General features: G+C 40.3%; 1 protein-coding gene across 1 annotated transcript; it reads left to right on the forward strand.

The window, feature by feature from the left end:
• Positions 1-41,077: 41,077 nt before the first annotated feature.
• On the forward strand, positions 41,078-121,517 carry LOC148890513 (semaphorin-3F-like). The gene is made up of 19 exons (XM_089009826.1): positions 41,078-41,439; positions 44,465-44,617; positions 83,795-83,955; positions 84,032-84,094; positions 91,153-91,272; positions 95,251-95,340; positions 96,220-96,313; positions 100,351-100,470; positions 105,241-105,380; positions 107,333-107,447; positions 110,139-110,208; positions 111,106-111,250; positions 112,613-112,835; positions 114,367-114,455; positions 114,559-114,600; positions 114,677-114,834; positions 116,597-116,664; positions 117,430-117,563; positions 118,355-121,517. The coding sequence occupies exons 2-19, from the start codon at positions 44,506-44,508 to the stop codon at positions 118,796-118,798; spliced, it is 2,388 nt and encodes a 795-aa protein (XP_088865952.1). The 5' UTR covers positions 41,078-41,439; positions 44,465-44,505; the 3' UTR covers positions 118,799-121,517.
• Positions 121,518-121,896: the final 379 nt, after the last annotated feature.

Below are 121,896 nucleotides of genomic sequence, written 5' to 3' on the forward strand. Positions count from 1 at the left end.
TCATACACAGTGATACCTCAGATTACGAACACTTTAGCTCACAAACATTTTGCCTTACGAACATTCAATTCGTGAGGATATAATCTTTGTATTCAATCTAGTTTTCGGCGAGATTATATTCTCGCGAATTTAATGTTCGTAAGGCGAAAAGTTCGTAAATTAAAGCGTCTGTAAACTGAAGCATCACTGTATATCCTTCTCACTTGTCATAGAGTGATGTAACATGAAAGTGCAAATAAAAAAGATAGTCAAGGTGAGCGTGTTATGCAGGTGTCACACCTTTTGTGGACTTTAATTTCCTCCTTGCCGTGCCCCCACGATCCATGAAAGGCTTTTTTTTTCACGCCTCCTCCTGCTTCTCATCTGATGGTTTGATGGAGGCCATATGTGGTCCACGTTATTGCCACGCGCCATCTGACGCTGGAAGACGAGAGGAGCCGCACACTCAGCGTGTGTAGGGTTAGCATCCATCAATAAGGATCTGTAAAATCGATTTGGCGAATGTTCTGCCTTTAAACCGTTTGTGGGACAAGAATATTTGGTGTCTCGGGTGGAGCTCCCCCACACCAAACTAGAAAAAGGTTGATTTTTCCATTAAAAAAATTATGGTTAACCCTTGAAAGAGCCTTCAAACATTGCAAGAATCACGACAAGGACACGGAAAATCCTACTTGACCCTGGGCACCCTGCCCACCACCTTTTCCAGCTAATTTCTTCAGACAGGCGCTAGCGTTCCATGTGTCTGCAATTTTACCCAACCGTGTGGAACTTCGAATGAAGAACCACAAAACTGTGAAGCGTACCTGGTAACCGTTGTGCACACCCAATCAAACCACCATCGATGGGGTACTGCGGACCTGTTAAATAAAGCTTTCATTGTGCTATGAACACCTCTAGGAAGCAAATTGATCCGTTCACCAGGGGCGTCAAGTGATAGATAATGAATGGCTGTCACCAAGTGAGACGACATAAATTGCTGTGTAATTTCAGACCCGGACAAATGATATTCAAATAAAAGGCTGAGGGCCGCGGGACATAGGACACCGTCGAGAAACTCATTTTACATACGGCAAAGACGTATTATGGTTGAGGACGGAGCACATAAGACCTCCATCTTGGGTTTCACCGGAACACAAAAGATTTGAAAACATCTGTAAAATGTGGCAGGAATACCAGACATAAATAAAGCCATATAAAGGTGGTTTGGGTTCTTTGGGGTTTTGTCTCTGTAACACGAGAGCTACACCGACCTTTTTTTTCCTTGGAATGTTCCTTGGGGGTACAAAAGGCAGTTCAGCACACCAAAGAAAAAAAATCACAATTCATATAAGGAGAAAAGAAATCGTGATTTAGACGATCTATCATTATAATGAAACATAAGGATGTTGCGTGAAGAGATCAAAAAATGAGAAGAAAATTATTTTTCACTATTGATGTTGCTCTATACACAAAATATTGTCGACAGCAACAGACGAGTGTAATTCAGCAGCCTATGGATGCTCATGTTTGAAAAATAAAAGCCAAGTTTTCAATGTTTTTCCGGGTTTCGCTTTGGACCACACTCAATGCCACCAATGCCGTGGTAAATTCTGATATCATTCATTCATTCTTTTTTTTCACCGCTTTATCGTCCTTAGGTTCACTGGGGGATGCTGGAGCTTATCTCAGCGGTCATTGGGAAGTAGGCGGGGGACACCCTGAACCGGTTGACAGTCAATCGCAGGGCAAATGGAAACAAAGAACAATTCCCGCTCACACTCACATGTAGGCATGGCATGCATGGCAACTTCACTCGGATATCATCAAGAGGCAACTACATCAACTACCATCACAAAGGTAAATAAAACGACTTTATTATATAGTGCAGTTTATTTCTTTAATTACAATACAATAGCACATTTATTATACATAAAATAAGGTCTTTTTGTAGTTTTAAAGCTTATTTGGTAGAAATTCATATTTTATGGGGACCTCGGAACGGATTATTCTCATTTTTAATGGTTTCTTATGGGAAATAAATGTTTGGCAGACGAACTTTTTGCCTTACACTCACTTTCTGGGAACCAATTAAGTTTCTTAAGCCGGGGTATCACTGTACTTTATTACATTAGCAAATGAAGAGGCCTTTTAGCCATTGAATCAGAGTTTCTAAATCTGTTAGCTTCTCTCCCACGGCTTCATGTGCGGATGTTTTTTTTTTTTTTTCGGGAGGGGGTGGGCTGGCAGGGACGGAAGTACTTTAAAGGGACAAGGATGGAGGGTTACGAAGGATGATAACAAAGGAGGGACAATGACGGAATGGTCCCGAGGTAGCGAATGGAGGGCGGACCGGCAAAATAGGGTGCCCATCTCTGCCCATGAGAATAAGTAGTGTAATTCTTTAGCCTTTGTGTATTTTATCCATATAATATGAAATACTTTATTAAAATTAAAACATCTGGCAACTCTTTAAAATTCAGGGAAAAATGCATGTGTCTCCTTGCAGTATGTCAAAAAAGTTGAGGCAGGCAATTAAATAGATTACTCCTTTAAATGTAAACATTTAATCAGTTCAAGCGACACACTTAAGCGTTGTTGCTGATTTTTGTCCGTTTAGGCCGTTTCTTTCCTCCAGCTTCCTTTCAGTCATAACAGACCTGAGGGCAAAGCATGATGCATGCAGGGTTACGTTATTGAAGGTTAAGCCTTGTAATGAAACCAGGCTGGGTTGGACTGGGATGGGATGGCCGCGACCTCTTTGCTGCGCTCTGTGGAGAGCTGCATCCCCCCCAAAAAAATGCATTCCTGCTTATTGACTTTGTCTTGCTATTAATGAAAAATCCAAAATTCACTTAGAAGTGATCTTTTCAAAGTGTGGGGTAAGGAAATGCAGCCCCTGGCACCATTTTTACCATTAGATAAAAAAACTGGGTGGACATGTCAGTCAGAATGGGTGGCATGAGCAGTTAAAAGGACTTTAGCCTGATATGAAACAAGAAGTCTGACATTTTAGTTGAAAGCAGCAATTTTGGTCATGGTCTTGGCATCAAAAAACAAAATAACAAATAATGTGACACAACACAAAAGGCACAATAAAAATGACTTAAAGTGTCCCAAAACTACTTCAAATTGACCTCAGAAATTTAATTTTAAACCGATTCTTTACTTACTGGCAGTGTTGTCGCAGTGTCTGACGAAGGCGGAATTATACACCGAAACATGTTAGGTATTTGAACACCTACAATACACTGTCTGTAAGTATCAATCTTAAGCACTTTCTGCAGCCTCTTTGTTGCATGAAACAGTTCTAGATGAAACAGGAAAGGATCAAGGCATCCTTTTCACCAGTGGATTAGGGACATCATGGTGCAATGTGCACGTCTGCTATAAGCTAAATGTTGAAAGCAAACACCAAGCTGTAGCATCCATTGACGAAAAGAGATTGTCTCACATCTCCTGTCACACATAAATCCGCTTCAATTCCAAGCCGCGACACATTCGCATTGGCGCTCTGCGCTGACGCTCCTGGACTGCTGCTTTGTTAGACCCAGAAGCAAATTCTTTTTTTCATGCATTACATAGAGCTACTTGAATATCACGTTTGGTCTTTTTTTATCCAATGTGTAATTTTGCTTTTTTGTGTTTACTCTGACAGTGAACTTCAACTAGCAGGAGATTTAAACAACCTGACTTGGTTGTCTTAAAGGACAACCGACACCATTTTGTTGTTTCCGAACTGACATCAGAAAAACGTTTCATAGCATCTAAAATACCCAAAACATGCAGGCTGGTATTTTTAGTCAAATGAAAAACACCAATAAAAATGACTTAAAGTGTCCCAAAACTACTTCAAATTGACCTCAGAAATTTAATTTAAAACCGATTCTTTACTTACTGGCAGTGTTGTCGCAGTGTCTGACGAAGGCGGAAGTATACACGAAACATGTTAGGTATTTGAACACCTACAATACACTGTCTGTAAGTAAAGAATCTGTTGTAAATTAGATATCAAGTAGACAGGATGAACTTAATACAACGGTTGACCTCAGAAGTTTCAGTTTCAGAAGGTCCCGCCCCCTTGTTCGTGACGTCACGCCAAGACGTCTTGCCTTGCTCGAGAATCAAAACAATGGCTTCAGATTCGGAGAAGATCCTTTTTTGTTCCTCATCCAGTTATGAATATGATTTAAATAGTTCTGAAGAGGAAAGCATAAATGTTTGCAATCGATTAAAGAAGTCCTTCTGGATCATTTTGAGGCGTCTGGACTCCAATGTAGCGCCCAGAAAATGCACAAGATTGCGCCCAAGCTCCATTGGAAATGGGCTGATTTATCTGCTGGGAATTTGTGTCGACTACTATCAAATAGTAGTCTTGGTGCAACACACAACAATTCACCATTGTGTTCCTTCTAATTTCGCCATCAACACGGATCAACATGAATTTTTCAGACCAAACTAAGTACCCAAAATGCATTGTGTGTCGCTTTCTCGATCAGTGACGATACTTACTGTGACGTCACAGTATTGGATTGGATTTGCCTTTATTAGTCTTGCAGTGGAGAAATTTACATTTCACAGCATCAAAGTGATAAAAGGAAAGTATCGTCACCAACTCAAAAACAAGACTTCCTGAATATTCAGCGCAAGTCTTAAAACGTAAAATATAGCTATATGCGGGGGAATCTTATTAAAATACGCTCAGTAGATGTCATTTGAAGCCTTTTTAACAAATTATGGACACAACTTGCCCGGAGACGTCGGTTGTCCTTTAAGGCACCGCTGTACAGTAGAAGGATTGATATGACAAACATCCGCAAGAACGTCAATTTACCTCAGAAATTGGAGACTATTTTATACAATTCACACTCCCTATACAATCCTCAACATCTAGTTGAGGATGACACATTTAGGGGGTTTGTCTTGGGCCCCTAAATGTTTGAGAAAATGTGATGGTAATGAGGTGTCTGAAACACAAAAACAAACTTTCCTTCCACATTTATATGGCTCGATCCACTTTCCTGTTATGGTTTCATTCAAGCACCTACAGTATTTTGCTGCATGCATGGAAACGGGACAGGAAACCAACGACTGAGCTGGGTGCACATCTGGAAGTCAGATGACCAGTGCACAGCTGTCTCATGCCCCAAAGTCCGTCTACCATGTTGGGTATATTCACACATTCAGTGGCCTCAAGGTCCTTTTCACAGTGGATTTGTTTCTATTTCAGCGTTTCATGCGGCAGATTGTTGTTGCTGTGACATAAATCACGTTGTCAGCCTAATTAAATGACGTGTAATGCATAAACTCTTAAGACCACCAACACGCCTTTCATTACATTCCTGTCTTTTTCTTTCGTCAACATATTCACTTGTCGACTGCACTATATATACACAGGCGTGATCTCACACATGTTGAAAGCAACACACACATACACACGCACACTCACTGTCGTCAAGATTTAAACACTCTTTAAAATTTCATTGTGGTTTTGTATGCATATTCGTAGTATTTTTTAAAGTGGGGAATATATGTTGATTTCAAATTTTTGGGAAAAAACATTGTATTGAAAGTAAAATTACTAAACGACAGTTTGACCTTCCTATGTGGCGGGAAAGTAACATGGAAATAACTTAATTGAAAATCAACCCCAAAACTTCATGTTTGATATTAATTGACAGAACTGAAAACAAAAGAGATTTTCACTGTCATGACTGCGCCTTTTGTGAAATTATGGCCTTTTTATGCACTGCCAGGTTTTGTTACATTCACTACATTATTTATGCTTTCACTCTGACAAAATTGAAAAAGATGTCGACAAAAAGCATTTTCAAGGACTGTTGTCTTATTTGCAAATTGAAATGTGCTTGAAATTTTGATTTGGTTGTTAGGACTTGAAAGTTCATACCTTAAATTCACCCCTGGTGGGCATGAGTGAACGCTGGTGCTTGTGGCTGCTGCTGCTCACCCGCAGAAAAAAATATCCTGTCACTGTAAAGTGTTCTTCAGAGTTTTGAAAGGCGCTTGTAAATGAAGTTTATGATGATTATGATGATGATGATGATTATTATTATTATATGTGATAAAGTCACATCTCATCATACATTAATTTCAGAGACCAAATCTGGTTCTGTGCCCCAAAAAAAGAAAGGTAATATGAAGGGAAAAATATTAGTTCCATTAAAAAAACATGGGAAAATAAATATGGTGCCATATAAAAATGACACGATCTAAGCGAGGATGTTCAACCGTGGGGGGCTGATATGTAAACTAATCCATTACGAAAAGGGCCCTGAAAGGTGAAACATAGCCACGACACACTCAGAGAGGGATCTGATGTCATCAAGGGAGAGTTGGGGGGGGGGCGACATGTTCACTCAAGTGGCCGTTGACAGCGCTTAAATTCATTGTCCCACTCATTACTGTGCCCCCATGATGAGGTATCAACAATGGGAAAGAGGCTCATAAATAATTCAAGGGGCGGATTCCAGGAGAAAGAAAGGGCCATTCGGGTTGACATCGTAAACGGCTTTGCGAGAGCAGAGAACTCGGGCCTCTCTTCTGGTAGCTCCAGTTTTTCTTCGTGGTGGAAACATCACATTCCTCTTCCAAACACACACACAGCGTTCCTAATCCGCATCTGAAGTGTCTCTTCAAACGGCTTAAAGCATCGCAGGCCAAAACAGGATGGTGCAGGCCCATGAGGTACACAAGGGTATTCGAAGGGGGGCTTTCTCTGGGTCCACCAGTTTCCTCTCACATTCCAAAAACATGCATGGAAGGCTGATTGATCGCTTCAAAATATTCCTCGGTGTGAGTGTGAAGGGTTGTTTGTTTCTGTGTGCTCTGTGATTGGGTGGCAACCAGTTTGGAGTGTCCACCGCCAACTGCCCGAAGACAGCTGGGATCATAGAGGCAAGGTAGAGCAAGGCCATTTAAAGAGTTTAAAATGTAAAAAAGACCCTAAAATGTGTAGGGCTCATGCGAGAGTAAGACTTATGTGCTCCCTCTTATGAGTTCCCCTCAAGGTGCGAGCAGCAGTAATTTGGACCAACTGGAGATGCTCGATGGATTATCTGACTCCAAAGTAAAGTGCATTACAGTAATACAGCTAGGATGTGATGAGGGCTTTAATTAGTGTTTCAAAGTACTCTTGAGAGAGGAGAGGTTTTACTTTAACCATTTAACCATCTGCCTTAATTGAAAGAATGGATTTAACACCAGTCTGCCGGTGCAGTTTAAAACTATTGTCCAGTTTGAGACCTAAATCTGAGACTGTTGACTGAAGATAAGGAGCAAGGGGTCCCAAGTCTCCCACTATATATGTATAGACGAATAACTATTCACATCCAGATCCATTACATCACTGAGTGGGAACTGATCCCATGATGCCCACACACAAGTCAGTCGTGTGTAACATTACACGTCGATACCACTGTACATTCTACATTTGTTTAAATGAATGAAGGTGGACCACCCATCAATACAAGAAATAATGGACTGTCACACATATGCTATTAAGTCTCATCGAAACAGTTTTAAATGATGAAAATGCACCAAATACTTTCTTTAATCCATTTCCATTCATTCTTATAGTAGTTAAAGGTAACCTCCTGTGCCCAAGGTGTCCCTAATGCTATCCCTGGTGGCCCCTCATGAACAGAGCAGTGATGTAAGTCAAAGCAGTAGGTGTAGGTTCATCCTTAGGCCCCATGAAGGGTGACCATGCCAGTGGGTTTATCTGGGCAGAAAGCGGGGGCAGCGAACTTGAAAGAAGAAGGGAAATGCTAAGCGCAAACAACCTCTCCAGCGGCCCTTTTAGTTCAGATCTGGTGTCAACACCGCATGCCGGAGTTTATATAGCACCAGGCAACAAGCTGTGATGAAATCCGAGTCCCCCCAGAAGCAGCGGAATGGCTTTCCTCAACACTCTGGTAGCCTCTGTGGCTGGATACCAAGCCCCGGTATCCCCACTACTTGGGGTGTATGTTACCTCTTCTACAGTGTTAAACCATCCCTCCGTCACCTCCTGGCCCCTGTGTGAAGTATGTCCAGCTGCTCTCCAGTTTCACAGGCGCCGCGACCACCAGAGCCCTCTGACGACAACCCCGGAAGGATTGCCTGACGTAGGGCATTCCCTTGGAATCAACGTTGGTGGAATGGGCAGGAGAAAGACAGAGACAGACATTGGTACTTCGAAGACGACACCACCGCCTTTGACATTATGTGTGTCAAGCAATCTATCAAGGCTGAAGTGAGTGTTGGTTACATGACTAGGTTTGGTTCTGACTCCTACCAGAAAAAGTCCTCCAGATAAAATGTTAGTAACCAGAAAGTAGCACTTAAGAGCACCTCTCAAACACTCACACATTCATTCATGATGTCTTTAGAGTACCCTGATTGACAGATGCGAGAACCGGTGTCAATGTGGGACAAGCGTGACTGCAACGAGATGATAACTGCTACCCTAGCGTGTCTTCGCCTCTCTCTCTCTCTGCACTGGTACACTCTGCAGTTGGATTCCACCCAACTACCTGGCAGATAAGACGTCTGTGCACATCAAAACAAAAAGCTGGATCAGATCTCCCTCTTTAGTCTATCAGCTTTGACAGAATGGCCACGGATAAAGAATGATCCCTTATGCAACAAAAAGAGTGGTATGTCCATCCAGTTGTCTACACGGTGAAGTACTTGAGCTTGTAAATAGACTAAATATAAGTGCTGTATAAAATGCAAGGGATTTTGACTTCAAAGCTCAGCTAAGACCCTTCTGAGAGGACTGAATGGTCGTGTGTACTTGCAGTATTTGTAAGGTTCCAAAACATGCATGTTAGATTTGTTTGTTGACAGTTTCTGTGGCTTTTGATTGCCTAGTAACTAGCTCAGGGTATGTCCCACTTCTCTCCAAAGTCAGGTGGGATGGATTCGAGTTCACCTGTGATCCTAAGTAGTACAATTAGCAGAAAATAGATGGGTAGATGAGTTGGTAGACATGTAGTCTGAGGTTGGATGACATTTTTGAATTCCCAAACTTTCACAATGCAGCGGTATCAGAAGAAACGTGCCATCATTCATCAGCATGAAAGGGCTTTGCGTGAAACGAAATCTGGGTACTTCCAATACTATCCAGGAGATCTAACGCAAATACCCCCATCGTCCCCACGTGACAACAAAAGCGCGCTCCGCGGATTATCTCCATTCCGTGCCTTGGTCATGGAGGAAGAAAGGAGGCAGTGGGTCTTATGAGTCAGTGGAGAGCATCAAGAGCATCCTTAGACAATGTTTATTGGGGGGGGGGGGGGCAAGGGTGGGTGACTCTTGTTTGAAGTGGAAGATAAGAGACGATAAGTATGATGAGAAAGAACGAGAGTCCAGCGACACACGTGAAGCAGATAGCGTGCAAATACCCGAGGCCATGACATCATGATGGATAGAGGCTCCATCCACAAATGACGACTTGAGATAATGTCACATGTGTTCTATTGTACATGTTCCTGGCTTCGGACAGATGGGACAGGCCAAGGGACAACAAGACACTATTTACTGTTCCCGTCATTGGATCTTGGCGACCAGATTCAGAATCAGAAACCCTTTAATCGTCCCACAATGGGGACATTTTCAACCATCTTTAGCATGACATTCTGACAGCACAAGTTATTGGTCAAGTGACTACATTTACATGCTGTCAATAACCTTTTTAAAATCAAAATATTAAGAATATTGCAGTTAGGAAGGGCGATGTAAACATCTGAAAAAAATGTATCTGCTCATATGTAAAAAGAAAGATAACATATTTCACAATGCTTGATTTGAAAGGGGGAGTAAAAGAAGCCATTCTTATAAAACAGCAAAGCCCTTCACTAAATCGCCATGGTGGGGTGAGGTTCAGTTTGGATCGTGCTTACAACAGACTTCTTATATATATATATATATATATATATATACAGTAAAGTCTTGTTATATCGATATCGGATATATCGATAGTCCCGGTTATATCGATACTATTTCTATGCACGCACGGAGAAAATTACATGCAAACAGGGTCGGATATATCGATAGTCCCGGTTATATCGATATTTTTTCGGACTCCCTTGAATATCGATATAACGAGACTTTACTGTGTATATATATATATATATATATATATATATATATATATATATATATATATATATATATATATATATATGGCCAGAGCTACCAGCAAAAATCTTAGTTCGCTGACGAAGCTTCTCGGATGAGAAGCGAAATGTCCGACACCTTCAAAGATGTACAGATGGCGGCTAAACAAACCTTTTCATCGATTCACAATGCTAACGTTTTTTCCCCATTAAAATACTAAGAAAAACACACACAATGGTGCCACATTGAGATGCTTAGAAATCAAAACGTAAAACAGTACAATGATGCCGAAACGGCAAGCCATCAGTTTAATCATTAGGTGAAAGTGACAGGGACAGACAGAGGACACATTGAGAATGAAGAATCAATAATGTCAGTCCCAAAATGTTTTCTCTTGCCAGGACATTGTGCAACGTTGTCACACAATCGCCAAAAGGATGAGTCGTGCATGCGTGTGTATTTACCGGATTATTGTTCTCTTTGCATGCCTGGCACTCCAAATATCTGCCTGCTTTGGCTGTTGTTTCTCTGCATGCTCACGCTCGACTGATAAGGCCTGCAGATGAATCAAGATAACGCCAGAACCACAGACATAATCCGCGGCAGAGCCAACGGAGTGATAGCCTCATTCCAGCCCTGATTTAGTGAGTCTGACACTACGTAATTACTCCGTAGGAAGCAGATAATCGCAATCTAAAGCAATGAGCAATTAGATAGGACATGAGCTAAGGGTTCTCCTGGGATGCCAATTGAAAGGATCGCACGAAGCATTGTTGATGTTTTTTTTTTCTGTCATACACAGTAAACCACATTGGTGATGCGGCCCTGACTCATTATTGGTGTTTAACTCATTCACTGCCAGACATGTGCACAAATGTGTCCAATCCAGTGCCAGGTTTTTTTGTCATTGTCACTCAAATTCCAGGACCCAAAGAGTTTTAGGACAACATAAATATTCAATACAGCGTTAAAAACCTTAGAATCTCTTTTTTCATCAGAAAAATGAGTTAATTCCTAAATTATATGGGTTTGGAGTTATTTGAGCGTGAAATGGGGGCATGTGTCATAAAAGGCAAATGTTGCCCCCTTGTGGAAGGGAAAAACATGGCAGAGGTCTCACCAGCGCTTTATCGGCACCCCCACAAGAAAAAAAAATGAACAAATTCGGTACTGGCGCTCAACGTCATATTTTCAATTCCCAAATAAATTCGGGGATGGCAGTGAATGACATAAGGTGTACAGACCAGTCTGAAATTACAGTTGCACATCTTCAGCATGGTACTACATTCTTCAACAACATGCCACTAAGTAAAATAAAGAAAAAAAACAATAGAATTACAAGCTCGAAGAATAGGCAGTAATAGATACTGAAAGGGTTAGATTAGATTAGTCTTTATTTAGCCTTTAGCCTTTATTTAGCCTTTACAATTTAGAAATGTACATTTCACAGCAGCAAAAACAAAATACAGGAGCTGCTGTAAAGGCAGCCACTCACGCGTCGCCATCTTGACGTAAAAAAAGTGACACAACAAAACGGACACAGATAGTCGTTCAATCTTAAGCACTTTTCTGCACCCTCTGTTACATGAAGCAGTTCTAGATGAAAGAGGAAAGGATCAAAGCCTTCTTTTCACCAGTGGATCACAGACATAATGATGGAATGTGCACATCTGCTATAAATTAGAATATAAGATAAGATATCATTGATAATTTCTGTTAAAATGTCTATGGTTTTTAAAATGGGTCAGCATTTGGCTCGCATTGAAAAATATTAAGAAAATATTTTAAAATGTAAACTAACGATATATGGGCTCTATTGCAGCTTTTTTTCAAACATACTTTGTCTAGAACATTTGCTTGTGAAAATGACTACATGTGTACAATACTTTTTTCCCTTCAAGGCCTATCTATTTAGTGCTTCTGGAAAGGTCGAGTTTGAAAGATTTAATGCCCTTCATGTAGTGTTTTTCTGACCTATGACAGCAGCCATTTTATCATCCCATCATCGCAGCGGAGAAGAGAAGCCTTTGCTTCAGTACCACCCGCTGTCCCGACTTCAAATTCCTCACCCCTCGCTGTCTCCTCAGTGTTGCATCCTGACTCCAAAAGCTTTTTACTGGTCCAAGAAAAAGACCTAATAAGAGTACTTTTGGTCCCTGGGCAGAGGTTAGACATTCAACAACAGTGAAATGTTTTTTTGCAGTGCAATTAACCCGATTGTTGATTTTATAGGGATGCAACTGTTTTATTATTGGTAATGCAAGTACAGTATTTTGACATCAAGAGTTTGATTGAACCTTTTCTGCCCATACATACAGTTTTGACAACACTCATGGGTGACTGAGTTTTTCCAAATCCGTGTAGCGATTGTACAACTTGGAATAAAAAAAAAATAGAAGCGAAAATGAAAAGTAATTGCTTCTCTCGAATCTAGCCTCAGAGAATTGTGCTGTAAGAAGACCAAAAGTTCCATGATGTCATGTATCATCTTGTTTTACTTTACAGAATAAAAAGCTGCTTTGAAGACCCTGGAGATTTTTCCCTCTAAAATGAATAACATGTCTCTCTTAACCTCTGGACCTTCCGATCCCCCCCTGCCGCACTTTCATATGATTGTTTTGCTTGTGTCGTTGAACAATTACGCAAGGCCCTCTTCTCTATATATTTTCAGTCACCCCTTAATGTCTGCGATACTATATTACATTCTGATGTACTGTTTTCATGATGATGTTAAGACTCAACTGCATTAAAAACATGTTGATTTGTCAACTGATCTCATATCCCTCCATAAAAGTCTAAAAATACTTATGCTGTGAGATAACTCATTGTGTTCGGGTTATGGTTATGGTTAGGGTTAGAAGTACAGTTAAAACAAACAGGATCAACTTTTGAAAATAACAGTGATAATGATTAGCCAGAAAACTGTGATTAGTGTTCCTCCATACTAAACACACACTCATACATATTGATTATTGGCAAAGCAAAAATAGAATGTTAACCACGGAAATTTTTCTCTCTCAAATGCAGCGCGTAATCCAAACAATAAACCGTGGCTCTGCAGTGCATCCCAAAAGTAAAATGAACCACCGTTCAGGTAAATAGGTTCTCTTCTGTAGAAGCCAAAGATGACGCTGTGACAGCTGTCCCTGTTATTCTTTCAGTTCACAGGCCGTTGTGTGAAAGGGGGCTCGGACCAGAGAGGACGCCAAGGGTATGTGAAGGTCTGTGTAATTAGAAACCCACCGTGAACTGTGGTGGCAATGATGGTGGGGGATCTTGCGCTCTAAACACTTCAGAAGAACACACTTCGCCCCTTCCAACTGGACCACCTATTCTTTCTGACTCCCAGCCACTGTGTTAAATGAACCCCAAAAACGTTAAAGCCCCTCCAATGTCAATTCTTCCTGTTCATCCCACTGCCCCCATTGAAAATGTTGCTTCACCACACACCATTGCATGTTTGTGGGGGGTCCTTGGTGGACAGAGGTTGATTAATCCTGACACAGGATGACAGTTCTTCAGCGGCTGTGATGTATTTTACTGCACATGTTCAAGAGGACCTTGGAGACAATTTAAAACGGTCACCTTTTTAGTTGTTGAGCGTAGCACCCTTTTTAGCTTGACGACAGGCTGCCTCTAGTCATTAGTTGTCAGGACGTCGCAAAACAAAATGGACCCTGACTTGGCTAACAAAAAGATGGGTTACAAGAATGAGGAGGGTGTCATCTACATCGACAAGAGGTGCATCAAAACGGAGGCTTTAAGCTTTTGTCAGAGTATGAAGGAATATGGAGCTATCGATTGAGTCATCAATACTTTTATAGTGTCTGGCATTCAGATCTGAGGCACCGGGGCAGGTGTGTATGAGAGAGAGTAGACTTCCTGTAGACTTGGGCCCCCTGGCTCCTTATCTGAAGTCAACAGTCTCAAACTTGAGTCTTAAACTGGACAGTGACTTTAAACTTGCCTGACAAAATTGGTGCTGTTGTTAAATCCAGCTTCTTTCATCTTAGGCAGCTGGCAAAAATCAAACCTCTCCTTTCTCATCAGCACCTTGAAGCAGTAATTCATGCGTTTGTCATATCTCGGCTTGATGACTGTAATGTGCTTTACTTTGGAGTCAGCTAATCCTCCATAAAGCATCTCCAGATGGTCCAGAATGCTGCTTCTTGCCTATTGACTGATACCCGTAAGAGGGAGCATAAACCCCCTACTCTGGCATCCCTTCACTGGCTCCCTATACATTTTACATTTCTTTTCAAGTTCTTAATTTTTGTCCTCAAATCTTTAAATGGCCTCGCTCTTCCTTACCTCTCGGAGCTAATTCACCCCTACACACCTTCCCAACGCCTCATGTCTGCTTACCATACATTATTAGATGTGCCAAAACCTTAACGGAAGCTCAGAGGGGATCGAGCCTTTCCCGTTGCTGGTCCCACTCTCTGGAATGACATGTGATTTGGTAGCAAGTTACTGTGAAAACCAAGTCCAGCTATTGTGAATATTTAACATGATGTATGTGAAACCTTAGGAAGAACTAACTGTCATGTCATGCACAGACATGATAGCGTCAAGACATTTTGGGAGCGAACTCCATTAGAAAAACAACACTCCCATGTGCTCAACCTGTCTGTATTTGGAGATTATGCGACGCGAAGAAACAGCTAATTTCGTAGCGTTGTGTTGACAGGCAAGTTAAGCTTTTGTACATCTCCTTATGTTGGCTTTTAGATGGATAGCCCAGTCGCTCACGTTCACTTCTCGCAGGCTGGATAGAATTAAGAAGAGAAGTCATTGGCAAACATGACAATCTGGCACGCACAGCTTTTGCACCACTGCAGCGTTTAAAGTGGAAACACGTTTTAGATTGAATAAAAGTTGTTGGCTGCCATTATCTTTGTTGGCGTTTACAATGTCAAACAGTAAATACGAGAAATGTGCAAAAATGAATGTTCCATTCCATTTAAGTTCAAGGCTTTGAATAGGTTACACATTGAAAGAATTAAAATTGCTGTTATCCTCTACTTTAGTGTTGTATCTTAGTACTGCAATATACCATTTAATACCCGATACATATCATATCATTTTGTACGCTATCAAATCATGTTACATGCAAAATATCTGAACATGAAGTATTGTGACCAAAAGTATTAGGTCAAAAAACATTTCGACATCTGTATAAAATTGCTTTATTTACAGTAAATGTTGGCAGTCCATACATTTGTTGTGATGTCGTATGATTGCACAATAATGCCTGAGAAATTATTTTTGCTACATATAATCACCCACATAATATTGAGTTTTAGGACTACATAAACATTCAATGCAGCCTAAGAAACCTTAGACTCCCTTCTTTCATCAGAAAAAAAGAGTTAATTCCTAAATTATATGGGTCTGGAGTTATATGAGCTTGAAATGAGGTCGGCTGTCCAAAATACAATGCAATAAATACATATTGATTTGTATAGCGCTTTAATAACAGCTAAGGCTGAAACAAAGCGCTAACATGGAAAAAAGGGAAATGATGAACCTTGTGGAAGGTAAAAAACATTGCTAGACATCTGGCCAGCGCTTTATCGGCACCCCAGCAAGAAAAATCAAAACCCGAACAAATTCGGGAATGGCGCTCTACGCCATATTTTCAATTCCCGAATAAATTCAGGAATGGCGGTGAATGAGTTTCGAGTGTGATCATGGAACAAATTAAATATGTTTATCAAAGCACAATTGTAATTTTCCGTAGGTTGTAGCCAATATGATCCTAAGAATCATGAAACACTGGACGTGTTTCATAATTTTTCGTAGGTTGTGGCCAATGTGATCCTACAAATATGTGGCACGTTGCCCTCTGGTCACACCTTGCATACCCTCTTTTCGGAGTTGAAAATCCATATGCGGTGGTTGGAGTTGACCCATACAGTAAGTATGCATCCTCACTCCCTATAGGCCTGCGCTAGCCACACTCTCTTCAACAGATGGACTTCCTTTTGGGTGCAAAAGGCCACAGAGTTTATGGAGCACAAATCCTACGGCTGTCTGACTGACGGTAAGAGGAAGTCCACCGCACTTACACAATTATGACCACTGCATTCGGGAGGCTCACTCAGCCCATTTGTCGGCTTTCACAGATGGCAGAACTCATATGGGCTGCACAACCGACAGAGGTCCACTCGGAGGTCTTTGATGACTCGACCTGCTTTCCGAGCTGAAAGGAAGGTGTGGAAATAGAGAAAACAGCTTCTTGCAGCTGGACAGTTCATTAAAATGTGTGAGTATTCTAACTCTAAGCGTGTTTTTCAACCTGGTTGTCCAGAGTGTTTCATGTAAGTGACATTTAAATATATATTTTTCCCTACTGAAATGAGTTGGTCATTAGTCAAGCCTCCCCAAAATACACCACCATTTTTTAATTACATTTCTTAAATACAAAAACAAAACTCAACTAAACATCGCATTTACAGCAGCTCCGATACTTTTTGTTCTTCGACTTTCTTCCCAATTTGCTTCTGCAAATTGGAATTTCTCCATTGTGAGATTGATAAAGGTGTTCTTATTATTCTTCGCTAGTTTCAGATCAGACCTGCACACCCTTGGAAAATTCCTCAGATCAGAAATATTCTTGGAAAGTCACGTTTGAATCTCGATTGGGTTGAGATCAGAACTCATGCCAGAGTTATTCTGGAAAGTCCCTGTTGCATCACGTCTTAAAGGACAACTGACGTCTCCGGACAAGTTGTGTCCATAATTTGTAAAATGGCTTCAAATGACTTCTACTGAGCGTATTTTACAAAGATTCCACCGCAAATAGCTATATTTTACGTTTTAAGACTAGCGCTGAATATTCTAAGTCTTGTTTTTGAGTTGGTGACGAGTCCGTACGTGATGTCACCGAAGGAACGCCCCTGACCGCAAAAAAGGACACATTGTAGCAGTCCTTCCATCACGTCAATGCTTGTTTGGTCTGAAAACCTCGTGTTGCACCAGAAAGAGCCAGAAGAGGGCGTCCAAGCTCCATATAAGGAATTTATCAGCCTGTGGAAACGGGCTGTGCTCTGATACTGATTTTGACAACTTTGCTATAGAGGAAATAAGCACATTTATTGTAAATATTAAAAAAAAAACATTAGAGCCGTACGATTGCTGACAAAATGATATATCTGGGTCATGTAAGTGTAGGATTATCAGAATACCTCCATAAGCGTGTTCTCACGAACGTTCGAAGCGTATTGGTGAGAGTCATTCTGAGGCCGGTGACTGTGTGGAAAGTAAAAAAAATAATAATAATAAATTGTGAGTGCATCAAATATTTAAATAGAATAATATAGAGAGGATGTAAAGCTCTGAGCAAAGAGTCAAAGAACATCCCGGGAGGCATTTTCTTCTTCTGTGACAACAAGAGGAATGAATCCATTTGTGATTGGCCTTGTTACGTGTGTTGTTTGTGCACGAGAGGAGGAAACAACCAGAGGGTGGTCTGCTGTGGGATTGGGTGAGGGGATAACCCCAATTCAGAGCATGACCACTTTGATATGTAGGCCAGCTTTAATGTCATGGTTTGGAGGGGTCGTGGGTGGGGGATGGAACAGCACGCCGACCCAGTTCAGGCAGCAGAACAAGTTCAGAGTTCAATGGGCTCAACGGGCCTTTTGCACCGATGTACCGTGCACTCACTAGACAGAATAATAGGTACGCTGGAACAAGCCAATGAAAAAACTTTGTTAGTGGGGTATTGGATTGGATTAGCCTTGATTATTTTCGCAGTGGAGAAATGTACATTTCACAGCAGTAAAGTGATAAAAGTACGATAAAAGGAAAGGAATAAGTAGAAAAAAACAAAATACAGGTGCTGCTGTAAAGGCATACACTGTCGCGGCGCCATCTTGAAGTCAAAATAACAAAATAATAAATAATAAACACAAAGACAGAGGAGAGGATCAAAGTGTTACTTTCACTAGTGGATCATGGTGAAATGTGCACGTCTGCTACAAGCAAACCGTTGAAAGCAAACACCAAGCTATAGCATCCATTGACAAAAAGAGAGTGGTGCGCCTTATACACCGAAAAATACGCTACCTGTATTTATGGTTGGAATTTATTCAGGTGTTTCTAATATTTTGATACTTTCATGTGGTTTAATAAGTAACTAATGTTATCAGACACCCCTCTCGGTATGATGCAATCTATTATCAAGATAATACCACTCAAACAGAGCTAATATTCATTTTTATAATATAACGCTGTAGCCGATAGATTAGAGTTCACCTGATGCTGTTTTTGCAAGGTAGGCACACCGCAGAGTGTCCGTCGCCATGGCAACAGAAATCAGATAAGGGTGATTAAGTCACATTAGGGTACAGTAGATTAACCCTACATGTTAGCGCACATCAGCCCACAGGGGCTTTGGGGCTGTGACACGCATCCAGTCCTTGTTGCTGACACACACATACAGTGCAGCGTGCTTGACAAGGCGCGTCAGTGTACTTCCACTTCCATGCTGGGATGAGCGACGGCTACTGAGCTACGTCAAGCTGCAACATGCTATCGCTTCATTAATATGAAAAAAAAAGACATCAAGGCAAGCAGCGGGTTGAGGTGTGCCTGACGGGGGAGCCTTGTTGTACCTATACCTTTTTTCCTATGCTTGTCTGTGACTGTAAAGTGTCCTTGAGAGCTTTGAAAGGCGCTTGAAAAAATGTATTATTATTATTATTATTATTTATTATTATTATTATTATTGTTATTTTATTTTATTTTTTTATTTTTTAGTGTGTTGAGTGGAGAACAGGAGCAACTGAGAGTCTGCAAGTGCTGCAATAATCTGGAGATGATCCGATAGCAGAAAATGCACAGAATATTTGTATTCATATTACTCACAGTTTTGGGGAATTTGACTCAAATAACAAACGCTCCTCCCAATTTACTAACATTTGAATTACGAAAAATGGTACAGATGAACATTTTGGCGCGTACTGTATGTCGAGAAAGAGACGCTGTAAATTAGATTTTGTATTGCACGCCTTTTTCCGACCGAGCTCACTTGCGGTTGGCTGTGTACTGCGCCTCACGCATACGCATGCACACACATATGTTGGAGTGGCATGGCTGGATGGCGACGGACACCAAGACTGACCAGTCAGCGCCCGGCTATGCTGAAGTAATGCAAAGGAGTTCAGGCCCAGATCCGCCAAGCTCGCTTTTGATTGGCTGCGGAAAGTATGTGGGCGGGAAGGAAATCCCTCTTTCCAGTTAACGCTCTGAGTAGAAGGCACCGAGCTCGCAATACAATTGGCTGTCTAGAGTATGTGGGCGGGAAGGAAATCCCTCTTCTCAGTTGATGCTCCAGGAGCACCCGGTACGTATCAAAAAGTAATGGTGGCGCTTATTTACTGAATTACGTTCCAGCAGCTTCAGTAATGGCTTCCTGAAGACCCAAGGATATATGTCGTCGTACTTCAGTAGGTGTGAATTTATTTTACGCTATTAGAGCGTCTGTGTTTTAATGTAGCCACAAGGGGGCACAGGCTAGTGTCTTATTGTGCCGGTCCCAAGCCCGGATAAATACAGAGGGTGGTGTCAGGAAGGGCATTCGGCGTAAACATTTTTGCCAAAACAAATATGCGAATCACACCTCTGAATCTCATACCGGATCAGTCGAGGCCCGGGTTAACAACGGCCGCCATTGGTACTGTTGACCTTCAGGGTGCCAGTGGAAAATTGACTACTGTTGGTCGAAGAAGGGGAGGAGGGAGGTGTGCCCGGAGGAAAAGAGAGAAATGGAGCGCCAAGAGTATAGAACTAAGAGTAGGAACTTTGAATGTAGGAACAATGACAGGTAAAGGTCGAGAGCTGCAGAGCTGGAGGTAGCAGAGCTGAAGATGTTGAGGTTTTCTTTGGGAGTGACCAGGTTGGATAGGATCAGGAATGAGTACATTCGAGGGACAACTCATATTAGAGGCTTTGGAGAGAAAGTCAGAGAGGCCAGACTGAGATGGTTTGGACATGTCCAGAGGAGAGACAGTGACTATATCGGGAGAAGAATGCTGAGCCTTGGATTGCCAGGCAGGAGACCGAAGAGGAGGTTTATGAATGTGGTCAAAGAGGACATGAAGGTAGCTGGTGTGAGAGAAGAGGATGAACAAAACCGGGATAGATGGAGGACACTGATTCGCTGTGGCGACCCCTGAGGGGAAAAGCCGAAAGGAAAAGAAGAAGAGAGCGTCTGTGTTTGACACTTCCCAGTTCCATACGAAATAGAGCACTGAAGAAATTTACGACCAAATTCACCTGGGGAACGACCGCTCGGAACATATCTCGTTCGTCAGGTGTGGTGCGTCGGCATGAAGCTCTGCATCTGTGAAAATAGCAAAACTTGCTCAAATCCACCCCTGTGCGAATTCATGCCAAGTCTAATCCAGACTTTAAATGATGTGCAATTACAACAAACCACTTATTGGGATTCCCAAGATTGATAATCAGAATCAGAATAGTCTTTATTGCCAAGTATGTAGAACACACAATGATTTTGTCTCCGGTAGAACGTCGCTGCACTAGTATCATTATAATAATTGACCTGATTACAACAAATGGTAAGTAGATACTGAAGACATGACTTTCTTTTTCCCTGCAGTCTCTCTATATCAGCATTTGAGCGCCCAAGAGAAGCACGGGGACTCCACTGAGTGACAGGCAAATGCAATTAAGGCAACAATGTGCGGGAGAGACGGGAGCTTAATTACCCAGCAGCGGCCGCCTGCTGTCTCGCCAGCAGTTTCTAATGAGCAAAAAGATATGCACATGTTACCATTCTACAATACAGTACACGCTAAAGCAGTTATCATATGATTTGGTTCTAGAACACATGCTGGGATCTTGGAGTCCCTAAAACCGAACAATGAAATAAAACACCTCTAAAGAATTGGAGACTATTTATTGACTCGGTATGTATCACACACATTTATTTCTGTCTGGCTTTTAACAATACAAACACATAGATGCACTGCTATGGACTATATCGACTCTAACACATAAATCAGCGTGTAATGTGAGTGTGACCGCAGCTGCGGCTACCTTTTATGCATAACGTCTGTGTAAGCTCTCAGTCGTACAGGAGTGGTCCATCGATGAGAAGGTTTCTTCAGCCGTCATCTGTACAAAAGTGAAGGTTTCGGACGTTTTATGCATAACCAACCCGCGACTCATCCATAAAAATTAAACACTGAGAAAACATTGTTTTGAAATGGTTCCCTAAAATATGTCATTTTCCTATTAATCTCATCCAGTTTTCATAAAACAAAAGAACCGTACTACATTCTCTAAGGGTCAGCTCAATGATTGGTAATATGGATCATATGTAATGCTGACTTTTCCAATGTGTCTTTTTCTGAAAATATTCCTGTAAGCTTGCTATTCTGACTTTTGGAGGCTTATATGCAACTAATTTACATAATATCACAGTTAAACTGTGTTTCTCTACCTGTGACACAATCATTTGAGCTTGGTGAAGATTCGGTGCCACTTTCAAGTAACTGCAAATGTCGAAATCACGATCAGGAATAAATTGCCCCGATCCACGGGCATAAATCCCCACATCAAAGCCGTGAGGTAAGCAAATCTGCATTATTTTTTTGTGCGTTACAAGAATTAGCATTAGACAACAGTCCAAGCTTATCTTTGCATTTTTTTGATGATGATACTAGTGCAGCGTGTTCTACCGGAAACAAATTCCTTGTGTGTTCTACATGCTTGGCAATAAAGATGATTCTGATTCTGACGAGCAAGACTTATTTGCTCGAAGGTATCTGTTGACCGACGGGGACATCTGAATAAATGAAGTCCAAGATGGCGCCAGAGTAGGCAGCCATCACCAAGTGCTCTCACGAGCCTTGTTTTTTTAATGTGTTTTCTTTTTCTGTGGGGAGTAGCTGGAAAAGGTGGTGGGCAGTGTGCGCAGGGTTTAGTAGGATTTTCCATGCTCGAGAGTAGGTAGGGCGTTGTCCACTGTCTATTATTTCATTACTTGACTTTTAAATATATTGAATATGATTTTTTTTTACCCTTTTGCTTTTAAATGTCTGACATTTCCTTGTTTGAAAATGCCTTTGAATTTTGTATGCTTAATAATGTGAAGCACATTAGGCTATCTTGTGTAAGGAATGTGCGACATAAACAAACCTTCATGGCCTTACCTTGACATGTATATTTACTTCTGGGTGCACCACATAGACAAATCATTTAGGAGTAATGCAATTAAGTCACAAATTAATTACATTACAGTATTTAATTAACCTGTGTGTGTTTTGAATATGTGGGAGGAGCCTCAGAACCAAAGCTCAGAATGGTGAGGTACAACCTTAAATTCCATTCCCTGATGCTTGAGTACATCCTTCCATATAAAAAGTGCGAGTCAGCATCAATCTTTGATTCCCTTTCTGGACGTTCAATATGTAGCCCGACATGATCCTCCATATAGCTGAGTAGCAAACATCTACAAGATGCATGCACAATGACAGACAGCATGCCAGGCACACTCCAGCATGGTCGCAATGCAGGAAACCTCCCCCCAGTTTGTCACACTTGCCAGGGAGAGTTATTAAACACATTTCCTCACAAGCCAGAACATGACCGAAATGACTTTGAGCAGGTCTACATTTAGCATTCATTCATTCATTCATTCATTCATTCATTCATTCATTCATTCAGTCAGCTCAATAATTGGTAATATGGATCATATGTAATGTTGACTTTTCCAATGTGTCTTTTTCTGAAAATATTCCTGTAAGCTTGCTATTCTGACTTTTGGAGGCTTATATGAATACATTTACATTTAGCATTCATTCATTCATTCATTCGTTTGTCAAAAAACACACACACACACACACACACACACACAACAAAAGCTACAACTAAGCAACTAAACTTGTAGTCCATCAAAGCACGTCACAGATTGCTTGGAATCCTATTCTAGCATGTTTGTCCCAGTGAGCCCCCACCTCAATGGATGTTGTCCTGGGCATCAGGCCACAGGTCTATTGCTGGAGATGTGAACTCTTGAGAATGTCTGGATATATGAATGCCTGGTCACACTCCAAGTTGGACCTGGGAGGAACAAAAAAGGGAGTAAGATTTGCGCAGGAGCTTTAACAAGGACATATTGGAACTCTAAATGGACATTCAAATGACTTGTATAAACAATAGTAAGGTTTTCTCAGTCATCAATTGTGACATTACAACAAAATAATTCTTCATTTCATCGCAGACTGTTTCTGAAAATGGGTCTTTGAATGAAAGGTTCTGAATTTCAGCACATTGTGTATTAACAGAGGGAGTAATTTACATTAAAAAACTGTCCTCCTTAATGGGGGTTTCCACAACTGTTTTGTCAGCTAGCCTGGGCAAAAATCAAACTATAATGATACACTCTCATTTTAAAGCGAGTCAGCTAAGAACAAGCGCAGGCTTCATGATAAATACTGCTATATATGATTGAGGTGTCAATATGGGTTGGGAAAGGTTTTTGGCAATGGGTCTGTGCATGCGCCACATGAACAGATCAAATTAACAAATTTAATTTGGAAGATTTGAGATGAAGTGCTGCCAGGGTGAGTGAAAATATAAAAGATGCTTTAACTTTGCCTTCATGGTGGTTAATGGCTAATTGAAAACAAGTTGCGACACCCTTGCGGCGCATAAATATAAGGTATGCTCAGCCTTGAGAAGTGGAAAAATCAAATCATTTCACGTGGATATAAAGTGTTTTGTGATTCTTGAGACACGGGAAGCGTTTTCAACTCTGAAAAAAAATCCAGCATACAGGGAATCCACAAAGTAAATTGAACGTAAATTCAATGACGTGACTGACAGAGCACAAACAGAGCACAAAGGATCAGTAAACTACAGACACTCCCCTACTTAGGAACATTTGAGTTACGAACAATGGTGCATTTGTAACAAATGTAGTATTATAGTTGTATAAAGCATGTATTTTATTAACTGTTTATTTTTCAGTACAAACCAATGCAGGTTACTTATTCTGGAGCAATGCAAGACGTCTTGGCGTGACCTCACGATCTAGGGGCGGGACTTTCTGAAAATGCCCAATTCGCAGCTCAATTTTTTTCTGATTTTGGACACTTTAAGTCATTTTTATTGGTGTTTTGCATTTGACAAAACATATCATACTGTGTGTTTGGGTATTTTAGATGCTATAAAACGTTTTTCTGATTTCAGTTATAGGAAACAAAAAAGTGACGTCGGTTGTCCTTAAAACAGATTTATATAAAAAAATATAAATATACTTATAAAAGCCTTAAACAGACATTCCATACAAAATATAGCACACTGAAGCAACTTAGGAACGAATTCACCTTACAAACGACTGCTCGGAATGTATCTCGTTCGTAAGTTGGGGAAGAAAATCAATTTAAAAAACATGAACACAAAATTAACAAGACTAGAGTCTTGGCTTGGCAAATCCTTTTTGTGGTTTGCACTAACTTGTCAATGATCAGATTGAATGGCGAAGTTTTTCCCAGAACCGGAGAGAAACACACGTTATGGAAAAGGTGGTAAATGCATTTCAACACAGCAGGTATCAGGTGCTATTTCCTTTCCGTTTGAGCAAAGGTACACACGTTTGTTCCTGTCTAGGTGAGAGGTTGGATCCAGGATGGAGGGCGCCTCGTCCCACCCGGACGCCCCTCGATACGTCTGCGGTCTGTGAAGGGGGGTGCAGAGCTTCGGTCCGCCGAATCAGGTTAGTAGATGACTGACGTCTGGCTGTCCATCAAAGTGTGACCCGGAGCGTACTTTTAATGAGATCCATTCCACATGACAGGCGCCACCTCTCCCTGGGCCGTCTAACACAGCAGTCAGGTTGCTGGCTACATATGTTGCTACTTTAGACCGTGTCTTTGGCTGGACTGTCTTTGGCTCGCTAACTGTCGCTGGAGATACTGCAATGGTTGAGCGAAGAAGCAGAAAAGTGAGAAATTGCAAGTACTTTTCAAATGCACAAAGATAGCCTTCAGAGTATGTGTGCAATGTATTTTCCGGTGTATAAAGCGCAGCCGAGTATAAGGAGCATCCCCATTTTCAAACTTTTTCCATATATAAGGTGCACCTTCAATGAATGACTTTTTTTTACAAATATAACATGAATATTGGATTGGATTGGATTGGATATGCCTTTATTAGTCTCACAGTGGAGAAATTTACATTAATATATAAACATTTTCCAATTATAAAGCACACCACATTATAAGGCGCAACAGTGGAGGCTGGGGTTACGCACGACTTCTTCTACAGGGAGAAATGGAGTAGGTCGGTGGGTGCGGACAGTACAGGTAATTGCAAGACCTGTATCGGCTCAATATTACATCACATATAAGCCGCACCTGCGTTAAGGCGCAGGGTCATCAAGGCCTTTGGGTGCACCTTATACACCGGAAAATACGGTACTCTTATTTTTACTTGATTTGTCTGAACATTGCCGCTTTCATATGTATGTGAAAAGAATGTTCACACTCAACTTAATGTGATCTTTTATGAGGAGAAATCAACAAAATTAAGGACCAATTTAGTTGCTTTATAAATGTAATATTAATATTTAATATATATATTAAATAATTAAATTTTAGATATATATATATATATATTTGTTTTAAATTAGTTGCTTTATAGTTTTATTTGACTCTGCGGGCAATACACTGACAGTTACAGTTAGCTCCCATGTTTAACCTCATCAATCAGATTATTGCTGACCAGAGATGGGAATCCATGTCGTGGATAACAGGCAGTCACATTGCTCTCGTCATGGTTCAAGTTAGGAATTTTAACCACTTTTCAGTCAAAGTCAGCAAAAAAAGGTGTGATTACTGAATGTCTCCTAAAGATTATCGACACAGTTAACCTCTGGAGTGGGGTATGCTAAGCGTGATGTTTGTCTTCTTTTCAGCCCTATCCAAGATTAAAAAGGCACAATTTTCAGTAGGGTACACACAAACCTATGCCTGAAATCAGCATCGGTTTGATGGTCAAAGATCACTAAAACATTTTCCTCAGTTCTATTCTCTTTCCTGTGAAAAAACAGCTGCACGTACTGTTTGTAAGCACTGACAGGTAGCTCAAACAAATCAAACTCGCTGATCATTGACGTCACGCTACAGTGAGGAAATCATACCCTACATTTGCAGTGACCAAAAGTATCTAGATAACTGTTCAATCTGTCAAGCCCGCTTTGGTTTGCAAGACTTTATGTGGAATGCGTACGTGCGTGGGCCAAACTGGGCCATTATCCATCAAACCAGTTGAAGAAAACCGCCACGGCATCCAAGGCTTGGCTGCGACATCACCACCGGATGGTTTGAATCAGAAACACATCGAGCATGGATCTTGTGCAACCTCTGTCACGCATCTTTTACAAATACTCCAAACAAAAGAGACTGTTGGAGAAATAATCAAACAGATTTGGGGGGTTTCTGGTTCCTCCACTACCATACAATACAGTCAGCAGAGACTCTGTACATTGCACTCATTCCTCACCATGTGAATGTCAAGTGTGTACAACCACATGGTGCTTACCAGCCCAGCTAACAGTGAGCATAGCCTCTTTTATTTCCTACTGTTATTTTTACTTCTTGATATGTTCTGACATTCAGAGTGCCCTGTGACATGGGATTTGTGAGGAAGTGATTCATCATTGTCAGTGGCAATATCATTACAGTATGTGTGTAGTGTCCTGTCAAATATGACGAAAACCAGAAGAGCAATGTAAAGCCCTTGTTCCTGCTTAGCTTTTTGAACATAAACAGAGAAATCAAATATTTTAATGTTCCATTCAAAATCGGAATACAGAATCACATTCCAATCCAAGCGAGAGTAGAAGATAGAAGCGTCTCAAGAAGCCTAAGCGTACATTTTAGAGTCATTTTGGGCCATTTATTTCATTGACCAACTTGTTACCAAATTTGAACCACATATACTTGACAGATGTGTGACTCTCAATTGCAAAACACGTGAGTTTTGTCCGTTGATGACTTGCCATGAATTGTGAACGTTCCACTGAGTCAAAGCCAGGTTCACTTAAGCGAATGCAATTTTGGACAGCGTGTCTATCGTGAGTAGACACGCAAAAATGTCTCTGGAAGCGACGCTTCGAAACACACAGAAAGTTGAACTTTTTTTGCTTTTTGTCTTTTTAAGGGTGAATGTGGTCATTTACAGTAGTCCTGTGAAGTTAATATGGATATTTTGTCAGATTGCAACCAAACTTTACCCTTACATACTCTAGATAACAAAGAATGTCAGTCTGTGTAAGCTCTCAGTCGTACAGGAGTGGTCCATCGATGAGAAGGTTTCTTCAGCCGTCATCTGTACAAAAGTGAAGGTTTCGGACGTTTCGCCTCCTATCCAAGAGGCTTCGTCAGCGAACTAAAGTCGCTAATAGGCCAGTCGTTAGTCAGGAATGTAGGAACAATCAGTGGGGCCACAGGGAGGGGTCCTCTGCCCCCCCAACCTGAGAGTAGGGACCTATCATAGCTGTGTCCGGCGCCACCAGGTCTGGACATTAGGGATATATAAATGGGGCCGATACGACCAGTCAGACTTTAGTTCGCTGACGAAGCCTCTTGGATAGGAGGCGAAACGTCCGAAACCTTCACTTTTGTACAGATGACGGCTGAAGAAACCTTCTCATCGAAAGAATGTCAGTCTCTCTCAGTGTATATGGGAAGTGGTTGGAAGCAAAGTTATAAAAAAACGGAACCACTTCACTTTCACATTCACCCAACTCAGCCAGGCATAGTGCTTGTTCCTTGCCAGATGAATTTGTGACATTCCTCATCGGGCCTCGCAAAGTTTACGCTCTCCAGTGGTCGAACATAAACTTGCCATCATGTGGTGTTGTGATGCTTTGTGCTCAATGTTGTAGCGACAAGGCCTGCAGAACTGATTGTGAAGGCGTCCAGGTAGATTTCTGACCTTGGTAACCAAATGATGGCTGAAATATGATTGGTTAAAGGCTTAAATTTGAAAACACATCTTGAAGCTGCGTAACAGGGGAAAAGTAATGAAAGGAAACTAAAAGACAATTTGGAATCATTTAATAAGATTTTGTGGACAAAATAGAATTACAGTGATACCTCGGTTTACGAACCCTTTGGCTTACAAACTTTTCGGTTTACAAACGTTCCATGTATGAAAATTTTACATTGGCATACAAACATTTTTTCGGGATACACACGGAGCGCCACAAGTGTTTAATGCTGATGAATCCATTCCATCAAGCCATCAACGACCATCACAAAGGTCAATAAAATGACTTTATTATGCAGGATAGTTTATTTCTTTAATTATAATACCATAGCACATTTATTATACATGAAATAAGGTATATTTTGTGTCGTTTTAAGTCTTAGAAAATTATGTTTTATGGGGATTATTCTAATTTTAATGGTTTCCTATGGGAAATTAATTTTTGGGATACACACTTTTCGCCTTACACACTCTGTCTGGGAACCAATTAAATTCGTAAGCCAAGATATCACTGTAATTTGATTCTGATATTTTTTGGCCAGCAGAGAAGGCCTTGCAGGCCTTGACGGACCACCACTAGCAAAGCTAAATTGGAGCCTAGATGAAGCATCTTCTGGATGCTCTCGCCTCTTGATCTGCACTGCACGCGAGACGATTTGTTGCAAAATGGAGTGGATTAATTTCAATGGGATTTATGCGTGCGACTGGCAGTTGATGAAGAGTCTGGACAGGAGCGGTAATTGTGCAAAATAACTTGACGGTTCAAAAGGAAACGCCAACATGTCTTGCAAAATTGATCAGCGAAGAACTGTTACCAAAAATAAAATGTGTTTTCTATCCAATGTGTATGGTGGCGTGAGTCATTTAATTGGACTCCTCTTCTGCTGTCACGCATGCTTGACTTTCTCTACACACACACGCAAACTTGGTTGCTCCTATGTTGCTTTGAATTCTGAAGCCACCTGTTTTGTGGCTTCATCAGAGCGAGTGATGACAGGAGGATGAGATTAGGAGACAGGGTGAAGGACAAAGCTATACTCACAGTCCTGTCTGGTTTTTATTTGTGTGAAAAAACATAGTCTTCGAATTATTATAGTTTTTTTCAGTATGTTTGTAATTCATAACATCGCTGTAAAGTCGTAACGACGGTAAAGATTCGGATGCAAGCACTTGTGGAAAAAAGTGCAAACATAAAACAATCAAAATGAAAAGCAGTAATCATGGTAGTAACCAGACCGTTCCCATCATACACGTCTCTTAAACATGCGATGCTAATTTGGGTGCAGTAGCTTCTCAACTACAGTGATACATCGGCTTACGAACTTAATTGGTTCCCAGAAAGTGTGTGTAAGGCGAAAAGTTTGTCTGCCAAACATTTATTTCTCATGAGAAACCTTTAAAAATAAGAATAATCCGTTCCCAGGTCCCCATAAAACATAATTTTCTACTAAATAAGCCTTGAAACTACACAAATATACCTTATTTTATGTATAATAAATGTGGTATTTTATTGGAATTAAAGAAATGAACTGTACTATACAATAAAGTCGTTTTATTTACCTTTGTGATGGTCGTTGATGTCGTTGCCTCTTGATGATATGCGACTGAAGTTGCGGTGCTTTCTCGGTGATAACATCCTCACTAACACGGTCCCCTGTGAGCTGCTTTTCGTGCATCCAAATCAACAGAAGTTTTTCAACCTCTTCTATTGCCTCATACCGTTGCTTAGACAACACAGAAACACCCTTAGCCACACATAGCAATGGTCAACTTAGCATACTGGTACTGCGACCCTAAGTCACACAAATGCACACCTTGTTCGTGTTTCTCGAGATCTCCTTCTTCTGCTCGACCGTAATTTCCTGTTGTCTTTGGCTTAACACTAGCCTGTGGTGGGGTCTTTTTCGGTCCCATAATAACAATGTACTCCATACGATAACAAACCACGTCTGCACAGAGTGCACTCAAAGAAAGGAGGTGTGGAAAACTAGTCCGCCAGCCACGTGGCGCTGTTCGACCATGTAGTTTGGTGTTCATCCGCCGAAAACTAGTTAATGTGCCAAGATTATATTCTCGCAAATTTAATGTTCGTAAAGCGAAAAGTTAGTGAGCTAACGCGTTCGTAAGCCGAGATATCATTGTACAGTGATACCTTGGCTTACGAACTTCAATGGTTCCCAGACAGTGTGTAAGGTGAAAAGTGTGTATCCCAAAAAATAATTTCCCATAGGAAACCATTAAAATGAGAATAATCCATTCCCAGGTCCCCATATAACGTAATTTTCTACTTCCTAATTTTCTAAGCCTTAAAACTACATAAAATATACCTTATTTTATGTATTATAAATGTGTTATGGTATTATAATTAAAGAAATAAACTATCCTGCATCATAAAGTCATTTTATTTACCTTTGTGATGGTCGTTGATGGCTTGATGGAATGGATTCATTCGCATTAAACACTTGTGGCGCTCCGCGTGTATCCCGTATTTCACTGTTTTCTATCACTTTTTCTCATTCTCTCTCTGTCATCTGCCTATCTCTTTAATGTTTAACTGCCTCACTCTATCTCTGTCTGTAACCCCCACCCCCCCACTGCTGCGTTCTTGACCAATCACGTGGCTTTAACCGAAGACTGGGGACGGGGAATAGAGGACAAAAACAGTCGGCTGCCATTTTGTTGTTAGGAGAACGGGCTCATTCGCGAACGACACATCACTCATTGTGGTGCTCCGTGTGTGTCCCGAAAAAAAGTTTGTATGCCAAGGTAAAATTTTCATAAATGTAACGTTCGTAAGCTGAAAAGTTCGTAAGCCAAGGGGTTCATAAACCGAGGTATCACTGTATTCACATTCACACCGCTACTCAGGTAGAAGTAAATCCCCAATGCATGTCAGGCAATTGAACCGCAATGTCAGAGACTTCCGAGTTATGAAAAGGCAGCAAAGTTTTCAGAGTCAAACCCAAGTTTCCTCCACTTTATCGTCAAGGTAAGACATTGCGAGAAGTGCGGCGTTATCTTTTTCCCATTTAAATGCTAATGAGTCAACTGCCACCTTCGTAGTCAAAGCGCTGCAAAAACCGTGTGAATATTTCATATCTTATCGCGGCAAAAAAAAGGTAACGGCGCTCACCGCTGAGGCGCAGGGAGGCGTGCGTGTTCCTTTCATTAATTTCTAAACGATGACAGCAGCCACCATGGTTGTGTAATGTCACACCACCGGTATCTTGCACTGGATGAGGATGCCAACGTTTGTGTGTGGGAGGTGGGGCCATATACTTCAGTTTGATGAGCGGCTAATTGCTTTCCCATCATAGCATCACTCCTTCGAATGACATTTTCTTTACATTACCACCCAAGTGCATCCTGTGCCTATTAAGGAATCGCGGCTCGCCTCGTTGCAAGCTTCTATAGCTGCCACGGTAACAAAAGTCAGATACAGTGATACCTCAGCTTACGAACGCTTTAGCTTACGAACTTTTCGCCTTCCGAACATTACATTCGTGAGAATATAATCTTGGCATGCAAACTAGTTTTCGGCGGTAGAACACCAAACCACACGGTCGAAAAGCGCCACAGTGGCTGACGGACTACTTTTAATCACCCCTTTCCTTGAGTGCAGACATGGTTTGTTATCAAGGATACTTTTGCTCTGATGGGACCAAAAAAGAACCCACCGCAGGCTAGTGTTCAGCCGAAGAGGACACAAAAGAAAATTACAGTCGAGCAGAAGAAGGAGATCATCGAGAAACTTAGCGTCCCAGTACCAGTATGCTAAGTGGACCATTGCTACGTGTGGCTAAGGGTATTTGTGTGTTGTCTGAGCAACAGTCTCAGGCAATAGAAGAGGTTGAAAAACTTGATTTGGATTAACGAAAAGCAGCTAGCAGGGGACATTGTGAGTGATGGTATAATCGCAGAGAAAGCACGGCAACATCACTTGGATATCATCAAGAGGCAACTACAACCATCACAAAGGTAAATAAAACAACTTTATTATAAAGTACAGTTAATTTTTTTAATTACAATACAATAGCACATTTATTATACATAAAATAAGGTATATTTTGTGTTGTTTTAAGGCTTATTTAGTCAAAAATTCTGTTTTATGGGTACCTGGGATGGGATCATCTCATTTTTAATGGATTCTTATGGGAAATAAATGTTTGGCATACAAACTTTTTGCCTTACACACACTTTCTGGGCACCAGTTAAATTCGCAACACGAGGTATCGCTGTACTGAATGTTGGCCCCTCAATAGAAGGGGGGATGGTTTAGCAGTGGCTTATTTGCATGTAACCGGATTGGCCACTTAAAACAGGATGAGACCTCACACAGTTATGAGGTTTTGGTGTTCAGTTGCATTGTGGCTCTTCTTATACGGGTTTTCCGGTTTCTTTTCACATTCCAAAAACATGGATGTTCGGTTCATTAACTCATTCACTGCCATTCACATATTTATTCAGGAATTGACAATATGACGTAGAGTGCCATTCCCGAATTAGTTCGGGTTTTGTTTTGTTTTTTTTCACGCTTGGGTGCCAATAAAGCGCTGGCCAGACCTCTGGCACTGTCTTTTCTTTACCATAAGGGGTAGCATTTTCATTTTTTCCATGTCAGCGCATTGTTCCAGCTTCAGCCGTTGTTAAACCAGTATTTGCATTGTATTTTGGACGGCCGCCCTCATTTCAAGCTCACATCACTCCAGACCCATATCATTTAGGAATTAACGTTTTTTTGATGAAAGAAGAGCGTCTAAGGTTTCGAACGCTGAATTCAATGTTGATGTAGTCCTAAAACTCCTGCAATTTGAGTGACAATGACAAAAACCCTGGCACTGGAAGCAGTGGAAAAGCATGAGGGACTTATAAGAAGCCAGGCACTTCTGCAATAATTGCTTTCCTCTTGTCTCACACAAAGTGACAGATGGCGAGGCCACCGGAGGACCGAATGTGGGAATAATATTGTTGATTAAAAAAGAAACACAGCAAGAAGAAACATGCAGCTGTTGGCAATGAGAGAAAATGGAGGGGGTTGGTGGTGAAAGGAGAAAACGGGCAGAGATAATGAAGCAGTACCATATTTTCTGGTGTATAAGGTGCACCCGAGTATCAGGTGCACCCCCATTGAATGGTGTATTTTCAAACATTTTTCATATACAGTAAAGTCTCGTTATATCGATATTCTCGGGAGTCGGAAAAAATATCGATATAACCGGACTATCGATATATCCGATCCTGCGGGCATGTAATTTTCTCCTTGCGTTCATAGAAATAGTATCGCAACAAGCAGTACTATCGATATAACCGATATCGATATAACGAGACTTTACTGTATAAGGCTCTTTCTTCAATGAATGATATATATATATATATATATATATATATATATATATATATATATATATATATATATATATATATATATATATATATACAGTGAGACCTAAACTTACGAACTTAATTGGTTCCCAGACAGAGTGTGTAAGGTGAAAAGTGTGTATCTAAAAAAAAAACCCATAGGAAACCATTAAAATGGGAATAATCCGTTCCCGGGTTTCCATAAAATATACTTTTCAAGTAAATAAGCCTTAAAACTACACACAACATACCTTATGTATAATAAATGTGCTATTGTATTGTAATGAAAGAAATACACTACATTGTATCATAAAGTCATTTTATTTACATTTGTGATGGTTATTTATGGCTTGATGGAATGGCGTTGGAGGTCGAAGGTCAAAGGGAATTGCTGTTTGGAAAGAGAGGCGCATTACATGAGGACTGTAATTAAAGAAATAAACTGTGCTGTAAAATAGTTTTATTTACCTTTTTGATGGTCTTTGATGGCTTATGAGGGGAGAGTCACCTTCTATAAGGACTGTTGGTAAACTAACCTCTGGTGCTGTTCGGTCGTGTGCTTCTGCCGAAGATCACTCCCCCAGCCGTGGTGGGTGTGTATTATGAAAATAGTGCTTATTATAAGGTTTAATTTTCATAAAATTGACGTTTGTAAGACGAAAAGTTTGTAAGTTAAGGTGTTTGTAAGTTGAGGTCTCATTGTATGTATATATATATATATACAGTAAAGTCTCGTTATATCGATATCGGATATATCGATAGTCCCGGTTATATCGATACTATTTCTATGCACGCACGGAGAAAATTACATGCAAACAGGGGCGGATACATCGATAGTCCCGGTTATATCGATATTTTTTCGGACTCCCTTGAATATCGATATAACGAGACTTTACTGTATATATATATATATATATATATATATATATATATATATATATATATATATATATATATGTGTGTGTTTTCCAAATACTGTATAAGGCATACCACATTATAAGGCGCTACCATAGAGGCTGTGTTTTTGCATTACTTCTACACGGGGAAATTGAGTCGTGGCTGCTGACAATAGTTGCGAGACCTGTTGTGGCGCAATATGACTTCACATATAAGGCGCACCGGCGTATAAGGCGCAGGGTCATCTTTTGACGAAAATCACGGCTTTTAGGGTGAGCCTTATGTACATCGGAAAATACAGTAGATCATAGTTCAAGTCAAAAAGTGAAACCCATTTGTCGATTCAATACACGCATTGAAGTATTACATGATAAATTATTTGGATGAAAATAGATGACAGTTAACAAAAACTCAACAAAAAATTAACACAAAATTTATCATCTCAAAAAAGTTGTATAGTACTTTAAAATTTTCATTTGAAAATTACTGTATTTTCCAGAGTATAAGGCGCACCCGCGTAAAAGGTGCAGTGTCATCTTTTGAAGAAAATGAAGGATTTTGAGTGCGTCTTATACACCGGAAACTACGGTATATTGTCGTTCAAGTCAAAAAGTGAAACCCATTTGTCGATTCAATACACACATTGAAATATTACATTGCATTCATTTGTTTATTAGTTCGTTTGACTATTCATTTATTTCTTCATCTATTTATTTATTTATTTATGTTAGTTGTTTATTTTGTCTCATCATTTATATATTTATTTAACAAAATCCATGGAGCGTTTTTTTTTAGTTATCTGTTGGCTATATAGCTAGCTAGCTAGCAATCTTGATAGCTATCTATTAACTTTATATTAGCTATCTATTAGCGATCTATTATATACAGTATATACCTAGCTAGCTATCTATTAGCTAACTAACTAGCTTTCTTTCTATTAGAGTTCTTTCCGGGTTGAGTGAACGCTGGCGCGTGTGGCTGATGCTACTCACCCACAGAAAAACTGATCCTGTGACCGTAAAGTGACCTTGAGAGTTTTGAAAGTCACTTATAAATGAAATGCATTATTATTATTAGGATTATTATTATTATTATTTGGATGAAAATAGATGACAGTAAACAAAAACCCCAATGTATCATGTCAAGAAATGTGTATATTTGTTTCAAATTTTCATTTGCCAATTACCGTATCTTCCGTTGTATAAGGCGCACCCCCAATCACACCAACCCACATGTATTTTCAAACTTTTTCCATATAAAAGGCGCACCGTACTAGAAATCAATGCTTTTGGGTGGACCTAATACACCGGAAAATACAGTATTCGTTTCAGTTTGAATATGGCCGGACCCGAGTGGAGTTATATGTGTGAGAAAGTGTCTATTTGTTTGGGCGACGGGACCACCGTTCAAATGCAAACGCCCACCTGCATGTGTTCTGTTTTTTCCGAGTTGGCGTGCGACCGAGCGTGATGACTTTTCAAGATCAGCGGAGAATCTAAGGAGAGAACATATCGGTATCTCCTCTCCTCCCTCCCTCCCTCCTGTTGAGTTTCCGTGCATGTGTGTGATGCAAAGAGAGAAAAAAGATGTGGGTCGGAAAGGGATTGTTTTGCAGAAGACTTCGCTGGTATCAAGGGAAATTTAACACATTCGATGGCAAATGTGATGCACAGATTTGTTTTACATTTTCTGCTTTGAGAATCAAAGCGTGGAGAAACAAATTCATCACTGTCTGTCAAATGGCTTTCAAAATAAGAATCACAATGTTTATCTTGTAAACAAAAAACTCAACTCTGAAATGTCAATGTAAATAAAATACATTAATTTTGGTTGCAAAGCAATGATCATATTTATCCGCAAAAAATATATATACTTTTTAACACTCATCATGAATGACACACTGGATTTTTTTTCAAACCTTTATTGACAATACAATACATATTGATTTATATCAGTCATGATCTGGTTGGCGACCAACGGGGGGCGCTGTCGGCCCCGCCTACACCTGCACAGGTGCTGGTCGTCCCGATCAGATTGGCGACCAGCGGGTAGCGACGTCAGCCCTGCCTGCAGCCTCGCAGGTGCTGGTCGTTTAATCATTGACACTTAAAAGGACACCCGGCGCGACCATCCGGTGCCGGTTCATTGTTTGTTTGCTGCTTAGTTGCTGCATGCATTGTGTACGTGTTTGTTTAAACTTGGTGGGCTTTTACTTTTGGTCTTCTTTTGCTACTTTGTATTTTTTCCATTCAGATGATTTTAATGTTTTACATTTTGTTCCAGCTGACCTTTATTTTCAATACAATTTGTCAAACAATCTCCTGCTCCCTCCTGCCTGCTTTTTGGGATCCGCACCCGCCATCACCACCTTGCAAACCGTGACAATATCGCGCTTTAACAACAGCTAAAGCTGTAACAAAGCGTTTAACAACTATCATAGACAGGAAATTGTCAGGATTTTGTATTTGACAAATTCGAAGAGATCAAAACGTCAAACAACAAAGTCATCAGAACAAAAATGTCCAAAGTAGCAAACAAAACCATGAGTAAAACATGACAAGACGAAACAAACCTGCCTGCCATTCACGAATGTATCTGGGAATTGAAAATATGACGTAGAGCACCATTCCTGGATTTGTTTGGGTTTTGTTTTTTCTTGTTTAGGTGCTGATAAAGCGCTGGCCATGGCCTCTGGCAAAGTGTTTCCTTTCCACAAAGCGGCCAGCATTTCCTTTTTTTCCCCAAGTTCACACTTTATTCCAGCTTCATCTGTTATTAAAGTGTTATATAAACCAATATGTATGTATTACATTGTATTTTGGCCATCTGCCCTCATTCCAAGCTTATATAACTCCAGACCCATTTAATTTATGAATTAACTCTTTTTTTCTGACGAAAGTAGAGAGTCTAAGGTTTCTTACGCTAAATTGAATGTTTATGTCATCCTAAAACTCAATATTCTGTGGGTCCTGAAATTCAAGTGATAATGACAAAAACCCCAGCACTGGAGTGGACACATTTTTGCCCATTTTGTCTGGCTGTGAATGAGTTAACTGCCACTGATTAAAACAACCAACACCTGTGTAGCTGCAGGCGGGGCCCGAAAGTACCACCCGCTGGTCGCAAACCGAAAAGTGACAGAAATAAAGCAGTCACAAAGATAGTAGAAAGTACATAATTGCAGGTGAGGGTAAATTTGTCTGTGTTGTTGGTATGTTTGTACACCTAGTTTATTTTAACCATCTTGTTAACCCTTTTCAGTTGTTTGATATCAATCCTCAAAACTGTTTCTTAAACCGAGTACTGTACACCCTGTTATGGCCATTCGTCCCAATATTTGTGTCCTTTTGACACACCTTAAAATCTTGACAACGTCCGGTGCACAGTTATCAAACAATCCCTGCAGGCTACAAACAAAGAAAGCCTTCACATCCCTCAATCTCTCATCAGATGCTGTCCAATAGCAAATGCGTTTGAAATTCAAGCTACCGTACGGCTCATTTTTGGAATAATAAGCATGCGTACGGTGCGTCATCTGCATGGTTTGCTGATGGGCTGGGAAGCAAAATAAGCCGGTGCGATCAGGCGAGGGATGGAGTGAGATTAAAAGATTTAAGGCTCCTTTTGTTCATGAATATTTGAGGACGGAGCCGATGGACGAAAGGCAATCGAAAGGCTTTTTGGAGGTGTTGGGAAGAAATGGACCTCATCCACATCTGGTCATTGTTCGCAGGTTATACGGAACGCCATCATGTCACATCATAATTCAATGCTGGCGACCTGTGTTGAGCGTGAGAAAATTGCATCAGTCAAACTAAACCATTGCCGGAACACAAACGACTCCCACGAGCCTTGTGTTAAAATGTGTATTTATTCAGCAATGAAGTCATTAGAGGAATATTTGAATTGGACACTTTTTAGACGTTGTTTTATACACCGAAATGTCCGGTGTACCTTTTTTGCTATCCATCTTGCGCTTGGCTTGCCTGATCGCTGATGACGGAAACAAAACGCGGGAGGAAATTTAAACAAATGACTTTTAGCCTCTGGTTCCGCCATGGGGTTTCATTTCATTACTCTGCCACCTTCTGGAGCTCACGTCATCATCATGACTTGTTATACACACCGAGGTTTGAATGGATCAGGCTCTGATATATATATATATATATATATATATATATATATATATATATATATATATATATATATATATATATATATATATATATGCTGTATAGGTGGATGGATGACTGGATAGCTGGCTAGCTATAGATCAGAATCAGAATCATCTTTATTGCCAAGTATGTAGAACACACAAGGAATTTGCTTGGGGGAAGAAGCTGTTTAAATGTCTGGATATATAACTAGCTAGATGGATAGCTAGGTCTAGCTAGATGGATAGCTATATAGCTAGCCACCCATTCATCCATTTGTCGCTCTATCTATCTATATGTGACGGGCGTCACAACAGTGACTGTCTTCATCTCCACGATGCTGCCGTATTAACGAAGACGAGACGCGTGGATGTGTCTTTTTATTTCTTTTATTTCTGCAACACAGTATGGCAGAAGGGATGGGTGAAGTCGCATGGGTTTCGTCTTGTGATTAACCTGAATCTCCTCGAGATTGTTCTCAAATGCAAAACATTGTAGATAACAAAACAGAATTAACAACGTGTGATCGTATAGTGGTTATTTACAGAAAAAGAGAATACAACACAAGTTCACTGTTATTTACAAGATGTCCCTGAACGCATCATGGGCGGAGACTCGGCAGAACACGCGGTGCGCTTGTAATGGCTGGCGCACAGTTCAACCAGCCACGGACACTCACGGGCAAATGAAACACGACACAAGAAACTAAATATTGTTCAATAAAAACGAAATGAAACAATTATTACCTGCAACACAGTATGGCAGAAGGGATGGGTGAAGTCGCATGGGTTTCGTCTTGTGATTAACTGCACAATAGAAAAGCACTATGAAGCACATGCGCTCCAAAGTTCCACTCGACAAAACGTGAAGTAAATAATGACACAAAAAGTAATCTGGACTCGAAATGAATAAGGGAACTAATTAGATAACACTAGACAGTACAAAAGGGGAAACAAAATAAGATATTGTCATGAAAATGCGCGTTAATCAAGACCAACAGAAAATTGCGACTCACCCTGAATCTCCTCGAGATTGTTCTGGAAACTATGGGCGGGACATAGTGCCACACTGTGCGCCGTTGCGTCACTTCCTTCATAATTTAATAATCTAAGTGCACAACTCCGTTACATATATGTAATATATGTTACATATATGTAACGGAGTTGTGCGCTTTAATTTAATAATTTAATTTAATTTAATAATCTAAGTGCACAACTCCGTTACATATATGTAATATATGTTACATATATGTAACGGAGTTGTGCGCTTACATTATTAAATTATGAAGGAAGTGACGCAACGGCGCACAGTGTGGCACTATGTCCCGCCTTCACGTCATGTCCCAAACTTCACGTTTTGTCGAGTGGAACTTTGGAGCATATGCGCTTTTCTATCGCAGTTAATCACAAGACGAAACCCATGCGACTTCACCCATCCCTTCTGCCATACTGTGTTGCAGGTAATAATTGTTTCATTTCGTTTTTATTGAACAATATTTAGTTTCTTGTGTCGTGTTTCATTTGCCCGTGAGTGTCCGTGGCTGGTTGAACTGTGCGCCAGCCATTACAAGCGCACCGCGTGTTCTGCCGAGTCTCCGCCCATGATGCGTTCAGGGACATCTTGTAAATAACAGTGAACTTGTGTTGTATTCTCTTTTTCTGTAAATAACCACTATACGATCACACGTTGTTAATTCTGTTTTGTTATCTACAATGTTTTGCATTTGAGAACAATCTCGAGGAGATTCAGGTTAATCACAAGACGAAACCCATGCGACTTCACCCATCCCTTCTGCCATACTGTGTTGCAGAAATAAAAGAAATGAAAAGACACATCCACGCGTCTCGTCTTCATTAATACGGCAGCATCGTGGAGATGAAGACAGTCACTGTTGTGACACCCGTCACATATAGCTAGCTAGCTAGCTATCCAGCCATCCGTCGAGAGAGTGAAAGATACTGTGTATAATTTAGCGGTTTCCGTCCCCAAACTCATTTGAAAATAACTCCAGAGACCCAAAAATATTTTTAAGAAGATTTTTTTTTAATCATTTGTTGGTAAGATATCCCCCTGCTGGGAGTTTTATTGCCCCTAGAGTACAGTACAGTCATCTCTTGCTCCTTTGCTGCTCGATTATGGCGGTTTCGATGCATCACAGGTTTTTTTTTTTCAGGGAAAAAAACGGCCAGAATGAAAAAAAATGCAGAATGATTTAGAGGTTTTGTACATGGCTGTAGCTTGATTGGTTCCCAGTGCGACGTCACCCAATGATAGCACTATGTGCAACTTCCGAGCATAGCACAGCACCCCGTGTCCTATCACGGGGTTATTATTATAATATACTTTGCGGATTTTCGTGTATCGCGTGTAGTCCTGATCCTCGTTTAACGTGAAAAACGAGGTATTACTTTACAGTAAACCCCACTGGAGCCTTCTTCTGTGTTTCCTTTCGGGGTGGGTACGAGATAGGTAGGTGACCTCCCCCATGGGTGTGTCTAAACCCGGAGGGGAGTGGGGGTGGAGAGGGTCTCCTCTATCCACCTGCACACGCCACTTCTCAGCCACTGGAACAGTGGAACACTCTCCGTGTGGATCAACTCATTTGAATTCGTTTGCATCTCTGCTCGCTCGTGGAAAGTACACAACTATAAACGGAGAACACAACTTCACACGACCAAGTTCAACTCAATCCAGACGAGATAATTTCCCTCTCCGGCTGGAATAATCGAGCGCGGTCTGCAGAGGACACACGCCGGATCACGACTGCGTGCGCCCGGGCACAGACTTTCCGAGGAGCCCCGAGGGCTGGAGGGTTGTACATTGTTTTTGTTTTTTTGCTACGACCACTTCTTCGACCACTGTTGAACCAAACTAAACACAGAGCAAGAGGACAACAAGAGTAAGTCGCTTTTCTGCATAATACGTATTTGTGAAACGTGGAGCCTTGGAGACAGATGCGCCTTCAAATCAACAGTGGACATTGTGCCCATGCGGACAATATGCACCCACGCCACGCAATCAATCATATTAATATTTCAAGTGGACTCTTTTATTTGGTCCCCGCGGGCACTTTTGCTGTTCATCCTACGCAACAGGCTCCTGTTTTATATTGGGGGACAATAATACGGTTCCAGGTGCAATTTACAGTTCACGAGTGTATTCCAGAGCTAATTACGCCGTTCCTCGATTTACGACGTTTCTACGTCTGAGAGTAAAGCGATTTAATCGTAAATGGCAGTTGGTTAATGCAGTTGTAAAGTCATGTTAAGAGTTAGTCTTGATATGAAGAGAGATTTAATACAAAATATAAAGAAATACATCATAATACATAAATAATAATAATAATAAAATAATTTATAATAATATTTTAAAAAGTTGTGTGGCAACTGGGCAGTTGTACAAACTAGTTAATTGTGCACCATTGATAACCTGAAAATGTCCAAAGTGGAGTTCGTCCAGCAGATCTGGTTATCGATATGCAAAGAGGCCCTCTGTTTATGATGGGATGCCAATCAGAATCATTTCCCGAATACATACAAAGGTCATATGTCTTCTTCTTTTTCTTTGGGCTTTTCCCTTCAAAGGGTCGCCACAGCGAATCAGTGTCCTTCAGAGGCTTAATTTGGATGTTTGTCGCATGTGCTGTTGTCTAATTCGTGATCACTAATGCGATCGTAATTTAAAGTCAAAATTATAGTCAATATTCTTTTTTGCAAATTAACATTCTTGTTTTAGATAATAAAAACACGACAGCAATACCTTATGTAAGCCTATTTTGACGTGCTTGTGTAAATTAGCAAATAGCGACCCATTCATCAATCATAAATCAACATAAATCATGCGACGCTAATTCGTACGTATGTCTGACCAGGATTTTGTCCATCACTAACCTATGATATATAAAATACCTTTAGGCTCTAGGCAAATAAAAATAAAACAATCAGTATGGTGGTTTCTCAAATAATTGACAATTATGTGCTGTACTTAATAACAAAATGTCACAAGGCAGGACTATATACTACTTTTGATACAATTGTAAACAATGCATGGTTGTTTCTAAAATGTAATCCGTTCAAGCTAATCATGACCCACATTCTGCATAAATTTGCAGCAACATGACTTTTGATGGCTGTTGTGCCCATTGTTCTCCCATTCCTCCACCAGTCACCAAACCCATCTATCCCGTTTTCTCTCCATATCTACTCTTTGTTGCTCTATTCTGTTTTGACAATTTGCCTCATAATTTGTAGCATATGTTTGTCCCTTCATTTAGCCCATCTGGGCTTCATTTGGTTTTCTTGCCTTGGGAAAACTTGCAAATTGACATTATAAAGCAAACAATTGACTTGACTTTGTAGCCTCAGTGGTGCGTGTACAAAACTCAGTCCCAAGTCAGTTTTTTTGCATTTTTATCTTGGGTAAAGGCCTACCTTGGACTTTTGTCTCAGAGCCCTCGGCGTGGAACTTCATCTTAAACCCTGACTGACAGATTGACCTCAGACTCGAGACCCCGTGTCTCTATGTCTCTGTGTCTCGGTGTCACGCCAATGTAAATTACAGCTCTCAATGCAGCGGTACGCTTGTTTTATTGTCTCCTCGTGCTCCACCGCGACTTGCCACGCAGCATTTGGACGCCATCCCAACATTCAGCTGCCTTACGTGTGGTGGCTATAGTCCTTCTCGCCACTATGCTTGTTAGGCTCAAAAGGAACAAGTCCAGTTCAGAAACACGCAACAAAACAAACAATGAAAATACAACTGCACTTGCTTGATATGTTGTTAAGCTTCATCCCAGTAGGTTTGTTTCCGTATGCGGGTGGTGCGTCATGCAGAGAGCAGCGGGAAGCGCCGTGGGTGGTTGGAGTGGAGAGAGGCACTTAGCAAGTAAAAGGTTCATCCCAGAATGTACCCACAGCCATTGAAATCCCAGACATTGGCAGTCCTCCACCTGAAGTCTTGAAAAAAAATCCTAAAAAAAAAGTCACTGGTCACTAACAAATATGCATGCCTGAAAAATAAATTCATATTTAGCCTATGGCAGTGGCGGGCTGTGCAAGGCACTCCTAGGCCTTCAGTAGTGCTATGCCTGAATCAATATACAGCTTCTACTGTAAAAAAAGAAGTGTGGTGTGATTTACTACGCGTCCTGTACTGTACTAGAGGGTACAGTTAGCCAGGAAATAGCTTGTGAATAAATACTGTCATTAAACTGTGTGTGTTTTTACCATGAGCGTGTGGATTGCTAGCAAGTATCTAGCTAGCTATGTATCGAGCTAGCTAGCTAGCTAGCTAGATAGATAGATAGATAGATAGATAGATAGATAGATAGATAGATAGATAGATAGGTAGCTCGGTAGATAGGTAGATAGCTCGATAGATAGATAGATAGATAGATAGATAGATAGAGAGAAAGAGAGTATACACCTGCCGCAAAAATTGTTGTTCTTATCCTGCGACTGTGTCCTTATTAATGAAATGTATTATATATATATATATATATATATATATATATATATATATATATATATATATATATATATATATATATATATATATATATATATATATATATATAGACACATCACCATTCAAAGATTCCCGTGGCCTGAGTACATGCTTTAAAACGCTCAATAATATGTTATGGTGAATTCTCACTCACATCCGAAAATTGGAGTCAGCATTCCTTTTTAATGACCAAGACGCATTTCAATTTGTGATTGGCGCACAGTTCTACCAATACCTTGGTTCACATTGCTTATATTGAGAATCAACTTTTCAAACCAGTTTCATCTTTCATTTATACCCAGTTTTCTGCACTTCTCAGGCACAGCACGTGATTAAATACCAACTGCTGACTTGACGGAAGTTGGTGTGGGCAGAGGTAGCGCTTTGTTGTTTAATATCCATCCATCTCTGTCCCGCAGCTCCCGGATTCTCCTCCTCCTCATTTAGAGAGAGAGAGACAATGTTGTGGGACAGCCTGTGCTGTCTCCTGGCCCTGGTGGCCTGTTCGTCCGCGGGACTCCCTCCGGCCTTGGAGCCCCTTTCAGCCCCAAGGATTTACCTGTCCTTCAAAGGTGAGTCGACATTGAAGTGTTGGTGTTAGAAGCTGCTGTGTGGTATATTTGGGGCTTGAGCTACCGGGCGGCTTCAAGGCCTTTTTGGAATCGTTATTTTTAGGATACTGTTGCCTTTTGGTGGCACCCTCATGAAAATGCTCTATTTAGGGGGGGGCGACCTAATCTAATAGCATCATAGATTCAGATCATTTTGAAAATCTTCCATATTTGTTGATGTGATTGGTACCTAGAAGAGTTGAAGACTTGGCAACTATTAGTATCTGCGTGTAGTTCTTGGATGGTCCTTTTGAAATCTAAAGAATATCCTATATGCCCATCCACCCTTGTTTTTTTCTTTTAATGGCCTGGCTGCCTTTAGTTGTCCAAACAGGCTTTTGTGTGGCCTCGGTTCTCTTCTGAAATCAAGTACGATTTCACAGTTGGCTGAGCCCTCACTCAGGCCGACATCCAACATGTTATGAATGTTTGCCACTTGCCACATGAGACCCTCTTAGTGTTTGTGTGTGTGTGTGTTTTGTTAAAATAGGCCTCAGTGTTGTGTTGATATGTGGCAGAGGACATTTCATTGATCAACTATTGAAGGAAATTGAATATAAATAACTTTAATGTATTTTCTTCTCGTCGCAGTTCTGTGAAAATCATAATTTCCTCACATGAAAAAAAAGAAAAAAATGGACCCTGCTGCAGGATCAGAAAATGAGTTCAGACTAAATAAATAGAGCATCTGTTGGGTGCTGCAATGTAATGCACATAAGAAGTAATTAATTACTCATTTATCATCCCCCATTGTGTGGCACTATTAAAGGATAACCGACACCATAACCGCAGGCTGATATTTTTAGTCAAATGAAAAACACCAATAAAAATGAGTTAAGTCTCCCAAAACTACTTCAAAATGACCTAGGAGATGCCGAGTTTCAGAAGGTCGCCCCCTTGTTCGTGATGTCACGTCGGGACGTCTTGCCTTGCTTTAGAATCAAAACAATGGCTTCAGATTCGGAGAATATGTCGGAGAATATGTATGTGTGTGTGTGTGTGTGTGTGTGTGTGTGTGTCCGACTATATATATATATATATATATATATATATATATATATACAGTAAAGTCTCGTTATATCGATGTTCAAGGGAGTCCGAAAAATATCGATATAACCGGGACTATCGATATAGCCGACCCTGTTTGCATGTAATTTTCTCCGTGCGTGCATAGAAATAGTATCGATATAACCGGGACTATCGATATATCCGATATCGATATAACGAGACTTTACTGTATATATATATATATATATATATATATATATATATATATATATATATATATATATATATATATGTGTGCGTGTGTGTGTGTGTGTGTATAGATAAAATTTGTAGTTGCCTGGAGTAAAGCTGCTCTAGATACGAAGTCCCGAACTGAGGTTCGGACCCCGAGTCCAGAATGTGTTAACATCTAAAAATCACCATGACGAACGGCTTTGTCAAAAAACAAAATGAGTCAATAATTTAGCTCGCCAGTCAAAAACCAAAGTCATAAATTAGGCCTTTGTTGGTTGTTTGGATTCAGTGTTGAAATAAGATTGTGTAAAATCGCCTGAAGAAACATTGAAGATGGATTTCAAAATTGCACCATACATAACCAACACTGACAAACCGATTAAGCACACTTATTTCTTCTTATTTCTTTATTTGTGGGCTCTTTCAACTCCTTTCAACCCTTAAGATTTTTGTTTTGTTTACATCCTTTTTTTTGCCCTTTCTTCTTTGAATCTCATTGTGTGTCTAATCGAGATGGATCTCACACAACACTAACTCACACATTTACATGGTTGAAAAGAGATCCTTTTTTTTCACCCCCTCCCCTTTTCATCTAATCAACTTCCATTTTGTTTTTTAATGAGTTTCCGACATTATTTTATGCATCGCGGAGCAACCTCGCATAGATTGAAATGCCCATAAGATCTGCACTGCACTAATTGTATTGGCTTTTGTGCGACGCTGCTGGGAATTGTTCTTTAAAACGCTTTTATTCATTTTTAATGAGCTCGTCGACTGAACTAAATAATGGGGCATGATGTTTCGCAATAGCTGTCAGTTGGCGACTTCCATATTTGTTTGGAATAAATATGATCATCAGATGTTAACATAGACTGAGTTTATTTTAGAAATGCTTTAGAATAAAACCTTTTTCCCTTATCTTTGGTTCTGAAACAAAACCACACACAAATTAAACGGTTATAGTCACTCATTACACTTTCCGATGATCATTTCCATATTCTGACCGGCGGAAAATCAAAATATCACTGCTTTTGGCACAAATCCCAAATTGAGACCTGAGAGACTCGAGTGTTTTGTCTTCGCCTTTCAAATCTTTGCACTCTATCAAAGCAACAAAAAAAATAACAAGAGGTTGTAGACAGAAATGATAAAATGCGTTTTAACTGGCATACATACCATATAAGTACCCCCCCCCCCATTAACCCCGACAAAGGATTTGAATGACAAAATAGGTCATATATGTCCTTTGTTTTCATGAATCCGCACTTTTATTAGGTTATTCCAGTGGGCTTATATCTGATGCACATTGTCCGTAAACTCATTGTGTCAGAAAGCTTCTGGATTTGGATAATTAAAACCTGGCAATGGCTGAATTTACACTCCATGGTTCAAGTAACAAAATCCATATCTGCACCTTGATAGAGGAGAACATTGAGTAAAATCACATATCATTGTCATATCAAAATATGAGTGCAGTGTAAACTCACAGTTCACATAGATCTTGCATTTATGCTAACTTGTCATCATAAACGTAATGATATTCATCAACGTTTTTGTCCAAAGCAAAAGGTTTCTTCAGGAGTCATCTGTACTTCTTTGAAAGTGTGGGACGTTTCGCTCCTCATCCGAAGAGCTTTGTCAGCGAACTAAAGTTATGCTGGTGGTTTAAGGTTTAATTTGGACCGCGCTTACAACAGAATTCTTAGGCCGATACCACGTAGGTTTAGTCATGCTAATGAGGTAACTCAGTGCCAGGGTTAGAACATTAGAGGGTAATCAGAATGGCCAACTTTGGCCATATATCCATTATGGACAGAGACTATTTGAAAGAGGAGTAAAGGAAGCAATTGTTTTGTAAAACAGCAAAACTCTTTACTAAATCGCTATGGTGGTTTAAGGTTTAATTTAGACTGCTTACAACAGACTTCTTATGCTGATACCACGTAGGTTTAGTCAGGCTAATGAGATAAATCTGAGCCAGGGATAGACCATTAGAGCTTATCAGATTGGCTAATGAGGTGAATCCATAGCCAGGGATAGAACTATAGAGGAGTGTCGAGGTAATCAGATTGGCTAATGAGGTAAAATCAGAGCCAGGGATAGACCAATAGAAGTAATCAGTTTAGCTTCAGGGAGTGGTCCACTGCTCCCCCAACCTTATAGCAGGGACCTATCAGAGCAGAGGTCTGGCACGGCCACCTCTGTCCATTAGGGATATAGGGCTAAGGTTGCCAGCACAACTTTAGTTCGCTGACAAAGCTCTTCGGATGAGTAGCGAAACATCTGACACCTTCAAACAAGTACAGATGACGCCTGAAGAAACCTTTTCCTCGATGGACCACTCCTGTACGACTGAGAGACTGCACAGACTTTTTTTTGTCCAAAAGTCAAAATATAGTATTTGAACCCTGGCACCGTTTTATAACATGCTTGTGGTCTTTTTTTTTTTTACAGCGGTTGTATAAAGTGTCGTATAAATAAAGATGAGTTTCATTGTATTGTATTTTTATGACAAGAGCTCTTAAAAAACCCCAAAAGCCGCGTCTGAAACCGACAATGATCACTGAGCCTTTGTGGCTTGCAAAACTTAAAGCGCAGGCTGTTATTAAGTAGCGCCATGAGGCTACACAAAAGAGAAAAAAGGAATGCCCATTCAGCAGACGAGGGGGAGTCATCAACAACAAAACTTGCTGGCGGGCTCGAACAAAGGTGCGCATGCATCTCACAGGTGTAAGACGTCTTCACACGAGATAACATGATGCAATCACAACTTGAACAGCCACACTGACAGAGTTGATGTGCAGTGATGGAGGTGTATAGCACAAAGAAAAAGAGCTTGTCTTAACTCAGCTCCTCCTGTAGTTACCTTGAAAGCAACTCTGTAATCACACGCTATTTTAGCGGACGAGGTTATGACCCCGCGAACAGAAGTCGAGGTTAACTGCTTTCAAACCATGGGAGAGTGGCAACATATTAACAAGTAATAGCTTGTTACTCTAATCCTTGGGCCACATTTGAAAGTGTTTAGCGTTGTTTTTCCTTTCCAGCGTCTTCGGACGAACACCTGGGTACAAGGTCGGCCTCGGTGAGAAAAGATCCCATTATTTGGGACTTTGTCCTTAAGGGTTCCTCAATAGCCTTTAAGACACGCTGAAGGCTTATTTTTAGGGCTAATGCAGGTGGTCTTCGGTTTAGGGTGGTAACAACTTCTCAAGGTCGGAGAGAAGAGCATCACATGACAGGCTTACTAGCGTTTTGTATTTGTGAGGTTTTCCATAGGACTGTACAGTGCCTTGCAAAAGTATTCGGCAACCTTGAATTTTGCAACCTTTGGCCACAATTCAGGCTTCAAACATAAAGATATGAAATTACATTTTTTTGTCAAGAATCAACAAGTGGTACACAATTGTGAAGTGGAACAACATTTATTGGATACTCTAAACGTTTTTAACAAATAAAAAAACTGAAAAGTGTGGCGAGCAATATTATTCGACCACTTTACTTTCAGTGCAGCAAACTCACCCCAGAGGTTCCATGAGGATCTCTGAATGATCCACTGTTGTCCTAACTGACTGATTTTATTTGTTAAAAAAGTTTAAATTATCCAATAAATGTTGTTCCACTTCACGATTGTGTCCCACTTGTTAATGATTCTTGACAAAAAAAAATAAATAAATAAATAAATAAATATATCCTTATGTTTGAAGCCTGAAATGTGGCGAAAGGTTGCAAGATTCAAGGGGGCCAAATACTTTTGCAAGGCACTGTAATTATGACTTTTCAAACTGTTTGCGCAATGGTCAAAACATGCACTTAAGAAAAAACAATAACACACACACACCAGTGGCAGGCCATGCATATCACCCCTGGGCCTTCAGTAGTGCTAGGTCTAAATCAATCCGAGCTGCGACTGTAAATAAAACGTCTGGAATGATTTACTAGAGGGTCCGGTTAGCCAGGAAATAACTTCTGAAGAAAGAAATACTGTCATGAAACTGTTTGAGTTTTTACTGTGGATTCCTGATAGGGGGTTCAGAAGTCGCTCTTTTACACTGCAGAGAAGATTGAACAACAGGATTGGGAAGCATTTCCGATCTTTCTTAATGATGTCCAATTTTTTTTCTTGAAAAGTCCGTCTTGAAAATAGCTTTAACAGAAAATCTGTAACCAAATCAATTTCTTTTCCTTAAGCCATTCTGGGTTGACAAAACCGCTATTAAATCAACACTACAATGTATCTGCTTAGGTATCTCGCTACAGATACAGTGTGCTAGCTCTGGCCAGTATGCTCTTGTCAATAGTGACAAGTGATCGTATGATTGACTGGTGACTAGCCAATCATAGTTGGCGAAAACTCCAAAGTTACCCAGGCTTACGAGAAGGCCCTGCATGTCACCAACTTGAGATCTGATTGGCTAAACTAAAGCAACAGACATTAGTTAAAGCAACAGAGTCATTGGCACCACATTTGATGCTCCAGGTCCTGCAGAACTGATTGTGAAGGCGTCCAGGTCGATTTCTAACCCTTCTAACCAAATGGTGGCTGAAATGTGATTGGTTAAATGCTTAAATACGAAAATACACATCTGGAAGCAGCACAATAGGGGAAACGCACTGAAAGGATGCTGAAAGAGAATTTGGAATTATTTCATAAGAATTCATCGACGAAATATAATGAATCAGTCTGTGATTGAGATATTTTTAGGCCAGCAAAGAAGGCCTGCCAGGCCCTGACGGCCCGTCACTGTCGCTCTTCTTTCCCGCATGATCACAATGTTAGGGATTTAAAGAGTTCAAAACATTTCATGTTTCATTGAATGCATCTTGTTGCAGTTTTTGAGTCACTAAATCATAAACCCAAAATATCAGCGACACAGATGTGCATGTGTTGTCCATGAAAGCCGCAAGCAGACTGCTGACGAGATGCTAAATGCGGCCATTCCGTCACTGCATTATTGCCCTAATCCATAAATCCTCCCCTCACTCAGGAATGCAATGTCATGTCATGTAATTGATTGCCCGTGTCATCAAGCAACATGGCCCGTTCGAGTCGATCGCGCTTGCTAAACCGAATGTGACAGGACAATGAGTGACTGCGTCGCTCGGGAGTAGATTGATATGACGTGCGTTTAATGTACTGTGTCATCAAATTAATTTATTTTTAAATGCCGTTTTACATATTGTTAGCCTTGATTTGCGGTTGTGCCTTGACGGTTACTGTATGCGGCTCATTTGTTAGCTCATTTAAAAATGCTCATTACAACCTTTGATGTGGCTTTTTAGTTTTATTAAGATTGTTCGATGTTGTTTTGACAGGTAGAGTATCGTATTTTCCGGTGTATAAGGCACACCGGAGTATAAGGCGCACCCACAATGAATGGTATATTTTCATATATTTTGTCCATATATAAGGCACACTTGACTATAAGGAACACATTCAATTAATGAAAACAGTTTTTCAAATATAATATATAAATGTTTATAAAAGTTTTCCAAATAAACGGCGCACCATATGATAAGGCGCTACAATAGAGATTGTTACGCACTACTTTTGAGGGGGAAATGGAGACGGGGGCTGCTGATAGTAGTTGTGAGACCTGTTATGGTTCAGTATTATTTTACATATAAGGCGCACCTGTATATAAGCCGCAGGGTCATCTTTTGCAGAAAATCAAGGCCTTATACGGCATGTCATAGTTCAAGTCAAAAAGTGAAACTCGTTTGTCGATTCAATACACGCATTGAAATATTATATTAGAAATTATTTGTATGATAATAGATTACGGTTAACAAAAAACCCAATTTATTATCTTAAGAAATGTGTATATTTATTTCAAATTTTCATTTGAATTGATGTCTTTTCCGGTGTATAAGGTGCACTGGAGTATAAAGCGCACCCCGAATGAATAGTGTGTTTTCAAACTTTTTCCATATATAATCCACACCGGACTATAAGGCGCACCTTCAATGAATGAAAAGGGTTTTTCCAAATATAATATATAAATATCTAAATGTTTTTATAATATGGCTCACTATTACTTCACATATAAGGCACAACTCCGTATAAGGCGCAGGCTCATCTTTTATAGAAAATCAAAGCTTTGTGTGCACCTTATACACCGGAAAATACGATACTCATTACAGCTTGAATATGGACTTTTACCATCCCTATCCAAAATGCCTTCAGATTCCATGGAGGCATAAAAAGGCTTTCAGCAAATGCTGTCGTGTTTTTTCTTTGCTGCTCAATGTTTCCCTTGCCGTTTTCTCCTGCCGGCGTTGCAACCTGTCGGCATCAATACAGTGGTCCAAACCTTCCCCCGCTTTCCCTCCCGTTTAAAATCTCCATTAGCCCGAAAACATGCTTCCACACAACAACACGGCGCAACTGTGGCACGCAAACCTGCAGCAGTTCTTACAAGACTTTGCTACTTTTCTCTCTTGCGATGTTGCCACAGGGGAAGAAAAAAAACAGGAGGAGGAGGAAATGGAGGGCAACAACGCATCCCCGACAACCTCTGCTCTGTTGGATGCTTGCTGTCAAACTATGATTATTCACAAGACAGAAAAATGAGGCGACATTGCTAAATATAGTGTTGCTTTTCTGTCTGCTTCTTTCTGGATTTTTTTTCACTGCCTCAGCAGCAGCATGCACCCACGCCTGTCGCTCGCTGGCTCGGGTGCGATTTTCTATCAAGCTCAACTGTCCAAGGACAAGAGGACGGTCTCTAAAGTCCTCAAGAGTGACGTGGAAATGACTAACTGGGTGCATCGATGGCATGTAGTCAGGTGTATTTTGTTGGGAATGCATGTACAGTGAAACTTTTTAAATGAGACACTAAGCAAGCTTCATTTTGTGTGTACAGACGCTCCCTAAATTACAAATGAAAATGGTCGTTCGTAAGATGAATTTGTTCGTAAGTTTATTCGGTGCTATATTTTGTATGGAATGTATGTTTAGGCCTTATATAAGTATGTTTAAGGTTTATATAAATATGTTTCAGGCTTGTATATGTAACCTGTATTAGGTTGTACAGACGCTCCCTAACTTACGAACAAGGTCATTTGTAAGGTGAATTTGTTCGTAAGTTGCTTCGGTACTACATTTTGTGTGGAATATATGTTTAAGGCTTCTATAAGTATGTTAAAGATTTACATAAGTATCCTGTATTGGGTTGTACAGACGCTCCCTAACTTACGAACGAGATACGTTCCAAACAGTCGTTCGTCAAGTGAATTTGTTCACAAGTTGCTTCAGTGCGATATTTTATGTGGACTGTTTGTTCATGCTTTATATAAGTATGTTCAAGGTTTATATAAGTAACCTGGATTGAATCGTACAGACGCTCCCTAACTTACGAACAAGATACGATCCGAACGGTCGTTCGTAAGGTGAATTTGTTCGTAAGTTGATTCAGTGCTATATTTTGTATGGAACGTATGTCTAGGGCTTATACAAGTATTTTTAATGTTTATATAAATATGTTTAAGGCTTGTATAAGTAATCTGTATTGGTTTGTACAAAAAAATAAAAATGTAATAAAATATATGCTCTATAAGGAGATGTACATGTACAACTGGAGAGAATACTACATATGTTAATACAAAAATTTTCAGGTGTACCGTTGTTCGTGACTCAAATGTTCATAAGTAGGGCAGCGTCTGCACAGTACTTTATTCCCATAGGCCATGTAGGGGAAAGAGACAGACACACACTTTCATCACCTTGCTGCCATTACATTTTACATTTTTACGTGCATTACTTTACATTGTCACTGTTACTCATACCAGTTACCCTTTTGTTGTGGTCTAATGAAAAACATAGAATCTGAAGATACAGGTTTCTTTTACTAACATATTCGATTCCCCATGCAGTATCCATTAACATCTGAAGAAATATTCTGCATGTCACAAATATTTGAAATGATTTATGCATTTATAAACATGGCATTTGAACTTGGGTGTGTAGATATTTTACATCAACTGCGTGATTGAGGGCAACTTTGTCGAAAGTCTTTTTAGTTCGCTGACAATTTCTTCTGCTTCGACATAAATTACCTGAACTTTTCTCTGTTGTGTAAAGGGAAGATTGTTGCACGTAAGCATATGATTGGCAGCTGTACGTCTGTCCTTTTTATCGCTCAATATGTGTCAGACATGATAAAAATAGCTTGTGACTCCACCGTGTTACCTCAAACCTAATTGCAGCGACTCCCAAAAGCCCAAAGTACACATCATTGTTTTTTCCAAACCTCTTGTTACTCGACGCAGATTCTTATGTAGTCTGCGATTAACATCAAGTGCCTACAGGCCGAAAGAAGAGAAAACCGTGGTTCCGGTACTGAGTGTAAGGGGCGAGATGGTAATAGCTTTTATAAGAAGTGGGTTGTCTTGCAATTCAAAGTGACAGACAAGCATAACGGGAGGCTTTTTAATATTCATGTCTCGTACTTGTGGTTATGTCTGTGGTGTTTGCAGAGCCTGGTATAAAACGCTTTCTATATATATTGTATGTGACGCGGCTTTGGCTCAGTTGCCATGGCAGCATATACCTGGGTATAGTGTTGTTTTACTGGTATGCCAAAGTATGCCTTAAAATTGTGTCAAAGTTGTCTTGCTCACAAGGACCAAGACCATAGTTAATCCATGGACCTTAACCTGAATATTAACTACAGTAAAGTCTCGTTATATCGATATTCAAGGGAGTCCGAAAAAATATCGATATAACCGGGACTATCGATATATCCGACCCTGTTTGCATGTAATTTTCTCCGTGCGTGCATAGAAATAGTATCGATATAACCGGGACTATCGATATATCCGATATCGATATAACGAGACTTTACTGTATATTGAATCAAGTTTGCGCAATTCTGTGCTATGAATTCTGCTAGTGTATGTCATGTGTATGCTAAGTGGGCTTAGTGGTGCAACTAGTGTAGCACAGCAGTTTACTAGGAAGGTTGAAACGCATACTTGAAAGCCAAAACAGCCAAACCATGACGTCCCTGATCCACTGCTGAAGAGGACACTTTGATCCTCTCCTCTTTCATCTAGAACTCTTCATGTCACAAAGAGGGTACAGCAAGTGCTGAAGAATGAATCACTCTCTGTGTCTTTGTGTTGTCATGTTATTTGCTGTTTAGTTTTTTTTTTTTTTACATCAAGATGGCGCTGCGAGAGTGGCTGCCTTTCTCACAGCTGCTGTATTTTGTTTTCTACTTCTTTCTTTCCTGCTGTGAAATGTAAATTCCTCCACTGCGAGACGAATAAAGGTACATTCAATCCAATCCAAAAGTAGCACAAGTCGCGGAATAAATGTAAGTACTATGACATAGTCATTCTACTGTATGTGTGCATTGAATCGATGTTTCTAGTGAATAGACTTTTAAATGAAATACATTCTCAAACAGCAGAAGAAGATTCAGGTGCACTTGAAAAATAAGTGTCCAGTAAATATTTTTGTCTCACTATCAACCTGTAACTGACCCCAAAAATGCTTGAGCGCCTTCCTATAAAATATCTATTCCTTTTTCTTTGATTGATTGATTGATTGATTGATTGATTCGCCATGTACTAGCAAGCAAGCAATTCATCCATCAATCCATTTTCCAGACCACTTCATCCTCATTAAGGTCGTGGGAGGTGCTGGACCCTATCCTAGCCGTCTTCGGACAGTGGGTGGTGGACACCCTGAATTGGTTGCCAAACAATCACAGTGTACTAGCAAGGGTTTAAGACAATTGAATGTGATACTAGAACAACTGTATCTTACACCTTTTCCACTTCTGGTGCCATTTTGGGCTTTCCACTTAGCAAAACCGTAATAATAAATGACTGGTGCAAGAGTATCAAGACTAGATCTGACTAGTTGCCTACGCTACTCTATTAGTAGCACCAACATGGGCTCTTGTTGTTACTGTATGCCTTGCTATTACCAAGTGCACTACGAGTGAGGAAAAAGAGCTGATAATATATGAAAATTAAGATGTATGCCAAAGATGCGGAATGAAATGTTATTGTTATCGCACATGCACAGGAGTACAGATCAATCATCCATCCATGCTTATCTTCACAATGGTCATGAGTGTGCTGGAGTCAATCCCGGCCATCTTCGAGTATTAGTCAGGTAACATTTGCGAGCATGGCAATAAAATTCCCTGAAACAATCACAAGCCATCCAAAGAGGATGAAAAACCATGACCATTAGAGTGAAACAGAAGGGATAGTCTGTTGAGTCGCTAGAGTTAGTGCCCGGTGCTTCTTCGATGAAATAGAAAACAGAAGGAAGGAACAAAGGGGGAACTGGGCTTTAGTCCTTTAATGCGGGGGCACAGTATGAACCTGGAAAGAAAATCTTTTTATCTATCTTCAGGTCGGTGCAAGATACATCTAAAACTCTCTCTAAAAGGCAAAACATTGTGCTAGTAGCAAGGAAAATAAAATGACGCTAGTCTCGTCTTTTCACTAGTGAATTATCTAACTCTTGAGCTGTCATTCCTCAGCATTCGAATCAGGAGATGTGGCTTGTAATCACACCACGCTTATTTCCCTTGTGTCTGTATCTTCGCACAGAAAGTTCCCCGGTGACAATCCGAGGAACTCGACCAGAAATCGTGTTTATGAGACTGAAGTGATTTGTGAAACATTTTTTTGTGCGAGAAAAGTGTGACATTAGCCCCTTATTTTGCCCAAGAGGATGTGTTGGCCAGATGTTTTTGTTGGTGGAGTTCCCAGCGGGAGTCGCAGCTTGGGCTGAAATTAAGTGGACGGTAGGTCAAGGGCAACTCTCTACTTGTTTACTCAGACAGGCGATCATTCATTATCATTTGTCTGTCAGTGTCGGGATCTTGTTTCTGCGGTGCCAATGACCTTTTTGAACACTAGAGAAGGAAGCATTCATTGGTTATTAGTCTGTTTGCAACCAGTGTCGCTTTAACACTTTGGCCAGACCTCAAGAGATGCAGCGGTACCTAGCACCACTGTATTAAAGAAGAGATAGATGTCTTTATTGGAATTGTTTTTATGTGATGGCTCTGAAAAATATGTTTTGCTATCTTTTTAGATTGTGTGTATGAATCGAGAGTAAAAATATACATTAAATCTGTTTTGGTGGAGTCTGTTTTTGAATATTTTGGAAGGATTCTAAATGCAATTATGTTTAAATGCAAAATATGTCCGAGTTAACTGTTGTGGAATAGTGAATCATTTCAGTTAAAACTCAAGTTGAAGTCAAGCAAACATCTGGTGAATGAATCAAATGGATTTTATGTCAGAATGACTCATATAAGTTATGGCTTTCTGGACAGTCGGAAAGGCAATAAAAGCAGTTTGTAAAGATTATCACGAGCGTGTGGTAGTTTTTTTTTTAAGTACATGAAATAACAAAAGAGAAAAGTGTGGGTTGCTTGATTCGGAAGTTCCGACCAGCGATGAAGTGTTAAGGACACAATTTGATTTGGATAGCCTTCTTTGACGAGCCCTTGGAGAACGTATGTTACATTTAGCTTCTGCTTCCGTTCTTGCAGTGAAAATATTGACTTGATATTATGACAGACCAATCCTAATGGCCTTTAGCCAATAAAATGATCATGCTCCTTCTCTGACTCCCCTTCAGCTAAGCGTAGCTGTTGTGTGACATAGGTTACGTACTGTATTTGGACTACAATTTTAAAATATGATGACTGTGTTCTGGAATGGTTTGCTGCCGGAAGCTCCTGAGAGGCCAACATATCGGTCATTTTGTGACAGCAGGTGTTTTCGAAGTCCGAAAACAATGTTGCCTCAGAGTCCAATGAACATTTAGTCTGTCGCTACTGATGGCATTTGCCTAAGGACATTTTTTGAACCCGGCTGGGTTTGACTGGTGAACGTACGAACCCTAGAACTTGGAGAAATCTGAATCAAAAGACCGGATGAGACATTCCAGTCTCTGTAATTTTTTGTTTGACTGTTTGATTGGTACAGGTCATTTTATTAATCATTTTAAATTTAAGGCTTATATGTGTTTTGCAGACATATTTACTGTATTTAAGAGTATTATTGTAGAGGTTGGTGATCCACTTTCAGTACAAATTTGAGTAAAGTCGACATTGCAGGAATGGAATAGTCTGTCGGAAACAAAGGAGCTTCTGTAAAGATACGACTTATGGTATGAAACTTGAATTGGACTTCAAATGCAGGCTTTGCTTAGGTTTATTGAAGAAAATTACTTTTTTTTGATAGAGCTCGCATTACCCTTTCCAGACAAAATAACAGTGCTACAATGTTAAAACATCTGTAGTGTGTCAATAGTTCTTTCAGGGATCAATTCAATGTCCCAAGTGTGCTTTGAAAAACACTTTGTTTAAATCGATTTATCAACCACCTCTACATGTATGCACAAATTCAGTTCAACAAATCAAACGTGACCTGGGTCCTGAAGTTCCGATGCTTCATTTCTGTCATTCCCATATGGACAAAGACATCCCCAGGGACAGGAGGACATCGTAAATAACTAAGGAGTAGACTAGGAGAGATAAAGGCGGTCAAAAGAAGGAGGAAAATGCAAAAAGGGGAGCTGACGAGGCCTCCGCAATCGCTAATGGACTCTAGGGAACCTGTGTCACTTTTGTTATGAGCCTATGAGAGTGGATAGATGGAGCGATTTGGAAAAGAGTGTGGGCGTACGTCGGAATACTGAGGACAGATTATAGGTCTGTTTCCTATTAGCTGTGGATGAGTTTTGGTCGGGATGGTTTACCTCAACATTTGACGGCTTGGACTCTTGCCATGGATAGCTATTTTGCACCCCTGTTCAATAGTCTCGTTGAGCTATTGACAGTTCTCAAAGTGTTTTAAGCAATTTGGCTGAAGAAGCCGAGCCACACTACAGAGTAAAAGATGCTATAAATATTGATTTTAAAGCAGTTAACGCCCCTTGGGATTCTTCTGATGTGTTTATGCGACGGGATGTGTTCTGAAGAGTATTTTGGAAAAAAGTCCCTCGACACACCCCTTCACATTGGGCCCCAAAAGTCAAACCCTGCTGTCAGGATGTGCTAAAATACATTTTTGAGTTTGGCGTAATAAAAGCTGAAAATGCAGTCAGTATGAAAAAAAAAACCTCAGTCTCCGTTACTTTTATGGGAAACATCTCTGTTCTAAATGAGATGTCAGTTGCCTTTAAAGTCTTGGCAGGGGCTGGCTAACCTCAAATGCTGTCTTAATGTCTCTCAGGTGAGAGATGTCCAGAGTGTACAAAGACCTGGCTGAAGACCAGAATGCTGTCTTTGGAACTGGGAGAAATCAGGCCTGACCATGATCCTTGGGGAGCTTGCAAAAGTGATGTCTCCACTGTTGGATAAAAAGTGCTGGAATACTCCTGCTGCTGTCAGAGCTGTATTTCATTGTGTATTCCTCACCCCCACTTTAATTCAGATTGGAACTTTTAATTGGTGAAAACTGAGTCTCAGTCAAGTGGTCACGCCCACAGCGCTTATAAGTTTTGAGATGTATATGCAGGTTAAAATAACATAGCCTTGCCTTGTCGCTTGATTCAGTAAGATGGTTTTGCGTTGGTTTGGTGGTTAGGGTTTCCGGCAAACACCATATTTGAAGGTCATGCCTCAGGGGCAAGAACCCTCTGAACCCTTCTCAGCAGGGAGGGCAGAATACGATGGAACGTGAGCTTTCCGGGCCTTTTTTTCTGGTTTCATGCCCTGATAATGTTCGAGAGATGGCCTCCCATGCCTGGTCATTGTGGCCACTCACATAGACTTGATGCCAAGATTTTCTCCATGCCTGCCCTCTTTACGCCCCTTCTGCCTCCGAGCTTTGTTCACTCGTCCTGTTCTCAGGAACCCTCTCTAGGTGTCCCTGATGGCATGTTGGCAACACAGGTCCATGGCGCCTGTGCCGTATGCCTGCGAGCACATGCATATGGATGAAAGAAAAGTGGGAGGAAGGAGGGCCTCTTCTGTTGCCGTTGTCAATTGTTGTTGTTTGTGTCAACGCCTCACTCATCCCCATGAATGGAACGCATGGTCTCAATAGACGAGGGGCGTTTGTGTCGGCTGAGACCATCATTAATTTACTTCATTCATGCCTGCCTGGGAAGCGGAGGAGGAGTGGCCTACAACTCTGGGATTTGCGATTGCGGAATCCAAAGCGGCATACGTACACAAGTACCAAGAATCCGGACTAATTTCAGTATTTCCCCTCCCTTACGGTTAAAGTCGGCAAAGGTCTGCTTATCAGTCAAATTTAACCAAGGGAAGAATTTCCAACTGCCATGTAGTTACCGGACAAGATGACAGTTAACTGAGGACTGTTACTACTACTACTACTCCTACTACTACCTCTACTACTACTTCTTCTATGACTACTACTACTACGACGACTATTAAGATCACAATTACTTTTTCCTTCTCTTTTCCACTTACTACTACTTCTAGTACTATCTCTACTACTACTTCTTCTATTACTACTACTACTATGACGACTATTACTATTACCATTACTTTTTCCTTCTCTTTTTCACTTTTCACTTACACCTATTACGACTACTACCTCGACTTCTACTTTTTCTATTACTACTACTATGACACGACTATTACGATTAAAATTACTATTCCTTTCTCTCTTCCACTTTTCACTTACTACTATTACTGCTACTACTACTGTACTCCTACTACTACCTCTACTACTACCTCTACTTCCCCTATGCCGACTATTACAATTACAATTACTATTTCCGTCTCTTTTCCTCTTTCCACTTTTTTGTAATTAATCTGTAGTTGACTTCAAAACTCGACTTCTGGGTCAAGAAGATCTTGTTACGTGCCAGTACTTGATGAAATTAATTTGAGTAAATTTAACACACCATTTTTCCCAGTGTACAGAGTCATCAACATCTACACTAAATAGCAGTCCCTGACCATTTTTGCTCTATGGATCAGTTTAATGTAAAACAAGACTTTGATGTACCTGGATAGAAACAAAAACTGTTGATTTTTCTTAAAGTCCAACTCTCCATTACGTAATTTGCAATTTGGGGTTAGCACTGTGCTTTTTTCTTTTTCTTTAAGAAGCTAGTGTCTTTATGGGCGAATGGAAAATATGTATATATTTTTTAAAGATGTTCTTCCGTCTTCTTCTGGCCTTTTGCCTTTTCCGAAGAAGCTCTACAAAAAGCTGCTGCTGTGAAATGTAAATTTCTCCACTGTGAGACTAATAAAGGCATATCCAATCCAATCCAATCCAAAAATGTTTCTGTTTTACTTATGTTTGCTATCTTCGCTTACCCTTTGGTATCCCCTGATAGAGACAATAAGTTTGATTTGTACATCAAGCCAGAAGTGGTCACACAAGATATTCAAAAGAGACATTTAAAAATCAATAACATGTATACAAAACCAAATATCTCGCTTTGCAACTCAGTACCAAATGCCCCATGGACCAATTTGGCTCCATGCCCCGATTCAGTCCATCCCCTGTAATTGTTCTCTAGCTCTCATTTATCACATCCTTCCCATAAATCTCCAAACGTCATCAATGAACATGCAGATGACGTCGATCCTCTCAGTACCATCGTGGGTGACCGGCGCCGAGACCCAATGGGCGAAAAACAAATGTTTGACATATCTGGTTTTAATGTTGTCGATTCTGCTAAGAAATGCCGTAAAAAAAAAAAAAGATAAATGCCTTCGACATGAAGTGACAATGGTCCTTTTGTGAACGTGTAATCCCATTTGGCGAATGCTACACGCTGGGAATTCATTCATTCTTCGGGCTTTTGATTGTGCCAGAATCGGTCACAATCAGGATTGGTGCAGAGCATAAAATGTGGCTTTTCACTGGCCTATCTGGATTACACTGTCCTATTAAAGCATCTGTGCATGATTAATTAGTCACAAAGCTTTGAAATGCGTTCTGGGCAATTAGACTGTGAACCCAAGAGCAACTTTTGGGCATGTGCAGGCATGTTGGTGCGCTGAATTGTTTCAGTTCCTTTTCAATACGTTGCCATTATTTAAAATGAGAATGTTCTAGGCAAGCCAAAAATGAAGTCACTCAATCCAGGATTAAGTAACAAAAAAAGGGCTGATTATCGCTTATTTGATTGCTCAGTGTTTGCCCAGTTTTTGTGAAATGGCAATTTAAAGGGGACGGCTGCTGATTATCAAATTTAGTGTTTCACATCTTGATGAAAGGCAAATCCTGAGCAGTATAAAACTTTCACTTTATTGTTGTAACAATTAGTAATGAAATGTCAACACACAAATAGTATAGTTGTACTTTTAGACTAGTTAGTACTGTCCTTAGAAAAACAAACCAAAAAGACCTTCCCAAAATGTTCATAGACATAATGTAGCGAAATTTGAGTCATGTAGTGTGTGGTGTTTTGTCGCCAACAATTGTCATTGTCAAACCTGTGGAATATTTATGACCGCCTATTGTAAATGAGCAGACTCGCAGATAATCAGTGGATTTTCATTACATCCGTGGTGTACTGTGTCGTTCATCTCAAGTCCACCACAGATATTCTTCTTCCTGGGTTTGCATCTTTGTCGGTTGTTGAGTCAGACATCTAAAGATGACAGAACATGACTGTCTATTCTATTTCATAACTTTGTTCGCTCACTTTTTATTGTGAAGCATTTTCATAACATTTTGTCAAATATAAATCGAGCGCAATGTCTCTCTTGTCTATTTTTGTATTAATTTTGCAAATGAATCATCGAGGCGCCCCACATGATGGTAACTCGAACAGCGGGAATGTTGCCTGACGCAAAATGACAGACTGCAAACAAGCCGCCCACAAGTGAGGAAAGACACCGTTGCTTTTCGTGTCTGATTAGTCAAAAACACACACATGCACAAATAACCTGGACCAAAAAGGAAATTGGATCATAACGGGGGAGGACCATTGAAGAGACCTCTGCAAGGCTGGTGTGGATCATTTGGTCTTATCGGTGCGGAGTGTTTGACTAAGCGCAGACTTATGAAACGGTTTGACGGCGTAAGATAAGAAGAGTTTAGCCCCCGTGTGTCTGTGCAATCACTGGCTTCCTCCTTGACGTGCGACTTAGCGTACGGATGGAAGGAACTGTGACCGAGATCAGTCTCGGATGTTGCCTTTATCACTGGTGATAAGACTCTTTCCTTGCTCCCCTTCGTTCTTTTTCGTGGTCTCGTTCTTGAATGAGAAGTAGCCACTTCCAAGTACTACTTTGTTTGGTCATACTTACGTGACCATCTCCCTGGTGAATGGCAAGAAATTTTTGCATACCTCAAGTGGATTGCTCAAGACTTCTGCATATCATCCTTGCTTGTCTGCTTTTGGTTTCACTTTATGCATGGATTCGATGGTGTTGAAAACTGAAAAGTGGATGGTTGATTTTGTCCATTGCATGGCAAATGTGCACAACCTGACGTCAGTCACTTTTCGATTACGACAATCAGTGGGAGAACATTAAGAATAAGTATGTCAACGTTGTCTACCCCTTCTTCATGTCCAATGCATTGGTTTTTCCTCTGAGCAATGCAAAGGTCTCCTCGAAATTATCTGACAAGAACAATATCATCATATCAAAATCATTATTCAAATACCTGGCCAAAACGCTTGACAGGATACTTGTTCAAAATATAATACAAATTTGAATGCTTAATTAAATCTGGTTCCATTCTCATACTAATGAAACCAAAAGTCCTAATCTTACAGAGTTTCAAGATTATTATTACAGATAATATTTGTAAGGAAAAACACTGAAGCCACACATTTAAAACATTCAAACAAAGCATTGGAAGTGCAATGGTCACTGAGTGTGCTTTCCCGTGCTTTGTAACTTTGTATTCTTACGTCGATCCGTGTCAACGTAAAAGTTCGTAACCTTGAAATTTTGGAAGTGGGGACCATGGTAAACGGAGAACCCCCATGTGATTGCTTTGTTGTCAAAATCAATTAGGAAGGTCATGTGAACCACATGTTTAGACGTGGTTCCTTCAACGCTGACATTCCGTTTTGCATTGTCTGAATGTGACAGAAGAACCCTTTATTGTCATTCCGTAGCCGTGCCCCTTATTAATTTGGATTTTCCTCCAACGAGGGCCTTTTTTTGCAAGCCCCCAAGCGGCCTGAAACAGACTGACCCTTGTGGTCACGGGTGAGACAAAGGCCACAGGGTCTCCGAGTAGGATGTCCCATCTGTCCGTCAAACGTGAAAGCCAACAAATCAACAGGAGATGGGGTTTGAGGAATGGGAGGGGTGAGAATGTCAGTCAGCAATGGTAGAGTGAAAAAAAAACGTGGATTACGCAGACAGACAGTAATCTAAAGGTCTGTCAGTCAGGCTGACCTTGAAGCAAGCTTTGCTTTAATCACCGACCAGGATGAGAGGAGCACCAGGCCTGTCGGTGAGCAGACAATTCCCATTCTACATTAAAGATGGAATGGCTGCCAGCACACTTCAACTTGAGTGACACTTTGTTTCTCACATTTGAAGCGAGTGTTTTGAAATTGAGACGTCGTTTAGCCCCTAATTATTTTCAAGGAAACATGGTCCTACTAGGTCATTGAGTCCAACATGTTACGTCGTGTAAAAACCTGCTAGCCCAATACTTATTTCACAATAGTTTCAGTATGTGCCGGTGATGTTTGCATTACAAACGAATTATACTATTCATGGTTGGGTTTTCCGCACCAATTTAGGCTGAAACAGTTCTAGCTAAGCTTTGTTCCAAAAACCAATGAAGTCCACTCGTGTGAGAGGTGAAACATCTTCTATGTTAAACAGAGTAGTTACCTTGAGAATGTGGGACAAAGCTACTATAAACTGGACGCAGGAGAACCTAAATCAAGACTCAAACCTAGAACCTCGACTATTGGGTGTTGGACCAGACCACGAAGCGTCTGCATTTGATAAAATCTATCAGCTTGAAAACTAACTGTTGCTTTTGTATTCATTTTTTTAACATTTGTTTAAACATGCCATTCTTTTGACTGCAATCAGTGCCTCTGCTAGTTCCTTTTCTTTTTTTTTAATTCCAATTGTTTCAAGATGCCATGAATCAACCATCTACGATCATGGATCATGGCCCTACTTAGCGCTTTCCTACCTAATTGTGGCGCATCCAAAACTACCTCCTGACAAATGGATAATGGCATTCCATTGCCGTCACCCTTCCCCCTTGCTGCCTCTCCCCCTCACTTCGCCTCCCACTATTCCCACTATTCCCACTATCGCCAAATCCATCATCGGCCTCTCTCCCGTTAAGAAATGATGGATGTTTTTGCTAACCCCCCACTTTGAAAGATGTATTAAATGTGCCATAGCACGATAGTCTGTTTCTCCCATCCAATGTTAAGTGTCCAGATTATTGTCAGATGCAATAGTTACAATCTCTTTGGGCATGGATGTTTTTTTTGTTCTTTGTAACTACTTTGAGGCTGTTTTAAGAGGTTCAGTCATTCAGATTGAATACATGAGATTAAAAACAGTCAAGGTCAATAATGGGATTGTTAATGGTAATACCTTTTATTTTCAGTTTGTTTTTTTATTGACAGTATGAAATGTTCTAAGCACAATTGCAGCAGGACTATCTGAAGAATTGAGTGTAAAATGGGACAGTAATTTTAAACATCATTGCTTTTAAATGTGAGGCACCCCGAGTGAGGAAATGTGTACTTGTTTACCTTATACCAGTGTCTGAAACTCATGACAAAAAGTTAGCGGACACCCGGGCAGACAACTCTGAAAAGTTGCCTGCCCGGCCATAAAGTTGCCTGCCCCATTTTTCACAACTTGAAACACAATAAGACGACTAATCGCAAAAAAAAACATTGTTGCAAAGTCTAAAGGATTTTTTTAAATTAAGGAAGTACCTACCACAAATGCTCCCTTGCTTAATGTATGGTAAATATCCCTTGCTGAAGATTTTGCTCCATTTGTCGTTTGTCGTCATAGTGCACAATGCAATGTTTGCGAACGTTCGTTTGGCAATTTACATACTCGGCATGGCAGCCAATCACAAGCCTGCTTCGTGCTTCGGACTACACCGTGACTGAAAAGTGTACTTGAAAGTTTTGAAAGCTTAGAAAGAGGAGTCCACGTGGCTTGTAGCGGTTTTCTTGTAGCTTGTGCTTTATTGAATAAAACAAATGTTTGATTTGAAAATAATCGTTTGTTTTTTTTCTTAAAGAAGTTGTCGGCCACCCGGGCAGAGACGTTTTGAAAGTTGCAAGCCCGACCTAAAAGTTGTATGCCCGGGGCCTCCGGGCAGACATTATTTCAAACACTGCTTATACTGTTGATTTGTACTCAAAATTACAAACATCACATAATCCAGATGATGACATCTGTTATCGCATCAAAAGTGACATGCAATATTGAGCGACTGGGGATCTTAAAAAAACAAAAATAAAACGTTCGTAGAAAAACCATGAAAAATTCCCAGCATATCGATCACTTTGTTTGGATTGTGATGTATGGCTTTTTTGACACATGATACATATTTAAAACAACTATACGCCATTTTATTGGATAACAGCTCAGCATTCCGGTCACTTTCTGGTTTGGTTGTACAGACGCTCCCCAATTTATGAACAAGATACATTCCGAACGGTTGTTCGTGAGGTGAATTCATTCGTAAGTTGCTTCAGTGCTATATTTTATATGGAATGTATGTTGAAGGCTTATTATCTATGTTTAAGGTTTATATAAATTTAAGTCTTGGATAAGTAACCTGAATTGGTTTGTCCTGAAAAATAAAGATTTAATAAAATTAATTAATAAAATATAAGCTCTATAAAGATATGTACATGTATAACTGGCGAGAATACTACATATGTTACTACAAAAATGTTTGTATGTACCATTGTTCGTAACTCGAATGTTCGTAAGTAGGAAAGCGTCTGTGTATTGCAATCGCGGCTTCCATGTTTACCATGCAACATAAATATTCAACCGCGCTTAATAATAATAATAATGCAGTATAGGGTGGGGCAGAGATATTTTTAAGCATAACCCACACCACAAGATTAGTATATCTCATCTCATCTCATCTCATTTCATTTTCCGTACCGCTTATTCCTCATTAGGGTCGCGGGGGTTGCTGGAGCCTATCTCAGCTGTCTTCGGGCACAAGGCGGGGGACACCCTGAATTGGTTGCCAGCCAGTCGCAGGGCACACAAAGACGTACAACAGTCACTCTCACACTCACACCTAGGGACAATTTGGAGTGGTCAATCTGCCTGCCATGCATGTTTTTGGAGTGTGGGAGGAAACCGGAGGACCCGGAGAAAACCCACGCGGGTCCGAGGAGAACATGCAAACTCCACACAGGGAGGCCGGACCGGGACGCGAACCGGCGACCTCTGCACTGTGAAGCCGGTGTGCTAACCACTCGACTACCGGGCCGCCCCTAGTATATCAGCATAGTATTTTAAAGGAGACAAACAATGGGACATTTGATAATTTTTCATTAGAAAGGATGATAACTTTTCCTTTTTAATACAATGTGGAAATTTATGACGGTAATTACTGATCAGATTTCAACATTTCAACACAATAAAACATTTTTCTGAGGAGATGCGAAACAGTAATAAAAGCCCACTTGACACACACCAGACTACAGGATAATCACTCAAAATAAGCCTTCAGAGACATCACACCATGGGATTGTCATCTGGATAATGTTTTAGAGACAACCAACAAACCAGGCCTTCACAGACTGAATGTGTTCGAGTAAAAATGCAAATACTTGGCCTAATTGTCAGTCCGAGTAAGTCTGGGTTGAGTCCATTTCAGGCTACAGAACATACACACATACGTACACACACAAAGCCCTGCTCTCACCAAGCCTTTAAACAGAAACCATAATATTGTTCCTGGGCTGCTCCAGAGGGGGTTTTAAAATCCATGTGTTTTTGTTTGAGCAGACAGTCTTAAATTGAATGAAAATTTCTATTTAATTTATTTGTTCTATCCTAGCCTGTGGTTGCAAATCTTATAATAGGCCGTCAAAAAGTACGGGTAGCCTGCAGAATCATCATGGGCTATTTTGATCTACGGGTTCACTGATCTCTAGTTGGACGCTAATGGAATGGATGAATAGATGGTTGTTATATTTAATCAGATTCTCTTATAGGGGACTCGTTTTGACCACTGTCGATGATGGTATGTTGACGTATCAGTAGTAGGGTTGACAACTGTCCTTTGAAAAAACAGACTCTTTTTTGAAAAGTCACTTTTTGCTCAATGAAATCCAGCTCGGCAACTTTTTGTGCATGCGTACCTTTGTTGTGTCTTCAGGTTAGCAAACAATGCACCACACTGTGGGTGTATGTGTGTGTGGACGCAAGAGTTATTCATTGAACACTGAACTTCGTCATAGCTGCGTATGTAAGCAGAAGCGAAACCATGCGTCATTAATTCGGGAAATGATCTGCATCAGGAATTTTGTAATAATTTTTTTTGAAACACAACCGTCTCCGTTAGCATCACAGTGAGCAAAGTACAGTATTGTTCGTTACAACTTTGGGGAGGGAAATGTGGCTCCAGAACAACATTAGGGAGGTTTGACGGGGGTTTTCTGCAAGTTCTTCCAAACCAAACTCATCCCAGTATGCCAAGATTTGACATGCTGGAATAGGAATGGGATTTGCCCAATCTCTTCCATTTTATTTGGCATTTATGTGGAATTAATATTCATCGGGGGGAACTAATGTTTTCGTGTTTATTATGTTTGTTAAAGTCATTATAGTGCCTTGCACGCTGGGTCCGAAAGGACAGTAATTTCATCTCTGCTGTAAGTTATGCATATTGGCATATTTGACAATCAAGCTGACTTTGACTTTGCTGAACTGCTTTTTTTGACACATTTTGTTTCTTTTGACACACCTTGTCTGATTGCGCATTACAAAGATGTAACTCATTAGTCGTTCACATAAAAGCTTGGCTAAAACAAACATGCGTATCAAACCTCTAAAGATGGAGTACACTGATTTGCTGTGGCGACCCCTTGAAGGGAAAAGCCGAAAGGAAAAAAAGAGAAGAGTCGTTCATGTCAATGAAGTTTGTGGCCAAAATTGTTATAGTCATGCTCTGCGGCAACAGTAACATAGTTTCAGCCCTATAACCGACAAAAATATCAAGTTAGCTGTCATTCATTTCCCGAAAATTTTGTGATGTAAGTACCCCCCTCCCTCCCCACACACACACCAATCAATTATCCATTTGCGTGGATCGAGGAAAATGTTTCTTCAGCTGTCATCTGTACTTCTTTGAAGGTGCCGGACGTCTTGCTCCACATCCGAAGTGCTTCGTCAGTGACCTGAAGTTGTGCTGGTAAACCTGCCCCGATATAGAGTATATCCCTAATGGACAGAGGTGGCTGTGCCAGACTTCTGCTCTGATAGGTCGTTGCCCTAAGGTTAGGGGAGCAATGGACCACTCCCTGAAGCCAATCTGTTTACCTCTATTGTTTTATCCCTGGCTCTGATTTCACCTCATTAGCATGGCTAAGCCTACATTGTATCGGCCTAAGAAGTCTGTTGTAAGCACGGTCTAAATAAACCTTAAACCACCGTGGCGATTTAGTGAAGGGTTTTGCCACCTCTGTCCTTAGGGATATAGAGCCAGCACAACTTTAGTTCACTGACGAAGCTCTTCGGATGAGGAGCGAAATGTCAGACACCTTCAAAGAAGTACAGATGACAGCTGAAGAAACCTTTTCCTCAATATAAACCTCCGCGAATGACTCATTTGGATGATTTGATGAACCATTTGTTTGCCATCATTATTATAAATTTCCCTTTGGGCACCTTGATGCAAAATTCAAAATGACGGGTTGAAGTTGGAGTCACATTGAGTTAAATACATCATCACGGCATATATCACTGCTTGCACATCACCCGCCGGCTTCTCCCACTTGTGGCACGCCGGGCGCAAAAGAAAAGCGTGAAGGAACCGACCGAAAAAGGTGCGTTATCTCAACCTGTTGGTATGTAGATGGCTGTAAATGATAAAATGAGGCAAACCACAGAGGAGAGGAAGCTTAAGGTAATAAATCAAAACATGCATCGAGAGGGTTGAGTGAAGAGAGATGGCATTTGTGTGCGTGTGCATGTGCGTGTGTGTGTGTGTGTGTGTGTGTGTGAAAAGGGTTACCATAACATTTTTAAAATGATGGTATGCAAGCCAGACGGAAATGCTCCAAGCAAATCTGATGCATGATAGCAACGAGATGAATGATGTTCAGATACTCCCTCAATCACTCTTTGCCAACTGTAAAAGAAATAAACATGTGATATTTGAAAAATAAAGAAGGAATTATAACATATCTATTTGTGATATGACAATCCGCCCCCAAAAAAGGTTGTACAAATGAAGTATCATGACCTGGTACATTTGGTACCAGGAATTCACTATTTTTAATGCAATAACAGTCAATATTTGCATACCTGCCAACTACTCCAGTTTTGTCATAAAAACTACGGTTTTCACTATCCCATTCCGGGTTACGGGTTAATCATGGAAATGACGGTTTCCAATAAAAACAATAAATCCAAAATCGTCAAAATAGTAAGTACAGTGTTACCTCAGCGTATGAACTTAATTGTTTCCAAGAAAGTGCGTGTAAGGCGAAAAGTGTGTCTTCCAAATATTGATTTCCCATAGGAAACCGTCAAAAATTAGAATAATCGGTTTCCAGGTCCCCAAAAAACATAACTTTCTACTAAATAAGCCTTAAAGCTACACAAAATATCAGAATCAGAATCAGAATCAGAAATCAGAAAAAAAATATACCTTATTTTATGTATAATAAATGTGCTATTGTATTGTAATTAAAGAAATAAACTGTACTGTATAACAACGTTGTTTTATGTCTGTGTAAGCTCTCAGTCGTACAGGAGTGGTCCATCGATGAGAAGGTTTCTTCAGCCGTCATCTGTACAAAAGTGAAGGTTTCGGACTTTTCGCCTCCTATCCAAGAGGCTTCGTCAGCGAACTAAAGTCTGACTGGTCGTATCGGCCCCATTTATATATCCCTAATGTCCAGACATGGTGGCGCCGGACACAGCTATGATAGGTCCCTACTCTCAGGTTGGGGGGGGGGGGCAGGGGACCCCTCCCTGTGGCCCCACTGATTGTTCCTACATTCCTGACTAACGACTGGCCTATTACCCCCACTCCCCCCGGTATCACCTCATCAGCATAACGACCCTCATCAGCATTGCGAAAGTTGCCTAAGTTTTGTTTTGCCTAAGCAGGCTATTGTATGTTTATAAAAGTTTAATATAGGGTTAGGGTTAGGGTTAGTGTTAGGGTTAGGGTTAGGGTATAATTTTCGAGGACAGATGGATACAAAGCTGTTACACATGACACATGGTAGAATTGATCAATTAATTGCTTTTTTTAACACATCTGTTATTTTCATTAACAACCTGTACTCATTCAGACCAAACCAAGTCCTGATTGTGAAGATATAATATATTCTAGCATCAAAAAATCCATATCTTCATCTAAGTTTTTGACACTGTGAAAATTAATATATGGGCTAGGGTTGGCACGTCTGCCTCATAATTAAGAGGTTTGTGATCTAAATCTTGGCTTCGCCCTTCTCGTGTGAAGTTTGCATGGCTTTTCTCCAGTTCGTCTGACTGCCTCAAACATTCCACAAAAAAAGGACAGACTCGTACGCGTACATCGATGTGAAGATGAGTGTGACAGGTTGATTGTCTTTATAGATTGCCATGTCATACGCTCCAGCTCACACGCATAGCAAATTAGGCCAACCACTTTTGAAAACAGATCGATAAATAATTAGAATAGAATCCAATCGTGTTCAAACGAAATGTGTCTGTAAAAGAAGCCATTTTTGTAAAACAGCAAAACCTTTCACTAAAATGGTGGTTGAGGTTTAATTTTTATCGTGCTTACAACAGACTTCTTACATTGTTAACACACAGGCTTAATCATGCTGATGATGTGATACCAAAGCGAACGGGGCAATCCGAGCCAGTCATAGAACATAATCAGACAGAACAGAATAAGTAATCAGTTTAGCTTCAGGGAGTAGTCCACTGCTAGCAGGGACCTATCAAAGCAGAGGTCTGGCCATGAGGGATAGATAGGGCCAGAGCTACCAGCACAATTTTAGTTCCCTGACGAAGCCTTTCGGATGAGGAGCGAAATGTCCGACACCTTCAAAGAAGTACAGAGGACGGCTGAGGAAACCTTTTTATCGATCAAAAGAAACGTGTCAACTTTGCACACACAACGTAGCGGTAAAAAAGGGAATTCAATTGTATACAGAAACTCCTACACATGAAAATGAAATCAAAACAGCCGTGTTGTGTTTGGAACACTAAAACGATCATAGAAATACCTCAATTTTGGCAAAAGTGCAAGGGACTGATAAGAGTACTTTGCGAATACTCCACGAACTCCTACGATGCCCCATCACTGCTGTCAGGGCCGGTTTCAAAGTCTGCTCTCTGTGCCAGAAACACTCTTTCCTTCATTCACTAAACTGGCAGCCACCATTGCAATCAGCATTTTTGTGTATCTTGGCACACTCTATCGTTATTTTTCCACCTGACATGTCATGATTATGCTACAAATCCCCTCCTCCCCCTTCAGCAGTTCAGGGACTCTTTACTTCTGGATCTGACCAGAAGGGCTAACACCCAACAGTTTCCCCAGGTTCTCAACAGCCTATTTTGACAAACGGGAGTGCATAAAGTCCCGGGTTGGACCCCTTCCTGTCGTCTCCAAACCATTTTGTGTGTTGCGAGTGAAAAACGACCTTAAAGAGTTTCACGGATGGAGTATGGGTCGAGGTGGCTGTCGTCCCTCGTGGACCTTGAATCAACAACACTTGGGGGTCTAATGGTCTCACTCTATTTACCTTCTAATTGCCTGCATCTCATTTGCCGCCAGCTAGCACCACACCAGCCGTGAACTTGATGGACAAGAACCGTCAAAAGAATGAGAAATTGATTTATTGACAGCTTTGCTCAGCTTGGGGACTAACTTCATCAAACTGGGTTAGAAGAGGGGATTCTGAGTAATCCATTAAAAAAAACGAATTGAGAGGGAGTATTGTGCATCTGTGTGTGTGTATTAGCGCATCGGACGGAGACGAAGAGTATTTGTCCTGAGTGCAAGGTCAGGGTTTAGTTTGGGAGAGGGGTTTTTAACTCTTTCAAAACAGCTCGCTCACATTATTCATCCCTTCTCGCTAATCCCCCTTTATCTTGATTTGTCAAAGCCACCAGGCCAAAGCATCTATAAAACACTGATAACATTTGTGTACACTAAAAGCCACATATGCACCATACACACACACAAAAACGGCATGGTAAATTTATATAAGATATAAGAACCATCTTTTAAGTCTTCCTCCATCTCCAGTATCATCGCGACTACGATGCTTTCTCTTGACCCAGAGATAATCCAGATTATGTCCGAATGTGTTTGAGTTTGAGGATAATCTTTCACCCTGGACCTCTCATGGCCTTTAACCTTTCACAGGCAGATGTTCTTTGCAGTGGGTGTTGAAGGAAAAGCGTCGGTTCTTTGGCAGTAGCCGATTGGCATTTGGCAAGGCAGTATGATATGATGAGGGTTCTTTCAGTATAATACATGTGACACTTATCAATGTGATTACTGTAAAATTGCAGTTGCCTTTGCTAATTAATGTTTTTCATTTGATTGTATGAAATGTGTGTATTAACTCATTCGATGTCATTCTCGTGTGGGGTGCTGATCAAGCGCTAGTCAGGCAGCATTTGCCTTTTGTCCATGCTAGCGATTTTTTGTCCATGCTAGCGATTTGTTATAGCTTCAGCTGTGGTTAAAGCGCTATATAAACCAATATGTATGTATTGCATTGTATTTTGGACACCCGCCCTCATTACTCCATAACTATATATATATATATATATATATATATATATATATATATATATATATATATATATATATATATATATATATATATATATATATATATATATATATATATATATATATATATATATATATACATGTGTGTGTGTGTGTGTATATATATATATATATACGTACATATATATGTATATATGTATATATATATATGTATATATATTTTTGTTTGTTTTTGTTACCCTGTGTTTCGATCATCGCTGAAATTGCCGCTTGATTTCTCACAGCATTTTTTTAAAAATAGTCTTGGTTGTCTAATTTGACAATTGGTTGGTGGCCAAGCTATCCCGGGCCCCAACAAACCACAGAAAAGTACAATCAATCTGATACATATTCACTTTTATAGACATAATGAAGGTTTGTTTTTGATCTTATACCAAGACAAACTCAGTGACCTTCCCTCAACTTAAACCCCCCCGAAGATCTTCCCTTGGGCTTTTAATGAACCTTTCATGTCATCTTTAATGACAGATAGATTTTTTTTCCTATCATCTCTTCTCATAATTTATTTTTGGTCAGCTTTCTCCTTAAATCAATATTTCGGGTTCCCAGCCGTTCAGGCAGTCTGGAAGGCAGGTGTCTGTGATTTGAAGTGCGGACACACATATACACGCGCACACACACACACAGAGTGTATCAGTCGTAGATGAGCGTGAAGAGCATCTGAGCGACAGCATCCGGAAGCGCAGAGATAAGGTGTAATCTGCCTGCAATTATTTCTGCTTGACAGGAGCAGGTAAATGGCAATCAGCTCCTGGGATGCATGCTTCTGAGTCAATAGTCCCAACTTCGACCAAGGAGATGAATGAATGTTTACAATTCCAACATAAAGCCCTAGTAGGCCATTACCGAAGTCAACACTCAAAATTATATGTAAAACTCAGGCTTTGAATGCACAAAACATCCATCCATCTATTTTATATGGGCTTGTTTCCATTTCGATTGTGGGTTATCTGAAGCTTATCTCCAGATGACTTTGGGTTAGTGGCAGGACTGGACCCTGGAAAGGTTGCTAGCCAATCTCAGAAAGTGGTTTACTTGTAATGTGCAGCCAAGGCTTTGAAATCCTTCCATCTAGGCTAGTGGTTCTTAATCTTGTTGGAGGCACTGAACCACACTAGTTTGATATGCTCATTCACCGAACCCTTCTTTCAATTATTGTGCCCACTAACTACAGACGAGACTGAGGGATGGACCTCTGCAGCGGAGGATCCACCTTGAGACCGACTCACCGAACCGGTCGTGTTCAATCCAACCCAGTTTAAGAACCACTGATCTAGGCCCAAACACTAGCAGAAGCGCAGTTCTGTATTTTATTTAGTTTATATTATTTTGGCCAATCAGAATCAGAAAATCTTTATTTGTCCCACAATGGGGACATTTGCAGTCCACAGCAGCAATTTGAAAGAGAATGGGGTGGGGGTGGGGGGTGAAAGGATAGAAAACAAGATATTCTAAGCATAGTAAAATAAAAATGTCAACTGTATACTGTAAATGTGCAAACCCGTTTCATAAAAAAAAAACTGTACATAGTGCAAGTATCAAGAAAGGCATATTGATATATGTAGCTGTATTGCATTAACCCATATTACAGTACAAGTGTCAAGTGTCCAGTATTTTGTTTTCAGTTTCTAGCTTTTGTGTGTTGCCTTGCAAGTATGATTCCATCCAACATCATTAAGAGTACAGGTGTCAACCAACAGCAAACCATTGAAATCAGTGGTTCATTTGTAGACGAGTGATTTTGTTTGAGCTCAATTTGCATCAAAGGTTGATCTTGCGAGGAAGGAAGATGTCAGACCATGATTAAAAATTCATTTTTCAGCAGCACGTTTCAAGAGAAACAAAACCTGACCTTATGAGGCTAGACCAACAGCACTCTTGAAAATATGATGTTGACCGCCATTCCCGAATTTGTTCGAGTTTTTTTTTTTTTCTTGTTTGGGTGCCGATAAAGTACTGGCCATGGCCTCTGGCAATGATTTTCCCCTTCCACAAGGGGGCAGCATTTGCCTTTTGTCCATTTTAGCAATTTGTTATAGCTTCAGCTGTGGCTAAAGCGCTATATATACAATATGTATGTATTGCATTGCATTTTGGACACCCACCCTTATTTCAAGCTCATATAACTCCAGACCCATATAATTTAGGAATTAACTCTTTTTTTTTGATGAAAGAAGATAGTCTGAGGTTTCTAACGCTGTATTGATTGTCGATGTACAGTATTCCTAAAACTCAATATTCTGGTCCTGGAATTCGAGTGAAAATGACAAAAACCTTGGCACTGAAGTGGACACATTTTTGCACATCGTCTGGCAGTGAATGAGTTAATTTTATTAATGTATTTGTTTTTTCAAATCATGTGTGGATCATCTCTGTTTAAAAAATATGTATCAATAAGTATCAACCCTAGTTTAGAACATCTTAAAATGGACATTTATGGTTCACTCTTAGGGGCTTCATTCATTTGTGCATGCACGGCTGCAGACAAGCCATAGCACGGAGGGACCACACCTCGACATCAAGCAAACGAGGTTTCAAGCAACATGCCGCAGATGCCTGGACAAGTGTGCTGGATTTTTCTACACAACCCCCCAACCCAAACCCAACAGCCCCACCTCCACACTAAATCCCCTTTCATCTTTCAACAGAGACTTGATTTGGGAGACTGTTAGCGGTATGACAAGGAGCGCTCAGAATGTTGAGGAGCGGCAACTTTTTTTCAACCACATTGATACCTCGGTTTACGAACCCATTGGCTTACGAACTTTTCGGTTTACGAACATTAACTTTATGAAAATTTAACCTTGCTATACAAACTACACACGGAGTGCCACAATGAGCGATGTGTCGAACGAGCCCGCTCTCCTAACAAGAAAATGGTGGCCAACTGTTTTGTCCTGTATTCCCCGCCCCCAGTCTTCGGTTAAAGCCACGTGATTGGTCAAGAACGCAGCTGGGGGGGAGGGGGGTTTACAGAAACATAGAGCTGCAAACATTAAATAGATAAACAGAGAGAGAGTGAGACCGTTCTGCAAACAACAAAATGGCAGCCGACTTGTTTTTGTCCTCTATTCGCCACCCCCAGTCTTTGGTTAAAGCCACGTGATTGGTCAAGAGCGCAGCAGTGAGGGGAGGTGGTTTAAACATTAGAGACAGGCAGACGACAGCGAAAGAGTGACAAAATGGATAGAAAACAGCGAAATTTGGACTCGTTTCAACTTTGAGAGTTCAAAGGCAGAGTGTAGACTGCAAGGTTAAAATTCCCATCAATCAGGCTCCACAAATAACCCGCACAAGCCATCTGTACACTTGATGCAAAAAGCTATCAACCCAGCTAAACATAACACAATTTATGAGAAACTAGGTAAAATTATCGCAGCGAAAGCACCTACTAGGGATCATTCCTCAAGATAGTGAAAGAAGACGGCTACGTTCCTCATCAAGTGTTTAATGCTGATGAAACCGGCCACTCCATTCCATCAAACATCACTATTGTGAAGGTAGTACATGTTTCTCAGAAAGCAAATGGTTGCAGTTTTACCAATTCCAATGGCGACATTAATGTCTTTTTATACAGTCATTGTATTTCACCTGAAGTCGCAATGAATCTTACTGCAGGCATTGTTATGAGGCGACATTCAAAAGTGAAAGTGTCCCGCATGGCATTTTATTGTTCATTTGCCTTCCGCAGACATTTAAGGCCTTTATAGAACTGTATATTGTGGTTTTTATATAGTTCACGAGTGCAAATGAACGGGTGGTAAAATGGGAGCTAGCGAACATGTGCAAACATGCAGGATGGCTTGAAGCTTTTTTTTTTTCTTTCACACCCCAGGCAGTCTAGCTTTTACTAAACATTAAGCTATCAGAAATATGCAGACCTCCATGAGTGTAACAGGTCCTTTATTGCTTTCTTTGTATGATTTCATATCATATACACGCAACAAAACACCATTAATGCAATTTGACGTCGGGACTTTTAGGCCACGAAAAGTGAGAAAGGATGGATGTGAATTGACTGCAGTCCAAAGTGCAATTACGCTGTGTATAATGTGCAGATTGCAATTGATGCCGAAACTTGGATGGACTTATTTGGAAAAAGTATGTCATTGTTTAAATGAAAGTAACTTATAAAGTAACATTGCATTTTGGTGCAGTTTGTCATGATCCATTTCTGGTGGAGGGGAGGACGTGTCAGCGTGTTCTCCCTTTTACGGCTTTGGCTCTTTACCTCTAAAATGGACATGTATGGCATGCTCTCAAGTAGAACAATGTGTATACTGAATGTATCATAGACTTAGAAATCATTTGAAATGAATGTGACGTAAATGTAAAGGTCCGACACACCCATTATAATGTGATCTTGACGTGCTAAAAATACCCCGATATCTAACGTATGGTGTTCCCATGCCTATTCACTATGTTTGCGCTCTTCGTTATGTGGAAAATGCTTCTATTAGACATGACAAAGCACTATCTAATAAAAAATCAGTGCTTTGGAACCACCTTGTGTTATGTAGAAGTGAAGTGGAGACAGTTTAACGTATGAAATCGGAATTTTGCATTTGGAAATACAGTAAAGTCTCGTTATATCGATATTCTCAGGAGTCGGAAAAAATATCGATATAACTGGACTACCGATATATCCGATCCCGCGGCATGTAAATTTTCTCCTTGCGTTCATAGAAATAGTATCGTAATAAGCAGTACTATCGATATAACCGATATCGATATAACGAGACTTTACTGTAACAGTTTTCTGTGTGCTTTCGGTTTACGACCAACAGGTGGCACTGTTGGGCCACGCCTGCAGCTGCACAGGTGTTTGCTGTGTTAATCAGTGCCAGTTAAAAGGACTCCAGGCATGTCGGGTTACTCTTTGTTTCACCCTGTCAGGTTTGTTTTGTGTTGTCATGTTTTACTGATGGTTTTGTTTGCTACTTTGTATTATTTTGTTCTGATGAGTTTGTTGTTTGAGATTTTGTTCCTGCTGACTTTATTTAATGCAATTTGTCAAATACACCTTGCTCCTCCAAAGAAACTGTGACAATTCTAACGACTACAAATTTCAGTCATCTCTTCAGGTACAAACACATTTACCGTATTTTCTGGTGTATGAGGTGCACCCGAGTATATGGATCACTCCCAATGAATGGTATATTTTCAAACCTTTTCCATATATAAGGCGCATTGGACTAGAAGGCGCACCGTCAATGAATGAAAAAAGTTTTCCAAATATAGTGATGAAAAGGTTTCTTCAGCCGTCATCTGTAAGTTTCAATTCTTATCCAAGAAACTTCGTCAGCAAACAAAAGTCTCACTGGTAGTTTAGGCCCTATATATATATCCCTACTGTCCAGACATGGCGGTGCCGGACTCTGCTATGATAGGTCCCTGCTCTCAGGTTGGGGGGAGCAGAGGACTACTCCCTGCAGCTTCACTGATTGTTCCTATATTTCTGACTAACGACTGGCCTGATTGCCCCGCTTCCACCTTTATCACCTCATCAGTATTACAAACGTTATCGGTTTCAAAACTACAGCCTTAAAGTGTTTCAAACTGATAAACACATTAAGGCAAATAAAATAGTGCATCCAAAAGATAGGCTGCCAAATGAAAAACAAAGTAATGTAGTTTATTCAATACATTGTAAGAATGAAAATTGTAAAGAGCAGTACACTGGGGAGACTCAACAAATTCTCAAAAAAAGACTTCATCAACGTCGCAGGGATAATACTAGTGGGCCTCAATCGGCAGTACATATGCACCTAAAAGCTAGCAACCACTCATTTGACGACAATGAGGTTAAAATCTTAGCGAAAGAACATAGATGGTTTGAAAGGGGAGTAAAAGAAGCGATTTTCATAAAACAACTAAATCCTTCATTAAACCGATATGGTGGGGTGAGGTTCAATTTGGATCGTTCATACAATAGCCTGCTTAGGCAACATATGATTAGTAATACTGATGAGGGATAGGAATATACATATATAGGGCCTAAACTACCAGTAAGACTTTTGTTTGCTGACGATGTTTCTTGGATAAGAAGCGAAACGTCCGACATCTTATAGGAAGTACAGATGACGGCTGAAGAAACCTTTTCATCGATGGACCACTCCTGTACGACTGAGAGCTTACACAGACGTTTTCCAAATATAATGTATAAATAGATTTTTTTACATTATAAGGCACACCACATTATAAGGCGCTACAGTAGATACTGGGGTTACGCAGTACTTCTTCTATAGGGGGAAATTGAGTTGCAGCTGCTGACAGGAATTGCGAGACCTGTTGTGGCTCAATATTACTTCACATATACTCTATGTGTGTACCTGCGTGTAGCGCAGGGTATTCAAAATGAAGGTTTTTTTGGTGTGCCTTATACACAAGAAAATACGGTAATTTAACAACCCATCCAAGACCACCATGAAGAAAACCCAAATGGGTCATTGTGATGTCTGTAAAGCTCTCTCACATTCAAAATCCGCTGAAGTAGACACCTATAAACCTCTCGAGACCCTTTTCCGGTATCACGTTCACTGTTTAGTACCAGTCGGTTCCCATTCACACCCCTGCTGCGTGCAGATGTGATCGTTGTAAGGTGTCATTTGTGTGAGGGATTGATTCTCTTTGAGCCAACATGCAGTCATATATATCGTTTTACCTCCTGAAACAAGTCCCGCCGGCAGCTGAGAGGCCTGTTGGCCTTCTGACACTGGACTCACCATTTGAAGCATTTGCAAGGGGAAACTACCACGTACAGTACGTAAGACTTTTTATTCCAAGTCAAACAGGCAGATGTTCTGCCATATCTCGGTCAAGGAGAGCGTATTTTATCTTGTGTATCCTGTTCGTTATGAGGGAGACAGGGAATAGCAGGGGGGGGGGGGGTTCTACTCCCACGGAACAGGAACATGTGTGGTTCTTCTGGTTTTCTCTGCAAGTATATGGTTGGCTTTGTCAAGGTCCGAAAATGCCTGAAGGGGAGATTGAGACGTACTGGATGGTCACTGAGCTGTCTTCTTTCTTTGCAATTATACCGTGAAAGCCCCCACCTGCCCAATGGGCGCCGGATATTTTGACATTACATGTGATATGATTAGAGACGTTAGGGAGTGAGAAAGTCTTCCCGCCTGGAAAACTTTCAGATTCACAGGTCATTTTTTTAGAGATGAAACGAGCCAGAGGAAAGCCAGAATCCAAAATCCTATCTGGCTTTTGGAATGTTAACTTACAGCAGCCTGAGATTCATGTCGCTGTTCACTTTGGACGGATCCAGTGTGAAAAACCAGAAGGGCAATAAATGGATGGTCATTCTGAGTTGTTTTGACTGATACGGCATTTTGGCTTTCATTTCCAAGCTGTTGCGGTTGGAATCAAAGCATCCATTCATTCATTTTTCAACATTTGTTCAAATTCCAGCTTTTTGAGGTGACCTGGAGTATTTCCCAGGTGTCTTAGGTAAGACTCTGCTGGAACCGTTGGTCGGCACTGGTTGGGCGCGTGGTGTAGACAACCAACCGTTCATATTCACACTTACTGACAATCTGAAGTTTCAGTGAACCTAACGCCTTGCTTTTGGAATGTAAAGGCAAGCCAGATTACCCAGACAAAAAACATGCACACATGAGAAAACCATGCAAACTCCATACCAAGGTCCAATCCAGCATTTTTCATTTGTGACGTGGCGTGCGAGCCACTAGAAACTAAAATGCCAAAATTCATTCAACAAGACAAACTATGGTGATGCCTCCAATGGAATAGTTTACTGAAAATATGTCTGAATTTTGAGAGCTCTTTCTGCGCTGGAGGCTATTGTCGAACTGCAATGATGTGTTTCTACTGTTGAACACTTTTATAAGGAGGCAAAAATGTTAGTTTGACAAGCATGCATTGTCGCGGACCGTCGTGCTGGACCGTCAGGGCCTTCAAGGCCTAAAAATATCTGAATCCCGGACTAATGTGAATTATATTTCCTCCATGAATTCTTATTAAATAATTACAAATTGTGTTTCAGCTTCCTTTCATTATTTTTCCACTGTTGCGCCGCTTCCAGATATGTGTTTTCATATTTGAGCATTTAACCAATCACATTTCAGCCATTATTTGTTACTAGGGTCAGAAATCGACCTGGACACCTTCACAATCAGTTTCGCAGGCCCTGTAGCGTAAAATAAGTGTTGATAAAACTGTTGTTTTATGTAATCAGATTTCAAGTTGGCCTTTACGCAGGCCTTATTTCGTGGCTACCAGTACCCTCTAATGTAAATCACACCACACTTCTTATATGAGTTGCACCTGTGGGTGCAGTGAAGGTTGTATCGTCATAAAATAGTCATTAAGAGTTAGAATCTAACTCTTAATGACTCTATGAATGAATCTAACTCAGGGGTGGGCAAACTTTTTGACTCGCGGGCCACAATGGGTTCTAAAATTTTACAGAGGGGCCAGGCCTGGAGCATTTGGAGGGAGTTTTTGGGCCGGATATACTAAACCTAAAGCATTAAATGTTGTGTGTGCAAACCTCATAGCAAAGTAAGAACACTATAACCCAATTTATTAACTGTCTTTCAAATGTGAAAAATAGCCCTTATCAATTTAAGCAAGTTCGCATTTGTGGAAAGTACAGCCTTAATAAAAAAAAATACTTTATACTTTGCGCTTGTCTTATTGTGTTTCAAGTTGTGAAAAATGAGGTAGGGACCTTTATGGCTTGGCAGGCCACTTTTCAGAGTTGTCTGTCCTGTTGTCCGCTAACTTTTTGTCATGACTTTCAGACACTGTTTTTACTATAATTTGGACAAGTTCGGTGGGCCGTATGTGGGCCGTATGTGGCCCGCGGGCCATAGTTTCCCCACGTCTGAGTTAGATTGAGTCAGACTTAGCACGACTGAAGGCCTCGGTGTGAAATTCACAACTTGCCACTGTAGTGCAGTAACAGTCACACGTGAAATCATGGCTCGATAACAGCAGACTTTAACTCATTCGCTGCCATTCACAAATGTATTCGGGAGTTGAAAATATGACGTAGAGTGCCATTCGCGAATTAGTTCGTTTTTTGTTTTTTTTGTACATGCTTGGTTGCCAATAAAGCGCTGGCCAGACATCTGGCAATGTTTTTCCCTTTCCACAAGGGGGCACCATTTCCAGTTTTTGTCATGTTAGCGCTTTGTTCCAGCTTCAGCTGTTGTTAAAGCGCTACATAAACCAATATGTATGCATTGCATTGTATTTTTGCCATCCACCCTCATTTCAAGCTCATATAACTCCAGATCATTCAGGAACTCTTTTTTTCTGATGAAAGAAGTTAATCTAATGTTTCTTACACTGCATTGAATGTTTATGTACTCCTAAAACTCAATATTATGTGGGTCCTGGAATTTGAGTGACAATGACAAAAACCCTGGCACTGGAGTTGACACATTTTTGCACATGTCTGGCAGTGAATTAGTTAATACACTTCTTATGCAGGACCAATTTTCTCATAATTTGTCATTTCGAGTATTGACCAAAACCATCACATATTATATTTGTACCTTGACTTCACTTGAATTCATTCTATGACCGACTGATGGCATCCGCAGATGATGTTTATATTTATACAGAAAGAAACATTTACTTGCATAGCAATTTTAAAATAAATTCTTTATTGTGTAAAATAACTTTGGGCCGTCTGAGGGTTCTCTGCCTCATTACGACTGTATATGCACATGTGCCATCATTATATGTGTCTTTGTGTATGCGGGTGGTTAAAGACAACCTTACGGCTCATCCAAATGAACGGATAAATCGAGAAATGGGCGCCACAATGGAGGCAGCCTGCACACTATCCCATACGACCGCGTCTGTGATTTTTCTTTGCCAATTTTACGCTATGTTTTTCTTTCACCACAGCCTTCGAACAAAACCACTTATTTTCTCCTTCTCTCTCTCCTTTGACAGAGTTAAAGTCGACTGGCACGGCTCACCACTTCTCCTTCTTGCTAAACTCCAGCGACTATCGAATTCTTCGCATGGACGAGGACCACGACCGCATGTATGTGGGTAGCAAAGATTACATCCTGTCTCTGGATCTGCACGACATAAACAAGGAGCCCCTCATTGTAAGGATTGTCGTGAAAACCGTTCCCAAAGGGATTTCAATGGCCGATATTCTGTTTGTTGACTTTTTTTTTATAGATCCACTGGCCTGTCGCCCCTCAAAGGAAGTCTGAATGCATCCAATCTGGAAAAGACACCAATGTGAGTGTTACCAACTCAGTAGAGGATAAATTAACCCCATGTCTTAAAAATAATGATACATTTAACTTCTAAGCACCACAGACGTCCAGATGACCAACACAAACACCACAGACATAAGGATATCTTGACTAACAAATGAAGTTTGTCAAAATACAAAGGCGCATAAAATGTAATGTATTATTATTATTATTATTATTATTATTGGTAATTATTGGTAATTTTGCTGACTTTAATCAGTATCTGTGGCTGGAGTTGTGAAGATTTGTCATAATTACTGCCATGTGTCAAAGTCAGCATTTCCTTTGATACTTACTTTTCTAAATTAACTCATTCACTGCCAGATGATGTGCAAAAATTTCTCCACTCGAGTGCCAGGGTTTTTGTCATTGTCACTCGAATTCCAGGACCCACAGAATATTGAGTTTTACGACTACAGAAGCATTCAATGCGCCGTTAGAAACCTTTGACTCACTTCTTTCATCAGGGAAAAAAAGAGTTAATTCCTAAATTATATGGGTCTGGAGTTATATGAGCTTGAAATGAGGGTGGATGTACAAATGCGATACGATACAATACATATCTCTTTATATAGCGCTTTAACAACAGCTGAACCTGTAACAAAGCGCTGACATGGAAAGACAGGGAAATGCTGCCCCTTGTGGAAGGGAAAAATATTGCCAGAGGTCTGGCCAGCGCTTTATCGGCACCCAGGCAAGAAAACCAATCGGGAATGACACTCTACGTTGTATTTTCAATTCCCTAATAAATTTGTGAATGGCAGTGAATGAGTTAATATTGCCCAAATACTTTAATATAATTTAAAACTCATCTTACAAACAATAAAATAAAGTAGCACCGAAGGAGCAGGAAATGTGAGTAATATCCTATGATATTAAAGAGGGCAAAAATACCCTGATAAGCAGAAATATTCAACAAAATTATTGTAAATGTGGTTCTTCGAAATTGACGAGTTCTCAAATATTAGATTGCGACTCGGTTGTGGAGGGGGTTCCATTCGGTCATTGATTCTTGCGTTGAGGTAATCAGTAGGTGCCCCAATGTGTGTATGTGTGTGTAAGGGGGCGCCGGGGTGAGGGGGGTTCTTCCCAAGTGCCACTTCGATGTCACACTCTCGTCCGGGATAGCGACAGCGTTGATTGCTGATTACAAACAGCTGCTCTCAATGGCGCTCAAGGGAGCAGCAGTTCCTCGGAATGGGCCACATGGATGAGTTTCTACAGAACACTGGGAATACTGCAGATTGCACACACGTATGCGTGTAAATATTATTATTATGATTACTGTTACGTGACGGTTACGGTTACGGCTACTCGAAAGGCTAGTGCCTTTTTGGTGGCCTCGGGATGTCAGAACGCTTGTGTCTTGATAAAAGTGAATTTGGGAGTCTCAAACTTCTTCTTTTACTTTGGGCTTTTCCCTTCAGGGGTCGCCACAGCGAATCAGTGTCTTCCATCTAACCCGGTTTTGTGCATCCTCTTCTCTCACACCAGCTACCTTCATGTCCTCTTTGACCACATCCATAAACCTCCTCTTAGGACTTAGGTCTTCCTCTCGGTCTCCTGCCTGGCAGTTCAAGGCTCAGCATCCTTCTCCCGATATAGTCACTCTCTCCCCTCTGGACATGTCCAAACCATCTCAGTCTGGCCTCTCTGACTTTCTCTCCAAAGCCTCTAATATGAGTTGTCCCTCTAATGTACTCATTCCTGATCTTATCCAACCTGGTCACTCCCAAAGAAAACCTCAACATCTTCAGCTCTGCTACCTCCAGCTCTGCTTCCTGTCTTTTCTTCAGTGGCACTGTCTCCAGTCCAAACATCATGGCTGGTCTCACCACTGTTTTATACACTTTTCCTTTCAACCTGGCCGAAACCCTTCTATCACACATCACACCTGACATTTTTCTCCATCCGTTCCAGCCTGCCTGGACACGCTTCTTCACCTCTTTTCCACACTCTCCATTGCTCTGGACAGTTGACCCCAAGTACTTAAAATCTTCCACCTTCTTTATCTCTTCTCCCTGTAGTATCACTCTTGTACTTGGATCCCTGTCATTCACACACATATATTCCTGACTGATCTTCATTCCTCTCCTTTCCACGGCATATCTCCACACCTCTAGTTTCTCCGCCACCTGCTCCCTGTTCTCGCTACATATCACAATGTCATCTGCAAACATCATGGTCCAAGGAGATTCTTGTCTAACATCGGCTGTCAGCCTGTCCATCACCATAGCAAACAAGAAGGGGCTCAGAGCTGACCCCTGGTGGAGTCCCATCTCCACCTTGCATTCCTCAGTCACACCGACAGCACACCTCACAACTGTCTTACAGTCATTACATATGTCTTGCACCGCTCTGACATACTTTTCTGTCACTCCAGACTTCCTCATGCAATACCACAGCTCTTATCTGGGCTCCCTGTTGGACACTTTCTCCAGATCTACAAAGACACAATGCAATTCCTTCTGACCTTCTCTGTACTTCTCTGTCAGCAATCTTAAAGCAAACACTGCTCTTACAATACAATAGGGTTCCACTTCTTTCTTGTTTTTTTTGTCATTGTTTTACATCATTGACATTTTTTGGGGGACAAAACATTACCCGCTGAGTCGTTTTTTACTTCCTTTGTTTGCTGCATTCATGCAAGCCGAGGAGCCTTGATATCAAATCAGTTCCATGCGGCCCTGATTCAATTTTCCCATAAAACATGGAAACTTTCCATTGTTACATTTTCTACTTGATTTGTATTTCTATGCCAAATCGTATCAGATTAGCTTAGAATATGTTGTGCTTTTGTAATTTTTTTGCTTCCTTGGTTACGGAATGTTTTTTGGATAAAATCTACTTGGAAGGCGACTGTGTACTGCACAGGAAGCCAATTCGCTGTCTTGCAATCATTTCAAATTTTGCGGTCTTAACGAGCAAAAAAAGTGTTCACTTTTACAATAATAATAAATTTCATTTCTAAGCGCTTTTCAAAACTCTCAATGTCACTTTACAGTCACAGGATAAGTTTTTCTGCAGGCGAGCAGCGGCACCAGCATTCACTTAACCCAGAAGTAACTCAAATAGATAGAAAGCTAGCTAACTAGCTAATAGATAGTCAATAGATAGCTAGCCAGATAGCCATTAGATAGATAGCCAGCCAGCAATATTAGCTAATAGATAGCAAATAGATAGCTCGCTAGGTAGCCAATAGATAGCCAGCCAGATAGCCATATAGCTAATAGATAGCTACCCAGATAGCTACGAGATAGATAGCCAGATAGCCATATAGCTAATAGATAGCGACCTAGATAGCTAGCCAGCAAGATAGCTAATGGATAGCAAATAGATAGCTAGCTGGGTACCTATCTAGCTAGGTACCTATCTAGCTAGGCTAGCTAGAAGCTAGATAAATAAAAAAGAAGTGAAGCGTGCTAAAGCTTGCAGTACTTTGAGCCAACAAAGTGAATGATAAAGATGGACAAAAGAACTAGCTAGCTAATAGGAATGTCTCGGTTCTCGATCAATTTTCGACCAAAAAACAACAATTTCAGTTTTTTTAATGTCTCAGTTCGCAAGCAAAAATGTTTTCTCGACCAAATGGAGCGCACCTGAATTTTTACTAGTTTTTTTTTTTTTTTTAGTAGCTAGTAGAATATGATCCGCGCATGAAAACAGGCGCTCCGGAATAAGGTGAAAGCTAATCATGATGAAATCCATCCAAAAAGCAGATCTCTTTTGTTTTTATGAGGTGCACCCACACATTTCATCGGAAGGAGCAAAGTGGAAGGGAGTGACGAGGTAGAAAAAGCAGGCTGCTGTTTATCCAACTGGAATGTTCATTTGTGCATGTTCGCTGACCCATTGCCTCCGGCGACTTGGTATCGGCCTCTCGAGCAGGGCGTGTGTGCGGGTTTGAAATTTCAGCGGTAAACAAAAGAAATAAAAATGACGGCTGGCGGGGGAAAAAAAAAACTCCTCGCTGTGATCTTCGGCTGATCCTTAGTGGCCAGGATAGACGATGACAATTCAGAAGCAATTGACGGTGGATGTCGATGCAGGTGCGAGGTCAAAGGCACACACACACACACACACACACACACACACACACACACACACACACACACACACACACACACACACACACACACACACACACGCAAGGTCCCCAGAAAACGCCGGACTCGCACATCTGTTGTGCTGATAATAAGTGCCAAAAATAGCTTCTCCCCCTTTCTCCTGCATATGCAAATCTTAATCTTAATACCATCAATAAATAGCATCATGGCTGCAGCGGCCGTCAATCGAGGTGCTTATTTGTAGTAGTTAAATCTTTACAAATTCACCAATTTGTGTATTTTTGAGGAATCTTGCAACATTATGTTGCTGTTGTTTTGTGATTATATCTGAAAGGCATTACCATGCCAGCAAATGTGCCAACATATGAAAGTAGCCCAATAATTTCTGCAGAGAGAATTGCCATATTTTCTGGTGTATAAGGTGCACCAAAAAGCCTTAATATTAATTTCTTAATATGCACCTTATATGCAGGTGCATCTAATATTTGAAATAATATTGAGCCACAACTACTGTCAGCAGCCACCAACTCCATTTCCCCCCCTGTAGAAGAAGTTGTGCATAACTCAAGCCTCTACTGTAGCGCCTTATAATGCGATGTGCCTTATATATGGAAAACTTTTATATATTTTATTTGGAAAACGTTTTTTCATTCATTGAAGGTGCCCCTTATACTCCGGTGCGGCTTATATATAGAAAAAGTTTGAAAATACAACATTCATTGGGGGTGCGCCTTATACATTTATATGGAAAAAAGTTTGAAAATGCATTATTCATTGGGAGTGCGCCTTATAATGTGGTGTGCCTTATATACGGATAATGTTTATATATTATATTTGGAAAACTTTTTTTCATTAATTGAAGGTGCCCCTTATACTCCACTGTGCCTTATATATGTAAAAAGTACAACATTCATTGGTGGTGCGCCTTATATATGGAAAAAGTTTGAAAATATATTATTTATTGGGGTGAGCCTTATAATGTGTTGTGCCTTATATATGGAAAACTTTTATATATTTACATATTATATTTGGAAAGCCTTTGTCATTCATTGGTGGTGCGCCTGATACTCCGGTGCGCTTTATACACCGAAAAATACGGTAAATTATAATGTATTTTTTTCCCAGCGTCATTCATAGAAATGAGGAGTGTCTTTGTTGTGTAGGCACAACAAAGACGCTACCTTATATCAAAATGAATCCTATTTTTTATTTTATTTGTATTTTTTTTGCTATTCAGGACCTCACAACACAACACAGGAGAATGGTCAGGAGCACCTTATAGAAACGTCCGATGATCAGTACTGTAATAGCTAAAGCTGTAAATTCCAAACTGTACTATGTCTAGTTTTATGGAGAAACAGCTGTAATAGCAAAGTGAGACACGAAACAGCCAACAGCACCTCTTTATTTTCTTGTGGAAGTATTGTGGTGGGCCATCGTTTACAACTGAGGTCATTCACATGCTGAACAAACCACAAGACTCACTTTTTCAGTGCAGTACATTAACAAGTCGAATACTTTGAGTCTCAAAATTTTCAAGACAATGAATTGGGTCCCGATCCCGAGATTACTCACACGCTGTGTCATTCTGTTTTTTTTTTTTTTTTTTTCTGACAACATTGAGCGATCCGAGCTCTGGCCCCAATCCGAGCATAGAACAGAGCTGCCAAAAAATCCAGCAGCGGAAATGATGAATGTGAGGGCTTTAATGCTTGGCAAGGGGGCTTACTAACCACCATTGGGGTACTCTGCATTATGAAAAGACTTCTTTTTGACTTTTCTATTTTTTTTCACTCAAAGTCATCTGGTTGTTTCTTAATAAAACCTTTAAAAAAAAAAGCAAATCTGGAAAGAGGTACAAAAGGGGACCCGGCATATTACATTACATTTTGTGGTAAGAGATGGATCTTATGTTCGTTTCGCACAGCCGGAATTTATCTGGCTTTTCTGAGTCGCTGTTGTGCAGAATGAGAAATGACATGAATTGATGGGAGGGAGGTTCTTCCTTCGGAAATCGCATCAACCTCATGTAAATGGTGGTCGGTAATGCATATTTATCTTTATATATAGAGGTAACATCTGAACTACAACCGACGCGATTTATGACCATCCGTACTTAGGACCACGGCCGCCAGACCTTTTTTTTTTTATTCTACGCCTGGCACCGCAATGCGCAAGCAGCCAGCAACGCATACTCCAATTTTGGCCAGAGAGCATGTCACACACTCGCACAGCAATCTACTGCGTGACGACACTCAATACATTAGTTATACAGTTCAGATACCGTCTTGGCCACATCTCCCGTAGTACTGTATACTGCTTTTTTCCGTCGGAGTCCGCCTGAGTCCGAGCGTGTGTGTCGGGCGACCTCTTCTGGCTGTTAGCAGGGAGAGCGATTTGTACCAGCTGTATTCTTTACGTATAAGTGTTTTCTTTAACCCAGTATATAATAAAATATAAATCTAAAATATCAATTGATAATATGAAATATACATTGATAAAAACGACACTGAAAGTTATAAAATGTATAAATGAACTGTAGATGTTGGTATATAATAGTATTCAACAGAAAAATATAACATTTATAAATGAACTGTACAGTAAACAGTTGCATACAGGTATAGTTATACAGTAATAAAAATTGCTAATACAAAGTATGAAATGATAAAAATGACACTAAAAGTTATAAAAATGTATAAATTAACTGTAAAGATGTTGGTATATAATAGTATTTAATAGAAAACGTTGCTTAAAAACAACAGATTGACATCGTATACTATCCTATCGTGTAAACGTCATGTCGGCCATTTTGAATAGATTTCAATTTATGACCGCTTACGACCGTTTTGTCAGAACGGAACCCGGTTGTAACTGACGTTACCTGTCTGTTTTATTTTTTTTGTATTTCAATTGGAGACATCCTGATCGAGCTGCTCCATCATCCTGTTTAATCATGATTTTTGCTCTACCAAAGGGTGAATGCGGTAACTTCATCCGTCTGATCGAGCCGTGGAACCGTACTCACCTATACGTATGCGGAACGGGGGCATACAACCCCATCTGCACATATGTGGACCGAGGACGCACGTCACAGGTAACCCAAGATGCCTTGTGAAACTTAACCTTATGCCTTCTGTCCTTTTTTAATTGTTGTGTCTGTCACTCAAGGTGGCTTGTCTTTCGCTCACTTTCTTTTGTTCACTTGCAATATTGCCGCATTTCCAGCAATCAATCCAATGACAGCACATACAGTTGTTGGCTTTGTGAGGTGAAAGGCGCCACAACACACTAGAGTTTGTTTATGGGTCAACAATTATCAGGTTTATTTGCATGAAACAACTTGCCCATCAAAACAGACTGACCTTCATGAGGCAAATAAAAAAAAATATGATGAACTGCGTGCTTATATCAACCACATAACTTCACAAATGGATTTGGTTTAATGCGAGTAAATAATTCAAAATGCCATAAGCGAGTTAACACCCATTGAATGTCAATTGAAAAAGTAAAAACAGTTTACATTCTTTACATGCTATTTCACTATGTCATTTTGTATGTTTAATAACGTACTCTATCATCACGTAAAGCAGAGGAACGATTGTGTGCTATTTTTACTTGCTACTCACATTAACTGCTGTTAGGGTCATTATTAATGAAGCAGGAATCAAAAGTAAAAACAAAAAGATTCTTTAATCTTTGGGATGGCACAAAATGTGACTGCCCACCCCGAGGGGCAGGTAGGGGAGAAGAGCCAAGAGGGAAGAGAGAGGTGGGGCTTGTTGGGAGAGCTTTATAAAGACGGACAGGATGACGCATGTGTGACGTCATGTAAAGACGGATGGAATGTGACATGACAGGAAGTCCGAGAAAATAAAACGATGTGTAAGGAAATAGAAAAGATGTTTTAAGGACAACCGACGTCACTTTTTTGTTTTTTAACTGACATCAGAAAAACGTTTTATAGCATCTAAAATACCCAAAAAGTATGATATTTTTAGTCAAATGCAAAACACCAATAAAAATGACTTAAAGTGTCCAAAATCTGCAAAAAATTGAGCTGCGAATTGGGCATTTTCAGAAAGTCCCGCCCCCAGTGCGTGACGTCACGCCAAGACGTCTTGCATTGCTTGTGAATCAAAACAATGGCTTCAGATTCGAGAATATGCTTTCTTGTTACACATCCAGTTATGAATATGATTCAAATAGTTCTGAAGAGGAATGCATACATGTTTGCAATCGATTAAAGAATGTATTTGTGCCATTATGAGGCAACATTGAGGGGAAATTTGTCACCGAAAAAGAGGCACAAAATGGCGACCTCCTGTGGCCACCTCCGTTTCCACAGGCTGATAAATTCCTTGGACGCCCTCTTCTTGCGGCTTTTGGGTGCAACACAAGGTCCCCAGACCAAACAAGTACAGCAAAATACATTGACGTGATGGAAGGACCGCTACAATGCGTCTTTTTTTTGGTCAGGGGCGTTCCTTTCGTGACGTCATGTACGGACTCGTCACCAACTCAAAAACAAGACTTCCTAAATATTCAGCACGAGTCTTAAAATGTCAAATATAGCTATATGCGGTGGAATCTTTGTAAAATACGCTCAATAGAAGTCATTTGAAGCCATTTTACAAATTATGGACACAACTTGTCCGGAGACGTCGCTTGTCCTTAAAAATGTGTTTGTACAGCGAATTGCCCTAACAACTGCCATTCACAAATTTATTCAGCAATTGAAAATATGAAGGAGAGAGCCATTCCCACATTTTTCGGGTTTTGGTTTTTCTTGCTTGGGTGCAGCTAAAGCGCTGGCCAGACCTCTGGCAATGTTTTTTCCTTTCCACAAGGGAACAGCATTCACATTTTTTCCAATGTTAGCGCTTTGTTCTAGCTTCATCTGTTGTTAAAGCGCTGTAAAAATCAATGTATTTTGTACTGCTGCCCCCATTTCAAGCTTAGATAACTCCAGACCCATCTAACTTAGGAATTAACTCTTTTTTTCTGATGAAAGAAGAGAGTATTTCCCTTTTTTCCATGTTAGCGCTTTGTTCCAGCCTGATCTATTGTTAAAGCATATATATACAGCAATATGTATGTATTACATTGTATTTTGGACAGCCACCCTCATTTCAAGATCATATAACTCCAGACCCATATCATTTAGGAATTAACTCTTTTTTCCCTGATAAAAGAAGAGAGTCTAAGGTTTCTGACACTGCATTGAATGAATGTGTATGTAGTCCTAAAACCGTAATATTGACTCCCTCCCTCTTTTCAAGGCTCATCTCAAAACCCACTTGTTTAAAATTGCTTTCAATGTATAGTTCTATCTGGTATTTTATTATGTATCATTTTACTTATGGTTTTATTGTTATGTGCTTTGTTTTATTGTTTTTATTGTAAAGTGTCCTTGGGTGTTTTGAAAGGCGCTTGAAATAAAATGTATTATTATTATTATTATTATTAGTATTATTATTAAAACACAATATTCAGTGGGTCCTGGAATATGAGTGGAAATGACAAAAACCCTGGCACTGGAGTGGACACATTTTTGAACATCCTGGCATTGAATGAGTTAAAAAGGCCGATGGCGCTTTCTAATAAAGCTTTTGACGAAACATGCAGCAAATTCCTTGGCCGTAATCCCCCCATCCACCTGTTTATACAGGGAAGGCTCTGTAGGTCTGTCTCTGTGTCTGGCTAAGAGCCCCTGAAAAGCCATCACTAGCGATGGAGCCTCTCATTCATCATCGCACTGCTAGCTCCTCCTACTCCTCGGGCACGATGACCGACGGCAAGCGGCACACAGCTGCCGGCATTGCGCCTTCCACGCCTCTGCGTGTTTAGTCTCACCCTAAATTATATGGGTGGAGTGGGTGGGGCAGAAGTAGGGGTTCACGTGTCATTGTAAAGGTCAGTCGGTCTGCTTCCATTCAGTTTGTTACCCCTTAAAGGAGACAGATTATGTGGTGAGGGTGGTGATGTGTGAAGGGGGGGGGGGGGGGGGTTCACGTTATAAAACAGGTTCCTGGTGTCTTAATTAACCCATTTACGCTGAGCGTGTTCATATGAACACAGATAAATTGATTTTCAAATGCATTGATTTTTGTCAATTATATATAATTATATTATTGTTAATTACATACTCCCTTTGAACCTATTTGATATTCTGTTGATTTTATTATGATTTTTTTTTTTAAAGATGAATTTATCTGTGTTCATATGAACACGCTCGGCGTAAATGGGTTAACAGCGTCTGGTAAATTACAGCACATTTAATTCATTCACTGCCATTCGCGAATTTATTCGGGTTTTGTTTTTTCATGCTTAGGTGCCAATAAAGTGCTGGCCAGGCCCTCTGGCAATGTTTATTCTTTTCCACAAGGGGGTATGCCTTTTTCCCATGTTAGCACTTTGTTCCAGGTTCAGTGCCAGGGTTTTTGTCATTTTCACTCAAATTGCAGGAGCCACATAATAGTGAGTTTTAGGACGATGTAAACATTCAATGCAGTGTAAGAAACCTTAGACTTTCTTCTTTCATCAGAAAAAAAAGAGTTAATTTCGAAGTTATATGGGTCTGGAGTTATCTGAGGTTGAAATGGGGGCGGCTGTACAAAAGGCAAATGCTGCCCCCTTGTGACAGGGAAAAACATTGCCAGAGGCCATGGCCAGGGCTTTATCGGCACCCAAGCATGAAAAAAAACAAAACCAGAACAAATTCAGGAATGCCGCTCCACGCCACACAATTCAATTTCAGAATAAAAATTCGGGAATATCAGTGAATGAGTTAAAATGAATTTGCTGCGTTGCACTGACACAATTAGCAAAATATTGAACAGCTCATTAGAGAATTGCTTACATTTCCTTTGCATGACTTTTGCATGACATGCACAATATCAAGCACCACTTTTACCTTTCAACACATTTTCATTTCACCCCTCCCCCCAAACCTTCCCCTTTTCCACTTTGTTTGCCTTCTCTCCATTCTTCTGTTTGTGTCATTATCAACTGGACAAATCTGGCTTTGTTGCCGCCAGTCATGTGTCAGTAACAAGTCGTTTCTGTGTTTTAGGGCTCCTACTACCTCCAGACCCCCAAATCTGCAGGGAGAACCAATCGGGCAGCAGACCAGAGTGACATGTCAGAACTTTTGGAAGCCAAGGTGGGCTTTGAGAGGAGGTTCGGGAATCATAATAATAATAATAATAATAATAATAATAATAATAATATAATAATAATAATACATTTAATTTATAAGCATTTATTATTCATAAAATAAGGTATATTTTGTGCAGTTCAGGATTATTTGGTAGAAAATTATGTTATATGGGAACCTGGAAACGGATTATTCTCATTTTTAATGTTTTCCTATGGGAAATTAATGTTTGGAAGACACACTTTTTGCCTTACACTCACTTTCTGGGAACCAATTAGGTTTGTAAGCTGAGGTATCACTGTATTAATTTTCCAGACCGCTTTATTGTCATTAACTCATTCACTGTCAATGAAAATCTGATGAGACAATGCAACTCAGTGATATTTTGAGGTTGGGTTGACATTTTGATCGAAGGACCGCAGATCACAAACATGGATTTTCAGCGGCGGAATGACTGCATTTCCAGCTTGTTGGCGAGGCAGATTTGAAGACTGTCAGTGCACCTGGACCGAGTGTTGACACAGATGTTAAAGATGTCATTTTTGTACCGTGAGGATAATGAGTTCTCTTTTGAGCCACTATACCATCAGTGGAGGCTCTCAGCATTTTTCCCCTTTGTTGCCTTCATCTCACTGATAAAACTGTCTTTGTATGCTTTTGCTTGCCCTCAGCAGATCCATTCGTGCCTTCAGGGTCACAGTGAAGCATTCTTAACTCCGCATTGTTTAGTTAGATCCTCATGTTGTTTTCAAAACCCACGACCTTTAACAGCAACTTCAAGGAGTGACCCACTTGTAATCCACAATGTATTCTCTAAACAAAATAAATCTATTAACACGAGAGAAGTGAGAGAATGAATTAACTTGACTTATTCCCCCCCGACAGGACTATATTTTCCGCCTTGAGCCGGGCAAAGTGGATTCTGGGAAGGGAAAGTGTCCATTTGACCCGAAATTGAACAGCGTCTCCGCTTTGATCAGTAAGTCAATGTTGATTTTTTTTTTTTTTTTTTTTTTTTTGCTTCACGGAAGCTTGCGGCATGTATTTTTAACCATTTTTAGAATGTGGGAAGATTGTTTTGGGAAAGAAATGTGCTTCCGGTTCCGACACTGCGTGATGTACTCATAGTGATAAACACACTTATTAATAATGACAATTTTGCGTCTTTTTATGTCGGTGGTATTACCAAAACTGACCTGTGGTGGGCAGTACGGCGCCAAAGGGAATCCAGATGGATGTTTGAAAGGTTCATTTTGGTGTATGCTTAAGGGACAACCGACGTCACTTTTTTGTTTTTTAACTGACACCAGAAAAACGTTTTATAGCACCTAAAATACCCAAAACACACAGTATGATATTTTTAGTCAAATGCAAAACACCAATAAAAATGACTTAAAGTGTCCAAAATCTGCAAAAAATTGAGCTGCGAATTGGGCATTTTCAGAAAGTCCCACCCCCAGTGCGTGACGTCACGGCAAGACTTCTTGCATTGCTAGTGAATCAAAACAATGGCTTCAGATTCGGAGAATATGCTTTCTTGTTACACATCCAGTGATGAATATGATTCAAATAGTTCTGAAGAGGAAAGTATACATGTTTGCAATCGATTAAAGAATGTATTTGTGCCATTTTGAGGCAACATTGGGGAAAATCTCTCACCCAAAAAAAGAGGCACACAATGGCGACATCCTGTGGGCACCTCCATTTACACAGGCTAATAAATTCCTTATATGGCGCTTGGACGCCCTCTTCTGGCCTTCTGGCGGCTTTTGGGTGCAACACGAGGTCCCCAGACCAAACAAGTACAGCAAAATGATGGAAGGACCGCTACAATGCGTCTATTTTACGGTCAAGGGGGGTCCTTTAGTGACGTCACGTACGGACTCGTCACCAACTCAAAAACAAGACTTCCTGAATATTCAGCGCGAGTCTTAAAACGTAAAATATAGCTATATGCGGTGGAATCTTTGTAAAATACGCTCAGTAGAAGTCATTTGAAGCCATTTTACAAATTATGGACACAACTTGTCCGGAGACATCGGTTGTCCTTTAATTGAATACAAAACAGAGATGGTTCAGGTGGTGCTATGACCCCGTCAGAAATATGTGCAGCCCCAGTTGAGCCCATCTAGTATTTTATAATATATTTAGACATCATTTTCTCTGCCTTCACTGCATAATTTGTCAAGGCCTGCTTTAGCCTTTTTTTTTTGGGGGGGGGGGGGGGGGGTTGGAACCGAGCCTGGAAGAGGCTGTAGTAGTACAAGGTATAGCTATTCAGACTCATAGTTCAGAATCAGAAAGCCTTGAATAGTCCTACAATGGGGACATGTTCAATCTACAGCAGCAAAACTGAAAGGGGTGGAGGGGAGGGTGATCAAGAGATAAAGCAAAGTATTCTATGCACAAAAGAAAATGTCAGGAGACTGAAATGTACAACTGGACAAAAACGTTTCATAAAAAGAACTGTACATGGTGTAAAGGATAAAAATATATAAAAGTCTAAAAATCTTATTTGATATATGTAACTGTTAACCTTAGAAATAGACTGATCGTAATTATTGAACCGGTTCAACATTTACAACTGGGTTTTCTGAGCCAATTAGTCTTTGATGGATGGGAAATTGTAATTTCGCCTCAATTATCGCTGTGCATGCGTGCCGCTTAAGAATTGTACAGATAACTCTTGAGCTGCCGCTTACAATCTGTTGTCCATGTTAAACGCTTTGTTACAGCTTCAGTTGTTGTTGTAAGCGCTATATAAATCAATATGTATTGTATTGTATTGTATTGCATTGTATTGTATTGTATTGTATTGGGGACTGTCTAGTATAAGGTTGCTCACCTGGCCCTTAGCTATCTATTGGCTAGCCAGCTAGCTTTCTATGTATTTGAGTTACTTCTAGGTTGAGTGAACGCTGGCGCGGGTGGCTGGCGGGTGGCTGCCGCTGCTCACCCACAGAAAAACGTATCCTCTGACTTTAAAGTGACCTTAAGAGTTTTGAAAGGCGCTTAGAAATGAAATTTATTATTATTATTATTATTATTATTATTATTATTATTATTATTAATGCTACAAAAATAAATAAAACTTTGTGTGATACGGTTTTGGACCAGTCAGGAACAGGAGCGAATTCCACAAATGCTAACAACAATAAGATTGAATATACAAAAATGCTTTATTTATAAAACTAGGACATGAGAGCAACAAAGTGCTAATAAAGAACCAAGATTAAAATTAAGATACTAACCAAAAGTGCTTGCACAAGGCAAGGTAAACAAAACAATGCAAAAATCACACGTATGGACAAGCTATAATTATTCGTTTACCAACGCATTACTAGATTACAAGAAAACCAAAACATGGCAAGCATAAGGCTAAAAAAATAATAATAAAGCATAAATGGAACAAAAGAATGAGATACTTAACAAGAGCGATTCTGAAAACAAGATCAAAGAAAGTTATTTATCAGCCGTTGATTGCGCAACAATCTCTAACAACAGGTGACGGATAACTGACATGATGGCAGAACAGGTGTGAAACGGGAAGGAAAGCCCTCCACCGCCCCCTGCTGGACGTAAAACAAAACGGATCCATGACATCGTTTTGCTTGAGTTTTTAAACCCTCAAATTAGGACAGATGGTGAAAGATCGTACTTATAGATAATGGGACGTTGTCAAGCTGAAATGGTGACACTTTTTTTGTCAATCTGTTTGTGGGTGGTCTGGTCATCGGCCTACAGGTGGTCAGACATGACCTTTTGCCCTTTCTGTTTGAGTGCGTCTGTGTATGCTGGTGTGTGTGTGTGTGTGTGTGTGTGTGTGTGTGTGTGTGTGTGTGTGTGTGTGTGTGTGTGTGTGTGTGTGTGTGTGTGTGTGTGTGTGTGTGTGTGTGTGTGTGTGTGTTCTCAATTGCAAGTGACGCAGAAAGCACTCAAGGGAGTAAAACCAGTAACTCTTGCGGCGCCATCTTGAATATGAGTGTCATATGGAGTCTGTGCCCGAGTAAGAACATATTCTTCCCAAAAAGAGGCATTTTTGTCTTCTCCATTTCAGATTATCTATCTCGCTAGCTACCTAGCTAGCTACCTACCTAGCTACCTATTTGCTATCTAGCTAGCTAGCTATTAGCTATATAGCTGTCTATTAGCTATGTCCTTGAGAGTTTTAAGGGCCGCTTGTAGATGCATTGTATTATTATTATTATTATTATTATTATTATTAGCTATCTATCATCTAGCTAGCTTGCTTTCTATCTATTTGAGTTACATCCACGTTGAGTGAATGCTGGCGCGTGTGGCTGCCGCTGCTCACCCTCAGAAAAACTTATCCTGTGACTGTAAAGTGACCTTTAGCGTTTGAAAGGTGCTTATAAATGAAATTTATTATTATTATTATTATTATTATTATTATTATTATTAGTTTTATTATTATCATAAAGGTTAACATAACAAAGAAAATTTACCGTTGAGTTTTGAAAACAACCACATTCTTAGCTTTTGGTCTGCTAGCTTACGGCATTAGCCGTAAGCTAGTTTATGGAATTTATATGACTCATTTAAAAAAAATCAACACTATAAATTTTGAATGACAAAATGGTTGAAACTTCCAGTCACGTTTTAATATCTTCCCCCTGTTAAATACAACTGATTGCAATTGATTCTGCACCACTGATTGCCCTCACGGGTGTGATAGGTGCGCTTTGGGTGGAAGTGTAACCGGGTCAACTAGTTTGACTCAAACGTGGCGCTACAAGCAGATCATGATAGAATTTGGCTCACTGTTGAGTTTCTTTGGAAGGGGAAATCACCACCATGACGCACCGGGGACATGATGGAAAGTTGTTGCGAGATGATTGAAATGAAATGTGGGTAGCATGACGTCGTTTTTGAGTGATTAGCCAATGTGCGGCACGCGGCTCATGTGTCGAGTTATTTTGTGTACATTTATGACTTCACCTCGACAACATTTACAATTCTGTTTTTTTGTTTTTTGTTTTTTTTTTTTTTTGACAGATGGAGAGCTGTACGCGGGAGTGTACATCGATTTCATGGGAACCGACTCGGCTATCTTCCGTACACTGGGGAAGCAGACCGCCATGCGGACCGATCAGTACAACTCCAGATGGTTGAATGGTAATGTCCCCACGACATGTGTGTTCTGCAGCCAGCATTAATTCAACAAATTGTTTCCCTTTTGGCTAACGTGGTGATCTAGTGGTTAGCATGGCCGCCTCAGGGGCCAAATGTTTGGGATTTGAATCTTGGCTTTGGTACAAATGGACAAATAAGCGCTCGCAATCATACTGTATACCCGTGGACATTTTTTGTTGATTGACCAACAGGTGGTGGGTGATATAACTCACTTTATAACAAGCAACAATTTGTAAGATAGCATTTATAAATTATATAGAAAAAGCAATCTTCAGTCTGTTTCTTGTCATCCTCAGCTGAACCTTACTGTTAAATTCAACATCAAACAAAGAGTTACATATTGGCACTCAGGTGAGTAATTAGCATCAACGTACGTAGCAGTGTTGTGACGGAACATACCATATTTTCCGGTGTATAGGGCGCGCCCAAAAACCTTGATTTTCTTCAAAAGATGACCCTGCCCGTTATACGCCTTATATGTGAAGTAATATTGAGGCAACAGGTCTCGCAACTACTATCTATACAACCACTATATATATATATATATATATATATATATATATATATATATATATATATATATATATATATATATATATATATATATATATATATATATATATATATATATATACACACACACACACACACACACACAGGAGGTCTCTGAAAGAGGAGCACAGCAACGTCCCTGAACAGAAACCAGTTACTGTCACAGCGGCAGATATACAACAAGAGTCTCAGGTATGAAAAACTGGACGGCACCAGGCCCGGATATTGTCCACACCTACTGGCTAAAGAAACTCACAGCTCTCCACGAGCGCCTCGCAGCACAAATGAACCAGTTGCTAAATGATGGGACTCACCCAGGATGGCTAACCGAAGGGCGAACAATCCTGATCATGAAGGATTCCTCAAAGGGTGCAGTTCCTTCCAACTATCGGCCAATAACCTGTCTCTCCACAACATGGAAGCTCATGTCAGGCATCATTGCGGCTAAGATAAGTAGACACATGGATCAATACATGAGCAAAGCACAGAAAGGCATTAGTAGAGATACTAGAGGTGCCAAACATCAGCTGCTGGTTGACAGAACAGTCGCTCAAGACTGCAGGTCCCGACATACCAACCTGTGCACAGCCTAGATTGATTACAAGAAAGCATATGACTCGATGCCACACACATGGATCACTGAATGCTTGGAGTTGTATAAGGTCAACAGGACCCTGAGAGCCTTCGTTGCAAACTCGATGAGGATGTGGAAAACCACACTTGAAGCCAATGGCAAGCCACTAACGCAAGTGTCCATCAAATGTGGCATATATCAAGGTGATGCACTCTCCCCACTGCTGTTCTGCATAGGACTGAACCCCCTCAGCCAGATAATCGCCAAGACAGGCTATGGATACCGCCTCAGAAATGGACCTACGATCAGTCACCTCCTCTACATGGATGACATAAAGCTGTATGCTAAGAGCGAAAGGGACATAGACTCCCTGATCCACACAACCAGGATCTACAGCAGTGATATCGGAATGTCATTCGGGCTGGAGAAATGTAGTCGGATGGTGACTAAGAGGGGCAAGGTAGTCCACACTGAAGGGGTCTCACTCCCTGAAGGAACAATAGCAGACATTGAAAACAGCTACAAGTACCTCGGTATACCACAGGCCAATGGCAACCTCGAACTAGCAACAAGGAAAGCGGCTACGGCCAAATACCTCAGTCCTCAGAAGCCAGCTCAATGGCAAGAACAAGACCCGGGCAATAAACAGCTATGCCCTGCCAGTGATCTGTGACTGTACACAAGCCGTAAGGAAGGAGGCCGAGGACTAGTGAGTGTGAGAGCCACTGTCATCCCGTGTCTGTCACACGGGATGTACCACCGAACCATAACAGAAGTGGCTGATCTCAAGAAGTCCTATCAGTGGCTAGAGAGGGCTGGCCTAAAGGACAGCACAGAGGCACTCATCCTGGCTGCTCAAGAGCAGGCCCTGAACACCAGCGCCATAGAGGCAGGGATATACCACACCAGGAAAGACCCAAGGTGTAGGTTGTGCAAAGAGGCACCTGAGACAATCCAACACATAACTGCAGGGTATAGGGCATAGTCTACCGAAACATCTGTGCGGAGAATGGACTGGAAACCCCAAGGTCAAAGTAGGAAACACCTCCCAAGGTGGTAGAGAATGACCGAGCAAAGATCCTGTGGGACTTCCAGATACAGACTGACAAGATGGTAATGGCCAACCAACCAGATATCGTGCTCATAGATAAAGGGCACAGGAAAGCCGTTGTCGTGGATGTAGCGGTCCCGAGTGATGGAAACATCAGAAAGAAGGAACATGAGAAATACCAAGGGCTCAGAGAGGAGCTGGAGAGAGCCTGGAAGGTAAAGGTGACAGTCGTGCCTGTGGCTAACTGACATCAGAAAAACGTTTTTTAGCATCTAAAATACCCAAAACATGCAGTATGATATTTTTAGTCAAATGCAAAACACCAATAAAAATGACTTAAAGTGTCTAAAAGTAAAGAAATTCAATTTGAAACGGAAGTGGCCAGTTTCAGAAGGTCCCGCCCCCATGTTCGTGGTGTCACGGCAAGACGTCTTGCCTTGCTTGAGAATCAAAACAATGGCTTCAGATTCGGAGAATATGCTTTCTTGTTACTCACCCAGTGAATCCATGAATATGATTCAAATAGTTCTTCAAAGAGCTCTTTGCTAATTATTGAGCACACGTCTGCAGAACCTGACGAGGTCATCCCCGATGGGAACTTGACAGCACGTCAATCGTGACTCATGGAGCTGATGAGCCACCATTGGGGAAAGTATCATCAGTTGATGTTGCCAAATCGATCCCAGCCTCGTTTCCGCTCGTAAATCTAATCCTAATCCCGTTGCTGTTGACAATACTGTTTTGTGGCTCATCCATGGAATCGGGACACCTGAGTCCCACTCGTAAATCGTGTGATGCATGTTTTCCACAGTTGCGAGCAATTTTCAAGGGGAACCTGAGCGAAGTTGTCTAAAACATTCTGTTATATTTGAAATATGCATTGTCTTTTTCTAATGTCTAAAACCGACCAATTCACTCATTATCGAAAATGTCTGACCACTGAAAGCCATGTATTGTCCAATGTTGTGTCAAAAAAAATGTTTGGTTGGTTTTTTGTTTTTTGTTTTTTTTTAGGATGAGGGGTGAGACAGAAAAAACATCCCACAATATTTAGACTTGTTTTTCAAACAGCAATGTACAGTACAATACAACACAATACAATACATACTGATTTATGAGAGCATTTTAGTAACAGCTAAAGCTATAACAAAGCACAAATTTATTATTATTATTATTATTATTATCATTTTAATTATATAATATATCATTAATAGTATTATTATAGTAATATCATTTACTTGTGGATGAAAAGGTTTCTTCAGCCGTCATCTGTACTTCTTTGAAGGTGTCGGACGTTCTCATCCAAGAAGCTTCGTCAGCGAACTAAAATGTTGCTGGTAGCTCTGGCCCTGTATATATATCCCTACTGTCCAGTGGTGGCGGTGCCAGACCCCTGCTCTGATAGGTCCCTGCTCTAAAGTTGGGGGGAGCAGAGGACTATTTCCTGAGACTACACTGTTTACTTCTATTGTCCTGACTGATTATGGTCTACAACTGGCCTGATTGCCCTGTTTGCTCTGGTCTCACCTCATCAGCATAACTAAGCCTACAGTATGTGGTCATGATCTCAGAAGTGTGTTGTAAACACAATCCAAATTAAACCTCACACCACCATGGCGATTTAGTGAAGGGTTTTGCTGTTTTATAAAAATTGCTTATTTTACCCCCCTTTCAAACCATCTATTTTCTTTCGCTAAGATTTTAACCTCTTTGTCGTCAAATGACTGGTTGCTAGCTTTTAGGTGCATATGTAAAAAGCTTCATCGATGGACCACTCCTGTACGACTGAGAGCCGACACAGACGCATTCTATTTGTGGTTTCATTGTTCGGGTGTTTATTGTTCTTTTAGTTGTAAAGTGTCCTTCGGTGCTTTGAAAGGTGCTTGTAAATTAAATTATGATTATTAAATGTGTAATTTACTATAGTTGTGCAAGGAGCTGGTAAAAAAATCTTGGCAATAGATCTCAAAAGTGCTTGAAAAATCAACGTAGGGTGTGTATCCTCATTCGTCCCTGTATTTGGGTAGGGGGTATGTCTTGTCTTAGATCTGTGTACTCCATGAAGCTATTTTGACCACTGCTGGCTGGGACGAAATGAATTGGTCAAAAGAAAACACCGGGATGATTCCTCAGCCCTCAGTAATCATAAAAATGCTTATTGAGGCCAAATGTTGTGTTTAGACAGCGACCCAAACCCTAATCCTCCCTACTCTGGACCGTTAAATTGTTATTCAAGGCTCACAGCCTTTGGGTTTGCTCAGTCTGTTGTAAGCTGTCTCCTGGTTACAATCATATTATTATTATTATTATTGCATGTCAAAGAAAGTCTATTGACGTCCAATTCAAAATGCTTATGGTCTCAGGTGTCGTATCAAATAGCAATTTTACAAAATGCGCCAATGTAATTTTTCCTTGCGTTATTGGTCTAACATTTTACCTTGGAAGAATCTCCTGTTGTCACGTTAATCATTTCTGCCCGTCAAATGCATTGACGTTTTTTTTCTTGGTCATACGCAAGCTCCACTTGGTCGAAAATATGAACATTTTGGGTTCTCCTTGTTTTTCATTCCTCTAGATCCGACATTCATCCATGCACACCTCATCCCTGACAGCGCCGAGAAGAACGATGACAAGCTCTACTTCTTCTTCCGCGAGAAGGCCACAGAAATGGGGCAGAGTCCCATGAGCCAGTCCAGAATCGGACGGATATGCTTGGTGAGTTGCCGCGTTAAGTGTAGCACATATGAGCGGGATTGAAGAGGGGAAAAAATATTTTGGGATGATTGGGAAGGGACAAACACTCTTAACACCCCAACGCTAGATCTTTGTTCAAGATTACCGTATTTTCCAATGTATAAGGCACACCAGACTATAAGGCCAACCCCCAATGAATAACATGATTAAAAACGTTTTCTATTTATAAGACACACCACATTAGAAGGCACTACAGTTAGATGCTGGGGTTACGTTTTATCAATGGCGGTATGCATGTCAATTCTAGGCCCTCAGTAGTGCTACGTCTGAATCAATCCAAAGCTGCGAGTTTGATGTGATTTACTACACATCCACTAGAGGATGCCATTAGCCAGGAAATTACTTGTGACTTGAAGAAACTTAAAGGACAACAGACGTCACTTTTTTGTTTTTTCACTGACACCAGAAAAACGTTTTATAGCATCTAAAATACCCAAAACACGCAGTATGATATTTTTATTCAAATGCAAAACACCAATAAAAATGACTGTGAAGTGTCCAAAATCTGCAAAAAATTGAGCTGCGAATTGGGCATTTTCAGAAAGTCACGCCCCGAGTTTGTGACGTCACTCCAAGACGTCTTGCATTGCTACTGAATCAAAACAATGGCTTCAGATTCGGAGAATATGCTTTCTTGTTACACATCCAGTGATGAATATGAAGAGGAAAGCATACATGTTTGCAATCGATTAAAGAATTTATTTGTGCCATTTTGAGGCAACATTGGGATAAAATCTCTCACCCAAAAAAAGAGGCACAAAATGGCGACCTCCTGTGGCCACCTCCGTTTCCGCATGCTGATAAATTCCTTATATGGCGCTTGGACGCCCTCTTCTGGCCTTCTGGCGGCTTTTGGGTGCAACACGAGGTCCCCAGACCAAACAAGTACAGCAAAATACATTGACGTGATGGAAGGACCGCTACAATGCGTCTATTTTACGGTAAAGGGCGGTCCTTTAGTGACGTCACGTACGGACTCATCACCAACTCAAAAACAAGACTTCCTGAATATTCAGAGCGAGTCTTAAAACGTAAAATATAGCTATATGCGGTGGAATCTTTGTAAAATACGCTCAGTAGAAGTCATTTGAAGCCATTTTACAAATTACGGACGCAACTTGTCCGGAGACGTCGGTTGTCCTTTAAAGATAATCAAGACTTTTGGGTGCGCCTTATACACCAGAAAATACGGTAATTTCTGGAGACATCCGATTGTCAAGTTTGAGGCCTGGGTTTCTATGCCTCTGTAAATAAAAATCCCAAATGATCAGTCCTCATCTTCAATGATGACAAGCATCCAATTAATGGTCAGGACAGGAAAGCTGTTTAGGTTGGAGAGCATTTTGATATGTTGGATCCTTTTAAAAGAGATGGAAAATGAACTTCAGTTCACATCTTGCAACCAGAAGTGATAATGGCGCGATGTTAAGGTTGTATTTGTCCAAAAGACGCTTTATTTGGGATATTATTGGCCACATGTTCAAAAGACTCTTCATTGACATGCATTAGTTATACGAGGCCGTAAAATACAGCTTTGATTAAACACATGAGTCAGTGTGAGAACCCACTCACTTTCACTTCCCTTATATAGGAAAGATGATGGTCTCTCAGTGTCACAGAGACACAAGCCTGCACTTCATGCAAATCATTCTGACAGGACGAAAGGCGTGAACAAAGTTCATTATTTCCAGCTCGTGAATCATTTTGATTCCCTTCCTCAGTAGGAAAAGTTGGCCGACCTCACTCGCGCACACACGGGCCCAGATGAAACGCTGAGCTGTTTTTGTTCCAGCGGGCCAACAGCAACTGCGCGGCTAGCTTGAACAACATTGACTTACACAGCTGCGAACCAGTCGTGGATACGTGAAAGATACGTGATGATACACAAATTACACGTCCTTGCGTCCCTGCAGAATGACGACGGCGGCCACTGTTGTCTGGTGAACAAGTGGAGCACTTTTCTGAAGGCACGACTCATCTGTTCGGTGGCCGGAGCCGATGGCGTCGAGACGCACTTTGACGAGCTCAGTGAGTCCACACAAAAACACACATATGCTAAACTTCATATAAGGCCATTTTGTCAGTGTCACTTTAATCACAGAGCAAATTCAGCGATAAGTTTACGCTGTCTTTTTCATCATCAAACCCCGTTGGTAAAAAAAGTGGCCGCCATCTTGTTAGCGCTACTTTTACACTTTACTCTTTGTCATTTTCATTCAAATTTCAGGACCCACAGAATATTGAGTTTTAGGACTACATAAACATCCAATACAGCGTTAGAAACCGTAGACTCTCTTCTTTCGGCAGAAAGAAAGAGTTAATTCCTAGGTGATATGGGTCTGGAGTTATTTGAACTTCAAATGGGGACGGCTCAAACAAAAACTAGACGCCAGCCTATCAGCCATCCCTTCACTTGCTTGACACGCCGGACAACCAATCAGATGACATTTCATGATTAGGTACACCGTGCATGCTCAAACTACGGCGCTGAGCGTTGCTAAATTAACAAGCTAGCTAGTTGTTAGTTACATCATAATTTTTTACTAGGTTTTTTTTTCCTCTTAAACGTAAGATAGGGTATAAAAATGAGTGGGGGAGGTGGACCAAGTATGAAGAAAAAAAGTCTCACTTTCGTATGGAATGGGAGGAGGACTTTTTTCCCACGATGACATTTTCAAAGTGTGTTTGTCTCGTCTGCCAGTTATCAGTGAACTCCGGTAATGGCAAAAATGTACATCATTGTGTTGTGCTGTGCAATATATGCGGTTATACATCACTATAAGTTGCAAGTATTCTCAAGATATTTCTCATTTCTCAATAAATAGAATGGGTCGGAGTGATGTGTCATTCACGAACGAGACGGTTCTCACAGCTGGATCTCTGAAGTGAACGAAGAGAGCCGGTTCCTAACAAGGAGCCGGAAATGGGAGCTGACTTTTTTGTCCTCTATTCCCCGCGCCCGGTCTTTGGTTAAAGCCGCACCTGATTGGTCGATATCCGTTGTACAGAGGGAAGGGAGAATTACACACAGCAGTGAGGATAAGCGGGGGTTAGGGTAGACAGGTGGACATATGTTATTACATTATGCTGTTTATCAATTATTATATTTTTATTAGTTGATATGATAGAATTATTAATTTAGTTCATTTATTTATTAATTTATTAATATTAAATTAGTGACAGCTGATCACCAGACCCGAGTAACCACAGGGAAAGTGAACGTTAAATTAAGCCATATAAATCAAATTATTTGGTATAGTGTATTTTTTTACATGAGCAATTCGTTTTTCACATAATTTTACATGATTTTTGGTAGTTAATTAATTTAAGCAAAATATATTTAAGCAAAAAAAACAAACAAACAAACAAACAAGCAAACTGAGGAATTCCCATCACTAATGGGTAGATAAGTTTGACATTTGAAACGTGTGATCACCCCTGCGCTAATCAATTAGCACTATTCACCTCTCTCCTTTCCTGTTTATGTTACCGAATGAATAAATCGGTGTAATGATCAAAACATAATAATAATGTCAATAAATATCTCAGGCTGACGTCTGACTTGTTGAGAAAAATCACAAGTTAGATCGGAGGTGGATGGCATGACATGTTTATTTTTCCTTTCCTAAGTGCTATTACGGTCATTCACTGTTCAAGTGAAACAGCACTTGTTTTACCGCCCTCTTGTTGATGCACAAAATGAACCTGACCGACACTCCACCTGTCAAACGTTATGAGTTTAATTTTTTTCCGCTGCATTTTTGTTTTGGCTTGCATATTTTTCCTCTCATTAAATCCATCGGTAGGGCTTGCAAGTGCTTGGAGCTTGCAGTCATGTTGGATGCATATGGCTCCTATTAGAGGCGTGTCTCACCATACAATGTATGTTTTACTTTTATTCCCCGACGGGAAGCAGGAACTGTGGTTTTAGTGTCCGATGAGTTTAGATTCAGGATCCCATTGAGGTTCTGCTAACCTCTTGATTCTTAAGTGTCTCCATGTGTCATTACGTTGGAACCTGGGAACCAAAAAAAAAATGACATAGATCATGTTGGGATCGGTTTTAGGCCGACAAACGCATTCCCACTTGTCAGATGACAACAAAATATGTTTTGAAGTCTTTCACTTGCACATCCCCTTGTGACTATTTGGTATTTTATTTATATATCAACTTGAAATTGATTCCAGACCCTTTAAACTTGGCGTCGTAATAAGAATTCTATGAATGTCAATTCGATCCATCAGCCCAAAACTGGTTTAACTAAAGTGTTAAAAAGGCGGGTTTTTTTTTCTAAATCCTGTTCCCATGACAACTTTTACGAAGCTTAGTGGCCTATGTATGATTGGTACTGTATTTCTTCTAAAAACCCAATTCCAATGAAGTTGAAATGTGATAAATATGAGTTAAAAAACGGAATAACATTTACAAGTCATGTTCAACTTGAAGACAGCACTTGCTGAAGCTTTGGAGGTGGAATTCTTTCTCATTCTTGCTTGATTTACAGCTTCAGCTGTTCTACAGTCCAGGGGTATCCGTTGTTGTATTTTACGCTACATTATGCGCCACATGTTTTCAATGCGAGACAGGTCTGGACTGCAGGCAGGCCATTTTTGTACCCGGATTCTTTTACTATAAGAACACTCTGTTGTAACACGTGCAAAATATATTCTACAAATGCTGCGCCAAACCGATCAAGAGCATTTTATCTACACTTTCAGGGGATGTTTACATCCAGCCGACCCAGGACACCAAGAATCCTGTCATCTATGGAGTCTTTTCAGTTTCAGGGTGAGTGTCTTGACTATTTTGTAAAAGATTGTCAGGGGTGTTTTTTCGGACACTGAACAAAGGCTCGAACACAGGAAGATTATCTTTTACTGCCGGCAGGGGACGCAGCCATTCATGAACGACGCCCAACCTCTGCAGCCCTCTACCAAGCTATTTATCGAAACTATATGCAAATTTAAGTGATACATTAGTAAAACACAGTCTTCTTGATTTGAATACCACACTCCTGGACGTCCCAAGCCCCAACATCCATAAACCAACAAATCATAGATTTTTGTAACGGGTGGCCTTTCCTTGAACCGATAGATTTGTAACCTGGCTAATGTAACCTAGCTAATGACTTCTTCTTGTGAAGGAGTTTACCAAGTCGTAAATTAGTCCAAGGCCAGATCTCTTGCTTGAAGATGACAGTTTGACAGACTGCGTCTTGTCGTCACATGTGTTCAACCAACTAAGCATATAACAGAATGAAACTTTGACATATGATGAATTCTATTCTGTTTATTCTCTATCAAAGATGAAACACAAAAGTGGTTGAATCCCGACAAGTCTGACCTGATAGCAAGTCGCCCTAATTCGGGGACTAAAACGCAACCCAAGCCAGACATGTCAAATTTAGATTCAAGCAGGACAGAATACCGTGGTGTGTCCTCCGCTTTGGCATGAGACATTTTTATATAACGATGCTCATCACGAAGGCGCACTGGAGACAAACACAGCATGGACAGCAAATGGCCACCGTTTAGCAGCATGTGGGCGTTTTTTTCTATGTCAATGTGTCAGACCGCCCTTGATTCTGAAAGCATGTTTGCGTTTCTTGGGAAGTAGCTTCTACCCGCTCCACGCAGCGCCCTCTGTCATTATCTCGCCACTCACTGGCTTGTTCTCCTTGTCCAGATCTGTTTTTAAAGGCTCGGCTGTGTGCGTCTACTCCATGGCAGACATCCGCATGGTTTTCAATGGTCCGTTCGCCCACAAGGAAGGACCCAACTATCAGTGGGTGGCCTACACGGGGAAGATTCCTTACCCCAGACCTGGCACTGTGAGTGGTATACGCGAGAAGATTAATAGCTACACTGCAAGAACATACAAATATGATTATAAACACATGAGGATTTGTAAATTACAGCTTTAAAAATATATACAGTGGTGCCTTGAGATACATGTTTTTCGAGATATGTCTTTTGGGTTATCGATTTGCTTTGAATTGAGAGGAAAAATGGAGAGAAAATTGCTGTTTTTTTGTGGTAAACAATCAGAATCAGAATCACCTTTATCGGCCAAGTATGTAGAACATACAAGGTATTTGTCTCCGGTAGAACATGTTGCACTAGTATCATCATAAAAAAAGACATGAAAAATAAGTATAGAGGACACTAATAAAGGTTCATCTAAAGCTGCATATATACACTCAGTGTAAATTCCGAACACAGTGAAAGTCTTATTAATTACCATATTTTCCAGTGTATAAGGCGCACCCAAAATCCTTCTTTTTTTTCAAAGGATGACCCTTTGCCTTATACACAGGTGCGCCTTATATGTAAAGTAATATTGAGCCACTGACTCAACCCCCCGCCCCGCTTGTATGTATGTTGTGTGCCTTATATTTGGGAAACTTTAATATATTTCTATATTATATTTTGAAAACTCTTTTCATTCATTGAAGGTGCGCCTTATAGTCCGGTGCACCTTATATATGAAAAAAGTTTGAAAATACACCATTCATTGGGGGTGTGCCGTATACTCCGATGCGCCTTATACACCAGAAAATACAGTAAATCTGATTTGAGTATACGACATTCGAGACGTGTCGATTAAAACGAGCATAATAAATCATGGCAGTAGACAATTTAGATTTTTTTATGTCAGTAGAGTGTAGAACCAGAACAGGCCGACTGAATGCTATGTAATATTTAATATTTGTATTACTGTATTAACATTTTATTGTCTATCTCCGTGTTGTAACTGCCTGATGTTTTTTTTCTTTTGTTTTCGTGTGTGCCTTATTAAAAAAAAAAACGAATTGTTTTCCTCCAGTAATATGTTTGCGAAGTGTTTATCATTTATTTAAATAAATTACATTCTGGAATATATCCAAATATTTTGCTTGCATTTGAAATAAATAAATATGTATAAAATCAAAATAATGAATTTCTATTGATTAGGCACTCAAGAATGTCACTTCGGTGTGATTGTGAGTGTGAATATTTTGTTCACCCCTGTGTGTCTTGCGATTGACAGGACACCAGTTCATGGTGTATTGTCGCCATGGCAACAGCAGCACTATTTTCCTACTTATTACACGCTAGCATAACATCAAAAGGAGTTGAAATGCTTTATGTTTAACCGCCAAACCATTCCGTGTGGTCCCTTCACGTCATCATGTGTCATTTGTGAAAAACAGTGTCCCGGAGGAACGTTCACCCCCAACATGAAATCCACCAAGGATTACCCGGACGAGGTGATCAACTTTATGAGAAACCACCCCACCATGCACAACGCCGTATACCCCGTACACAAGCGGCCTCTGGTGGTCCGGACCAACGTGGACTATGAGTTTACCACCATCGCCGTCGATCAAGTGACGGCCGCCGACGGAAGCTACGAAGTCCTGTTCCTGGGCACAGGTCAGTGGATACCTTCACATTATTATTATTATTATATATATTATGTGCAAAAATGGTGTCCACTTCAGTGCCAGAGTTTTTGTCATTTTCACTCAAATTGCAGGACCCACAGAATAGAGTTTCACGACGACATAAACATTCAATGCAGTGTTAGAAACCTGAGACTCTCTTCTTTCATCAACAAAAAAACTGTTAATTCCTAAGTTATATGGGTCTGGAGGTATCTGTTCGTGGAATGGGGGCGGCTGAACAGAATACAATAGAATACATACATATTGATTTATTTAGCCCTTTAACAACAGCTGAAGCTAGCAACAAAGCACTAACGTGAACAAAAGGCAAATGCCTCCTCCTTGTGCAAGGGAAAAAAATGTCAGAGGTCTGACCAGTGCTTTATCGGCACCCCTCTGCAAAAAAAAAAACAACAAAAAACCCGAACAAATTCGAGAATGGCGCTTAACGTCACACTTTTAAATTCCCGAATAAATTTGGGAATGGCAGTGAATGAGTTAAAGGACAACCGACGTCACTTTTTTGTTTTTTTAACTGACATCAGAAAAACTTTTATAGCATCTAAAATACCCAAAACACGCAGTATGATATTTTTATTCAAATGCAAAACACCAATAAAAATGACTTCAAGTGTCCAAAATCTGCAAAAAATTGAGCTGCGAATTGGGCATTTTCAGAAAGTCCCGCCCCCAGTTCGTGACGTCACGCCAAGACGTCTTGCTTTGCTGGAGAATCAAAACAATGGCTTCAGATTCGGAGAAGATGCTTTCTTGTTACACATCCAGTTATGAATATGATTCAAATAGTTCTGAAGAGGAAAGCATACACGTTTGCAATCGATTAAAGAATTTATTCCATGCCATTTTGAGGCAACATTGGGGCAACAATGGATCATCAGAAAAGAGGCACAACATGGCGACCTTCAGTGGCCACCTCCGCTTCCACAGGCTGATAAATTCATATGGAGCTTGGCCTCCCTCTTCTGGCAGCTTTTGGGTGCAACACGGTTCTCAGACCAAACGTGTACAGCAAAATACATTTGACGTGATGGAAGGACGCTACAATGCGTCTTTTTTACGGTCAGGGGGCGGTCCTTTCATGACATCACGTACGGACTCGTCACCAACTCAAAAACAAGACTTCCGGAATATTGAGTGTGAGTCTTAAAACGTAAAATATAGCTATATGCGGTGGAATTTTTGTAAAATACGCTCAGTAGAAGTCATTTGAAGCCATTTTACAAATTATGGACACAACTTGTCCGGAGACGTCGGTTGTCCTTTAAAATGTGTGGACTTGGTTTCAAGTAGCTATTCCATACTAACTTGAAGATAGCACAATAGCAATAAAGATTTGGTGCAGTTGTTATTAGAAGACGTTGTTGACACCAGATTTTATTTTTTTTTTGGTATGGTGGTTGTAATCCCCCAATTTTTTTTTTAATAATAATCAATTTCATTTATAAGCGCCTTTCAAAACTCTCAAGTTAAAGGCTGATTACTCTCCTCATCTTGATCAGATCGCGGAACGGTGCAGAAGGTGATTGTTTTGCCACGAGATGACCTTCAGACCGAGGAGCTCGTTTTGGAGGAAGTGCAAGTCTTTAAGGTTTGTCACCTCAGTTACATCACTCGTTCCCTATCGTCTTTTGATTTCCTATTTTGAGGTGTGAAAACTTCATTTCTGAATTGTTGTTGTTGTTTTTTAACAGGTTCCCACCCCTATCACCACCATGAAGATCTCATCCAAACGTGTAAGTCGACAAACTCCCTCACAAGGCGAGAGTGACGGAGTGCCTGTAACTCAAAGGACATTTTTTCCTTAAACAGCAACAACTGTACGTGGCGTCCGTATTGGGCGTGACCCATCTGGCGCTCCACCGCTGCGACGTGTATGGCGAGGTGTGCGCTGACTGTTGTCTGGCTCGAGACCCGTACTGCGCCTGGGATGGAAAATCTTGCTCCAGATACTCAGCATCGCAGAAGAGGTGTGTTCCTTGTAGAGCGGAAGGAAGCTTGCAAACGTTTGGTGGTCCATCTAAATTCATGAGTTGGCTCTGCTTTTGATTAGACAGTTTAACAAACACTGCAAAATATCATCAATCAGAAAGATCTGGACAATATTCCTATTAAATAAAAAATAAATGAATGAATGAATGAATAAATAAACAAATAAATACATGAATAAATGGAAACATGAATAAATACATGAATAAAAATGTAAAAAAAATAAATTCATATGTAAAAAATAATAAATAGATAGGTAAAACAAATAAATGAATGAATAAATAAATGCATAAATGAATAAATAAATCAATAAATAAATTGATAAATACATGGATGAATAAATACATGAATAAAAATAACATAAATAGGTAAAAATAAATAACTACATAAATACGTGAAATAAATGAATAAAATCTTCTTTTCCTTTCGGCTTTTCCCTACAAGGGGTCGCCACAGCAAAATAAATGAATAAAATAAAAATGTAAAATAAATAAATACATATTATAAAATAAATACATAGATAGGTAAAACAAATGAATAAATAAATAACAATGTAAATTAAATAAATTAATAGGTAAAAATGTATGTAGCTAAGTAAATAGGTAAATAAATGAATAAAATAATGTAAAATAAATAAAATCATGTGTAAAAAATAGATAGGTTAAATACATAAATGAATAAACAATGATGTAAAATAGATAAATAACTAGGTAAAAATAAAGAAACCAAGAGGTAAAATAAATGAAGAAATAAATAAAAATGTATTTTAATATATATATATATATATATATATATATATATATATATAGTATAGTATCGTTATATCGATATTCAATATATATATATATCGATATAATATATCGATATATATACACAGTAAAGTCTCGTTATATCGAAATATATCAAGGGACTATCGATAAATATCGATATCGATACTTAACTGTGTGTGTGTGTGTGTGTGTATATATATATATATATATATATATATATATATATATATATATATATATATATATATATATATATATATATATATATATATATATATATATATATATATATATATATATATGATGAGAAGGTTTCTTCAGCCGTCATCTGTACAAAAGTGAAGGTTTCGGACGTTTCGCCTCCTATCCAAGAGGCTTCGTCAGCGAACTAAAGTTCTTTAGTTCGCTGACTAAAGTTCTTTAGTTCGCTGACGAAGCCTCTTGGATAGGAGGCGAAACGTCCGAAACCTTCACTTTTGTACAGATGACGGCTGAAGAAACCTTCTCATCGATGGACCACTCCTGTACGACTGAGAGCTTACACAGACATATATATATATATATGTTATTCTTTTGTACAAGGACGTCAACCAACTACAGCTACAAAGTTCTCTTTCAAGGCATTATCACAATAAGAAAGTTCCAGTTCAAGCCATTTTATTTTCCAATTTTGGCAACGTAATTGATCTCAGATTGTGACTGTCATCTTCCTGTATATCTGTGCATTTGTATTATACTGCCCCCAGGTGGCTCAGATACACATACCTGAAGGACAAGCACAATTTTCATTCAATTGAAGCAAAAATAAATACATCAAGAAATAAAGTTCTTTATCTTGTATATATTCATGTCATAATTATATGCTTTTATCAAGCGCAATATTCTGAATTTGAGATCAATGTACCACTGTATTTAACTTGAGTTGATGTCGAGTTGATACTAAATGGACTTTCTCCTTTCGATCCTTTTTTAGACGCAGCCGCCGTCAGGATGTAAAGTATGGTAACCCCATCCGCCAATGCAGAGGTTATAATTCCAATGGTGAGCATCGAAATCATTTTGCACGTAAATTTATAGAAAATAGTACACTGAGCCACCCACCAAACAAAAAATGCCACAAAAAGTATGTAGTCTGAACTTACTATATTATCACGAAATCTCTTCGATTTACTCAGTAGAAAATATGGGCCTTAACTCAAAACAATTCAACCAATTATTAAGAAAAAAAACAATAATAATAATAATAGATTTCATTTATAAGCGCCTTTCAAAACTCTCAAGGTCACTTTACAGTCACAGGATAGGTTTTTCTGTGGGTGAGCAGCGGCAGCCACACGCGCCAGCTTTCACTCAACCCGGAAGTAACTCAAATAGATAGAAAGCTAGCTAATATATAGCTAATAGTTAGCCAAATAGATAGCTAATAGCTAGCTAATATCTAATAATAATAATAATAATACATTTCATTTCTAAGCGTCTTTCAAAACTCTCAAGGTCACTTTCCAGTCACGGGATAAGTTTTTCTGTGGGTGAGCAGCGGCAGTCACGCACGCAGCGTTCACTCAACCCGGAAGTAACTCAAATAGATAAAAAGCTAGCTAATATATAGTTCATAGCTGGCCAGCTAGATAGCTAATAGCTAGCTAGTATCTAATGATAATACATTTTATTTCTACGTGTCTTTCAAAACTCTCAAGGTCACTTTCCAGTCACGGGATAAGTTTGTCTGTGGGTGAGCAGCGGCAGCCACACGCATTATGATATTTTATGGATCTAACACTTTCCACATATTTTTTTTACCCCCAGCCAATAAAAATACTCTGGAGACAGTTCAGTATGGCGTGGAGGGCAGCACCACGTTCTTGGAGTGCCAGGCCAGGTCTCCTCATGTTTCTCTCAAGTGGCATCTTCAGAAAGAGAATAGTGATAGAAGAAAAGAGGTGATTGACTATTTTGTTTTTTAATTATTATTATTAACTCATTCACTGCCAGACGATGTGCAAAAATGTGTCCACTCCAGTGCCAGGGTTTTTGTCATTGTCACTTAAATTCCAGGACCCACAAAATATTGAGTTTTAGGAGTACATAAACATTCAAGAAAAACATTATATTTGTTGTCTTTCATCAAAAAAAAAGAGTTCATTCCTAAATTATATGGGTCTGGAGTTATATGAGCTTGAAATGAGGGTGGCGGTCCAAAATCAATGCAATACATACATATTGGTTTATTTAGCACTTTAACCACAGTTGAAGCTAGAAAAAAGGGCTAACATTGAAAGAAAGGAAAAGAAAAAAAACATTGCCAGAGGCCATAGCCAGCGCTTTATCGGCACCCAAGCATAAAAAAACCAACACCCGAACAAATTCGGGAACGGCGCCCTACGTCATATTATCAATTCCCGAATAAATTTGTGAATGGCAATGAATGAGTTAAAACTCTGATTATTTGTTTGATGACTCTGGCGGCATCTTGTGGCTTCTCTGTGCGTTTCGGAAAGAGCGCAAAACTGTGAATAGGTATATTTTTCATTGATGGGTTATAAAGGGGTAATAACAAATAGTAATTAGCATCTGTGTTACATTTAGAATGACAATATAACCGTACTCGCTGATCTATATTCTTTATCTTCTGTATAGAATGAGTAATAGCGCCATTATATGATATCACGAAAGACTTGAGAGAGTTAAAATAAATTGTATTGAAACAGATTATCATCTTCTTCACCCCCAGATTCGCTCGGAGGGCCGCATCCTGAAGACGGACCAGGGACTCCTGATCCGTTCCCTGCAGCCATCAGACAGCGGCATCTACCAGTGCACATCCACAGAGAAGAACTTCAAGCACACGCTGGTCAAGCTTCAGTTGGTGGTGCTCTCCAGCCGAACCGTCAACAACGTCCTGGTCGAGACGGGCGCACCTTCCATCGCCCTGGCGCCACTGCAGTCCAGCGCCTGGACGCCAAGCGTCGGCCAGTACAAGGACTTGCTGACTATCCTAAGCCAACCAGAGATGGGCCTGATCAACCAGTACTGCCAGGATTACTGGCACCTGGGGGACGGCGGCGGCGGCGGCCTGGGGGATTCCAAAACCAAGAGCCTGAAGGAGCTGAAGGAGCAAAAGAAGCCCCGCAATCGCCGGCATCGCGATGAAGAGACCAGCCCGGCGGAGACATGAGGACCCGGAAACGACCAGCAGCGAGTCGACCACATAAATGCTCTACTATCCTTCCAGTTTTGAGATGTGACTGATAACGGACACAATACAGCTGAAAAGACAAAAAAAACTCTCGGATGAAACACACAATATTTATTGTAGGTTGTAAAAAGTAATTCTTTGTACCTATCTAGGAAAACAAATGTTGTTTTTTTGTGAAGAGGTTGCTCTTGTTATTATTCTAATGTTCTGGTTAGTGTTACTGACTGTGTACTATGTCATGGGTGTCTTTTTTTTATGTTTGGTGTTTTGGGAGCATTCATGATGGATGAAAACAAAAAAAGGACCTTGGACTACAGCGCTTCTATTGAAAGCTGTTAAAAGATAGCACAAAAATTTTATTTTTCAGGACCATGCATATGCCTGGCCATTTTTTTTCCCAGAACTATCCAACTTGTGCACATGTTACCAATTTTTGTTTAAATGTGAGAGACCCCACACAGCGAATGATAAACATCTGGTGTGTTCTTACTGCAAGTATACAGCATACAATTCAGAGAGCACTGCAAAATAACTCGTGTAATGCCAACAAATCTTCACTGAGATCCACAGAATCAGTTTGTTGTTTTCTTATGTCTATCGGAAAAGACAAAAAGTTGAGCATGAAAAGTAGCAACGTTATGCTAGAGCAAAGTAGACCGAAGTTGTCGTGAAAAATGAGAGTATATTTGATTTTAATGTTAGCCACTGTAACATACACAACAAATATATATAATGTTAATTAACACATTAACATTAACACTGTTTTAATATATGACGAAATTACATCGATTATTAAAAATTGGATTAAATTGTATCAAGATCAGAGTAAAAAAAACAAGCAGTTCTTAAGTATTCAAAACGTTGTGAATACAGTATCCATACTTGTCAACCTTGGCTAATAGCTGCCCTTATAAATGATGACAATGCCCGTATAAAATGTGTAGTACAACGTCCATTATTTGAAATGATTAAATTAAATGTATTATTATTATTATTATTATTATTAAATAAAAGCTAACACAAACGGAAATGCGGACAGTTTACCGTGCATGTGCAATCTATGCTTTTATCAATCCAAACGTACGCAGCGATATAAAAAAATACATAAGATTGATGAACATAATACATTTCATTAATGAGCGCCTTTCAAAACTCTCAATGTCACTTTACAGTCACAGGACGTTTTTTTCGTGGGTGAGCAGCGGCGGCCACACGCGCCAGCGTTCCCTCAACCAGGAATAACTCAAATAGAAAGCAAGCTAGCTAGCTGGCTAGATAGCTAATAGATGGCTAGCGAGCTACATAGCTAGCTAGCTAAGGGTTACTTTAGCTGGTTTGCCGTGACAATAATAGCGATGGGCGGCAGCATCGTCGTTGACGACCAGCAGTTGAGACCAACTGCATTTGAGCCAAAATGGTCTTTGTACGATTGGTTTACAATTTTTTCCCCTCATAGAAAAGTTGTAGTACGCCATACATTATTTGAAATTGTTAAAACGAATAAAATACGGGGGAAACGTTGACAGGTATGTTTAAACTGTATCACTGTAAATGCATGAAGACAACATTGCTGAAAAATGCTCAAAGACAGAAAAGTATGCAGTACTCACATTTGGAAATATAGCATTGAACTCCATTTAACCGTTTGCATTTTCCTGTTTTTTTTTTTTTTTTTTTTTTTTTTTTTTTTTGAGGGGTGGTGCTTTTAATCGTTCCAAGGCCCAAAGCAATTAGCTTGTAGGCTAACTGGAGACTAACCTATCGTCGCAGCATGTGTAGCCCCAAACCAACGTGGTGGGATCCATTTCAGCGACTGGAAGCTTTAACTGCATTTATTTTTGTGGCACAAAATGGAGTTTTGCGGAAGCGAAAGAAGTCCACGACAAATACGTTGCATTTTATTGACAGTTGGCCGAAGCATGAGGAGGCGTGGCAGAGTGAATCCACGCACCACCGGTGATACTCGTACCACACGAATCGACAGTACGGTAATCACTCGTTTTTCGCGGTTAATTGGAACCACGACCAGCCGCGATAGATGAAAATCCACGAAGTAGTTATAAATATATATAATAAGTCACTCTTGCAGAAGTACTCACACACGGGGTAACAATCACAGATGCACTTTAACACTTAAACACAAGCACTCACACGTATGTGCAAGACCTCACACACATTGGACCCCACGCACGCATGCACTCACACATTTCTGTCATGAAAATATCATAGAAATTGCCATTCATCCAAATTGGGTCGAAATTTGGTCAAAAGTTGCATTTCATTCATCTTTGATTTGTTTTATATGTCGTCATTGCAAGGGGTTGGGGGTGTTTTTGTTGGGGGAGGCATGTTCACAGAAAAGGTACAACCGCAACAATTTTAACAGGGCGTCTTTCCGTGATGCATGGCATGTACAGTGTATGTACAGTGTTTGTCTAAAATGGATGTTGTTGAATGTCGTTTCTTACTGTGGGAATATAAAAATAATAACAAAGGAGAAAAAAAAGAATAAATATGGGCTCAGCTTTTTTTGAGAGGGTGTTGGAGTCCAGATTGTACTTTTATTTTGAAATCGTACTTCTTCCCTCTGGGTTGTAAAGTAACACTGATAGGATGCACACTTGTTATAATGGCTTGTTAAAAAAGACTTCCCCATCAATGTTGCCGACTAATAAATAAAAGCTTTATATTTTATAAGAACAAATCCGATCTTGTGTTTTGCCCTTTGCTGGAAGTTAGAAACTACCCTTGAAATCAATGTGCCATATCAACGTTTGGCCTTCAAACCAGGTTTCAAGGGACGAGTTTGAGTATTTAAAAAAGAGACAGACAGTGATTTGAAACCATTTAGGGTTTCAAGAGAAAGATAAAGGTTAAAAACAGGATTAGGGCTTCAAATTGGGATTTTAGTCGCAAAAAAAGAGTTGATAAAAAATATTAAGACCATGCAAAAACAAATGGTGAGAGTAAAATGTAGCACGCGCACACAGACACACAAACACAAACACATGGAGGCGTATATAATTGAAAGTGAGTAGATTAGGATGCTTAACCTGCCCTAGATTAAGGTCAATGAG

The sequence above is a fragment of the Hippocampus bargibanti genome, linkage group LG12 (assembly GCF_051943395.1).
Source record: "Hippocampus bargibanti isolate YZ-2025 linkage group LG12, ASM5194339v1, whole genome shotgun sequence".
Classification (NCBI taxonomy): Eukaryota; Metazoa; Chordata; class Actinopteri; order Syngnathiformes; family Syngnathidae; genus Hippocampus; species Hippocampus bargibanti.

Excerpts from the sequence above, each read along its gene's own strand:
- LOC148890513 (XM_089009826.1), top strand. The coding sequence starts at position 44,506 with ATGTTGTGGGACAGCCTGTGCTGTCTCCTGGCCCTGGTGGCCTGTTCG. Across the intron at positions 105,381-107,332 it reads GAATCGGACGGATATGCTTG|AATGACGACGGCGGCCACTG; the intron begins GTGAGTTGCCGC and ends GCGTCCCTGCAG. Across the intron at positions 111,251-112,612 it reads CTTACCCCAGACCTGGCACT|TGTCCCGGAGGAACGTTCAC; the intron begins GTGAGTGGTATA and ends TGTGAAAAACAG.